Raw genomic sequence first — 142,781 nt, forward strand, 5'->3', positions numbered from 1 at the left:
CCAAGCATTGCTCTAAGTACAGGGGACACAATGATAAAGAAAAGCAGACAAGCCAGGTGCTGGTAGCTTAAACCGGTAATCCTAGCTACTCAGGAGGCTGAGATCTGAGGCAGGCAGTTTGGCACCAGCTTCAGCAGAAAAGTCTGCAAGACTCCATTCCAAAAATGACCAGCAAAAAGTAGGGCTAGAAGTGTGAATCAAGGGGCTGGGAAGGTGGGTCAGTGGTAGAGTGCTTGCCTTGCATGCCTCAGGCCCTGGGTTCGATTCCTCAGCACCACATAAGCAAAAAGAAAAAAGCCAGAAGTGGCGCTGTGGCTCAAGTGGTAGAGCGCTAGCCTTGAGCTGAAGAGCTGAGGGACAGCGCCCAGGCCCAGAGTTCAGGCCCCACGACTGGACCAAAAAAAAAAAAAAAAAAAAAAAAAGTGTGAATCAAATGGCAGAGCATCAGCCCAAGTCAAGAAAGAAAATTGAGCAAGAGTGAGCACAAGTTCTAACCCTAGTACTGGCAAAAAGAGAGAGAGAGAGAGAGAGAGAGAGAGAGAGAGAGAGAGAGAGAAAAGGAAGGAAGGAAGAGAGAGAAAGAAAGGAGGGAAGGAAGGAAGGAAGGACAAAAGAAAGGAATGAGAAAAAGGGAAAGGAAAAAAAGAAAAAGGAAAGCAGGCAACGCTTAGCTAGCTTATGATTACAAAATAAGACAAGTATGTCTAGGACAGACTCTGGTCATTCCTCAGTGTCAGCCTTCCTTCCTTGTGAGTAACAGAACCTTGGATTTCCAGATGGACATGTAGTTGCCTAGATTAAGACTACATTTACCAGCCTCCTTACAACAAGATAGTCAGGCCAAGCCAGGCACTAGTGTCTCACCTCTGTAATTCTAGCTACTTAGGAGGCTGAGATCTGAGGATCACAGTAAAGAGAAAGACAGAGAAAGAGAGAGAGAGAGGAAAGAAAGAAGGAAAAAGAGAAGAAAAAGTCTGTCAAAGAGATGAATGGAGAAGTATGTTCATCTTCTAGGAATGTCTGTAAAATGAGGACTTCTTCCCCTGAATTTTGGGAACATAGAAGCAATACCTGGAGCTCCAGTTGCCCTACTGGACTTGAGAATGAAAGCCACATTGGATCAACAAGATGGAAAGAAGTCTAAGTCTCAGATACCAGGACATCAAGAAAAAGAAATAAGCTTTTTTTTTTTTTTTTTCAATGCCAGTCCTAGGGCTTGAACTTAGGGCCTAGGCATTGTCACTGAACCTTTTTCCTTAAGGTAAGTGCTCTACCTCTTGAACCACAGCTCCACTTCTGGCAGTTAAATGGAGCTAAGAGTCTCACTGACTTTCCTGCTCAAGCTAGCTTTGAACCTCAGATCTGAGATCTTCAGATCTCAATCTCCTGAGTAGCTAGGATTAAAAGTATGAGCCACCAGTGCCCAACTATAAGTTTTGATTTTGTGTAATTCCTGTTATTTTCAGGTTTTCTGATTTGCAGGTATAATAGGAAGATAAGTGGTTCTACCTGTATATATGACAGGCAGCTTTACTCAGACTGGGATTTCTCTGAGCAAGTGACACTTGGGTTGAATTAGTCAGCAATAAAGTGGAAGACATTTTTAAGGAAAAGGGAAAATCCTGTGCAAAGTCTCTGAAGGTGCAAAAGAGCTTGGAACACCCTAAGGAGAAACAAGGACAGAGAGAGAAATAGAAAAATGAGTTTGGGCAGATGAGCACACGAAGCTTCACAAGCCAGTCAAAGCTGCTGGTCTTTCTCCCAACAGTAATTAGATAGCATTGAAGAGGTTTCTGCAAAGGAGTTTCTGGATTAAATCTGGATTAAATACTTGGCTAGATGCTCTAGCCTCCTAGATATACTTGCCATTCCCAGTCCCAGAATATCTTCAAAGCTGGTACTGAATATTGTGTGTCTGCTGATAAACTTTTTTTTGTTGTTGTTTTTTGATTTGTGTGCAGTGCCTGTGTTCTCGCTTAGGTTTTGTGTGTGTATATGTGTGTGTGTGCCAGTCCTGAGGCTTGAACTCAAGGCTTGGATACTGTCCCCGAGCTTCTTTTGCTCAAGGTTAGAGCTATACCTCTTGAGTAACAGTGTCACTTCCAGCTTTTTCTGTGATAAACTGGAGATAAAAGTCTCAGAAATTTTTCTGCCCAGTCTGGCTTCCAACACCAGTCCTCAGGTCATAGCCTCTTGAGTAGCTAAGCTTAAGGCACGAGCCACCAGCACCTGGCTTCTTGCTTAGTTTTTATGTTCAAGACAAGTGCTGTACCACTTAAACCATACCTCAACTTCTGACCTTCTGCTGGTTAATTGGAGATATGAGTCTCATGGGCTTTCCTTCTCTGGGCTGGGTTTGAATTGTGATCCACACTTCTCAGCTTTGTTTATAGGAGTAAGCCACCAATGCCCTGGCTGATGAATTCTTTTCTCTTTTTTTTGGGGGGGGGGTTCGGTTGTGGGGCCTGAACTCTGGGCCTGAGCGCTGTCCCTCAGCTCTTCAGCTCAAGGCTAGTGCTCTACCACTTGAGCCACAGTGCCACTTCTGGCTTTTTTCTTTTTCTTTTTTTTGGGGGGAGGGGTGTCCAGTCATGGGGCCTGAACTCTGGGCCTGGGTGCTGTCCCTCAGCTCTTCAGGCCAAGGCTAGCGCTCTACCACTTGAGCCACATCACCACTTCCGGCTTTTGTCTTTTTGCTCATGTGGTGCTGAGGAATCGAACCCAGGGCCTCAGGCATGCAAGGCAAGTGCTCTACCACTGAGCCACCTTCCCAGCACTGGCTTTTTTCTTTTTTGCTTATGTGGTGTTGAGGAATCGAACCCAGGGCCTCAGGCATGCAAGGCAAGCGCTCTACCACTGAGCCACCTTCCCAGCCCCCTGATTAATTCTTTACTTTGTAAAACTTTAAGGTTGCTAGGGCTTGAATCTAGGACCTTGAATAGCCTAAGCATGTACTCTGAGCTACTTTCAGTTCCAAACTATTTTACTATGGTAAGATATATAATTTTTGCCATTATAACATTTAAAAAAATCTGTCCTGGAGCTTGAACTAAAGGCTAGTGCTCTACCACTTAGAGCGATAGCTTCATTTCCAGTTTGGGGGTGGTTAATTGGGAATAAAAGTCTCAAGGACTTTTCTGGCTTCAAACCCTGATCCTTAGGTCTCAGTCTCCTGAGCAGCCAGGATTACAGGTGTGAGTCACCATGGTCTGGCTTGTTTTAATCCTTTTTTTTTTTTTTTTTTTGGTAGTGGGTCTTGGACTTGGCCTGGGTGCTGTCCCTCTGTTCTCTAGCTCAAGGCCAGCGCCCAACTACTTGAGCCACAGAGCCACTTCTGGTTTTCTGGTGGTTAATTGGAGATAAGAGTCTCACGGGAGGGGGGGACCAAGATGGCGACGGGGCAGTAGGGAAACGCCACAGCTCTCTCCAACCAAAAAGAGAGTTCGAGCTCCAACGCTTAATCTCCCCAAGAGACCGACAACAACAAAAAGACGAACACTCAGAGAAAAACCAGAGGCGGAGAATAACAAAAAAGAAACAGAGGAAAAGAAGAATTTCAGAAGAAAAGCGAAGACCCCTCCCCCAACCTTTACTGGCCGCGCGGCAGTGCGCCAAGCCGCCGGCCAGCCGGCCCGGCGGAGGCTGCGGGAGCCCCAAGAGACACAGCAGAGACACAGGGGGCCGCTTTCAGATCACCAGGTACTGGTTTACAGAATAGCGGATCGCCAGGAACAGAGAAGCCTACCAGCCGGGAGTCTCCACGAGGATCCCACCCCCACCCCTCACTCTCCACCTGAGCAGAGAGGCTCCATCCCGCCAAAGCCGCTCGGCACCAGCAGCGCGCCCGCCCGATCGCGATCACAACGACCTGGCACTCTCCACCCGAGCAGAGAGGTTCCATCCCGCCAAAACCGCCAGCAGCGCGCAAAGGGAACTGTCTGCAGACCACCCACCCGCCCGCCCGATCACGATCGCAACGACCCGGCGGGGCCACTCGGGCCCCAGAGGTACCGCGAAAAAGCTGTCTGAGCGAGGACACTCTTGACCCGACAGCTTCGACAGAGGCAGAGACAGAAAAGAATCACACAGAGCCACCACCGCCCAACCCAGCCCGGATTGCAACAACAACTGACGACCTACACCACACAGAAACAACCAGCTCCAGGGTGAGTACCCCACAGGGGAAGTGTATCCCTCAAGGGAGACCAGAGCTGGAGGGAATCCCCAGACCCTGACCTAGACTCCCTACCCCAACACCCGGACCACAGGACCCACTAAAACTGGGAACTGTTTGAGAGCTCCACCAGCCCGTGGAGCACACTCAGCTGGCCAGGCTAGAGCAAGAGCACCCCTGGAAGGGAGCTTAAATGCCCAAGCCAGGAACAGCGCCCCTGGGTCAAGACTACCAACAGTAGAAGAAATTTGAACTGTGTCCCCCAGGCTGTATAACCTAGGTGGTATACACATCAGCACAGGCCTAACGAGTGCACTCCAGGCTGCATAACCTAGGTGGTATACACATCAGCACAGGCCTAACAAGCGCGCTCCAGGCTGGGGCCGGTACCAGGCCCGGGGATCCGGCGCCTGAACAACACAACCAACTCCTCCCAATTGAAGTAAAAAGCTGAGCATACGCCTCAACAGAGGGGAGAAAGCCAGGAAACAACACTCCCCGGGGAAGCACGCCTGTGACAACAAAAGACCTGGAGGCCCAGGACAAGAGAAGCCCAAACCCCACCAAAACTCCACCCATATACCCTAGACTGGGAATTGGGCAACACAGGCTGCCAGCACCTGATAGTAAGCAGGAGCTCAGACTGTTAAGGCGGCTCAGCAATAGAGTGATAGTCTTGGATGTATGAGGCCCTGGATCTGATTCCTCAGCATCACAAAAGCAAAAAGGGTCAGAAGTGGTGCTGTGGCTCAAACGGTAGGGTGCCAGCCTTGAGCTGAAAAGCTGAGGGACAGCACCCAAACCTAGAGTTCAAGCCCACAACCAGCCCAAAACAAACAAACAAAAACACACCAGGAGCCCATAGCAGACTCCAGCATTTGGGAGAGTGCATCCAGTGCATCTGTTCTTCACAAGAGCACCCGTAGGAGCAAACACAAGCAGTCTAGGCTGCTCAACCCTTCCAAAGGCGGGAACTGCCAGCAATCTACAGCAGAGAGCTGAGAATCCTAAGTAAGTCAGAATAGCAGCTGGAAATAGGCTCCCAACAGAACCCAGATCAGGCACAGACTCTCTCTACCAATACAGAATCAGCAACCAAGCAAAGACAGACACACCAAAACAAAATTGAAGAGCAGTCTCCTGAACCTCCATGCGAAAATCACAGAGAAAAATCACAAGGTTTACTACCACCCAGGACAGCAAGCTCACCTCAAAAGCCAGCAGCCACACAGGGGAGAGCCCCAGTGGGAGCAAAGCAGGAATGGAAGACAAAGGCTACTTCCAAGGGTTGCTGGAGGCAATGACTCAAGAAATAAAGCGAGAAATTGATCAGAAATTGAAAGAGCACAAGGATGAACTATCCAAAGAGATACAGGGTATCAAACAAGAGATGCATGCAAAAATAGAAGCTGCACAAACCTCAGTAAGAAGTGAGATAAATGCCAAATTAGAGGTAATGCATACCTCATTGAGAGGTGAGATCAGTACTCTGAGAACCAACATTGAATCCATAAAGGGATCCATTTCCTCCATGCAAACCACAATAGAAGCCACTGTCAACAGAGTGAATGAAATGGAAGGTCGAGTGTCAGATACAGAAGACAGAATACACCAACTGGACCAAAAAGTGACAGATATGGAAAAATTACTCAAATTAAACCAAAGGGATATTCAAGAGCAAGCAGATAATGCTAAAAAATTTAACCTTCGCATAATTGGAGTGGACGAAGGTGAGGAATTCCAGAGCAAGGGAATGCAACACCTATTTAACAAGATAATCAATGAAAATTTTCCCCACCTCAAAAACGACCATCTTAACTACATCACAAAAGCTTATCGAACACCCAACAAGCAAGACCCCAGGAGAAACACTTCTAGACACATTATAGTAAAAATGATAGATCTGAATAATAAGGAAACAATCCTGCATGCAGCAAAAATGAAGAAGGAGCTATACTACAATGGGAAAAAAATAAGAATTACTGCAGATCTCTCCACACAAACAATGAATGCAAGAAAAGCCTGGGAAAGCACCATACGAGCCCTGAGAGCCAATAACTGCCAACCCAGACTGATCTACCCGGCAAAGCTAGCATTCACATTTGATGGAGAACTGAAAACTTTTAATAGCAAAGAAAAACTAAATGAATACATAAACATTAAGCCAGCATTACAAAGAATTCTAAGAGGGGGGACACAACCTGAAGAAAGCAGCCAGGAACTGGGGCCTGCCCCAAACAGGCGTTACTCAAAGTCTAACTGAGCAAGCACAGGAGGAAAGGAAAAAAGAAAAACTTAGGAAAACGGAATGGCAGGGACAACAATGCATCTCTCTATACTTTCTCTTAATATAAATGGGCTGAATTCGCCAATTAAAAGAAAACGAACTGAGGACTGGATAAGAAAACAAGACCCATCCATCTGTTGCCTTCAGGAGACCCACCTCTCAGCCAAACATACAAACAAACTCAGAGTGAAGGGGTGGAAAAGGATCTACCAATCAAACGCCCCCAGTAAGAAAGCAGGTGTAGCTATCCTGATATCTGACAAAATAAACTTTTCATTAAAATCAGTACAGAAAGACAAGGACGGACACTACATATTAATAAAGGGAACAATCCAAGAGGAGGATATAACCATCATCAACTTATATGCCCCAAATATTGGTGCACCCAGATATGTCAAACAAATGCTCTCAAACTTACAGAATAAAATAGATCCCAATACGATAATACTAGGAGACTTTAACACACCACTCTCACCAAAGGACAGGTCTACCAACCAGAGGATTGGCAAAGAAGCTACCGAATTAAGAGAGGCCATACTGCAAGCGGAATTAACTGACATCTACCGAGTATTTCACCCTAAAACAACACAGTACACATTCTTCTCAGCAGCTCACGGAACTTTCTCCAAAATAGACCATATCATAGTTCATGCAAGGAACTTAAGCAAATACAAAGGGATCGACATAATCCCCTGTATCCTATCTGACCACAGTGGAATCAAGCTAGCTCTCAATAACAAAGCATACCGCAGAAATTTCTCCAATACATGGAAATTGAACAGCACACTCCTTAACAATGCCTGGATAACAGAAGAGATCAGAGAAGAAATAAAGCATTTCCTACAACTCAATGAAAATGAAAACACCTCACAAAGAAACTTGTGGGACACAGCAAAAGCAGTCCTGAGGGGCAAATTTATTGCCCTCAGTGCCCACATCAAGAGAATGGAGACAGACCAAGTAAATAATCTCATGTTGCAATTAAAACAGCTAGAAAAACAGGAAAAAATGGGACCTAAAGCTACTAGAAGAAGCCAGATAACCAAATTAAAAGCAGAGATTAACCAATTAGAAAATCAGAAAACCATAACCAAAATAAACCAAACAAAAAGCTGGTTCTTTGAAAAAATAAACAAAATTGATGGCCCATTGGCTAGATTAATTAAAAAAAGAAGAGAGGAAACCCATATTAATAGGATTAGGGATGCCACGGGAAACATCACCACACGTACCCAAGATATCCAAACAATTCTAACAGACTACTTTCAAAAGCTATACTCTCTAAAGGAAGAAAATCGGGCAGAAATGGATGCATTTTTAGAGAAATACAAGTTGCCCAAACTGAGCAAAGAAGAAGTTAACCAATTAAATAAGCCAATATCCTATAATGAGATACAGGAAGCTATCAAAAGTCTTCCAACAAAAAAAAGCCCAGGACCAGATGGATTCACAGCAGAATTCTATAAGACCTTCAAACAAGAACTAATACCCATACTCCTCAAGCTCTTCAGAGAAACAGAGAAGGAAGGAGCTATCCCAAACTCATTCTACGAAGCCAATATCACACTCATCCCCAAACCAGGCAAAGACCCAACCAAAAAGGAGAATTACAGGCCAATCTCCTTGATGAACACAGATGCAAAGATCCTTAACAAGATTCTAGCTAACAGAATCCAGAAACACATAAAAAAAATAATTCACTATGACCAGGTAGGCTTCATCCCAGAGACACAGGGATGGTTTAACATACGTAAGTCAATAAATGTAATCCAACATATCAACAGAGCCAAGGTCAAGAATCACATGATTATCGCTACAGATGCAGAAAAGGCCTTTGACAAAATTCAACATTCATTCATGCTAAAAGCTCTGGAGAAAATAGGAATAGAAGGAACATTTCTAAAAACAATAAAAGCCATTTATGACAGACCAATAGCCAATATTATACTTAATGGGGAAAAGCTACAACCAATTCTCCTAAAATCAGGAACAAGGCAAGGATGCCCACTGTCTCCACTCCTCTTCAATATAGTCCTAGAACCCTTAGCCAGGGCAATAAGGCAAGAAAAAGACATTAAAGGGATCCGCATAGGAAAAGAAGAAGTTAAACTATCCCTTTTTGCAGACGACATGATACTATACCTCCACGATCCCAAAAACTCCATCCCCAAACTCTTAGAAATCATAAATCACTTTGGCAAAATAGCAGGATACAAAATAAACCCACAAAAATCAGTTGCCTTCCTATACACTGATAATGTACAGGAAGAGAGGGAAATAAAGGGAGCAACCCCATTCACAATAACCTCCCGAAAAATAAAATATTTAGGAATTAACCTAACCAAAGATGTAAAAGAACTATTTAATGAGAACTATAAAAAGTTAAAGAAAGAAATTGCAGAAGACACTAGGAAATGGAAAGACCTCCCATGCTCCTGGATAGGCCGACTTAATATAGTAAAGATGGTAATACTTCCAAAACTAATATACAAATTCAACGCAATTCCTATTAAAATCCCAATGACGTACATCTCTGAAATACAGAAAACAGTCCAAAAATTCATATGGAACAACAAAAGACCTAGAATAGCCAAAACAATTCTAGGGGATAAAGACAATATGGGAGGGCTATCCATGCCGAACTTCAAACTCTACTACAGAGCTATAATAACAAAGACAGCATGGTACTGGCACAAAAACAGACCCGAAGACCAATGGAACAGAATAGAAGATCCAGAAATAAATCCACAGGCCTACAGCCAGCTGATATTCGACAAAGGAGCCAAAGACATACAATGGAAGAAACACAGCCTCTTCAACCGCTGGTGCTGGGAAAACTGGGCAGCCACATGCAGAAAACTAAAAGTGGACCCCAGCCTATCACCATGCACCAACATCAACTCAAAATGGATTAAAGACCTTAACATTAAACCTGAATCTCTGAAACTACTGCAGGACAGAGTAGGAGAGACACTTGAACTAATAGGCACAGGAAGGAACTTCCTGAACAGAGTCCCAGGGTCACAACAAATTGGAGAGAGACTCGACAAATGGGACTACCTTAAAATAAAAAGCTTCTGCACAGATAAAGCTATCGCAACCAAGCTAGAAAGACAACCAACTAATTGGGAAAAAATATTTACCAGCAATATATCAGACAAGGGGTTAACATCCTGTATATACAGGGAACTCAAGAAACTAATCCCTCCCAAACCTAACAAACCAATTACTAAATGGGCAAGGGAACTAAAGAGGGACTTCTCAAATGAAGAAATAAAAATGGCAAAGAAACACATGAGGAAATGTTCATCATCCCTGGTGGTGAAGGAAATGCAAATAAAGACAACCCTGAGATACCACCTTACCCCAGTCAGAATGTCCCACATCCACAAATCAGCCAACGACAAATGCTGGAGGGGATGTGGAGAACGAGGAACGCTATTACACTGCTGGTGGGAATGTACACTCATACAACCACTTTGGAAAGCAGTCTGGAGGGTCCTTAGAAAGCTAAAGATTGACCTCCCTTACGACCCAGTCATACCACTTCTAGGCATCTACCCTGAACAACAGGAACCAATATACAAGGACACGTGCACCTCCATGTTTATTGCAGCACTGTTCACAATAGCTAGGATATGGAAACAACCTAGATGCCCCACCACAGATGAATGGATCCAAAAATTGTGGTATCTATACACAATGGAATATTATGCAGCCATTAGAAATGACAAAATAATGGCATTTGCAGGGAAATGGATGGAGCTAGAAGGAATCATGTTGAGCGAGGTAAGCCAAGAACGAAGAGACAAACAGTACATGGTCTCCCTGATAAGTGGATGATAAATCCAAAATGTTAGGTGATATGACAAAACTAACAGGACTTAAGAAACAAAGAACTCCCACTCATCTGGTTGAACCACTACTAAATATCCCCATGCTGCTGATCACGTGTATGGTATATAACATATGAACACCGTTATATATTACAGACTGTGATAGACAATTTGCTCCAGGAAAGTTAGAATGAACGTGTGACTTTAAATGAGCATCATTATTCCACAATACTGTGAATTTCCGGAAATTAAGTAATCACTTAATCACAATCAAAAAAAAAAAAAAAAAAAAAGAACCTTGGGGAAGGGAGGGAGGGAGGGGATGGTAGGGAGAAAACAATGGAGGGGTAACAATGTTCAAGAGGAAGTGTACTCATTACCCCACTCATGTAACTGTAACCCTCTGTATAGAATCTTTACAATAAAAAAATTAAAAAAAAAAAAAAAAAAGAGTCTCACGGGCTGTGCACCTGTGGCTCATGCCTGTAATCCTATCTACTTAAGACACTGAGATCTGAGGATTGTGTTTCAAAGCCAGCCAGGGCAGGAAAGTCCATGAGACTCATCTCCAATAAACCACCAGAAAACTGGAAGTGGCGCTGTGGCTCAAGTGGTAGAGCACTAGCCTTGAGCTGAAGAACTGAGGGACAGGGCCCAGCCCCAGAGTCAAGCCCCACAACTGACAAAAAAAAAAAAAAAAAAAAAAGTATCACAGATGTTCCTGCCTGGGCTGGCTTTGAACCGTGATTCTCAGATCTCAGCCTACTAAGTGGGTAGGATTACAGGCATGAGCCACCAGCGCTCAGCTTTGTTTTAATTCTTAATTATACAACACAGTGACTCTCATTTATACTCACAACATTGTTCAAGCAGCATCATGGCTTGCAAAATGTTTTTGTGGCCAGATTTTAGCACTTATCAATCACTTACCCCTGAACATTAGTCTGAACGCATCATCGTAGCAGTTACCATGTGTGATTTCCTAGAAAGTGGGCTGTGGGCTATGAGGAGGTGACCTAGTCAGAGACAGCTGGGTCAGCCTAAGGAATGTCACACCCCAGCCAGCAGGTCTGGGGATTTGTCAGCTGTCACTAGACAGAACATTTGCTGAGCTTACTTAAGGGAAGAAATATCCCCTGAATTGGATCCAGGGTACAAACTAAAGTTAACTGATCTCTGATTGCTCCCACAATCTTAGGAAAACATTCTGACTTCATTGTCTAGCAGGGAATGGCAAAGATGTGGAACTAGTTTGCCTGTGTTTCTTGGCTCAGGACAAACAGTTCCCTGGATACACACAGTAGCATTTCCAAGACACGTGATGCCCCAGGGTAAACATGGGCATTTTTCTTGGAGCATTTGTTTGACTAGGTAGGGAATAATTTGCATTATTTTATTTTATTTTATTTATCTTTGTGCTGGTACTGGAGCTTGAACTCAGGACCTGGGTGTTGTCTCTTAGCTTTTTTTGTTTAAGGCTAGTATTCTATCATTTTAGTCATACCTCTAGGTCTGACATTCTGGTAGTTAATTGGAGATAACAGTCTCATGGATTTTCCTGCCAGAGGAGCTAGCTTTGAACTGAGATCCTCAAATCTCAGCTTCCTGAGTAGCTAGGATTACAAGTATAAGCCACTAGTGTTTGGCTGCATTATTTAAGATGAAATATGCACAAATTATGGGACATTAAACATGTTATGACAAAATGTAACACTAGTGTAAGTGGCTCATGGCTGTTTGTAATTGTAACTGCTCAAAAATCTGATATCCAGAGGATCAAGATTCATAATAAAACTGGGCAGAAGAGCCCTTTAACACTCAAATCTCCAAAATAATGAGGAAAAAAGTCTGGGAGTGTGGATCAAGTGGTAGAGTGACAGCTGAACAAACAAGCCAAGTAGGTACAATTATCTGTGTTCAAACCCCAGTACCAGTAAAAAAGGAGTTGTTTGAGATTTTAGAGAATTGTACCAGCTGCTTTGGACTTCACTTCAACACTTCCGGGAAAATATATGTATGTCCTTCTGTACTGTCGACAGTGGTAATTTGGTATGCCATAGTGATTGTAGACTCCCAAGCCAAACAGCCCAAAATCTAATCCTTGCTCTGACCTTTCTTAGCCATATCCCCTTGGGCAAATTTTGTAATCTTGCTGTGGCTCAGTTTCCTAATCTGTAAAACAAGAAAGTAATTGTAGGTAACTCACCGAGTTGTTATAAGGTATAATTGTATAACAAACACATGTAAAATGCTCAGCACAAACCAAGGACTCTCACAGAATCAACGATAGCCAAGGACTCTCACAGAATCAACTATAGTAACCATCAGAGCATCAGGTAGAAATATTTCAGACTTTCAGCTCTTCTCAAACTTTTTACATACAAAATACTGCCTGCTGATTGTGAAATAATCAAAGAACATAGACATAGACATAACAAAACATGAATGCTTGTGTATCCCCTACATCAAGATCAGAAATAACACACAATTTTGTTAGGTCTGGATCCTTCCTTCTTTTTCTTTTTCTTTCTTTCTTTCTTTTTTTTTTCTGGGCCTGGGCCTTGAACTCAGGGCATGGGCTCTGTCCTTGAGCCTCTCTGTGCTTAAGCTTCTCTATGCTCAATGCTCTACCTCTTGAGCCCCAGGGCCACTTCTGGATTTTTCTGTTTATGTATTCATGTATCAAACCCACTGTTTTATGCATGCTAGATAAGTACTCTACCATTAAGCAACATTCCAAGTCCCTGGATCCTTCCTTCTAATAATTAAAAAAAAAAAGTTCGGCCAGGAGTTCATGGCTTATGCCATCAACTGAGGTTTGAAGCCAGCCAGTGTCGAGAGTCCTTGGGACTCTTATCTCCAATTACCAAAAAAGCCAAAGTGGACCTATGGCTCAAATGGTAGAGCTAGCCTTGAGCAAAAAAGCTCAGGACAATGCACAGTCCCCGAGTTCAAGTCAGAGTGCCAGCATACAAAAAAAAAAAAAAAATGTTTGCAGTACTGGGGATCAGGAACCCAGCCCAGACTGACCACTGTACATTTCCACTATCATTCACTTATTGTTTTAGGGCTTTGGCTTTATGATCAACCAATCTCTTCCAGAAGCCTGTGATAGCTGTGCTCCTGAAGGCAAATGGACCTAAAGCCACTGCCCATAACCCTCTTCCAGAATCATTTCTACAAAAATCCTGTATAGAGCTCCATGTAAATGGTCTTGGCATTTGGCCTATTTCTTCTGTTTAAAGCTTTCATCATTTTTGTTTGGTTTTAGTGATAGGGTTTTGCCACGTAGCCAGGCTGGTCTCAAACTCAAGATCCTCCTGCTTCTCTGCCTCTCAGCCTCTCAAGGGCTGGGATGACAGGGGTAGCTTACATCTTTCTTTTGTGAGACTCTATTTCAGGACTGAAGGCTGATTGAAGCTCTTAGCTCTTTGATTTCATTTTTCAGTGTTTGCCTTTCCCCCCCTCTTTCCTTTTCTACTTTGATTTCTTCATCTCTAGACAGACCTTCCTTGGGTCCCCTCCTCCAGGTAGTCCATGCTATCTGTCTTTTACCCAGTGGGTCATGTGCCCTTCTTCTTATTTACATATTATCCTCTAGACTCTGTTATGGCTCCATGGCCATCTACAGAAATTCTAGTCCAGTTTTTTTCCATCTTCCAATGTTAGTATATCAGTCATTGAGAACAGAAAATGTGCCTATGTCTCTTCAGACCTAGGACCTAGTATGTAGCACAAGATATTTACTAAACAAAGCCAGGCACCCCTAACGGCTAAGGAGGCTGAAACCTGAGGATCATGACTTGAAGTCAGGGTAGGCGGGAAAAGTATGTGAGACTCAGCTCCAATTAACCACCAAAAAGTTGGAAGTAGATCTGTGGCTCAAGTGATAGCACTCATGCCCTGAGTTCAAGCCTCAGTACAGAAACACACAAAAAAGTATGTTCAAGCTGGGTGTCAGTGGCTCATGCCTATAATCCTAGCTACTAAAGAGGCTGAGATCTGAGGATCTCAGTTCAAAGCCAGTCTGGGCAGGAAAGTCCATGAGACTCTTATCTACAATAAACCACCAGAAAACTGGAAGTAGCACTGTGGCTCAAGTAGTAAAGCGCTTGCCTTGAGCTGAAGAGCTGAGGGATAGCACCCAGGCCTAGAGTTCAAGCCCCATGACCACTACCACCACCAACAAAAAGTATGTTCAGTAGCTTCATGGGTGCACTGGTTAGCCTTTTTGTTATGGTGACAAAATGATTGACATAAAGAACTTCAGGGAGGAAGGATTTATTTTGACTCACTGCTTCAGAGGATTCAGTTCATAGTCCTTGGCTCTGTAGTTTCTGGGCTGTGGTAAGGCAGAATATCATGGTATGGTGTATGTGGTAGAAGCTACTGACCTTATGGAGAGAGGAAGCTAGGAAGGAGCCAAGAAGATAACCCCAAGGGTCTGCTCCTTGTGACCCACTTCCTCTCCATCTCCTGCATTTCCTGAACCTCCCAAATCACACCATCATCTGGGCACCAAGCCTTCAGTACATGAACTATTGTCTTACCTTGTTTGTTTGTTTTTTGGGTGGTGGTTGTGTTGGTTCATCTCCAGACCATGAAATTACAAAGGTGGCTACAATAATTTCCCCTATTCATGCAAATCCTCCCTGAAACATAATTTTGTTGTATCTTCCATCAAGGGATTTTTTTTCTTCTCCTGTGAAAGCTAAATTTGGTCAATAGGGCAGGCAGAGGCTTGAATGGTGCTTAATGATCCTTTTTTGGCTGTGGAGGGAACCCTCCGTCTGGGATACAAACAAGTCTGGGCTAGCCCCATAGAGAGGCCTTATGCAGGAGGAGTGAATTCAACCAGTGCTTACTTATGTCTGATTGGTCAATTGCCAGTGATGAGGTCTTGTTAGACTACCCAGCCCTATGTAAGATGCTGGATGACTACAGTCTCATGAATGACCCCAGGGAAGACCAACTAGGAGAGTCATCTAGATGATACTTCCCAAATTACTGGCCCACACAATTATGAGCCGCCATGAAGTTTAGGGTGGTTTGTAATGCAGCAATAGCTGACTGAGAGAAGTAGTTCTTGTTTTTTAGGTACTTGGGATCAATCAGTCTTTGCACATACTTAGGTAAGTGCTTTCCCACTGAGCACTGAGTTTATTCCTAACTAGAAAGTACTTCATAAAATGACAGCTCCTTCACATGTTTTCTCCATATATATATATATATATATATATATATATATATATATATATATATATATATATAAATGGGGGGCTTGAACTCAGGGTTTGTGTACTATGTATGAACTTAGGTGTTCAAGGCTAGCACTCTGCCACTTGAGCCACAGCTCTACTTCCAGATTTTTGGTAACTAATTGGAGATAAGAGTCTCACAGACTTGTCTGCCTGGGCTGGCCTCAAACTGTGATCCTTAGATCCTGAGTAGCTAAGATTACAAGTAAGAGTTACTAGTGCTCAGCTCCTCTTCTTATCTTCCCTTTAGTGGCTATCTTTTATTTTGGCCTCTTCAGAATTTTTTCATGTTCTTGTTATAGCAGAAAATAGATAATTCCAGAACTAAAATTGTTAGAAATAAAAATTCTGATTAAGAATAGTTGACATTATCTTTCCAGCTACCTCTCTACTTTCTCCTTGATCAACCATTCAGTTTGGGCAGTTCCAGATATGGGATCTATCTAAGTCTAAATAAATTAAGCAAAGAAACTTTGGCTATAGGAATGCCTGGATTTGAATGAGACTCTTATCTACAATTACCCACCAAAAAGTCAGAAGTTGAGTTGTGGCTCAAGTGAAAGAGCACTAGCCTTGAGTGAAAAAGCTAAGGGACAGCATTCATGTCCTGAACTCAAGCCCCAGTACAAAAATGAAGTATGAGGAAAGCCAAGGTGTTGTAGCTCAGGAGAAATGAAGGTACTTAGCAAGCATGAGGCCTTCAATTCTATTTGAGAAAGATGGGGTGGGTTGGGGATTGGGAGATGTTAAAATAAGCAAAGAACTTCTTGTTTATATACTATTATGTGCACTATGAATCTGAACCCAATTTAAATGCCAGTATTTTAAATACAACTTCATCAAAAGCTCAGTAGAATTTCTTGAGAACTTTGTAGTAACATTCTGAAGTTTTTTTCTGGAAAAATGAATCATGAAGGAAAAAGAAACTCTGAAAAGTTTGGCAAAGAAGAACATCTAGCAGTGACTTGGCCTGCCAGATAATAAAATGTATAAATAATACAACCAGGACTAGAACAGTATGCTAAAGCACAGAGACCGACAGGGAAATCAACAGAACAGAAAAGAAAAGGCCGAAATAGACGTAAGAATTTATCAAAAGCTATGAGCTGGGTGCTGGTGGCTCATGCCTGTAATCCTAGCCACTTAGGAAGCTGAGATTTGAAGATCACTTGTTTTATTTTTTGTCAGTCATGGGGCTTGACCTCTGGGCCTCAGCCCTGTCCCTCAGCTCTTCAGCTCAAGGCTAGCGCTCTATCACTTGAGCCACAGTGCCACTTCTGGCTATTTCTGCTTATGTGAAGCTGAGGAATCGAACCCAGGGCCTCATGCATGCAAGGCAAGTACTCTACCACTGAGCCACCTTCCCAGCCCTAAGGATCACTTTTTGAAGCCAGCCCCAGGAAGAAAAATCTGTGAAAGTCTTATTTCCACTGAAAAGCTGAAAGTAGAGCTGTGACTGAAGTGGTAGGGCTACAGCCTTGATTGAAAAAGCTAAGGGACAGAGCCCAGGCCCTGAGTTCAAGCCCCAAAATCTGTGTGTGTGTGTGTGTGTGTGTGTGTGTACACACACATGTACACTACACAAAGGGAGGAGGCTATCTTTTATGACTGTGAGGATGAAGGAATGGTGAATGTAAGAAATATAAAAGTTCTATGTCTTCACACAGAAGCTACCTCCTTAAGGCAGTTATTATTATTTCTAACTTATACTACATACAAAGTAATGTTCAAAATGAAGCCATAAACGTTCTAGAAGAAAAACAAATGAGACTTTTTATGATCGTGTAGAGCAGAAGGACTTCCTAAATATGTCTCTAGGGGAAGGGAATATAAAAGAAAAGAAAACAGTACTAAAAAAGGCAAAATATAAGCAAAATCAATCAAACAACAACTCTTTTAATGCCAAAAATCACTCCAAGAACTTAAAATATAAATGGCAAAGTGGGGAAAACATTTTGCAGTATATGTAACAATGTTTTACTAATCCACAAGGAAAAGATAGATACAATAGAAAAATGTACTAGGAACAGGAACAATACACAAGCAGAAAATAATTTGAAGCTGGGTTCTGCTGGCTATAAACCTAGCTACCCAGGAGGTTGAGATCTGAGGATCAAGGTTTGAATCCAGCCCAGGAAGTCAAATTTGAGATACTCATCTCTAATTAACAAGTAAAAACCAGAGGTGTGGCCCAAGTAGAGCCACAAGTAACTAGCCATGAGAGAAAAGGCCAAGTAAGAGCAGGAGGCTCTGAATTCAAGTCCCAGTACTGGTCCCCCAAAATAAAATAAAAGAAAGTGGGGTAGCTCTGAAGGGATAGAGGGGTGCTTTCAGAGCACTAAGGGACAGGTATGCATCAAGGCCATTGAAAATGTTTAAAACCAGGAACAGTAAAGCATCCTGACTTCCTAGTCTCCTTCCTCATTCCCTGCTTCATTTATTTTATCTATACTTCCTTCCCTCCTTCCTTCCTTCTTTCCTTCCTTCCTCTCTTTCTCTCTCTTTCTCCCTCTCTCTCTCTCCCTTTCTCTCCTTGTTTCTCCTGACAAGCTGGGAGATGTTGAGTAGCTCCCAGTCCACCTGCTAAAATTTTAGCTGCCTGCAGGCTATGTTAACTGTTTCTCAGTTCGATCCTAAATTCCCAAAGAAGCACTATAACGATCAGGTGATGTGTCCTCTCTGGCCCATGGCAAGGGAGGCAGTCAGTGGAAGAAAAATGGTTCTCGAGAGACAGTCCAATGTGAACTGAGTGGTTGCTTCCCAGAGAAGGGAGGGTCATTAATAGGCTGGGGTAAGTGACCTAAATTAGACCAAATCAGCTTTTTTGGACTATTTGGTAACAGATCCTTTATTTTTTCTTATTGAAAGTCAGGAATATTCTAAATTTTTGTGTGCATGTGTACATGTGTATGTGTGATGTTTTATGGTATGGGGTTTTAACTCAGTGCCTCTCAATTAAAACTACTTGATTCCACCTCTCCAACCCTTTGGTGTTAGCTATTTTGTGAGTCTCTCTTTATGCCCGGCAAAGATGGCCTGGACATTGATCCTCCGATTTGTGCTTCCCTGTGTTGCTGCAATGACAGGCATATGCCACCTTACCTAGTCATTGGTTGAGATGGAGTCTAGCAAACTATTTTTGCTTGGGCTGGCCTTGAATCTCATTCCCCTAAACTCTCCCTCTCCAGTGGATAGGATTACAGACTTGAGCTACTGCTCAGCCCCAGTCATTTCTTTCTTTCTTTCTTTTATAGGGGTGGGGGCAATATTTTTGAGGTAGGTTCTTGCATTTTTGCCTAGGGTGGCCTCAGACCATGATCTTTCTGTTGTTGGCCTCCTATATTACTGGGACCACAGACACCCACTACCATGCCAGGTTTATTGACTGAGATGGGGTCTTGCTAACTTTTTGATTGGCTGTCCTCAAACTTCAATCTTCCTGATCCCTGTCTCCTGAGTAGATGAGTTGTTTTTTTTTTTTTTTCCTGAGTGGATGAGTTTATAGGCATGAGATATCTTGCCTGACCTCAGTCTCTAGTAAACTCAACTAAAGAGTTTTTGTTGCTTATGAATAGTTCTGCCATCTACAATAGATGTAGTTGGTAATTATCATGGAGTAGAAACACATAGCTCAGACATAGCCTATAAGGATTTAAAAAATGGAAGTGTTGGCTGGGAAGGTGGCTTAGTGGTAGAGTGCTTGTCTTGTATGCATGAGGCCCTGGGTTCGATTCCTCAGCACCACATAAGCAAAAAGAAAAAAGCTGGAAGTGGCGCTGTGGCTCAAGTGGTAGAGCGTTAGCCTTGAGCTGAAGAGCTGAGGGACAACGCCCAGGCCCAGTGTTCAGGCCCCACGACCGGACCCAAAAAATAAATAAAAATAAAAAATGGAGGGGCTGGGAAGGTGGCTCAGTGGTAGAGTGCTTGCCTTGCATGCATGAGGTCCTGGGTTCGATTCCTCAGCACCATATAAGAAAAAAGAAAAAAGCTGGAAGTGGTGCTGTGGCTCAAGTGGTAGAGCGCTAGCCTTGAGCTGAAGAGCTGAGGGACAGCGCCTAGGCCCAGAGTTCAAGCCCCATGACCGGACCCAAAAAAAATAAAAATAAAAAAAAATGGAAGTGTCTTGAGGGTACTGGGGGATACAGAATACCTTTTTTATGCTTCACAAAATATGTGAACATCACTTGAATGTACAATGTGAAGAAGGGTGAGTATTGCTTAGATGAAATTACCATTTCTTTCCAGCTAGGAAGGAACAGGGAGGACAGAGAAAAACTGGGAAGGAATGAACTATTAATTTCAAACAGATACTGGTGTCAGACCCAGGAAATCTTTGTACAGTCACACTTGAGACTCCTTTACCTTTGGATGGCAATTCCAATCAATTGCCAAATATTACTTTGCAAATTAGATGCTCATAAAATTAGCTGATACATTTGCAGCCATTTTTCCAAAGCAGCATGAGAAAGCCTGGTTTCTCTTGAAAGCAGAATTTAATGCTGTGGCCTGGCTTTCTCCCTAAGCCCTGAGTTTCAGTTTCTCTGCCCTGTCCCTGACTCTGCATTAGCTGTGACACATACAATGAATGATGCTCAGAGCCAGGGGGATAATGGAGCTGATTCATGGTTCGAGAAAATAGAGAATTGTCACAGAACAAACACTGGCCCTCCTTTTTGCTGGGGACACTGCCATGTTTAGCTGAAAACATCTTGTTTGGACTCTTCCAAGCACTGGATAAGCATCTAAATGAGAGAGGCAATATGGGACTCCCAGGGTTCCCCGGGGTTCTTGAAACAATCCTGAGACACCCGGCAAAGCTGTAGTTTTTGTAAGAAGCAGAGAGAGGGTATTCAACGAGCTGTTAATTTCATCAAGAAGCCTCACTTTAAGGTCCCAAGACAGGCATTGCTTTTTATACCAGGATTATCTCTGAGCTTTGTATTCATAGCCATTCTTGTTCATTTAGCTTGAATGTCAGGTGTTAGACTAAAAGGATTTACTTTATGTACTTTTTTTTCAACTGATATCATGTACAACTTTTAACCTTTTTAATTACAATCTATAAGATAAAAATAGGGTAAACATTTTAATCTATAATTTCTGATATATGTGTAGATTTTGACTATGAATGGACCAGATTTTCTCCCTGTCTCTGTCTCTCTCTTCTGAGAGGGAGTTTTGTAATATAGCCCTAGATGGCCTCAAATTTCTGATCCTCCTGTCTCAGCCTCCCAAGTACCTATCAAGAACCAGTCTGTCGTTGTTGTTGGACAATTATGTTTTAAAAATTTTCTAGCCTGGGGCTGGGAAGGTGGCTCAGTGGTAGAGCACTTGCCTTGCATGCTCAAAGAAAAAAGCCGGAAGTGGCGCTGTGGCTCAAGTGGTAGAGCACTAGCCTTGAGCTGAAGAGCTGAAGGACAGCACCCAGGCCCAGAGTTCAGGCCCCATGACCGGAAAAAAATAAATAAATAAAATATAAAATAAAATAAAATAAAAATTTTCTAGCCTATTAAATCTAACATTGGCAAAAAATAAACAAAAAGTTATTGTAGGCCGGGCGCTGGTGGCTCACGCCTGTAATCCTAGCTACTCAGGAGGCTGAGATCTGAGGATCGCAGTTCAAAGCCAGCCCAGGCAGGAGAGACCGTGAGACTCCTATCTCCAATAAACCACCAGAAAACCAGAAGTGGTGCTGTAGCTCAAGTGGTAGAGTGTTCGCCTTGAGCTGAAGAGCTGAGGGACAGTGCCCAGGCCCAGAGTTCAAGCCCCACAACCGACAAAAAAAAAAAAAAAAAAAAAAAAAAAGTTATTGTAACTATGTATACTTTCTCATTTCCCTAGGGAAAATTATATATATATATATATATATATATATATATATATATATATATATATGTTTTTACAAAATTTATTTTATATATACATATTTATTTATTTTTATCATGTTATGTTGTTCAGACTAGCCTGAATTCCTGGGATCAAGTAATTTTCTATCTCAGCCTCTGGATTGCTGGGACTATAGGAATGTGCCAGTATGATTGCTTGAATTCTAAATTTCTTATAGCTGGGGCAGAAGAGATAGATCTTTTTAATGTTTTTGCTTCATCATGAATTTTTTTTCCTCTGGAGTACAATTTATACTCTCATCAAGCATAAAATTGCTTTTTTCCACATACTCAACTCTCCAGTCTAACATAATTTCATTAATTACCTTTTTTAGTTAAGTTTCTTGAATTTTCCAGTTAAGTAATCATACAAATCTTTTTTTCTTTTCTTTTCTTTTCTTTTTTTTTGTCGGTTATGGGGCTTGAACTCTGGGACTGGGCGCTGTCCCTGAGCTCTTCAGCTCAAGTCGAGTGCTCTACCTCTGGAGCCGCAGCACCACTTGCGGCTTTCTAGTGGTTTATTGGAGATCAGAGTCTCACAGACTTTTCTGCACGGGCTGGATTTGAGCCATGATCCTCAGCTCTCAGCCTCCTGAGTAGCTAGGATTGCAGGCATGAGCCACCGGCACCCAGCTACAAATCTATAAATATTAACTTCTTAAAAATTTACAAATAATTTTTATTTTCTTGTTTTGTTTGCTAGACGAGCAAAAGTTGCAATAATTTAATGTATTTCACTATTAAGTGAATGTTTATAGGGTTGTTGGGTGAGTATATCTGGAGGATAACTCAAGAGTATATGTGAAAACATTTAAATTGTGTATTCTTTAACATAGTAATTTCATTACTTTTTTTTTTTTTTTTTTTTTTTTTTGGTCCTGGGGCTTGAACTCTGGGCCTGGGCACTGTCCCTGAGCTCTTCAATTCAAGGTGAATGCTCTACCACTTGAGCCACAGTGTGACTTCCAGTTTTCTGGTGGTTAATTGGAGATAAGTATCAAGGATGTTTCTGCCTGGGCTGGCTTTGACCCATTATCCTCAGATCTCAGCCTTCTGAGTAGCTAGGATTACAGGTATGAGCCATCAGCACCGGTCAGTAGTTTTATTTCTACAACTGTTCTTTACCAGGGAGCAAAGGCAAATGGATAAAGGTATTCATGAAAATACATGTGTGTGTGTGTGTGTGTGTGTGTGTGTGTGTGTGTGTGTGTGTGTGTGCGCGCGCACATATGCGCATGCTGGTATTGGGGCTTGAACTCAGGACTTTACACTCTTGCTTGGCTATTTCCCTCAACACTGGCATTGTAGCATTTGAGCCATACTTCTACTTTCAGATTTTTGCTGGTTAGAGAGAAGTCTCTTGGAATAGTTTGCCCTGTCTGGCTTCACACTGTGATCCTCAGCATCCTGACTGGCTAGGATTATAGGTGTGAGCCACTAACACTCAGACTCTTCCAATATGCTTTCTGGGTTCATAACATATGAATTTTTAAAAAGCTGAGCACAATGGATCATGCCTGTAACTGCAGCTACTAGTGATGATCAGGAAAACTGTGATTTGAAGTCAACTGGAGCAAACAGTTATCAAGACTTATTTTAACAATTAATCTGAATGTGGGGGCTCCTGTCTATAATCCTGCTATGCAGGAGGCCATTGGTAGTTGTACGAATGTCTGAAGCTGGTCCCTAGCAAAACTTTTATAAGTAGAAGTGACATTGTCTAAAAACAATTGTACTCATTACCTGCCATATATAACTGCAACTGTTCTGTATATCACCTGTTTAATAACAGTAACATTTTTTAAAAAAGGAAATTAAAGATAAAATGCGATAATCTATATGAAAAATAACTAAAGCAAAAAAGGAGACATGCAGATGGCTTACACTTGTAATCCTAGCTGCTCAGGAGGCTTAGATCTGAGGATTGCAGTTTGAAGCCAGCTCAGGCAGGAAAGTCAAGGGAGACTCATTTCTCCAACTAACAACCCCCTGTCCACCCTCACCCCCATGCTGAAATTGGAATTGTGGCTCAAGTAGGAGAGTGCTAGCCTCAAGCAAAAAAGGCTCAAGGGGGCTGGGAAGGTGGCTCAGTGGTAGAGCGCTTGCCTTGCATGCCTGAGGCCCTGGGTTCGATTCCTCAGCACCACATAAGCAAAAAGAAAAAAGCCGGAAGTGGTGCTGTGGCTCAAGTGGTAGAGCGCTAGCCTTGAGCTGAAGAGCTGAGGGACAGCGCCCAGGCCCAGAGTACAGGCCCCACGACCGGACCCCCCCCCCAAAAAAAAAAAAGCTCAAGGACAGTGCCTAGTCCCTGAGTTCAAGTCCCAAGTGTGGTTTAACTTACAAAATAAACATATACTAGTACACATACTATAATAGTATACATAGAATCAAATGAAATCAAATGTAAATGAAAAATAACACAAACCCTGTGATTGATGGGCAAAGTGGTACACAGCTGTAATCTCAGCTCTCCAGAGGCTGAGGCAGGCAAATCATGAGTTCAAGGCCAACCTGGGCTACATAGCATCTAAACTGATGACAAGAAAGAAATAGCGACTGCTTTAACTTTTTTTTTTTTTTTTTTGCCAGTCCTGGGGCATGGACTCAGGGCTTTGGTACTGTCTCTGAGCTTCTTTTGCTCAAAGCTAGCCCTCTGCCACATGAGCCATGCCATTTCTGGCTTTTTCTGTTTATGTGGAATCAAACTCAGGGCTTCATGCATGCTAGGCAAGCACTCTACCACTAAGCCACATTCCCAGCCCTGACTTTTTTAGAATGCTATATCTAAATACTTCTTAAAAAAATATTCTAGGGCTAAGGGTGAGCTCAATGGTAGAGCAACTGCTTGGAACATGTAACCAAAGCATGTATTCCATCTATTACACTATAAAAATGTGTTGTTGTTTTTTTAAAGAAAGAAACAAGTGGGCTGGGAAGTTGGCTCAGTGGTAGAGCGCTTGCCTTGCATGCCTGAGGCCTTGGGTTCAATTCCTCAGCACCACATAAGCAAAAAGAAAAAAGCCGGAAGTGGTGCTGTGGCTCAAGTGGTAGAGCGCTAGCCTTGAGCTGAAGAGCTGAGGGACAGCGCCCAGGCCCAGAGTTCAGGCCCCATGACCAGACCCAAAAAAGAAAGAAAGAAAGAAAGAAAGAAAGAAGTCAGGCATGGTGGCTCATGTCTGTAATCCTGGCTACTCAGGAGGCTGAGATCTGAAGCCAACTCAGGCAGGAAAATAAGTGAGACCTTTATCTCCAATTAACCACCACCAGAAAACTGGAAGTGGTGCTATGGCTCCAAGTGGAAAATCACTACCCTTGAGCAAAAGAGCTCAGGGACAATACCCAGGCCTTGAGTTCAAGCCCTATTACCAAAGGAAAGATAGAATGAAAGAGGGGCTGGGAATGTGGCTTAATGGTAGAGTGATTGCCTAGCATACATGAAGCCCTGGGCTCAATTCCTTAATTCCACATAAACAGAAAAAGCCAGAAGTGGTGCTGTGGCTCAAGTAGTAGTAGAATGCTGGTCTTGAGCAAAAGAAGCTCAGGGACAGTGCCCAGGTCCTGAGTACAAGCCCCAGGACTGGCAGGAGAGAGAGAGAGAGAGAGAGAGAGAGAGAGAGAGAGAGAGAGAGAGAGAGAGAGAGAGAGAGAGAGAGAGAGAGAGAGAGAGAGAGAGAGAGAGAGAGAGAGAGAGAAATGAATCTGCGATGAGATACATATACTTGCAAGGATGCACAGTGAGATGATGATAATTTTCCTCTGCTAGAGGAATGTCTTGGAGGGGATATCAGTTTAGACCTCAAACCACTACTTCAAACAGGGAAGCCCTAATTTTTCCCTCTCTCTTTTGGTCTCTGTCTTAAAAAAAAAAAAGGCTTAGAGCAAAAAAGAAAAAAATATGAAAAACTATGATTAGGTTGTCTTGATATCACTTAGTGGTTTTTTTTACACCATCATTTTGGAGACCTGGAATCCACTCTCCTTTTTCGGTACAGTCAATGGAGGAAGTAAGAACAATAGAAATAGCCAACTAGGAGAGGAAAAGAACAAACTATTGTAGAAAGCCAGAAAAGCTCTCTTTGAATATTGAAGGTCATTGACTAATGATTTCACACAAAGACAATCAAGAGCTTTGGTTGTGGGGCTGGAACTCTGGGCATGGGCACTGTCCCTGCGCTCTTCAGCTCAAGGCTAGTGCTCTACCACTTGAGCCACAGGGCTGCTTCCCGTTCTCTGGTGGTTAATTGGAGATAAGAGTCTCACAGACTTTCCTGCCTGGGCTGACTTTGAACCCTGCTCCTCAAATCTCAGTCTCATGAGTAGCTAGGATTACAGGCATGAGCCACCAGTGCCCAGTAAGAACAACCACTTAACAAATGGATCAGATCCAATGTCAAATTTTTCAAATATTTCCAATATAGATTATCTTCTCAGTCTTAAAGTATTTCTGCCTCTGAAACCCTTCAACTGTCTCTTCCTTTCGCTCACATAGTCGTTTCCAGCTACACTAAATTTCTTGTCTCAAAACTTGCCATCCATGTTTGTAACTCCAAGCCTTTTCTCAAATCATTCTTTCACCTAGATTACCTCTCTTCTGGATCTGTACTACTTCCTATGATAACTAGCTCTAAGCTGGGCACTGGTGGCTCACACCTGTAATCCTAGCTACTTAGAAGGCTGAGATCTGAGGATATGGTTCAAAGCCAGCCCAGGCAGCAACGTCCATGAGACTCTTGTCACCAATTAACCACCAGAAAACTGGAAGTGGCTCTGTGGCTCGAGTGGTAGATCAATCACCTTGAGATGAAGAGCTCAGGAACAGCGCTCAGGCCCAGAGTTTAAGCCCCATGGCTGACAATAAAAGGAAGGAAGGAAGGAAGGAAAGAAAGAAAGAAAGAAAGAAAGAAAGAAAGAAAGAAAGAAAGAAAGAAAGAAAGAAAGAAAGAAAAAAGAGAAAGAAAGAAGAGAAAGAAGAGAGAAAAAGAAAGAGAGAGAAAGGAGAGAGAAAGAAAAAGAAAGAACAAACTAGATCTATATGGATGATGAACACTTTGAGATGTGACTAGTAAGGTCACTAGTAAAGTACTGTCAGTATAAAATATGCACCAGAGGGGCTGGAAAGGTGGCTCAGTGGTAGAGCGCTTGCCTTGCATGCCTGAGGCCCTGGGTTCAGATTCCTCAGCACCACATAAGCAGATAAAAAAAAGCTGGAAGTGGCGCTGTGGCTCAAGTAGTAGAGTGCTAGCCTTGAGCTGAAGAGCTGAAAGACAGCACCCAGGTCCAGAGTTCAGGCCCACAACCGGCCCCCCCCCCCAAAAAAAAATGCAATAGATTTCGAAGACTTGATACTTAAGAAAGAAAAACTAATTTCACCTCTTCTGACTTTTTTTGGGCAAGGATTTACTTTATTATAATAGGATAAAAAAAAAAACAGGAAAAAGAGAGAGATACATTTCCTGCTCCCCACACATGAAATGGGAGCTGAGGACTTCTTGACTTTTGTGGGGAGTGTATGTATGTGTATGCTTGCAGGTCCTGGGGCCTAGGTGCTGTCCCTGAGCTTCTTTTGCTAAAGGATAGCCCTCTACCACTTGAGCTATAGCTAGCTCCATTTCCAGCTTTTTTGGTGACTAATTGGAGATAACAGTCTCATGGATTTTCTTGCCCCAGCTGGCTTTAAAATGTCATCCTCAGATATCAGCCTCCTAAGTAGCTAGTATTACAGGTGCCTGGATATTTTTTTTCCCTTTTGGACAAAATCTTGCTATATGTACTAAGCTGGTCTCAACCTCAAGATTCTCTTGCTTCAACTCCTAAATACTTGAATAGCAGATATATGCCACCAGACCCAGATGGACTTAAAAAAATATGATTACTACAAAATATCAAATTACAATCATGGCCAGTCTTGGAGCTTGAACTCAGAGCCTCAGCTCTGTCCCTGAGCTTCTCTGTACTCATGGCTAGCCCTCTACCCACTTGAGCCACAGCGCCACTTCCGACTTTTTCTGTTTATGTGGTACTGAGGAATTGAATCCAGGTTTCATGCATGCTAGGCAAGCACTCTACCACTAAGCCACATGCCCAACCTCTCACTATTTCTATTGTACAGTGTTACCATTGAATTAGGAAGTTTTGACTCTTGCTTATTAACAAGGACACAATGCTTCGACATTTAAAAATCTATTTTCATCAGAATTATACTCACCTCAGTGAAGCTTAGGGAAAATATGTTTATCAGAAAAAATTATTCTATCAATAAAAATGTTGCTTTATTCTCCATTTGGTAGAATAATTAGCTCTTTTTTTTTTGTGTCGGTCGTGGGGCTTGAACTCTGGGCCTGGGCGCTGTCCCTCAGCTCTTCAGCTCAAGGCGAGCGCTGTACCACTTGAGCTACAGTGCCACTTCCGGTTTTCTGGTGGTTTATTGGAGATAGGAGTCTCACAGTCTCTCCTGCCCGGGCTGGCTTTGAACCGTGATCCTCAGATCTCAGCCTCCTGAGTAGCTAGGATTACAGGCGTGAGCCACCAGCGCCCGGCTGAATAATTAGCTCTTTATGTGTGGAGCTGTGGATTGAACTCAGGGTCTTACACTCTACCACGTAAATGAAGCTCCCAGACTAGAATTAAACTATTTCTAACTATTTTAATCTTTGTAGAATATTTTTAATTGAGGTCAGTTTTTTTCCCTAATAATTTTAAAAGAAATTTTACTTATCAATGGATGTTTTATTTCATTTTTATGTTTTCTATGACAGAGGTTCTGATATCAGAGGTTCTGATTTTGGCCACATGAAATTTTCTTGAGTCATATTTTGCAGAATTAAGACATACTGGGTGAAGCTTTAGCCACTGTCACTCATATGCTGTATAAATTGGCTCTGCCAGTAATATTCACTTAAAATTCGATAAAAGAGTAATAGTTAGCCAGGCACTGATGGTTCTCACTTGTAATTCCAGGCTGGTAACTGGAGTGTAGTATTTTAAAGCCAGCCTGGGCAGACAATTTTGAGAAACTTCATCTCCAATCACAACTCCAAGTTGTGATGTGAGCATAGTTTGCTTAAAACACACACAAACACTTTTGTTTGAACTCAGTGCTTTGTGCTTGCTCAGGAAGCATTTGTCCACTTAAGCTATACTTACAGTATAGCTAGATAAGATATAGATGTTTGTGTGTGTGCATACTTATGGCTCAAACCGTGTCTAAATCTACATGTCTAATCTATATTTAGTTTTTAATTTGCTTGATGAGACAGACTCTCACTATTCTGCCCAAGCTGGCCCCAAACTCCTAGGCTCAAGCAATTCTTGTGCTTCAGCCTTAAAGTATATAGGACTACAGACAAGCAAGACTGTGCTCAGTTGTATTGATTTTTTTTTTTTTTTTTGGGTCCGGTCGTGAGGCCTGAACTCTGGGCCTGGGCGCTGTCCCTCAGCTCTTCAGCTCAAGGCTAGCGCTCTACCACTTGAGCCACAGCGCCACTTCCGGCTTTTTTCTTTTTGCTTATGTGGTGCTGAGGAATCGAACCCAGGGCCTCAGGCATGCAAGGCAAGCGCTCTACCACTGAGCCACCTTCCCAGCCCAGTTGTATTGATTTTTAAATATAACCATGAGAAATTGTGAATTCTTCTCCCATATTCTAGGATACTTCTCTTAAACAGTCCTTAATTGTATTGCTTACCAAATTTCTCCAAGACTTCTGATCTCGCCATATCTTCAAAAGAGACAAAGGAAAGCATAAATTTCCTTAAGCTTTTTTTGTTGTTGTTGTTGTTGTTATTATTCTTTTACATGTAACAATGATAAAGTGATTGCATATCCCCCTCACACCCCAAGTCCTGGAGATTCAATTCAGGGTTGTGTGCATGCTAGACAAGTGCTCTTCCACTGAACTGCATCCTCAACTGTGATTATGTTTTACAAGTGCTACTTTTGGGGCCTAAATATGGTGGTTCATGTCGTAAACCCAGCACTGAGGAGGCTGATGCAAAGGAGTGAGAGTTCAAAGCACCCTATCTAGTGAGACTCATGTTTTAAAATAAATCTAAAATGCTACTCTTATAGAGTAACACACTCTTATTAGTTACTTTGCATACCTATGACCAAAATACCTGACAGAATTAACTTAAGGGAGAAGGATTTATTTTGGCTCATGGGTTCAGGGAGTTCAGGCCACACTTGGCCCCTTGTGCTTGGATAGAACATCATGGCAATGGGGTGTTTGATGGAAGAGACAGGAAGCAGAAAGAGAGGACACAGAAAGAGGTCAGAGCAGCTATATGCCCCACGTACATTCTCCCAGTGATTTACTTCCTCCGACTAGTCCCTACCTTCTACCTTTTTTTACCTCTCAATCATGCCACCATAATATATATCCATCAAGGGATCAATCCATTCATTAGTTAAGACCTTTCATGATTGAATCATCTCTGAAAACTCTATAAAGACAACCCCAGAGATGGGCATCACTGTTCTCCTGGGAATCTTTTTGTTGTTGTTGTTGGTCATGGGGCTTGAACTCTGGGCTTGGGTGCTGTCCCTGCGCTTTTCAGCTCAAGGCGAGCGTTCTACCACTTGAGCCACAAAGCCACTTCTGGTTTTCTAGTGACTTTGCTGCCCAGGCTGGCTTTGAACAGCAATTCTCAGATCTCAGCCTCCTGAGTAGCTAGGATTACAGGCGTGAGCCACCAGTGCCTGGCTTTTTTTTGACTTAATGGTCACCATAGGCTGACCTTGAGCTCATTGCTAACTATGTAGCCCAGGTTGGCCTCAACCTGGCTATCCTCCTTCCTCAGCTTTATGAGTGCTGAGATTACAGTTCCATACCACTGTGCCTAATTATTACACTTTTTTTTTTTTTGGTGGTACTGGGGTTTGAACTCAGGGTCTTACACTTGTAGGCACTCTACTGTTGAGCCATGCCTCCAGCCCTTTTGCTATGCTTTTTTATTTTTGTTTTGTTTTGTGCCAGTCCTGGGGCTTGAACTTGGGCCTGGGGGTTCTCTCTGAGATTTTTTTTGCTCAAGAATAGCTCCCTCCCACTTGAGCCACAGCTCTACTTGGGGCTTTTTGGTTGGAGATAAAGAGCCTCCTAGACTTCCTGTTCTAGCTGGCTTCAAACTGTGACCCCCAAATCTCAGCCTTCTGAGTAGCTAAGATTACAGGTGTGAGGTATCACAGCATCTGGCTGTGATTTGGTTGGTAATTTTTTTTCTTTTTTTTTTTGTTGGTTGTGGGGTTTGAACTCTGGGCCTGGGCACTGTCCCTCAGCTCTTCAGCTCAAGGCGAGCAATCTACCGCTTGAGCCACAGTGCCACTTCCAGTTTTCTAGTGGTTTATTGGAGATAAGAGTCTCACGAACTTTCTTGCCCAGGCTGGCTTTGAACTGTGATCCTCAGATCTCAGCCTCCTGAGTAGCTAGGATTACAGGCGTGAGCCACCAGCGCTTGGCTGGTTGGTGATTTTTAAGACAAGGGTCTTAATTGTTGCTTGGGTATTTGCCTGGGCTGAGAGCCTCCCATCTATTTTAGGCTTCCTATCATAGTTAGGATACCAGATATTCTCTTAGTTGACAAGAGGTCTTTTTTTTTTTGGGGGGGGGCCCGGTCCTGGGGCCTGAACTCTGGGCCTGGGTGCTGTCCCTCAGCTATTCAGCTCAAGGCTAGCACGTTCTACCACTTGAGCCACAGCTCCACTTCCAGCTTTTTTTTTTTTCCTGCTTATGTGGTGCTGAGGAATCGAACCCAGAGCCTCATGCATGCAAGGCAAGCGCTCTACCACTGAGCCACTTTCCCAGACCCAGACAAGAGGTCTTTTGAACTTGTCTGCTGGGCTAGCCTTGAAACTTGATTCTTCCAAACTCAGCTTCCAAGGTAGCTAGTATTAAAGGACTGAATCACCAGTACCTAATTCACACATTTCTTTTTTTTGGGGGGGAGGAGGGGTATGGGTGTGGGGCCTGAACTCTGGGCCTGGGCACTGTCCCTCAGCTCTTCAGCTCAAGGCTAGCGCTCTACCACTTGAGCCACAGCGCCACTTCAGGCTTTTTTCTTACGTGGTGCTGAGGAATCAAACCCAGGGCTTCATGCATGCAAGGCAAGCACTCTACTACTGAGCCACCTTCCCAGCCCCTCACACATTTCTTAATCCAATGAAGTATCCAAAGTTGGCTAGAAACTTCTTTCCATGTTTCTGCCTTATCCAGAGTGCTGAGATTACAGGTGTGTACCACCATACTCAGCCCTTATTAAACTATTAAAAGTTGAACTTACGTGATATTTAGTATATGCTCCCAACTACTATTGAAGGAGGAAATGGGTGAGTATAGATGATACAAATTAGCTACAAATTTATAATTGTCAAACCTGGCCACAGGAACATGAGGTTTCATTATTTCATTCTGTCTACTTTTGTATTTGAAATGTGTTATAATAAAAAGATACAGTACTGTTTTATTTTAAATTCTTAAGATCAAAAAGCAAAGGGCACACACATATATTTTAAATTTTCAGCTGAGCTGGGCACCAGTGGCTCACATCTATACTAACTACTCAGGAGGCTGAGATGATCCTCAGGGATCATGGTTCAAAGCCAGCCCAGGCAGGAAAGGCCATGAGACTCTTATATCCAATTAACCATCAGAAAACCAGAAGTGGTGCTGTGGCTCAAGTAGTAGAGCACTTGCCTTGAGCTGAAGAGCTCAGTGACAGTGCTCAGGCCGAGTTTAAGCCCCACAACTGACAAATTTTTGGCTAGTCCTGGGGCTTGAACTCTGGGCTTGGGTGCTGTCCTTGAGCTTCTTTTGCTCAAGGTGTGTTCTACCACATTTTTAAAATCTGATTTTCAGCTACAAAAATGAAAACCCAAAGTCCTTGATATTTTCTCAAGGACTTGCTCATCTGATTCACACCCAGATTTCTGATCTTGCCTTTCCCATTACTTTTCTCTGCTGGGATCTTCAGAGAATAATATGACTGAAATGAACCCACACAGTGTAGCCAAGAAGCCTTCCTCACTCCTGATTTCATTTGCTTGGACCTGATGTTTATATGTATCTCAGGTCTTTATATTTGCTGTTTTATAATCTATAGTTATGCAGCTATCCTACCAATTTAAATATCATTCCATAGGGTATATTCCCTTATACCCTCACCAATGTCATCCTTCCTATTTTTCTCCCTCTCAGTGCTATTGATTGCCTGCTCATTTTGTCACCATTTCCTTTGGGTATCACTTTCATTGTTGTTGTTGTTGTTGTTATTGGTTGTAGGACTTAAAGTCAGAGCCTAGGTCACGTCCCTTAGCTCTTTTTGCTCAAGGCTAGTGCTCTGTCACTTTGAGCTACAGCACCAAGTCCTGTTTTCTGGTTGTTGATTGGAGATAAAAGTCTCACAGAAGCCGGGCGCTGGTGGCTCACGCCTGTAATCCTAGCTACTCAGGAGGCTGAGATCTGAGGATCGCGGTTCAAAGCCAACCCGGGCAGGAAAGACCGCGAGACTCCTATCTCCAATAAACCACCAGAAAACCGGAAGTGGCGCTGTAGCTCAAGTGGTAGAGCGCTCGCCTTGAGCTGAAGAGCTGAGGGACAGCGCCCAGGCCCAGAGTTCAGGCCCCACGACCGACCAAAAAAGAAAGAAAGAAAGAAAGAAAGGCTACCACTTGAGCCACAGCGCCACTTCTGGATTTTTTCATTTTGCTTATGTGGTGCTGAGGAATGGAACCCAGGGCCTCAGGAATGCAAGGCAAGCGCTCTACCACTGAGCCACCTTCCCAGGCCTCCCTCTTTCTTTCTTTCTTTCTTTCTTTCTTCCTTCCTTCCTTCCTTCCTTCCTTCCTTCCTTCCTTCCTTCCTTCCTTCCTTCCTTTCTTTCTTTCTTTCTTTCTTTCTTGGTCCGGTCGTGGGTTTGGGCGCTGTCCCTCAGCTCTTCAGCTCAAGGCTAGCGCTCTACCACTGGAGCCACAGCGCCACTTCCGGATTTTTTTTTTTTAATCAGTGTCTTCTGTAAGAATATAAATTATGATCTCAGGAGATAGTTTTGTTTACCTATCACCTAACACAGGGGCTGATGTGGGCAAAACCCTCAAGTATTTGTTGAATGAATGCATAAAAATTTTAGCCATTTATAGCTGGGTGCCAGTGACTCCCACCTTTAATCCTAGCTACTCAGGAGGCTGAGATCTAAGCACCATGACTCAAAGCTGTTGCTCAAGTGGTAGAAGACTAGTCTTGGAGGGTGGGGGGAGTAAAGCTTAGGGACAGTACCCAGCCCCTGAGTTCAATCCTCAGGACTGACATACACACAAAAAACTCCATGTGAAATCATTCCTATAAACACTTCTGTATATTCCCCACTAGATGTTTCTTTTACCCAACTACATATAGTAACAGGCATAAAGACGAAAGCTTGTTTGAATCTGCCTAGTCTATGTGGTGACACAAATTTGATATAACCTTTTGTATTGTTCCTTTACATTAACACTCTAAAATCTATCAGTTGAAACCCTTTGTACAACTAAACAAAAAAAGAAAACATGAAAACTTCTCTATGATTTTAGATTTTAAATACTTTTAAATACTTTTAAATACTTTGTACGTCCTGGCTGAGAGTTTCACTTTGGAAATAGCCTTTAATTTGTTCTATGGCCTCAATCTTCGTGACACATGAGGCTGTCATGAAGAGTGACTGGTCTAGTTGGATTGCCCTCTTTGACGTATCAGTGCTTTATAGAAAGGCAGGTATACAAATTATGTAAAAATGTCTTTGAGGAGTCTCATCTCTTGTTAGTTGGGTCATGTTCTTTTCCTTTGTGCTGGTCCTACAGCTTGAACTCAGGACCTGGGCACTGTCCCTGAGGGTTGTTGTTTTTTCTTTTTTCTCAAGGTTAGTGCTCTACCACTTGAGCCACAGTTTTACTTCCAGCTTTTTGGTAGTTACTTGGAGATAAGAATCTCATACTTTCCTGGCTGGCTTCGAACTGCAATCTTTAGATCTCAGCCTTCTGAGTAGCTAGGATTACAGACCTGAGCTTCCATGCCCACCTAAGGTTCATCTTTAAATGGGACTTCCATTCATATAACTTGTTTGCTCAACAGTTTTCTTCTCATTATTAGCTACTTTTAAAAAAAATTCAATCTGCATGAACAACAAGGTCCATTTACCTATAAAACTACAGAGGCCAGTTGGATTCTCAAAATAATACTTTCACTTTTGTATTCATTGTAAACAGGTTTTTGCTCTGGAGATAGTTATAGAAGACATTTTGTTCTGTCCCCAACAGCAGTATTTTTGGAGTGTTTCCTACAGTCAGCTTATTTGCAGAAATGTTTAAAGTAACACTAATTTTACAGCAGCAATTGAAACAAATGTTTCCATTTTGAAAATGTCTGCTGGAAAAATAAAGATTTACAATTCAAATGAATGGGGAGACTGTTAGATTGGTTTAAGGAAAACGGATGTTTATCTTTTTTTTCAAGAAACATCATTCAAAATATCCATTATTAAATGTTTCCTGGATGGATACAGTAGATTTTGTGTAAGGCCTTAATAATTATGATTGATAGCATAGATATTAAATTCTCCACTTACAGTAGACAAGTATTTATTAAAATGGATTTATAACAGTACCAACTGAAAGGCAAGTGCACCAGCCACAGCACATTGCTCCATACCAAACTAAGCCTGTAACTCAGTTTTCTGTTCAAAAAAATTATAATCTAGAGAGAAAATTTTTATATTTTCCCCAAAGAATGTTTTCTGTCCTTTTAAAGATACTATTGAAGTGAAATCTGATCTCAACTTTGTACATAATGACATAATTCAGATATATTTTTTCTAAATCTAAAAGCCAGTGAGCTCAAGGTTTATAGAGGTGAGGACTGTTTGTATTGAATTGGCATTTAGCAATGTGCTTCTGATTTCTAAGCAATTTTGTTGACTTTTAGAGCATTTATTAAAAAAAGAAATAAATGAGTCACTCAGCTTACTGAACATAAAGCAGCTTGTAATCTAGCAGTACTAAATATTTTAAAAGGTAAAAATGAAAGGTAAAATTGAAGAGCAAAGGATGTATATTTATTGTATATTTGCAGCTTGTTATTGGATGTAATAACAACTGGAACCTCTGTGCTTCTTTCCTCTCTGTTTCTTTCTCACTCTTTTTTTTATTTGTGCATGTCCTGAGGCTTGAACTCGGTGCCTGGGCACTGTCCCTGGGCTTTTGGCTCCAGGCTGGTGCCCTGCCATTTGATCTAGAGCTCCATTTTTGTCTTTTTGGTAGTTAATTGGAAATAGTCTCATGGACTTTCCTGCCTAGGCTAGCTTCAAAGCTGGATTCAGATCTCAGCCTCCAGAGTAGCTAGAATTACAGGTGTGAGCCACCAGAGCCTGCCTTGTTCTCATTTCTAACTATGCAATTCGAGAAAAGAAAAACCTGGACAAGACCTTCCAAAAACCTTTTGATCTAGTTCCTTATTTTCAGGAAGGTAAATAAACAATCCCCACAGGCTAGTGTTTCATGAACACAGTCTGGGATAGAGACAATCTTTCCAGATAAAAGAGGATTTGTTTTGGTTCCAGGCAACAGTCTTGTTTTTCTTGAGTTACCTGTGAGTTCCCACTAAGGTGAGATACATTTTGGTGCACTAACTTGGTATTCTCACAAAAGTGATTAGAGCATTTGATTAAAATTATTACCTTTTTTGTATAAGAAATAGGATCTTGTTATCACCCCAGGCTGTCCAAGTTCCCTGGATTCTTCTGGCTGACCTTCAGAGATATTTGGGACTATGTGCCATCAAGTCTATTCTATACAGAAACCTAGGACAGAGTCAAACTTCTGGCAAGTTGGGTAGCAGTAGGATTCACACCAAAGACTGACTTTATCTCTGCTGCTTCCCAAGAGATTGGGTATGTTCACCTACATAAAGGGAAATAATAAAATCAGTACATAGAAACCTGAGCTGTTTCAGAAATTTTCCTTGGACAATACAAAAGAATGATGAAGTAATGCTATTCAATAGCCAATTAGACTGTATTCTACAGCCAGGCAACGTTGGCTCAGGCCTGTAATCCTAACCGCTCAGGAGGCTGAGATCTGAGGATCGAGGTTCTAAGCCAGCCTGGGCAGAGAAGTCCAGGAGACTCGTCTCCAATTAACCACTCAAAAACCGGAAGTGGCGCTGTGGCTTCAGTGGTAGAGCATTAGTTAGCCTTCGGCACAAAGAGGCTCAGGGACAGCGCCCAGGCCCTGTTTAAGCCCTACAAAAATCCACAAAAACAAAACAAAACAACTCCCCTCCCGTATTCTATATTGAATTACTCAGAGCGCCAAATCTAGCCATTAAAAAAAAAATCAGTGCCTCGGTGTGGAAGAAATTGGCTACAAATCCCCTGGACTTCTGTCATCAATATTTCAACCCATAATTTAGCAAACAACACACACACACACACACACACACACACACATCCCTTGTTCGGGGTAAAGTTTCAGGTCTTCTTTCTGGGCCTCAGTTTGGAGACCCAGAGAGTCTCAGATGGGTGACTAAGGAAAAGAATAGCGAATCACATCTAAAAGCGAATTCTCGGGAGTTAGAAATCTGTAAAATCTGTGATACAAAGGAAGACAATTACGGCATTCTAGGGCCTTTTACCCTTAACAGCTCTCCCTCCCAGCCAACCAACCTACTCCCCTCCTCTTTCCGGGGGGCGGGGGGCGGGGAGAGGCCGAAGCGGGGATGGTGGTCCTACCCGGGCCTGAGCTGTGGGCCGGGGGAAGCGGGAAGAGCTCAGTAAGAGCAGGGCGGGGTGCTCGGCAGAATCCGAGTGCGTGAAGGGGGGATCACAAGTCAGGCCGACGGTGTAAGAAAAACGAGGCTTTGGTCAAGGTTACAGCGGCGTGAGAAGCCGCGCCTCGTGCGCGCGCACTCACGCACGCACGCACGCACGCACGCTCGAGGGCGGGGTCCGCCGTCCACCCACCTCGCTCGCCCCGGCCGCCGGCAGCCAGCCCCGCTAGGCGGAAGGCAGAGCGGCTCCAAGCTGGGCCCGGCCCCCGCGCGTGCGCAGCAGCTCCTCCTCGCCTCCTCTCCCTCTTCCTGGCGGGTCTGGGGCGGCGGCGGCCGCGGCGGCGGCGGCGCGGTGACGTCAGGGCGTTGGGGCAGCTCCTGTGACAGACGGAGCTGGAGCGGCGGGGCGGCGGCGGAGTCCGGCGGCCGAGGATAGCTAGTGAGCGGGCGGAGGAGCAGTGCCCCCGGGGCCTAGGCAGCGAGAAAGAGCGGCAGGGGAGCGCTCGGGCGCGAGCGAGGACCACCGCGAGCGCCGGGCGACGGCTCGAGCCCCGGAACGGCCGAGGAGCCCGCCCGCAGCCCTCCCCTCCCCCTCCCCGGGCCCGGGCCCAGCGCGCCATCCTCCCCCTCCCTCCTTCCCTCCCTCCCTCCTTCCTCCCTTCCCTCTCCCTCCCCCTCCCCCGCCGGTGGATGGGAGTGAAGGACGGAAGAGGCCCTGCGGAGGCGGCGGTGCAGCGCTCCGGTAAGGCGGCGCGGTCTGCGCCCTTCCTCTCCTCTTGTCTCCTTTACCGCGCTCGGGCGGCGGCGGGCTGGGCCCGGCGGCCTGACGATGTGGCCGCGCCGGTCCCCTCCCTCCCATTCTCCCCTCCCCCTGCCGCCGCCGCCTCCTCCTCCTTCTTCTTCTCTCCTCGCTCTCAAAATGGCGGCCGCGACGGCCGTTGAGTGAGTGGCACGGAGGAGGGGGGCCCGGCCGGGGAGGGCGCTGCCCTCGCTCGCGTCCTCCGGCCGGGGATCCGCGGTGCCGGCGCCGCCGCAGCTCCACCCGCACGGCATTCTTCCCCCCTCACCCCCCCTCCACGCGGGATCGCCCTCCTCCCGCCGTGACTTAGCAGGAAAAGTATTCTTGGGTGGGAAGGGCGTGGAGATCAGGTCGAGCTGTGATCTTGGGGAAAGGGCTCGACGCTCTCCTCCTGGGCTGCAGAGGCGAGCTCCGCAGTCCCCACCCTTCCGCGGTGTCGGCTCGGGGCCTGGGCTCGAGCACCCACACGGCCTTCCAGGCGTTCCGTCCCCCACCTGTCCTTAGGATGAGGTTGACTTGACCAGGGTGGCCCGCCAGCCTCCCCCCTCCAATCCCCCCCCCCCCCCCCCCAGTGTAGCATCCTGGAAGGACGGGCGGGCCGACCCCGGGAAAGATCTGCAGCGTTCATCCGACAAAATCGAGCAGGGTTTTTCCTTTCTGCTACTGGCTCCTGGGACGGGAGTTGTCTTTTGACGTTGTGCACACAGAGCTTCGAGGTCCCCTGTTCATCTAATCTCATCTCTCCACTCTTTTTGGAAACGCAGTGCCTGTATTTACCCTCTCTAGCCTCCCAGGTGAGAAATTACCTTTTGCTTCTTCCCGATCTAAGTAAACATCACAGCAGAGAGCCAGAGGAGGTTTTCAGTACGTGAAATAGGAAATAGCAAGGTGCCTAGCTTTATTTGTTATTCTGCTTTCTTCAGTGACTTAGCAAGAAACTCATTGGGAGGAGGGCAGGAGATTTTTCCTTTGACGTTGAGATTTGGGTCTAATACATGTCAGTCCTTTTGGTTAAGAAATTGTGTTTTTGAAGAGAAGCACCAGATTTGTGGTCTCTTCTCAATGGGCGATGTCATGCCAAGATTCCCCTCCCCCTTTCCTTAAGGAGTAATCAGGAGAAAATAAAGACATTACTGTAATTCCAACCTCTAAGCTCACAATCCTGAAGAGTCATAACGTTTTAAAGGCAAAACAAAAAATGTAGCCATTTTTAGCAATTCCATTTTTGTTGAGGGTGGTTGTTTTGTGTGAATTTCTTTTTGAGGTTAGGGCGGAGAGGACTGTGGGCCTTTCATACTAGTAATATTGTCATCCCCTTTACCACAGGAGTGTTTGCTTAAATATCTCCCCCACCCCCACCTCACGTAGCAGAGCTTGATTACTGCAGGGTTCAATCCCTTAATCAGGAATATTTCCTACTTTGGGAATGCCCATTTTGATACGATGGTGGATGTGTATAAAAAGCTCTTACTTAAAACGTTCTGATTTGGTTTTAAGGCATTAGCTAGCTTTTAATCTCTAATGGGTGTCTGTCCGGACATACTTTTGCAAAATACTTGGCAGTTGCAAATTGGAGGTTTTTTTTTTTTAAACATAGAAATGTAATCTGTATTTGGGGGTGTTTTATTCTTTCATGTTCTATTATAAATGATCATTGTTTGGATTGTTCGGAGACTATTCCTAAAAGAAATGTGAAATTAGTATGTATTTTTTTAAAAAAGGAACCTCGTTTTTCATATAACATTTCTGCATATGTTTACTGGACCAAGCCCTATTTTGGTACATCCTCCATCTCCTTTTTAAAAAATGGGCTAATAATATTTGTGGATGCTGTGAACAGCCATTGAGCTGAGAAGACTGGGTGGAGTAAGAGAGCAGAAGCTGTGAAATGCTAGATTGCCCCTTCATAGCATTTTTTTCTCTAATTTTTTTTTGTATTTTGCAACTAATTTGATACTAATTATAGCCAAAACAAAAACATTTCTCTGTAGTAAATCTTAATGTTTCATGTCTTATAGGATTTTCCACCTTCCCCTTCTTCCACCACCCTGCAGTATGGGCATTGAGTAACTGGAATACAAGCAGTGTCCCTCCTCAAGCAGGCACTTATTGTCTATTTTTGTGTGTGCATATATATGTAAACTACTTAGGCATAAATTTAAGCTCTTATGATTTTTGGTCATTCTGGTCAAATAAGTATAAATTAATAAATGCCAGAAATATTGGGCAAGAAATAGGAGTCGCTATACTATTTAAAAACCCCTTAGTAAGAATACGACAAATGTTTTCTTTTACTTTAGTTCACACTGAAACAGTAGTCTGTTTTTGATTTTAAGTAATGAGCATCAAAGATGAGAAAATAAAAGGATAAAATAATTTGCATTGAAGGCTACTTTGTATTAAAAATCTCTTTTTTCGGAAACATCATGAAGTAGGGAAGGTCCTTTAATTGGAGTAGTCATTTTTTTAAGAGTATTAAAATTACATAGTAAATGTCATTTTGGTCAACCTTACAAGTGTATCCCAATTTATAACCTTACATTTTTGTTGTTTTTAATATGATTAGAAAGTAGATGGGTTAAGACAGGAAGGAATGAGTCAGTTGGGAATATTAATTCACCATATGGTATGTTTGACATACCCCATCCACAAAAGCCGCATACTGAGTGGTGATTTTTCAATGACTATGAGCTTAATGTAATTTGTTCTGAGTTAAGAGAGCAAGTGTGTGTGTGTGTGTGTGTGTGTGTGTGTGTGTGTGTGTGTGTGTGTGTGTGTGTGTGTGTGTGTGTGTGTGTGTGTGTGTGTGTGTGTACACGTACGTGTTTCTGGTGTGTGTGTGTGTGTGTACGTGTTTCTGGTAAATCTGACCCTGAATCTTTTGCCGAATTTTGAGATTAACTACTTTAATTTTTTACAATCTTGTAATTATAAAACTTGCATTGTGATGGGATGCTCAGTATTTTAAAATTTTATTGTGTAATTTTCCAGATAAAGTATTTCTGGTGTGGAAGAGATTTGGAGATGCTTTGCAGAAGGAAAAAATTAATATCTCATAGTATTTGCCTTTTTAGCGCATCCCTGTTGAATTGTCTATACTAAAGAAAAACATTTTGTTTCCTCTTAGTTATGTTCTAAGTTGGCAGAGATGAGTATCCAGGAAAAAATAAGACCTTTTTGTTTACATGTTGTTCATATTCATAATTTGTCACCTTAATAAGTAAGCTGTAAAAATTAGAAGTTGTCAGTATTAAGATAGAGCTGTCTTAATAAACAAGCCCAAGGCAAAATATTACAATATATTTTCCAACTCTTCCCATTAAGTTCTAAAGCAGTGAGTCATGCATGCCTTTTCCAAAGGGACTTAAGGCTCAGTTGGTTTTAAGTGGACCTGGCTTGTGATATTAACTAAAATAAAAGAAATTGTCTTTTTGTAGAAGTACTTGGCTGATGGAACCTAGGAAATTATGTTGTATCTGTGTTTGTTGATTGTTCCTGGAGCTTGAACTCATGACCTTGACGTGGTCTCTACCACTTGAACCACAGCTCTGCTTCCAGCTTTTGGGTGGTTAATTGGAGATAAGAGTGTCACTTAGTTTTCCTGCCCAGATCTTCTGATCTCAGTCACCTGAGTAGCTAGAATTGGAGGCTTGAGCCATCCATGCTGATCCCCAGACAGATTTTTTTTTTTTTTTTTTTTTTTGGGTCCAGTCGTGGGGCCTGAACTCTGGGACTGGGGGCACTCAAGGCTAGCGCTCTACCACTTGGGTCACAGTGCCACTTCCGGCTTTTTTCTTTTTGCTTATGTGGTGCTGAGGAATTAAACCCAGGGCCTCAGGCATGCAAGGCAAGCGCTCTACCACTGAGCCACCTTCCCAGCCCCCAGACAGATTTTTTAATTGAACTTTCTTTGTTATGATTGGTAACCTTTGCCACCAATCTTATTATTATTATTATTATTTTTTGGGTCCTGTTGTAGGGCCTGAACTCTGGGCCTGGGCGCTGTCTCTCAGCTCTTCAGCTCAAGGCTAGTGCTCTACCACTTGAGCCACAGCGCCACTTCCGGCTTTTTTCTTTTTGCTTATGTGGTGCTGAGGAATCGAACCCAGGGCCTCAGGCATGCAAGGCAAGCACTCTACCACTGAGCCACCTTCCCAGCCCCTGCCACCAATCTTCTGTAAAACAACAACAACAACAACAACAACAAAACCCACACAAATACATCTTACTTGACAGGTTGCTTTAAGATGAAACTAATGGTCTACAGTATGAATTCTGAAAAGCAAATCTATTCTGGAGATTTTAGCTGTAGAGTGAATCCTAGTTGTTTATGATCAAACATTTTGGGAAATTTTTTACTTCATGAAGAAAGATGCTGTATTATGTAAGCCTAATAGTTAATTGCAGTGAAGACTTTTTGTATTCTGGCATTGCTGCTGGTTTGGTATGACACTTTGCACAGTCATTTAAATGAAAGTTTAACTTGTGCTAGATATATAATTTTTATCCTTAGCACGGCAGTCGACAGGTTTTAATTGGTATTTGTACTTTATATTCATTGGATACGGGCCTCATAAGTGCTTATTATTTTGATTTATTGTTTTCACTTTAAAGGATGGTGATATTTAGTCGAAAACTTGTAGTTAGGACTAATCTGCATTTGTCAAGGATACCTTTGGAATGGTATTCTCTAAAATGTTACCATTTAACATTGTCATAAACATTCCTGTAGAACCTTGTTGCTGTTGAGCTTGGTATCCATTTTTATTTGTTCTCTGACTACTTTTTGAGGTAGATTAGTATATGTATGGATGATAAAACTAAAACTCTGTAACATTTCTTTTCCTAAGGTCACATGTTACCATAGTGGCCAAAAATGAGATACAGTCACTGAACCATTTGGGAATTGGCTTATGTGATAAAATACGCCCTTTTCTCTTATTATAATGACTTAACTTATTTTGTAGTCACTTAAATTGACAGTTATTAACCAAGGTTTTGTGTTTGCTGTTTTGCATACATAAAGCCTTAATATGAGTAGAACAAAAGAAAGTACTTTAAAGGTAGCATTGATAGATAAATATTGCATTTGATTAAATACAGAATTACGTGAGAAGAAATGTGCTACAGCTTAATGGTAGAGCAGTTGTCCAGCATGAATCTAGGCCTGGGTTCCATGGGAGTTAGGAATTTATCCATTTGCTATCCTGATACTCTTTGTTGAAGCTGCCATCCATCCACAGTTAAGGTGAAAGGATGTTTTTGATACTTCTTCCAGAAATATTATGTTGTCCTGGGACCAAAAATTAAACTCCCACAAAATTCTCAGCTATGAGAAGTGAATTAATCCAACTGTATAATTCTGTATACTTTTTTTTTTTTTTTGGGTCCGGTCATGGGGCCTGAACTCGGCCTGGACGCTGTCCCTCAGCTCTGTAGCTCAAAGCTAGTGCTCTACCACTCTTGAGCCACAGCGCCATTTCCGGCTTTTTTCTTTTTTTGCTTATGTGGTGCTGAGGAATCGAACCCAGGGCCTCATGCATGCAAGGCAAGCGCTCTACCACTGAGCCACCTTCCCAGCCCTTTGTACACTTTTTTTACTTTTTGCTTTTTGGTTGGCCTGGGGCTTGAACTCAGGGCCTGGGCACTGACCCTGAGCTCTTTTGCTCTAGGCATGCTCTCAACCACTTTGAGCCACAGTCTACTTCTAGTTTTCTGGAGGAAAGAGTCTCTAGACTTACTATCTCGGCCTCTTGAGTAACTAGGATTACAGGCCACTGTCACCAGATCTGTGTACATTTTGATCGTCTGCTTTAGAGGCTTTTTGTTGACTAGAATTGACAGTTAACTGAGGTTAAGGAATTATCTGAAGTACTTCCCCTACCACCCCTCCCCCTATCCTGGGTCTTGAGTGAACTCAGGACCTGGGTGCTGTACCTGAGCATTTTCACCTAAGACTAGTTAGTACTCTGTGCTCCACTTCCAGCTTTTTGGTGGTTAATTGGAGATAAATGTCTCACAGACTTTCATTCTCTGGCTGGCTTTGAACCTTACAGGCATGAGCCACTGGTGCCCAGCTGCTTGGGTTATTTTTGAACTAGAGACTCAATTTTTGTTTAGGCTACTTTATACCATAAAACTGTTTATACTTTCTCTACCATCATCACCTTCTTTTTCCTCTGTGTCTTGCAAACATTTTTGCCTAGGCTAGGCTTGAGCCTCAATCCTCTCCATCTTTGCCTTCCAAGTAGATAGCATTACTGATGTGAGCTACTGGCACTCAGCTCTTTTTTTTTTTTTTTTTTTTTTTTTTCTTCAGTCATGGGGCTTGAACTCTGGGCCTGGGCGCTGTCCCTCAGCTCTTCAGCTCAAGGCAAGCTCTACCACTAGAGCCACAAGCAGCACCACTTCCGGTTTTCTGGTGGTTAATTGGAGATGAGTCTCAGGGACTTTCCTGCCCAGGTTGGCTTTTAAACATGATCCTCAGATCTCAGCATGCTGAGCAGCTAGGATTACAGGCATGAGCTACTGGCAACGGCATTCTCAGCTCGTTTTTTGAAAGCATTATAGAAAGTTTTGTGTTTTGCACATTGTGGGTTAATCTAGTTTTAACTTAGGTCAAACAAGGATATGTTTATTTTTGTTTTGGTGGGACTGGGGCTTTTAGTCAGTGCCTGGGTGCTTTCCTTTGCTTTTTCACTCAAGGATAGCACTCCATGAGCCACCGCTCCACTTCTAGCTTTTTGATGGTTAATTAGAAATAAGAGTCTCACAGACTTTCCTGCATAGGATGGCTTTGGACTTCAAACCTTAGACAATAGCCTCCCGAGCATCTAGAATTATAAGCATAAGTAACAGACACCCAGCAATCCTAAGTCCTACTTGGCAAACCCACCTTGGGCTTCTTAGGCAGGCACACTTTTTTTCCTCAGTACTGAGCCTTGTGGTCACTCAGCTTGCTTGCTCTGCTGGTGTTCTACCTCTCAAACCGTATCTCTAACCCTGCTTTTTGTAGGTTATTCTAAAGATGAAGTCTCATTGACTTCTCTGTTCAAGCTGGCTTTGAATTGTGGTCTTCCAGATACCTGCCTCTAGTAGCTGGGATTATAGGCAAGAGCCACTGTATCCAGTCTTGGATATATTACATAGTACTAGTGTTTTGTATGCATAATGCTTCTTCTTTGTCTGTACATGTGTGCAGGCATATATGCTTGCCTGCCTGTCTCTGTCTCTATCTGTCTCTCTTTGGTTTCAATACTGGGATTATAGGCCTAAGCACCACCATTCCTGGCTTCTTTTTTTCCTTCTTTCTTCATTTTTCTTCCTTCTTCGTTGTCTTCATCGTCGTCATTGTTGTCCTGTCAGGCCCTCAAGAACACTAGGCAAGTCTTTGTGTTTGGCTTTTTCCATTCAAGGCTGGCTCTATACTACTTGAGCCACACCCACTTTACTTTTTTTGTTGGTCAATTGGAGATCAGAGTAGACTTTTTTGCTCTGATAGCTTCAAACCTTGATCATATGATCTAGTTTCAGAAGTAGCTAGGATTGCAGACACGAACCTAGCCTAGCTAGGACTCTAACTTAAAAAAATAAACACAGCTATGTGCTAGTGGTTTGTACCTAGCTACTCAGGTAGCTGAAATCTGAGAATAGTGGCTCAAGGCCAGCCTGGGCAGGAAAGTTTTTGAGACTCTCACCTCCAGTTAACTACCAAAAAAGTGTAAGTGAAGCTCTGGCTCAAATGGTAGAGTACTAGCCTTGAGCAAAGAAGCTCAGGGATGACAGTGCCCAGACCTGAGTTTGGAGTTCAAGCCCCAGGATCAGAACACACAGTCACACATACAAAATACGCTGACTACAAAGAAGGTAGATGAACATAAGACAATTGTATTATTTAGTTTTTCTTGGTTAACTTTTTACAATTTTATGTAAAATGTCTTTGAGGAGTCTCTTGTCAGTTGGTTCATGTTTTTTTCCTTTGTTCTGGTCCTACAGCTTGAACTCAGGGCCTGGGCTCTGCCCCTGAGCTTTTTTTTTTTTTTTTGTCGGTCGTGGGGCTTGAACTCTGGGCCTGGGAGCTGTCTCTCAGCTCTTCAGCTCAAGGCGAGCGCTCTACCACTTGAGCTATAGCGCCACTTCCGGTTTTCTGGTGGTTTATTGGAGATAGGAGTCTCACAGTTTCTCCTGCCCGGGCTGGCTTTGAACCGTGATCCTCAGATCTCAACCTCCTGAGTAGCTAGGATTACAGGCGTGAGCCACCAGCGCCCGGCTGCCCCTGAGCTTTGTACTCAAGTCTAGTGCTCTACACTTTGAACCGTGGTACCATTTCTGTGTTTTTGGTGGTTAATTTGAGATAAGAATCTGGAGATAAGAATCTCTGATACCTAGAGGTTAACTTAATTTTGAAGGATAGGGTAAAGCTATACATTTAGTATTATCAGAAAAGTAGTATTGAATAAGCATATATGAATATTTTTATGGTGTTGGAGGTGGGACTCAGGGCCTTGTGTATGCTAGGCAGTTGTTTAACCAGAAATATTTTATGTTCTTATCCTAATTCCACAGTTTACCAAGCTAGCTATGTGTCGAGCAAGAATCTCAGTTTCTTACCTATGATGCTGACAGTAGCTAATTTAGAAAATTACAAATGAGTATTAGGTAATAAAGACTTCTGTATAAATTTCAAGTAAACTTATTATTTAGGGACTCATTGCTGTTAGTTTTTGAGACATAAAATTTCAATATGTAGCTAAGGTTAGATTAACCCTCCTGGATATTTCTGGGAAATGCTTATTGATTTTTTTGGGCTTTGGGTTTTTTGTTTTTTGGGGGCTTTTTTTTTTTTTGGGGTCCCGTCATGGGGCCTGAACTCCGGGCCTGGGCGCTGTCCCTCAACTCTTCAGCTCAAGGCTAGCGCTCTACCACTTGAGCCACAGAGCCACTTCCGGCTTTTTTCTTTTTGCTTATGTGGTGCTGAGGAATCGAACCCAGGGCCTCATGCATGCAAGGCAAGCGCTGTACCACTGAGCCACCTTCCCAGAGGGGGCTTATTTTTTTTTAGATTGGATTTTGCTATATAGCCCAGGCTGGCCTCAGACTACTTCTACTTCCTGAATGGTGGGGTTACAAGTGTGTGCCACAATGCCCAGACTAGAATTTTTTTTTTGGGGGGGGGTCTGGTCGTGGGGCCTGAACTCTGGGCCTGGGTGCTGTCCCTCAGCTCTTCAGCTCAAGGCTAGCGATCTACCACTTGAGCCACGGCGCCACTTCCAGCTTTTTTCTTTTTGCACGGCGTCACTTCCAGCTTTTTTCTTTTTGCTTATGTGGTACTGAGGAATCGAACCAGGGCCTCAGGCCTGCAAGGCAAGCACTCTACCACTGAGCCACCTTCCCAGCCCATATAGAAAGAATCTTGAGTGTGCCATACACCCAGTTTTCCTTATTATTAAGACCTTAAATTTCTTTGGTATATTTGTTGAAATTAAGAAACTTACTGATGGGTGGGGCTGGGAGGGAAAAACTGGGAGAGAACAAGGGAAGGGGTGATATTGTCTAAAGAGAAATATACTCTAGGGGCTGGGAAGGTGGTTCAGTGGTTAGAGTGCTTGCCTTGCATGCATGTGGCCCTGGGTTCGACTCCTCAGCACCACATAAGCAGAAAAAGCTGGAAGTGGCACTGTAGCTCAAGTGGTAGAGCACTAGCCTTGAGCTGAAGAGCTGCGGGACAGTGCCCAGGCCCAGAGTTCAGGCACATGAGGGACCAAAAAAAAAAAGAAAGAAACAGAAATATACTCTATTTGACTTACATAACTGTAATCCCTCTGTATATCACCTTTATAATAACAAGAAAAAAAACTAACCTTGGTATGCTGCTATAAGCTATAAAGTTCAGACTTAATTTTTTTTTTCATTCTAGATCTAGTCTAAGATACCATCTTGTATTGAGTTGTTATGTATTTTAAATCTCTTGGTCTGTGACAGTGGTTAGTAGTCTTGTGGGGTTTTTTTGTTTTTGTTTTTGTTTCTGTTTTGTCAGTCGTGGGGATTGAACTCTGGGCCTGGGTGCTGTCCCTGAACTCTTCAGCTCAAGGGAGTGCTCCACCACTTGAGCCACAGAACCACTTCTGGTTCTCTAGTGGTTAATTGGAGATAAGAGTCTCATGGATTTTTCTGCCCAGGCTGACTGAATTGAGATCCTCAGATCTCAGTCTCCTGAGTAGCTAGGATTACAGGCATAAGCCACTGGCACCCTGCAACCAAGACATTCTTGATCAGTAGCAGTGAGGTCCCTGGTTGAATGTACTCCTGTTGTTTTTTTGTTGTTGTTGGTCGTGGGGCCTGAACTCTGGGCCTGGGCACTGTCCCTCAGCTCTTCAGCTCAAGGCTAGCGCTATACCACTTGAGCCACAGTGCCACTTCCGGCTTTTTCTGCTTATATGGTGCTGAGGAATTGAACCCAGGGCCTCTTGCATGTGAGGCAAGCACTCTACCACTGAGCCACCTTCCTAGCCCTGTTGTTTTTTCTGATGTATTTTATGATGGAGCCTGGGCCTGTGAATTGTCTGTGGGGAGGAATGCCACAACTGTGAAGTATACTTATATTCTTACCTACAAACATTATTTACTAGTGACTTGAACCTTCGTCCCTTGGTTTAATGTGGTTATTTATCAGGTTTTTTATTTTATTTTTTTTAATACAAAGTTGCTACTTTTCCTTTTCCTACTTTAGAAAGTAATCCATGTTTTACCTCCTGAACAGGAAAAGTATTTACATACATCATTCAGGATTTTTTCTCTCAGGCAGATTAGTCTCTTTCCACTTATTAAAACAATTTTTATCTTCAGTATTATTATTTTTGTGTGCCAGTTTTGGGACTTGAACTCAGGGCACTGAGCTTTTTTGCTCAAAGCTACTCCTTGAACCACAGAAATCAGACATAAATGTCTCAAAGACTTTTCTGCCCCAGCTGGCTTCAAACTGTAATCCCCAGTTCTCAGCCTCCTGAGTAGCTAAGATTACAGTCATGAGCCACCAGTGCCTGTCTGTAGCTTCACTTTAGCTGTCAGGAGTTATATTGTCAACAATTTAAAATATTGTTATTTTGAATAACAGCCCGAATTGCCTAGGTTTTTTTTTTTTTAATGCAAATACTGGGGCTTAAATTCAGGGCTCTATCCCTAAGCTCTTTTGCTTAAGGCTAGTGCTCTACCACTTTGAGCCACAGCTCCACTTCTGGTTTTTCTGATGGTCAATTGGAGAGAAGAGTATCATGGACTTACTTGCCCAGGCTGGTTTTGAAGCGCAATCCTCATATCTCAGCCTCCAGTACAGCTAAAATTACAGGCGTAAGCCACCAGTGCTTGGCTTCACTTGGCTTTATTTTTAGTCACTTATTATTGTTTTATTTGGCTTTAGTAGATTTAAAAAAATATTATAGAGGTGATATATAGAAGGATTACAGTTATATAAGTCAGGTAAAGAGTACCTTCATTTTTCTTTTTTTTTTTTCCCCCAGGGCTGAGGACTGAACCCAGGGCCTTGTGCATGCCGGGCGGGCGCCCTTCTGCTGGGCTAAACCCACAGCCCCTTTTTTCTTTTTCTTTTTTTTTTTTAATTGGCAAGATAATGAGTACATTGCTTTTTTGGGGGGGGTGGTCTGGTTGTGGGGCCTGAACTCTGGGCCTGGGTGCTATCCCTCCGCTTGTCAGCTCAAGGCTAGTGCTCTACCACTTGAGCCACAGCGCGACTTCCGGCTTTTTTCTTTTTGCTTATGTGGTGCTGAGGAATCGAACCCAGGGCCTCATGCATGCAAGGCAAGCGCTCTACTACTGAGCCACCTTCCCAGCCCAGTGAGTATATTTCTTATCAAACATTGTAGCCTCCTCCTTTGTTTCCCCTTTCCGTCCCTTCCTATCCCCCCCCCCGCCCCCCTACCCAATTCCCACCCCAAAGTTTTTCGACATAATGACTTGTACATCTCATTGTTGCAATGGGTCCATCTGTATCCCTATTTAAACGATTTGTTTTTTCCCTTTCCCTCTACAAATGATACCAACACCAGTGAAAGCAGGGGTTATACCGTGGGGGAGGGAAAAGAGTACCTTTCTTTTTGGACAATATCACCCCTTCCCTCATTCTCCAGTTTTCCTGCCTGTCCCCATCTATCACTCAGCTTTTTGACTCGGTGCTTACTATTTGAGCCTACTAAGCTAATTCATTGCAGGTGCTCATTTGCTTGAGTTTACAACTTTTTTGGTATTTCTAAAAATAATTTCTTTTTTTTTTGGGTCCGGTCGTGGGGCCTGAACTCTGGGCCTGGGCCTTAGCTCTTCAGCTCAAGGCTAGCGCTCTACCACTTGAGCCACAGCGCCACTTCCGGCTTTTTTTCTTTTTGCTTATGTGGTGCTGAGGAATCGAACCCAGGGCCTTGAGCATGCAAGGCAAGCGCTCTACCACTGAGCAATCTTCCCAGCCCCTAAAAATAATTTCAAAACAAGAAATTACTCTTTAAAAGGGAGAGAAAGGTTGCTAGGTTGTAGTGGCTCATGCCTGAAATTCTAGTTAATTAGGAGGCTGTGATCTGGATTCAAAGCCAGCTTGGGCAGTAGATCTCCAATCAATCACCAAAAAGCCAGAGTGGAGCTGTGGCTTGAGTGAAAAAGCTCCTGGAGACAGCACCCAGGCATGGAGTTCAAGTGCTAGGACCTGCATTTTAAAGAAAGGGAGGGGGTAGGAGCCAGTGTCTTATGCCTGTAATCATAGCTACTCAGGAGGCTGAGATTTGAGGATCTCAGCCCAAAGCCAGCCCAGGCAGGAAAGACTCTTATCTCCAATTAACCCCCAGAAAGCAGGAAGTGGCACCGAGACTCAAGTGGTAAGAGTGCTTGCCTTGAGCTGAAGAGCACAGGGTAGAACCCCAGCCCAGAGTTCAAGACCCAGGACCAGCAAAAAAAAAAAAAAAAAAGCGAGGGATGGGGAGATGGGAAGGGATGGGAAGAGGAAACAAAGGAGGAGGCAACAATGCTTGATAAGAAATGTACTCATTATCTTGCCCTTGTAATTGCAACCCCTCTGTACGGTATTTTCACAATAAAAAAAAAAAAGAAGAAATCCTAGATAAAAAAATGAAATAAAATATAAATTAGTAAAAAAAAGTCATAAAGCACACACAAAACAGTGTAAAACCTATATGAATATATTAATGACTGCTTAGTTACATGGCTAAACTGCTAAGGCAATCCTCTTTTAAGAAAATCTAGTCTATAGCTGGGTGCTGGTGGCTCATACCTAGCTATACAGGACGCTGAGATAGGAGAATCACAGTTCAAAGCCAGCTCAGGCAGAAAGACCATGAGGCATCTCCCGTAAACTACTCAGAAAAAGCCGGAAGTGGGCCTTTGATTCAAGTGGTAGAGTACTCAGATTTTTTTTTTTTTTTTTTTTTGGGTCCGGTCGTGGGGCCTGAACTCTGGGCCTAGGCACTGTCCCTTCTGGGCACTGGGCTCTTCAACTCAAGGCTAGCGCTCTACCACTTGAGCCACAGCACCACTTCCGGCATTTTTCTTTTTGCTTATGTGGTGCTGAGGATTCAAACCCAGGGCCTCATGCATGCAAGGCAAGCACAAGTGGTAGAGTACTCAAAGAGGCTTAGGGACAATGCCCAGGCCTGAATTCAAGCCCCGTGACCAGCAAAACACAACAACAGAAAAAGTGAAGAAAATCTAGTCTGCCTGGACCAGTTTAGAACTGTGATCCTCAGATATCAGCCTTCTGAGTAGCTAGGGTTATAATTGTGAGCTACTCATGCCTTGCCCTAATTGCTTAAAAAAAAAACACCTTTCCCAATTTGCTTTTTTAAACAATTTGAGATAAAGCCTTAAAATGTTTTAATATGCATAATTTGAATAAAAAAGATACAGAAATAACCTTTGGAGAAGTTATATTTAAGTACATTTTATTACTCTAGAAGTTACTGAGTAAAGTTTGTTATTCAGATTTGATGTTGACGATAAATAAGTTGGAATTTTAAAATAGAACCTTATTTGGGAACTTGTTTAAAGAGGGATTGTTGTGATCTGAGAAACCTAATGGGGTATATTATCGTAGTAAGTAAGACAAGTAATATGTGCTAGTAGTGGGTTCATTTTGTTCTCCCCTTTACTCAAAAGTAACTTAAATTCTGTTTGTTTTTTTTTAACTGTATTTTTTTTTTTTTTTGTCTTTTCTTTTTTGGTACTGGGGATTGAACCCAGGACGTTGCACTTGCTAGGCAAGCGCTTTGCCACTGAGCTACATCCCAGCCCAGTAACTTAAATTCTGTAGAGAAAACAGGCTGTTTGACTGGTTAGACCCATGTTACTTTAAGGAGAAACTACAGTTTGAGAGTAGGACAATTCTTTTTTTTTTTTTAATTTTATTTTATCGTAAAGATGCCATACAGAAGGGTTACAGTTACATGAGTAAGGTAATGAGTACATTTCTTGTTGAGCATTGTTACCTCTTTTCTTGTTGTTTTCCCACTATCCCTTCTCTTCCCCCCTCTCCCCCCAGCTTGAAATTGTAAAGTTCATTTCCAGTATACTGTTCTGTAGGTATAGTAGACAATTCTTGAGAATAGTAGTTACTAGAATTCTTAGTTGTTTTTTTTTTTTTTTGTCGGTTGTGGGCTTGAACTCTGGGCCTGAGCGCTGTCCCTCAGCTCTTCAGCTCAAGGCGAGCGCTCTACCACTTGAGCTACAGCGCCACTTCCGGTTTTCTGGTGGTTTATTGGAGATAGGAGTTTCACGGTCTCTCCTGCCCGGGCTGGCTTTGAACCGTGATCCTCAGATCTCAGCCTCCTGAGTAGCTAGGATTACAGGCGTGAGCCACCAGTGCCTGGCTTAGAATTCTTAGTTTCTGTATTATACTCTCCTTTGTAATACTTTATACAGAGCCACATTGAATTTCTACTTTTTAAAACAATTTCCAACAATACTATATATTTTTGCTTCTCTTTTGAATTTTCATCGTTTTCTCTCCAGCAAATATTTATTTAGCTAGCGATATGATATATCTGAGGATTAAGACTACAAACATGATCTTCAGCTTCTATCTTAAAAGATCTTAAATTTATAAACATTTAACATGTTAAGGTGATACAATCAAAATGTACTTTTTTGGTGAAATGGCTTAGAATTTTTAAGGAAGTCCTCACAGAGATGCTTGATTTTGTGTATATGATGTGTGCTGGTCCTGGGCCTTGAACTCAGGGCCTGGGGTATTCTCCCTGAGTGCCCCAGGAAGTACTCTACCACTTGAGCTACAGCTCCACTTCTGCCTTTTGGTAATTAATTGGAGATAAGAGGGTCATGGACTTTCCTGGGTTGGCTTTGAACCCATGTCCTCAGATCTCCACCTCCTGAGTAGTTAGGATTACAGGCATGATCCACATGTATACAACTTGGTTCTATATTTTTGTGTCCCCTTCCTATTCCTTTTTTCCCTCATCCTGGGACTTGAACTCAGGGCCAGGGTGCTGTCCCTGAGCTTTTCTGCTCAAGGCTAATGCTCTATCCACTTGATCCATAGCTCCATCACTTCTGGTTTTTTTTGTATTTAATTGGAAGTAAGAATCTCATGGACTGGGGCTGGGAATGTGGCCTAGTGGTAAGGTGCTTGCCTAGCATGCATAAAGCCTTGGGTTTGATTCCTCAGTACCACGTAAACAGAAAAAGCCAGAAATGGCACTGTGTGGCTGAAGTGGTAGAGTGCTAGCCTTGAGCACAAGAAGCTCAGGGACAGTGCTCAGACCCTGAGTTCAAGCCCCAGGACTGCCCCCCCTCCAAAAAAAATTCATGGACTTTCTGCTCAGTCTGGCTTTGAACCTTGATTCTCAGATCTTAGTTTCTCAGGAAGTTAAGAAATTACAGATGTGAGCTACCTGCATCTGGTTTAGATTGATATTTTTTGAAGATGGCCTATCATGTTTTTTAAGGATAATAGTGAGAATGTTTATTTGTATAGAGAAAGTAATTTGTATACAAAAAGCAACTTTGGTGACTAAAGGATAAGTGGAGTGAGTACTTATCTTCATTGTGCTTGTATGTGCCTGGACCATATGCATTCAAATAACTTAAATGAACATTTTTATCCCCATCTTAAACTTAGGCAATCAATTCTATATGGTAGTACCAGGGATACCTGCATTTTTAGTTATCTCCTAGTTATTTTTGAGGATCACTGCTTTGCCTTTTGGAGTATTTATAGAGAATTTTTTTTTTTTTTTTTTGGTCGGTTGTGGGGCTTGAACTCTGGGCTTGGGTGCTGTCCCTGCTCTCTTCAGCTCAAGGTGAGCGCTCTACCGCTTGAGCCACATCGCCACTTCCGATTTTCCAGTGGTTTATTGGAGATAAGAGTCTCATGGACTTTGTTGCCCGGGCTGGCTTTGAACAGCAATTCTCAGATCTCAGCCTCCTGAGTAGGATTACAGGCGTGAGCCACCTGTGCCTGGCTGTATTTAGAGAAATTTAAGTTGTGATAAGAGACATTTTAGATTAGCACCTTATAGATACCCCTGTCAGCATTTTGGAAGATCCCACTATGGAGCCTAATAGTGCAAAGCAGAGGTTATGTGTAAAATGAAGGAATAAGAGAGGTAAGGTGGGGCTGGGAAGGTGGCTCAGTGGTAGAGTGCTTGCCTTGCATGCCTGAGGCCTTGGGTTCGATTCCTCAGGACCACATAAGCAAAAAGAAAAAAGCCGGAAGTGGCGCTGTGGCTCAAGTGGTAGAGTACTAGCCTTGAGCTGAAGAGCTGAGGGACAGCACCCAGGCCCAGAGTTCAGGCTCCAGGACTAGACCCCTCCCTCTCCTCCCCCAAAAAAGAGAGAGGTAAGGAATGTAGAAATTAATTAATTTTTCTTTCTTTGGTTTTGGGCTGTTGAGTAGATGTAAACATTATGAAAGGATAAGAAATAGAGAGGTTCCAAGTCCAAGGAAGTGTTTTGTGTGTATGAAACACAAGTAGAACTTTATATAGTGTCCTTATAGTTTCTGGAAGAAATTAGTATTTAAGAATGAAAAGAGGGGCTGGGAATGTGACCTAGTGGTAGAGTACTTGTGTAGCATGCATGAAGCCCTGGATTTGATTCCTCAGTACCACATAGAAAATGCCGGAAGTGGTGCTGTGGCTTAAGTGGTTGAGTGTTAGTCTTGAGCAAATGAAGCTTAGGGACAGTGCTCTGGCCATGAGTTCCAGCACTAGGACTGGCAAAAAACAAAAAAAAAGAATGAAAAGAAAGGACAATGACAGAGTCATTCAAGGGAAGTTTTTTAAAATATAATTTTATTGTTATTAAGGTGTTGTACCGGGAGGTTACTATTCCATAAATCAGGTAATGAGTACATTTCTTTTTATGGACAATGTCACCTCTTCCTTCACTTTACAACCCAGTTTTTCCCTCCCATCCCTGCCTACAAGTTACATGGGTCATTTTCTCTCCTCTCCTCCTCCTCTCCTCCTCCTCTCCTCTCCTCTCCTCTCCTCTCCTCTCCTCTCCTCTCCTCTCCTCTCCTCTCCTCTCCTCTCCTCCTCTCCTCTCCTCTCCTCTCCTCTCCTCTCCTCTCCTCTCCTCTCCTCCCCTCTCCTCCCCTCCCCTCCCCTCCCCTCCCCTCCCCTCCCCTCCCCTCCCCTCTCCCCTCCCTTCCCCTCTCCCCTCCCTTCCCCTCTCCCCTCCCTTCCCCCCTCTCCCCTCCCCTCCCTCCTCCCCTCCCCTCCCTTTCCCTTTCCCCCTGTCCCTGTTCCTTTCCCTTTCCCTTTCCATCTCCATCGGTCGTGGGGCTTGAACTCGGCCTGGGTGTTGTTACTCAGTTCTTCAGCTCAAGGCTTAGCACTCTACCACTTGAACTACAGCACCACTTCCAGTTTTCTGGTTGTTAACTGGAGATACGAGTCTTGGCAGACTTTCTTGCCCGGACTGGCTTTGAACCTCGATCCTCAGATTTCAGCCTCCTGAGTAGCTAGGAGTTTATACTGAATAGCATGAATGCATTTGTTCACTCTGAGGGAAGGGTTTCTTTTTCTTTCTTTCTTTCTTTCTTTTTTTTTTTTTTTGTTGGTTGTGGGGCTTGAACTCTGGACCTGGGCTCTTCAGCTCAAGGCTAGCACTCTACTACTTAAGCCACAGCACCACTTTGGGTTTTCTGGTGGTTAATTGGAGCTGACTCTCACAGACTTTCCTGCCTGGGCTGGCTTTAAACTGCCATCCTCAGATCTCAGCCTCCTGAGTAGCTAGGATTGCAGGCATGAGCCACTATGTATGTTTTAATGAGATAACTCGTAGGTATATTGAAGACTTGAGTTCTAAAACATTTGGTATGTCTAATTAGCATAATTAATGACCTCTTTTTCTATTGCTTATTAATCTTATGAGACATTGAACTGTTCTCTCATCAAAATGTATTGAACACTTACTATAGGTATTGAAATATTTCAAGGCTTTTTTTTTTTTTTTTTTTTTTAGTGCTGGGCCTGGGGCTTGAACTTAGGGACTGGGTACACTTCCAGAACTTTTTTTTGCTAAAGGTTAGCACTCTAGCACTTGAATCACAGCTCTACTTTCAACTTATGGGGTAGTTTAGTAGAGATAAGTGTCTCACAAGGTTTGCTTGCTGGGCTGGCTTTGAACCGGGATCCTCAGATCTCAGCCTCCCAAGAAGCTAGGATTACAGGTGTGAGCCACTATAGTCTGGCTTCATTCATTCACTTTTATAAGAAGGAAAAAACTTTGAAATTGGACAATTTGAGGGTTTGTTGTGTGTGTGTGTACGTATGGGTATGTGTATGTACATGTATGTACATGTGTACTTTAGATAAAATGTCCCTGTGTAGTGCAGTCTATCTACCCTCAAACTTGAGATCCTCCTGACTTTGCCTGTTCTTGGCTCCTACCCTGGGCTTTTGTAGATGGTTTATAAAAGGATCAGATGAATGGGAGTTTGAGTGTGATTATGTAGTATTTTAAATATATGTCATGAGTTGTTTATGTACACTGAGTGTGAAGTTTATTACATTATTGCAGAGCTTATCAGTTATTATTCCTATTTAAAGACACTTAAAAGATATTATTTGAACTGAATCTTGAATATTGAATAATTGGCATGGACGTTGGAGAGGGTCATTTTATGTAGTGAAAACAGCAACATAACTGGGCACAAAAATATGAAAAACCATGGTAGGTTTGTTGGTAAAGAGAATTATGTGGAAAGGTTCAGGAACCAAATGGATAATCTTCATTTATTCTCTGTAGTTTATAGGCAATTTGGGAGTTATTAGACAAGTTGAAGAAAAGATAACATTTTTTTTTTTGTCAGTCGTGGGGCTTGAACAGCGCCTGGGCGCTGTCCCTCAGCTCTTCAGCTCAAGGCGAGCACTCTACCACTTGAGCTACGGTGCCACTTCCGGTTTTCTGGTGGTTTATTGGAGATAGGAGTCTCACGGTCTCTCCTGCCGGGGCTGGCTTTGAACCGCGATCCTCAGATCTCAGCCTCCTGAGTAGCTAGGATTACAGGCGTGAGCTACCAGCGCCTGGCAAGAAAAGATAACATTTTAATGAAAAATGTACTTGATAGTTTATGTGGTGGCAGTAAGGAATATATTAGTTTGAAAATAAACACTTTTTCACAAAGACTGATTCTTTCTTGAAATAAGAATGATAATGGAGGGGCTGGGAAGGTGGCTCGGGTAGAGTGCTTGCCTTGCATGCATGAGGCCCTGGGTCCGATTCCTCAGCATCACATAAGCAAAAATAAAAAAGCCGGAGGTGGCACTTTGGCTCAAGTGGTAGAGCGCTAGCCTTGAGCTAAGTGCTGAGGGACAGTGTCCAGGCCCAGAGTTCAGGAACCCCCCCAAAAAAACAAAAGAATGATAATGGAAGACAGGCGGCGGCAGCTTATGCCTGTAATCCTAGCTACTCAGGAGGCTGAGATCTGAGGATCACTGTTCAAAGCCAGACAGGACAGGAAAGTCTGTGAGACTATCTCCAATAAACCACTAGAAAACCAGAATCGGTGCTGTGACTCAAGCGGTAGAGCGCTCGCCTTGAGCTGAAGAGCTGAGGGACAGTGCCCAGGCCCAGAGTTCAAGGCCCACGACCAACCAAAAAAAAAAAAAAAGAATGACAATGGAGAGTGTTACTAGGTAATGATTGAAGTGGTAGGATTATGAATGCCTAGTATAATGAGGAGAGGAAAATTTTAAGAATTCAGACTTGTAGTTTGCGTGACTAATTGGAATTGAGAAGCTTGTTTTCCTAGAGTAGTAGAGAATAGAATAAGAGGGATTGTGTGACTATTATTTCATAAGGCAGCTAGATACAATTTTCCTGAACCACAGTTCTTAAGTCATTTATTTTATTCCATTTTACTTCAGTTTGTTTTTGTCTGTACTGGGCTTTGAACTCAGGTCCTTACATTTGCTTGGCTTGCTCATCTGGTGCTCTACCACTTGAGCCATACTCCAGTTCTGGCTTTTTGCTAGTTAATTGGAGAGTATCTCAGAATTATCTGATTGGCTGGCTTCAAACCTTGATTCCTAGATCTCAACACCCTGAGTAGCTAGGATTATAGGCATGAGCCACTGGCTCCCAGCTCCTTCTGTCTTCATTTGACTTCCAAATCCAAATTGTTAACCCTAATAGGTTAATAAGTCATGGGATTCATGACCTATATCAGAGAAATATTTTGTTTACATTTTACTTATTTGGTGTTTAATTTGTTTTTTAGGGGGACGAGCCTAGTACTGTTTGAACTTGGGACTTTGCATTTTATAGCTTGTACTCTTCTACTTGAGCTGTGTGCTCTACAGCTTTTTTTTTCCCCCTACAGCCCTTTTTGCTTTAGGTTCCTTTTTTTTTTGGTCGGTTGTGGGAACTCTGGGCTTAGGCGCGCTCCCTCAGCTCTTCAGCTCAAGGCTAGCGCTCTACCACTTGAGCCACAGCGCCACTTTCTGGCTTTTTTCTTTTTGCTTATGTGGTGCTGAGGAATTGAACCCAGGGCCTCATGCATGCAAGGCAAGCGCTCTACCACTGAGCCACCTTCCCAGCCCCATGTAATACACATTTTAGAAGTATAAATATACTTTAATTTTTGAAGCTTTAAGATTGAAAAATTAGCATATATTCTCTGATATAGTTAATGTTCAATCTTTTGGGGGGGTGGGGTCGGTTGTTGGCTTGAACTCTGGGCTTGGGCGAGCCACCTGGGCCTGGCTCACATGTTCAGTCTTTAAAAAGAAAGATTACACCAAAATCAGCTCTAAGCATGGACCATGATGTATCTATTGCCAGATTTCAGAGTTTGGGTGTTTGAATTTTCAAAAAAGAATGCCCATGGTTTCAGCCAGTACCATGGGAAAAAAGTGGAGCCCCATCTTTATAAAGACAAAGTTGACAGCAACTTTGAAACATGACAGAAACATGGATCAGGCAGCCCCTGGAAAAATACAACCCTATCTCAGAAATAACAAGAGCAAATAGGGCTGAAGGTATGTCATAAGAGGTAGAGCTGGAAACATGGTTCAGTGGTAGAGCGCTTGCCTAGCATGCATGATGCCCTAAGTTCAATTCCTCAGTACTGCATGAACAGAAAAAAGCCAGAAGTGGCACTGTGACTCAAGTGGTAGAGTACCCTTGAGCAAAAGAAGCTCAGGGACAGTGCTCAGGCCCTGAGTTCAAGCCCCAGGACTGGAGAAAAAAAAAAATAGAGCTCTGTCTGTGGTTAACCCTAAGTACCATCAAAAGAAAAAATGGGGAGTCTGAGAAGTGATATAGTGTATCTTTACTTTTTGAGAGCAAAGTAAATTTTTATCTCAGTTTTTTACTGTGATGCATGCAGTAGTCATTTAGGAGCACTAGGTGCCTACTGTGTGCTAATTACTGTGAATTTATTTTAGAGTTACAATGAAGAACATGTCAAAGATGGAGCTTTGGAGGAGTGTTGTTGAGGAGACAACATCGCAGCAGATAATTACAGTGTAGTGTAAGAAGTGTTAAATATGTGTATTCAGAATACTATGAAATCACAAAAGAGGGAGCTAACTCTGCTTAATTTTTTTTCTGTCAAAGCTTTGTTAAAGTGGTAAATAAACCCCTCAGGTTTTGCTGTTTCTTAGCTACTGAGAATTTTGCCTATACTATTTAAATATCATTGGTAAGTATTAGGTTGAACCTGCATAATTGCTGTTACTGGCAGTTTTACAGGGCATAAACTAGTATTTTGTATTACAACTTAAAGTAATAAAACAGTAATCTTTTGCTAGTTTGTTGGATATTCTATTATTCATTTATTTTATTAAAATAAAACTTTCCCAGTTTCAGAGTTAAAGCCCCATGACTGACAAAAAAAATAAAACTTTGAATATTAATTGGACCATTAAAAAGTTACTATGTTTTGGCAGTACAGGGAGTTGAACTTAGGGCCTTTGAACCTAGAGCCTTGTGTTTGTCAAGCAGGTACTCTAGCACTTGAGACCACTGTTCCAGCGCCTTTTTGCATTATTTCCAAGATGGGGTCTTACTTTATTCCTAGGCCTGCTTGGACTTCAGTCTTCATATTTGTGATCCTTTTCAGGAAGATAATATATAAGAAATAATTTTAGGGGCTGGGAAGGTGGCTCAGTGGTAGAGTGCTTGCCTTGCATGCCTGAGGCCCTGGGTTCGATTCCTCAGCACCACATAAGCAAAAAGAAAAAAGCCGGAAATGGCGCTGTGGCTCAAGTGGTAGAGTGCTAGCCTTGAGCTGAAGAGCTGAGGGACAGCGCCCAGGCCCAGAGTTCAGGCCCCATGACCGGACCCCCCCCCCCAAAAAAAAAAGAAATAATTTTATTGACTATAAAATACCACTCATGGGCTGGGAAGGTAGCTCAGTGGTAGAGCGCTTGCCTCCCATGCATGAGGTCCTGGGTTCGATTCCTCAGCGCCACAGAAGCAGAAAAAGCTGGAAGCGGCGCTGTGGCTCTAGTGGTAGAGTGCTGCTAGCCTTGGGCTGAAGAGCTGAGGGACAGTGCCCAGGCCCAGAGTTCAGGCCCCACCACCGACCAAAAAATAAAGTAAAATACCACTCATTATAAAGCATTTTATAAGTGCTTTAAACCGGAAATATTTAAGTTGAAGAATCATGTTTTCAAAGTTTGAGTCCCTTCAAACGTTCGTTGAGTGCAAGACACAGTGCTTATAGTTGGAAGACTCAATTTAGTATTTTCCTCTAAAGAGATCAGTCTTGTATTATAGACAAGTTTCCAGTTACAATGACTGTGGGAGGGAGCACAGTTTAAAATGAGTAATATTTCAAATTTATCTTAATGGGAATGTTTCCCTATAAAACTATGTAGAAACTCTATAAAAAATAGAATCTTGCCTACTTGGCCTTATTTCTGTCCTCATGCCTACTATTGAAAAACATCTGTGTGGGAGTCAAAAGCCAACCTGGGGATCTGGGGTAGAGTGGTAGCTTTTGAGCAGCATGGATGAGGGAGGCCCAGCACAGATAAATAATTATCCTATGACCTTTTTCTTTTCTTCTGGTTTTGGTGCTTGAACTTAGTGCCTGGGCACTGTCTCTGGGCTTTTCTTTTTGTCCCCCTCCCTCAAAGGTCATGCTCTACCACTTGAGCCACAGATGAAAAGTCTCATGGATTTTCCTGCCCAGGCTGGCTTTAAACCATGATCCTCAGATCTCAGCCTCTTGAGTAGCTAGGATTACAGGAGTGAGGCACAGGTGCCTGTCCTGACCTGGTGACTTTTTCTTTTTTCTTTTTTTTTGTTCCGGTCTTGAGGCCTGAACTCTGGGCATAAGCGCGCTGTCCCTCATCTCTTCAGCTCAAGGCTAGCACTCCTCCACTTGAGCCACAGCGCCACTTCTGGCTTTTTTCTTTTTGCTTATGTGGTGCTGAGGAATCAAACCCAGGGCCTCCTGCATGCAAGGCAAGCGCTCTACCACTGAGCCACATTCCCAGCCCATGGTGACTTTCTTACATGACTTTCTATTTTACATGACTATTTTGTCTTGAATATATGACCTAGTTTTTAGAACTTGTATCAGTTAATGGTAGCTATGAAGATTATATTTATGTGACAATAGTGAGTCTAAAGAAGATACTTCTGGCAAGGAAGGTAGTTGCTGGTCTGCCTTTACAGCTGAATAGAAAATTACCAAAGCTGGGCGCTGGTGTCTCACACCTGTAATCCTAGATACTCAGGAGGCTGAGATCTGAGGATCACGGTTCAAAGCCAGCTGGGACAGGAAAGTGTGAGACTCCAATAAACCACTAGAAAACTGGAAGTGGCGCTGTGGCTCAAGCGGCAGAGCGCTAGCCTTGAGCTGAAGAGCACAGGGACAGCGCCCAGGCCCAGAGTTCAAGCCCCACAACTGAACAAAAAAAAAAAAAAAAAAGAATCATTGCCTAAATTTACATAAACTTACATAAACTGACAAAGGTCAGGAAGACCTCTTTTCTGTGTGTGTGTGTGTGTGTGTGTGTGTGTGTGTGTGTGTGTGTGTGTATCTGTGTCTGTGTCTAAAATCTGTGTGTATCTGGCAAAGGTCAGGAAGACCCCTTTTCTGTGTGTGTGTGTGTGTAAAATCTGTATGTATCTGTGTGCACACATGTGCACCATCGGGGGCTTGAATTCCAGGCTTGTCCCTGAGCTTCTTTGGTCAGTGCTATAGTGCTCTTCCACTTGAGCCACAACTCTACTTCTGTGAGGGTTTTTTTTTTGGGGGGGTGGGGGTGCGGGGGGTCTCACAGGCTTTTCCTGCCCAGGTTAGCTTCACACTGCAATCCTCAGATTTTAGCCTACTGAGTAGCTAGGATTATAATCATGAGCCACTGGCACCAGGCTCTTTTCATTGTTTAAAAAACTTTATTGTGGAGGAAGTGGCGCTGTAGCTCAAGTGGTAGAGCACTCGCCTTGAGCTGAAGAGCTGAAGGACAGCGCCCAGGCCCAGAGTTCAAGCCCCACGACCGACCAAAAAAAAAATAAATAAATAAAATAAAAATAAAAATTAAAAAAATAAAAATTAAAAAAAATGTTTAAAGCCGGGCGCTGGTGGCTCATGCCTGTAATCCTAGCTACTCAGGAGGCTGAGATCTGAGGATCGCGGTTCAAAGCCAGCCCTGGCAGGAGAGACCGTGAGACTCCTATCTCCAATAAACCACCAGAAAACCGGAAGTGGCGCTGTAGCTCAAGTGGTAGAGCGCTCGCCTTGAGCTGAAGAGCTGAGGGACAGCGCTCAGGCCCAGAGTTCAAGCCCCACGACCGACAAAAAAAAAAAAAAAAAAAACTTTATTGTGGAGTTTGATAACTTCCTACTTATTGCCTTAGAATGTCCTGCTGAGGCCTCTGGTTGCTGTAAATTTGTCAGTCTGATTTTTTTTTTCTTCTCCTTTTGTCACTTTGTAGTTTTTGCCTTTATAAACCCTGTGAAATTTCAGTCCGGGGCTTCCTCTTAAGCTCTGCAGTGTCGGTGTGAAGGACGAAGCCCGAGCTGCAGCCTGCCTGAATAAAGCCTTGCTTTTGCATTTCAGAAAAAAAAATAAAAAACTAGAAAACTTTATTGTGGAAAATGTCAGCTATAGACAAAAGGGGAGAATAGTATAGTGAATTTTTACAATTCTGTAATATCAGATATTCAGTCAGCATTAAAATATCTCCCAAGTGTTTGTTCATTGATTTGTTTGTTTTATAATTTGTTTGGATCTAGATCTAAATATAGTTCATAAATTTCAGCTGGTGGATGTGTCACGGTTCCTCTTTTTTCTTTTTTGTACTGGTCCTGGGACTGAACTTGGCCTGGACACTGTCCATCATCTTTTTTGCTTAAGAATAGTACTATATTGGGGCTGGGAAGGTGGCTCAGTGGTAGAGCGCTTGCCTTGCATGCCTGAGGCCCTTGGTTCAATTCCTCAGCACCACATAAGCAAAAAGAAAAAAGCCAGAAGTGCACTGTGGCTCAAGTGGTAGAGCACTAGCCTTGAGCTGAAGAGCTGAGGGACAGCACCCAGGCCCAGAGTTCAGGCCCCATGACTGGACCTCCTTCCCCCCCCCCAAAAAAAAAAAAAAAAAAAGAATATACTTTAAGCAGGTGCTGTCTGTAATCTTAGCTACTCAGGAGGCTGAGATCTGAGGATCATGGTTCAAAGCCAGCCCAGACAGGAAAGTCTGTGAGACTCTTTTTTTTTTTTTTTTTAAATTGTATTTTATTTGAGAACATACTGTACAAAAGTCTGTGAGACTCTTATCTCCAATTAACCACCAGAAAATGAAGTGGTGGGCTGGGAAGGTGGCTCAGTGGTAGAGCGCTTGCCTTGCATGCCAGAGGCCCTGGGTTCGATTCCTCAGCACCACATACGCAAAAAGAAAAAAGCCGGAAGTGGCGCTGTGGCTCAAGTGGTAGAGCGCTAGCCTTGAGCTGAAGAGCTGAGGGACAGCACCCAGGCCCAGAGTTCAGGCCCCACGACCGGACCCAAAAACAAACAAACAAACAAAACGAAGTGGTGCTGTGGTTCAAGTGGTAGAGTGCTAGCTTTGAGCTGAAGAGCTCAGGGACAGTGTCCAGGCCCAGAGTTCAAGCCCTACGACTGACCAAAAAAAAAGAATAGTACTATACCACTTGAGCCAGAGCTCTACTTCTGAAGTGTTTGATTGGAGATAAGAATCTCACAGGGGCTGGGAATGTGGCTTAGTGGTAGAGTGCTTGCTTAGCATGCATGAAGCCCTAGGTTCAATTCCTCAGTTACTACCACTAAATAGAAAAAACCAGAAGTGGTGCTAGCCTTGAGCAAAAGAAGCTCAGGGACAGTGCCCAGGCCTTGAGTTCAAGTTCCAGGACTGGCAAAAATAAATAAAGTCGTGGACTTTCCTTCCCAGGGTGACTTTGAATTGTATTCCTTAGATCTCAGCTTCCTGAGTTCTAGGTTTACAGCTGTGAGCCACATTGTTCAACTTTACTTGTTCTATAGTCCGTAGATTGCTCTTTCTATCACTTTTTTCTTTTCTTGTAATTTGAGGGTCTCGGTCATCCACTTTAGTTTGTTCTGTTTTATTTTTTTTTTTATTTTTTTTAATTTTTTTATTGTAAAGATTCTATACAGAGGGTTACAGTTACATGAGTGGGGTAATGAGTACACTTCCTCTTGAACATTGTTACCCCCTCCATTGTTTTCTCCCTACCATCCCCTCCCTCCCTCCCTTCCCCAAGGTTCTTTTTTTTTTTTTTTTGATTGTGATTAAGTGATTACTTAATTTCCGGAAATTCACAGTATTGTGGAATAATGATGCTCATTTAAAGTCACACGTTCATTCTAACTTTCCTGGAGCAAATTGTCTATCACAGTCTGTAATATATAACGGTGTTCATATGTTATATACCATACACGTGATCAGCAGCATGGGGATATTTAGTAGTGGTTCAACCAGATGAGTGGGAGTTCTTTGTTTCTTAAGTCCTGTTAGTTTTGTCATATCACCTAACATTTTGGATTTATCATCCGCTTATCAGGGAGACCATGTACTGTTTGTCTCTTCGTTCTTGGCTTACCTCGCTCAACATGATTCCTTCTAGCTCCATCCATTTCCCTGCAAATGCCATTATTTTGTCATTTCTAATGGCTGCATAATATTCCATTGTGTATAGATACCACAATTTTTGGATCCATTCATCTGTGGTGGGGCATCTAGGTTGTTTCCATATCCTAGCTATTGTGAACAGTGCTGCAATAAACATGGAGGTGCACGTGTCCTTGTATATTGGTTCCTGTTGTTCAGGGTAGATGCCTAGAAGTGGTCTGTTTTATTTTTCAAAATATGGTCTTACTGTATATCCAGGTAGGTTTGGAACTCACTTAACCTAGGCTGCCTTGAACTGAGATCCTTCTGCATCAGCCTCCTGGGTGCTGGGATTAGATGTGCACCACCTTGCTTGGCATGTATCATTTGTGTTTTAGGACTTTTCACTCTAGATTTTGCTGCTTGTATTCCTTTGATGTCATTAACATACTCCTACTTTTTTTTTTTTTTTTTACTCCTACTTTTTATACTTCTTGTAATTGATAGTTGGAGTCAGAAACATAGATTCAGACTTTCATTTTGTGGCAACATATTTTATAGATGGCATAGGGTTTTCTTTCACTTTTACCAGTACAAAATATAGTTAGGTAAGTCTATCATGTCTGGTTGGTTGTATTTTGTTTAGAGAGTGGAAGCAGTGTTATAAAATTCTTCATTTTTGCTGGGCACTGGTGGCTCATACCTGTAATCTCTTACACCTATAATCTTGAGCTACTCAGGAAGCTGAGATCTGAGGACTGTGGTTTAAAACTAGCCCCGGCAGGAAAGTCTGTGTGATTCATCTCCAATTAACTGCCAGAAAAATGTGGCTCAAAGTGGTGGAGTGCTAGCTTTGGCAAAAAAGCTCAGGAACACCACTCAGACCCTGAGTTCAAGCCCCACAACTGACACACGCGCGCGCGCGTGCGCGCGCGCGCGCACGCACACACACACACACACACACACACACAAAATCATTTTCCCTGTCTTTCTCCACCATCATCATTTAATGATCTCATCTGGCTGAGAAAAACATCTACTTTTCAGTACTTCCATCTACTTCAAAAATTTGTGTTTATGGTACCTTCTCTATCTCATTGCCCATTTAAATATTTTTACTGATGTCTTAAACCATTTTCATGAAACTTTTCAACAAGATTATCAATAAGCTAGGCTGAGAACAAATGGCCAGTCCAATTTTATTTTGCTCAATAGTTGAACAACTTTGAATATAGTTTTGATTGCCCCTCTTTGAAACATTCTCTTGGCTTTTAATTTTTTAATGGTTATTATAACAGGTATAAGTAGGTTATAGTTACAGAAGTCAGATAATAAGTACATTCTTTTGTTTTTCTTTTTCTTTTTTCGGGGGGCTTTTTTTTTTTTTTTTTGCCAGTCATGGGGGACTGAACTCTAGGCCGGGGCACTGTCCCTGAGCTCTTCAGCTCAAGGCTAGCGCTCTATCACTTGAGCCACAGCACCACTCCAGCCTTTTCTGCTTTTTTGGTGCTGAGGAATTGAACCCAGGGCCTCATGCATGCAAGGCACACACTCTACCACTGAGCCAACTTCCCAGCCCCTCTTTTTCTTTTTTCAAATCAATAGAATTCTTTTATTGATTGCAATATGGAAGTATCAGAAACCGGTCAGGATCGATAGTCTCCAAAGATGCCTTAACTTAGATCTTATTCATCAGCCTTTTGAACTGTACCTTTTTCAGAAACATAGATACCATCCAAAATTTTTCTGATATTCTTGTTTTTAACTGTTGTTGCTTGCTGAATCAAAGCAGCTGAATTTGAGACAAGTTCAATATCATTTCCTTCAAGGATTAATTCATCTTTCTGGGCTTGAGAGACTGAACAAGCAACACCTGTCCTCATCCTAACTTTTCAGATGTATTTCTCACCCAAGAAGTGTCGAATTTCAACTAGAGACCCATTCTCCTGAATAACAATCTTGATGGGGAAGTGTTTTTTTTTGTTGTTGTTGTTGTTTTTGGTCGGTCGTGGGGCTTGAACTCTGGGCTTGGGCGCTGTCCCTGTGCTCTTCAGCTCAAGGCAAGCGCTCTGCTGCTTGAACCACAGCGCCACTTTGGTTTTCGAGTGGTTTATTGGAGGTAAAAGTCTCACAGACTTTCTTGCCCTGGCTGGCTTTGAACAGTGATCCTCAGATCTCAGCCTCCTTGAGTAGCTAGGATTACAGGCGTGAGCCACCGGCACCTGGCACAGACCTTACCTTGTAACGAAAGCCCAGAGTTAACACCCTTGATCATGCAGATGGTGCGCACGGTGGCCAGTTCCTTTCTGTTTCCCCACCATGTGTCAGGCTTGGAGCTGCTTCTTTTTCTTTCCAAGGAGGCTGAGTTCTGCGTTGATGTGGTTGACCTCCGCAGGGTTCTGCCGGAACCTTTCACAATCACCGTATGTCCCTTCAGAGTTATGTCGATGTTTTCTGGAATGTCTACAGTCTGATTACTGAGAATGGTCTTCATTCTCGCAGTAGATGGGGCAAAGAGAGGATTCTTTTGTTTTTCTGCTTGTCTGTTGTGGGGCTTGAACTCAGGACCTGGGTGCTGTTCCTGAGCTCTTTTGCTCAAGGCTAGTGCTCTACCACTTTGAGCCACAACTCCAGTTCTAGTTTTTATGTTTGTTAATTGGAGATAAGAATCTTGTGGACTCTCCTGTCTGGGCATGATGCTCAGATCTCAGCCTCCTGAGTAGCTTGGATTACAGGTGTGAGGCATGGACTCTCAGCTGAGTATATTTCTTTTTGCACCATGTCACCCCTTCCTTTGCTCTCTCTCCCAGTTTTTCCCTCCCATCCCTACCAAGCTGTATAGTTCATTTTCAACATGGTGTCTACTGAGTACCACTGCTGCATTTGTTCACCCTTTGTCCCTCCATTTCTATGTCCTCCCTGTATCCTCCCAAGACAGATAAATGAACAAACAAGACAAAAGAAAAGTAGACAAAAACAACAAAAAATCATTTCCATTTCCTGGAGTTCATTTCAATAAGTAACTATTTTATATGATCAGAGGCATATAGGCATTACACCTTTGTGTTCCCCCTCTAAGAGTATCCTCCTTTGGTCTTTGTGTGTTAATGCCAGGAGTCCTGTATAATTTATCATGTCCTAGTATATTTTAGAACTAGCTTGAGAGAAAACGTGTCACTTGTCTCTGAGCTTGGCTTACCTCAGTTCACCTGATTTGGTTCTAGGTCCATCCATTGCTTCCTTTCTACCTCAGTTATTACACACCCACACCCACACACACCTTTTTTTTTTCAGTGTTGAAGATTAAATCTAGGATTTTTTTGCAAGTTAGGCAAGCATTATCACTGAACTAGTCCCAAGCCCTAATCATAGACTCTTATGTGTTGATGTTGTTCTCCCTTGGTCTAGCCTAGACCCTTTACTCAACTTGCTCTTTACATTATCCATGGCTTGTCTTAAATTGCTTTGGTGTTATTGACCTAGTTGAAAAGTACTACCACTACCTTGTTTTATTTGTTTGTTTGTTTATTGATGTGTTCTCTTCAGAGCTGGCTTATTTTGAAAAGACAGCCAGGCATGGTACAAGCTTGTAATCCTAGCTACCTGGGAGACTGAGAATGGGAGGCTTATGAACCCAACAACTATGAGAGACCTAAAATTGTAGATTGTGGTCCAGATGTGTATTCAGGCAGAAAATGAGATCCTATCTCAAAAATAAACCAGTGCAAAGTAGGGTTGGAGTGTGGCTAACAGATAGAATACTGCCTAGCAGACACCAGACCCTGAATTCAAAGCCCTGAACCACAAAGAAGCCAAATAAGAAAAACCAACATACCATTTCCTGGATCAGAATAACTGTTCTGTTGTATGTGTATTTTGAAAGAATTAATTGCTTGTTCACTGTATTCAGTGATTTATGTTTTGTTTAATCGTATTATTCCAGTGCTGTCATTCATTTAAAAAATATGAATTCAGCCTAAATTTGTGTGTCATCTTCATGCAGGGGTCATGCTAATCTCTTCTGTATCTTTTCAGTTTCAGTATTTTTTTTGCTTATTTGGCTAGAGACAGCTCCATAATTAAGTTTAACCCTGTACATAGTTACTTTTGTATCTTATCAAAGCAGGATTCTTGCTATGGCCTTTTTTCTGCTTTAATTTAGATGATTAATTCTCGTGTCAGTACTTTTGTCCCAGCAATAGAAACTTACAGGCTGACTTCCATTCCCCTTTCCTGTAGATAGGGGGTTTTGAAATTAAGAAATTAATTTTCACAGTAGCGCTGTTTGAATTCAGAACCTTGTGCTTGTTAGTTTAGGCTGGCACTTTATGTAAGCCACATCTCTAGTCTTGCTGCTTTGGTGGTTAATTTTGAGATATGTTCTTACATTTCTCCTATGTATATACATCTGAGCTTCCATCCATCTGTTTTAATACTTCTCATTATTTCTGAGATCATAGGTGGGCCACCACTATATTCAGTTTCCTTCTTTGTAGCTAAAGTCTCCTGGACTTTTCTGCCCAGGTTCATCTGATACTGTACTGACACTGAAATCTTCCTAGTCAGCCTCCCCTGTAGCTTGGGACGACTGACCTTTGCCATTGCACTCAGCTATGTATTATGAGTTTTTCTGCTTGGACTGCCCTTGAGTCATTCTCAGCTGGAATTTCAGGCATAAGCCACAAGTATCAGGCTAATTTAAATTTAATTAGTCTGCATTAATAGTACAAAGAGAAGTTGGATGCTGGTGACTGATGCCTATAATCCTAGCTATTTAGGAAGCTGAGATCTGAGGGTCACAGTTCTAATCCAGCCTAGGCAGAAAAATCTGAGAGACACTAATCCCCAGTTAACCAGCAAAAAGCCAGAAATGGAGATGTGGCTCAAGTGGTAGAGATCTAGCCTTGAGCTAAAAAGCCACGTAAGAACACAAGGTACTGAGTTCAAGCTCCATTACTGGCACCAAAACAAAATAACAATTACAACAAAAAATCTACCTGAAAGCAAGAGGCTCAAATCTGAAGATTGGAGTTCAAAGTCAGCCTGGTCTGTGAGACTCTTATCTACAATTAACCACCAGGAAACGAGGTGTCACTGTGGCTCAAAGTGGTAGAAGGCTAGTGCTGAACAAAGAGCTCAGAGACAGCACCCTGGCCCTGAGTTTAAGCCCCACGTCTGACCCCCCCCCAAAAAAATCCACCTAAAAAACATGATGATTTCTGGGGCTGGGAAGATGGCTCAGTGGTAGAGCGCTTGCCTTGCATGCATGAGGCCCTGGGTTCGATTCCTCAGCACCACATAAGCAAAAAGAAAAAAGCCGGAGTGGTGCTGTGGCCCAAGTGGTAGAGCGCTAGCCTTGAGCTGAAGAGCTGAAGAGCTGAGGGACAGCGCCCAGGCCCAGAGTTCAGGCCCCATGACCGACCCCCCCCCCCCAAAAAAAAAAAAACAAACCCATGTTTCATTACAATAGTTCATAGATTTGCACAGTGTACTTTGAACAAGTTCACCTAGTCTGTTATATTTCCATACTCTCCCTCATTTCTTCTTTTAAAGAGTGTTTGGTAGGTTTTTTTATTGCTGTCTTCATACATATATACATAACATACCAGTTCCAACTAGCAGAGTCCGGGGTGACAGATAAGAAATGTGCTCATGCAATGTGATCTTGTAATTTTAGTAACACCTAAGGGCAATAACGAATGGGTTAATTTACAGACAAGATTAAACTAAACATTGTCCTGAGGCTAGCTTAAGGGAAATATGGGAAAATAAGCAAAAGGGCCCATTCCAAGTGGCAGGTAACTAGAAGTCAAGGAGTACTAAGGTAAGTATATACCAGGACTCCCCCTCTCTTTGACAGAATTAATGCTGAAGGTCAGACACCCATAATCCTGTTGTCTTTTTTTGAGGTAGGATAGAAAAGCACACATTCAGGGTTTTTAACTGTGTCATAGTTCCAAGCTCACCAGACACATCTCCTGCAGCCAATCACAGTCACCACAGGTATCTAGGGTTCCCACAATAACATACTTTGATCCTCTTCCTCTCTATATCCTTGTCCCCATCCTACTTTCTGCTGATCCCGCTTTGTACTCCCCACCCCCATACATTTGTGGCCCATTATCGTTTTTATAATTTTAGATCTAGATCCACAGATGAGCAAAAACATGCAATTTGGGGGCTTGGCTTGTGTCATTCAACATGATCTTAAATCATGGATACACTTCTGATACTTGCTGCCATCTCAGTCTTTACCCCATCATGTACTTTTTTCAGATCAGGTAAGTCTCTAGGTGGTATGGCTTAAGTCTTAGGAAAGTGAGATTTAATTGGAGGTTATTAAATACTGAAGTGTGGATGGGTTATCCATTTGTTTGGTTTAATTTTAGTGTTTATTACTGACATCAGGCATTATTTTTTTGAATTTAGAGATGGCAGTGATGATTTTCAGTTGTCAATTTTAGTTATCTACCTTTTCAGTTGGAAGAATCATTAATCAATTAATTCTTGTTTGTATTTATAAGAATTTTTTTTAATGGAAAAAGGTCTTCATTCAAGTCAGCTGTTGTCATTGAGAGCATCTGATTTCTCACATTTTGACTCAGGACTCATGTTTGATCAAGATTAGTTTTCTTGTTTTTCTTTCTTAAGTGGTTGATTCATAATGGTATTCTCAGTGCCTAGAACATTACCTAGCATTGGCATGTATGAAAATGAGACACTCAAGAAAATGGCCCTTATTTCCTCTATAACGATGTAAATCTTGAATTTCATTTTGTTTAGGATATGACTTTCTATTGCTTTTGATTGAATTTTGTGTATGCCAGTATTATAAAGTAGGGGATTTGGAGGATGTATTTTCCCCCTGCTTAAATACTGATTTCTTAGGTTGCCCAGGTTGGTCTTGAACTCTTTCTTAGACTTAAGTAGTACTCATGCTCAGCCTCACAAGTAGCTGGGAGAACAGGTGTTTCCCACCATACCTGGCATTAAGATTGATTTTTTTTTTAAATCAGGAACTCACTCTATATTCCAGGTTGGCCTTAAACTTACTATCTTCCTCCTTCAGCCTGCTCAATCAGTACTAGAATGAAACAGTTCTTGATTCCCCCCCCAATTTATCTACATTTATATTTTTGTAGTTATAATACTTCAAAAATATTGTATAGAAGCTGGGCATTGATGGTTCATGGCTGAATTCTGTGCAGTAGGCAGAGACCAAGAGGCTTGTGGTTCAAGGCGATCCCAGGGGATAAATGCAAGACCTTATTTCAATTAATAGCTGGGCGAAGTGGCACATGCTTGTTGCTCTAGCTACGTGGAAAATGTAAATAGGCAGTCTAGGCCAGCCTGGACATACATCTGAGAGTTTGTTTGATCATATGTGTTAGAAAATAACTGAAGGAAGTAGGTTTTACCTCAAGGGGCCTACCTCAAGTAATAGAGCACTGCCTAGCAAGCACAAGGCCCTGAGTTAAACCCCCAGTGCCAGCTCCCTATTCCTCTCCCCCGTCCCCCCAGAAGTTACTTTTATGGTGTTACAATACACCAGGTAAGGACTCTGAAACTTTAATATCATCCAAAAAGTAGATTACTGTTTAAGCATATAGAATCCAGGATAGTCTGTGTGTATGTGTGTGTCTCTGTCTGTCTGTCTGTCTGTCTGTCTGTTTGTCTGTCTGTCTGTCTGTCTGTCTGTCTGTCTCTCTCTATCTCTCTGTGTCTGTGTCTGTCTATCTATCTGTGCTTGTAACTGGTACTGGGGCTTGAACTCAGGGCTTTGACTCGCACTCAGTTTTCTTGCTCATAGTTGGTATTCTACCACTTAAGCCATGCCTCCAGCCCAACATTTTGCTGGTTAATTATAGAGATGGACCTTCAGAGACTTCTGCCTTGGCTGGCTTTGAGCCATAATCCTCCAGGTTTTAGCATGCTGAGTAGCTAAGATTTACAAGTGTGAGTCTCTGGTGCCTGGCTTAGTTTTTTGCTTTAAATCATATCCTTCTGAGGGTTAAGAAGTGAATTGAAATGTTCTTAAATCAGTTTTTGCTTAAGTGTACTGGTTGAGACCATGAGATTGCTAAGCAGTTTATTTAAATAATAAATGCTAGCTACTCAGGTTATTGATGACTTAACAGTCAACCTTGAAGGTCACTTATGTTATGCTTGGCACTATTCGGCACAGATGTAATTTGTGAAATCTTTGTTCATATTTTTTTGTGTATTAAAAAATTTCCCAGCCGGGCACTGGTGGCTCACGTCTGTAATCCTAGCTATCAAGGATGCTTGGGGAGGAAAGTCCATGAGACTCTTATCTGCAGTTAACCAACAGAAAACCTGGAAGTGATGTTAGGGCTGTGGCTCAAGTGGTAGAGCCCAAGCCTTGAGCTGAAGAGCTTAGGAACAGAGCCCAGGCCCAGAGTTCAAGCCCCACAACAGATCAAAAAAAAAAAAAAATTCCAGCTGGGAATGTGGCTTAGTGTAGAGTGGTTGCCTGGCATGCATGAAGCCCTGGGTTCCATTCCTCAGCACCACATAAATTGAAAAAGCCAGAGGTAGCACTGTGGCTTAAGTGGTAGAGCACTATCCTTGAGCAAAAGAAGTTTAGGGACAATGCCCAGGCCCTGAGTTTAAGCCCCAGTACTAGAGGTGGGGGCTAGAGGATCGTGTTGTTTTTAAAAGAAGAATTAACAGTCTTCTAGAGTAGCTATATGTTAATCTTGTTCATAAAGTGTGTCTGGCAGGTAACATGACTAATAGTAGGTAAATAAATGTATGTTATTAATACTGCTGTTTTGTCTTCTACTAACAGTAATTAAAATACACAAAATAAAGCCAAGGTGTTGTGGCACACAACTGTAATCTCATTCATTGCTCAAGAGGCTGAGGCAGGAGACTGGAGAATGCCTGTGCTACATATGAGACACTGTTGCCAATTTTACAAAAAAAGATTAAAAAAATATTATGAAGCTGTATAGACCTGGTATTTTCTAGGTGATTAGACTTCTTTTATGAAATTCTTGGAAATTTTAATAAGGATTTCTTTTAGTATAATGATAAAGTAGGGAAAAATAGAAGTAGAAATAAAAAATAAGGAGAATCATTTCTTGAATAGAAATTAAGAGATTTCAAATGGTGGTTCTTATTTGTCATCTGAGCTGGGTGAATATGCCTCAATTCTTAGACTGATTGGGTGGGGTAGGTAAGATGGTTAGAGATAATAACTAAACAGAGTCCATAGAACTTGCTTTTGCCAGACATTTATTTTCCAGTTCCATGCCACTTCACCCACACGCATTCTAGAGTTTACAGCTTTTATCATCTTAAACTCAGAGGCTAACAATTTTGAACAAATGTCAGAGAATTCCTGAAATTTTACTCATTTGGCTCTAAGGATTTTTGTACCCTAAGGTAACCTAAGAGTAAGCTAGGTATGATTTTCCTATCTACTTGGAAGATTGAGAATGGCAAGTTGAAGTCTATTTTCAGATTTGAGTGAGATACTGTCTTAAAAAAAAACATAAAATGCTAAGTATTTTGATACTGATTTTTTTACAGTAGGTAAATCTTTGAAATGTATATTGAGGTTAATAATTTGGAAACAAATTTTAAGTCAATTCTTACTTTCTTTTTCTCTTCAGGTGGAATGAACCTTACTTGTTAACTATTTCCTGATTACTGGATTCACTTGCAAAAGAATACTTTCCTCTGTGTGGAAGCCACTTAGTGGCATATTTAATTATAAATTCAAGGATTACAAAGCTTCTTGATTTCCTGTAGGAGGGACATACCACTATATCAAATAAGCTTCACATTACAGCCAAAATGGTGCTGTCCCAGAGACAACGAGATGAACTGTAAGTTTCTGTTTTGTGTTATTTAAAGTAAGGATGGGAGGTGGATGGATGTGTGGGATGGGGATACTGTACCATCATAACTACTCAGAAGGTGGAGATAGGAGAATTAAAGTTGAGGTAGCCCAGCTTTGGGGTTTGGCTCAAGTGCTTGTCTAGCAAGTGTGAGGTCCTAAGATCAATCCTTAGTACCAGTTGGAAGAGGAGAAAGAAGAAAGCATAGAGGGGAAAAGTAACACACCTGAAGATGTACTCCAGTGATAAAGCACTGCCTAGTATGTGCAAAGTCCTGGGTTTGATCCCCAACATTGTGAAAAGTATTTGGGGGAAGCCACACCCAAGTGGGTGGCTTGTGTCTATAATCCTTAGTTGCTCAGGAGGCTGAGATCTGGAAGACTGTAGTTCAAAGCAGACTGGACAGACAATCTAGCAAACAGCTAGGCTAGAAGTGTAGTTTAAGTGGTACCAGCAAAATAATAATAGCCAGGCACTGGTGGCTCATGTCTGTGATCATAGCTACACAAGAGGCTGAGATCTGAGGATTTTGGTTTAAAGCCAGCATGGGAAACATTGAGACTCTTACCTCTAATAAACTACTCAGAAAAAGGCAGAAGTGGAGCTGTGGCTTAAAGTAGTAGAGCACTAGTCTTGAGCAAAAACACTCAGGGACAGTACCTAGGCCTTGAGTTCAAGCCCAGTGATCAGCCAAAAAAACCAACAACATAACTAATAATAATAATTTAAAAAGAGGGGCTGGGGGTTTAGCCCAGCGCCTGCAAGGCCCTGGGTTTGGTCCTCAGCCCTGGAAAAAAAAAAAATTAAAAAAAGAAGAAAATTTTGTGCCATTTATCTCTGTGCATGTAGGAGTATGTATATAAATAGTATGTACGTGCAGTTTCCTCATAAACTAAGAGTAGGTTGCATACATCAGACTTTCCTCACTCGCCATACCAGTGTACTCTTCTTAAGAATAAAGACATTCTTCTGTAAAACTACTGTGTAGCTCAAGCTGGCCTTGAGCTCTTCATTCTACTACTGGCTCAGCCTCCAGAATGCTGGGATTACAGGAATGCCTAACCATGTCTAGCAGTATATGTTCAAGCCTTTTCTGACCTGATAATTAAGTTGAGTGATTAAATTTGTAGCTGAAAAGAGCTTTTAATTTGTACAAAAATAGTGGGTAAGGAGAACCTAATTTCTGGACACCACATTTGTGGAGAATTTTAGATAGGAACTAAAGCAAAGAAAATTTGTCATAATAAGATTTGGTAGTCAGGCCAGGTACTGGTGGCTCACGCCTGTAATCCTAGCTACTTAGGAGGCTGGGATTTGAGGATCATGGTTCAAAGCCAGCACAGGAAGGAAAGTCTGTGAGACTTTTTTTTTTTTGGGGGGGGGGGGGTCCGGTTGTGGGGCCTGAACTCTTGGCCTGGACGATGTCTCTCAGCTCTTCAGCTCAAGGCTAGTGCTCTACCACTTGAGCCACAGTGCCACTTCTGGCTTTTTTTCTTTTTGCTTATGTGGTGCTGAGGAATTGAACCCAGGGCCTCATACATGCAAGGCAAGCGCTCTACCACTGAGCCACCTTCCCAGCCCCAATGTGAGACTCTTATCTACAGTTAACCACCAGAAAACCATAAGTGATGCTGTGGCTTAAGTGGCAGAGTACTTGCCTTGAGCTGAAGAGCTCAGGGACAGCACCTAGACCCAGAGTTCCAAGACCTACAACCGACTAAAAAACAAAACAAAACAACCAAGGCCTGGCGTCGGTGGTTCATGCCTGTAATTCCAGCTACTCTGGAGGCTGAGATCTGATGGTAGTGGTTCAAAGCCAGCCTGAGCAGGAAAGTTCCTGAGACTCTTATCTCCAATAAACCACCAGAAAATTGGAAGTGGCGCTGTGGTTCAAGCAATAGAGCACTCTTATTGAGCTGAAGAGCACTGGGACAGCGCCCAAGCCCAGAGTTCAAGCCCCAGGACCGACAAAAAAAAAAAAAAAAAACGGGCTGGGAAGGTGGCTCAGTGGTAGAGCACTTGCCTTACACGCATGAGGCCCTGGGATCGATTCCTCAGCACCACATGAGCAAAAAGAAAAAAGCCAGAAGTGGCGCTGTGGCTCAAGTGGTAGAGTGCTAGCCTTGAGCTCAAGAGCTGAGGGACAGCGCCCAGGCCCAGAGTTCAGGCCCCACTACCGGACCCAAAAAACAACAACAACAAAAACCCGATTTGATAGTAGGGCTGGGAATGAGGCTTAGTGGCATAGTGCTTGCCTAGCACATAGGAAGCTCTGATTCCTCAGTACCACATGAACAGAAAAAGTCAGAAGTGGCGCTGTTACACAAATGGTAGAGTGCTAGGCTTGAGCAAAAGAAGCTCAGGGACAGAACCCAGGGCCTGAGTTTAAATATCACGACTGGTCCCCCCACCCCCACCCCCACCCCAAAAAAAAAGATTTGATTGTCAATCTACAAACTAGATGATCTGGTTTGTTTGTTTGTTTTGGGTCCGGTCGTGAGGCCTGAACTCTGGGCCTGGGCGCTGTCCCTCAGCTCTTCAGCTCAAGGCGAGTGCTCTACCACTTGAGCCACAGTGCCACTTCCGGCCTTTTTTTCCTGCTTATGTGGTGCTGAGGAATCGAACCCAGGGCCTCATGCATGCAAGGCAAGCGCTCTACCACTGAGCCACGTTCCCAGCCCTAGATGATCTGGTTTGTATAAAGATATAAATGAAGGGTTTTCCCTTTCTACTTAGAAGAATAATATGGATATAGACTATGATAGGAGGGAACAAAGGTAGTACAAATTTTTAGTATTCTTAAAAGTATTTTTTTTGTGTGGGTGTGTGGGTGTGGGTGTTGGGGCTTGAACTCTGGGCCTGGGCACTGTCCCTGAGCTCTTCAGCTCAAGGCTAGCACTCTACCACTTGAGCCATAGTGCTACTTCTGGCTTTTTCTGTGTATGTGGTACTGAGGAATCGAACCTGGGGCTTCAGTGCATGCTAGGCAAGCACTCTACCACTAGGCCACATTCCCAGCCCCATAAGGTAAGTTTGGACATCCCAACTGATTTTTGTAACGGTTTGGCATTTCTAATAGAATAGTAAATTAGTCTTTAAAATTGCTTCAGGATTTTATTTATTTATTTATTTTATTTTTTATTTTTTTAGTGCAGGTCCTGGAACTTGAACTCAGGGCTTAGGCTGTGGTCACTGAATTTTTATGCTCAAGGCTACCACTGGAGCCATAGCTCTACTTCTAGTTTTTTGGTAGTTAATTGGAGATAAGAGTCTTACCTGTAATCCTAGCTACTCAGGAGGCTGAGAACGGAGGATCACTGTTCAAAGCCAGCCTGGGCAGGAAAGTCCATGAGTCTCTTATCTCCAATAAACCACTAGAAAACCAGAAGTGGCGCTGTGGCTCAAGCAGTAGAGCACTCGTCTTGAGCTGAAGAACTGAGGGATAGCGCCCAAGCCCAGAGTTCAAGACCCATGACCGACCCCCCCCCCCCCAAAAAAAAAAAATGTCTTAAGGACTTTGCTTTTGAATGTGATCCTCAGTTCTCAGTCTCTTAAGTAACTAGGATTAAAGATGTGAGTCACTAGTAACTGGCTTGTTTTGTTTTGTGTCAGCAATGAGGCTCAGCTTCCCCCCCGCCCCCCCCAACTTTGGTCATGGGGCTTGAACTCTGGGCCTGTGGGCTGCCCCTGAGCTCTTAAGCTCAAAGCTAGCACTCTACTGCTTGAGCCACTGGCACCACTTCCAGTTTTCTGGCAGTTAATTAGAGATTAGAGTCTAAAGGACTTTTCCTGTCTGGGCTGGCTTTGAACCAAGATCATCAGATCTCAGCCTCCTAAGTAGCTAGGCTTACAGGCATGAGCCACTGGCACCTGGCCTGCTCAGCTTTTTAATTCATTATTTATTTACTGGTTGGTGCTCTGCCACTTGAGCCATGTCTCCAGTTCCAGCTTTTTACTGGTTAATTGAAGAGTCTGTTGGGTTTGTCTGCCTCAGTTGGCTTTGAACCTTGATCCTTAGATTTGAGCCTCCAGGGTAGCTAGGATTATAGGTTTGGGAGTAATTTATTCCCATAAGTGAATGACACGGAGCTTGGTAATGTACCAATCTACCAAGCATTGGTAGAATGCTTGCTTACCTAGCATGCGGGAAGTCCTAGATTCCATCCACAGAACAACAAGAAAAAAACAAAAAAGAACTTATGTGAATGTAAAGCCAAATTAGCTAAACAATACTTTGGTAATACATTTCTTCTACAGTTAAATTCTTGTTTTCATTAGTTGCCATGCATTAGGCTACAAATAAGTTCTTAAATTCCTGGAACCAGAAATCACATAGCCCTCATTTGCTAGTCACAATATAATAAGTTAATAGCAAAGGGAAAGCTAATTTGACAAGGAAGCCAATATTATGTACAGTGGAAAAAAGCCTCTTTAAAGTGGTGTTGACGCCTGTAATCCTAGCTACTCAGGAGGCTGAGATCTGAGGATCGAGGTTCAAAGCCAGCCCGGGCAGGAGAGACCGTGAGACTCCTATCTCCAATAAACCACCAGAAAACCAGAAGTGGCACTGTAGCTCAAGTGGTAGAGCGCTGGCCTTGAGCTGAAGAGCTGAGGGACAGTGCCCAGGCCCAGAGTTCAAGTCCCACGACCAACCAAAAAAATAAAAATAAAATAAAGTGGTGTTGAGAAAACTGGACATAATATGTAAAAAACTAAAATTGGATTCCTGTTTGTCGCCATGCATGATTGATAACCTATACAGGCCTCTAGGCATCCACACACAGCCCAAAGGAAGATACCAGTAGAGGAGGAACCAAAAGGCATAATTCCTGAACATTTAATACACTATTTATTGAAACAAAGTCCAGGAAACAGAAAACATGGTTTTTTTTTTTTTTTATGTTAGTGGTGGTGGTGATATTTTTTGTGTGTGCTTGCTTTTTCTGCCTTTTTTTTTTTGGGGGGGGGGAAGGGGGCCAGGGTAGCCGCAGAAAGGGAGTGAGGAAGAGTGAACAAACGCAGTCATAGTATTCAGGATGCTCTGTGTGGAAAATGAACTATGCAATTTGTGGGCAGGAATTGGAGGTGGAAAGTGAAGGAAGGGGTTGACATTGTCCAAAAGAGAGAATTAACTGACTTGTGAAATAGTAACCCCCTCTGTACAACACCTTAATATTATAAAAAATAATAAAGTCAACATGTAGCATTTTATACGGAAAGAAATAAAAATTTTTTCCCATTCCTCAAGAAAAATTTAAAAGAGTAAATCTAAGCCGGGCGCCGGTGGCTCACGCCTGTAATCCTAGCTACTCAGGAGGCTGAGATCTGAGGATCGCGGTTCAAAGCCAGCCCGGGCAGGAGAGACCATGAGACTCCTATCTCCAATAAACCACCAGAAAACCGGAAGTGGCGCTGTAGCTCAAGTGGTAGAGCGCTCGCCTTGAGCTGGAGAGCTGAGGGACAGCGTCCAGGCCCAGAGTTCAAGCCCCACGACCGACAAAAAAAAAAAAAAAAAAATTTAAAAGAGTAAATCTTAAGATACATCAATTCATGTAGGTATTTTGAACTTTGCTTCTAGGGCTGGGTTACAAGTCAAGTGTTTGTACCAACATAAATAAAAACAATTTTTAAATAATTCCAGAGTTAAGATGGTAATTAAACTTAGTAACTGAGATAAGTGAATAATAATAGTTAAGGTACTTAAGAGAAATCTATCAAGTTTAATGACTACAATATGGAAAATAAATAGGTGTTAAAAACTGCCTTTAAACCTCTTAGAAAGTAGCTGGCTACTGGTGGCTCATGTCTGTAACCTAGCTATTAAAGAGGCTGAGATCTGAGGATAATGGTTCAAAGTCAGCCTCTTATCTCCACTTAGCCACTCAAAAAGCTGAAAGTGCAACTGTGGTTCCAGTGGTAGACAATCCTCAGGTCTCAGCCTCCTGAGTAGCTAGGTTTATAGGCAGTTGAACAAAAAAGCTCAGGGAAACCAGGTGCTGGTAGGTCATGTCTGTAATCCTAGCTACACAGGAGGCTAAGATCTGAGGATTGCAGTTCAAAGCCAGCGTGGGCAAGAACGTTTGAGAATCTTACTCCAGTTAACCACTAGAAAACCAAAAATGGATCTGTGGCTCAAAGTGATACAGTGCTAGCCTTATAAAGAATGGGATATCGGGCTGGGAAGGTGGTTCAGTGGTAGAATGCTTGTCTTGCATGCATGAGGCCCTGAGTTCGATTCCACATGAGCAGAAAAGGCTGGAACTGGTGCTGTGACTCAAGTGGTAGAGCACTAGCCTTGAGCTGAAGAGCTCAAGAACAGTACCCAGGCCCAGAGTTCAGGTACCACGACTGACAAATAAAAGAATGGGATTTTTTTTTTAAACTTCATTAGAGTTATCTACCAGAAATTTACACCAAACATGAGATGTATTATCGTTTAGATCAAGAGTAAGCTAAAAGTTCTAATGCTTCTACAATTGTCTTAAAGTATATTTGATATTCTAGCCAACACAGCAAGGCAATAAAAAGAATTAAACCTGTTGAAAGGGACTAAATTTACTTACCTAAACAACCTAAGAGAACCAGCTATTAGAATTAATGGATTCAGTATTGGGAGCTTGAAGTAAGATAACATAGGAAGACAAACCATTGTTTGCTGTTGAGTGTGTCTCAGTGGTAGTGTTGCCTAGTATCATTTTTTTTCCCCCTCCTTTTTGGTACCAATACCTGGGCTTTAACTCTGGGTGAGGAAAGTGACCCTGTGGCTCAAAGTGGTAGAGCATTAACTTTAAATAAAAAAGCTCAGGGATAGTGCCCAGGCCCTCAATTCAAGCCCCACAGCTGACCAAAAAAAAAAAAAAAAAAAAAGAGAAAGAGGGAGGGAGGAAAATGCTAATGTTCCTACAATACAGGATGCTTTATTTGTTGTCTGGAATCAAGATACAGTTTTCTACTGAATGAAACATTTTTATTAAATATTCCAAACAAGCCAGGCACAGTGATGCTAGCTTGAAATCCTAATTTCTTGAGAGGCTGAGATCAAGGGATGGGTTTGATGTTTGCCCAGGAAAAACAACAAAAATCCAGAGATTTGCTATCAGACAATGGCTAGGTGTGGTAGCAGTGACCTGTTGTCCTAGTGACTCACAGGGAAACAACTAAGGAAAATCAAAGTTTAGTCCTGCCCAGGCATAAAGTAAAGACTCTGTGTCAAAAAATAACCAATATATGGGTTGGAGGCGTGGCTCTGGTTTCTCTAGCCAATGAGCCAAAAGATTATGTGTGCAGTTTGAGGCCCTGTCTCAGGGAAAAACAAACAAACAAACAAAAACCCAAATCAAACCCAAAAAGCAATATAAAAAGGACTTGCTGGCTCAAGTAAATGTGAGGCAGACTTAAAACTAGTACCACCAAAAATTTTTCCAAAAATCACATATAACAAGCAGAATTGGAGTTTTTTGGAAACTGGTAAGTCCTTTATAATGTTTAGCTGAGGCAGTTATTAGAAGCATAATTAGTATATGGGTAATGAGAGTGTGGACAATGTAATTATAGGCTCCTTAATTATCAAACTCTAGTTTAAAAAGTAATTTTGCCAGGTGTGGGTAGTTCACATCTGTATTCCTAGTTACTTAGGAGACTGAGGTCTGAGGATTGCAGTTTAAAGCCAGCCTGGAAAGTCCATGAAACTCTGATTCCCAATTTCCTAATTAACCACCCAAAAGGCAGAACGGTAACTGTGATTCAAGTGGTAGAGCACTAGCTTTGGGTGGTAAAGCTCAGGGACAGCATCAAGGTCCCGAGTTCAAGCTCTGGGACATACACACAAACAACACAATTTCAGTGTTTCAGGATAAAGGCAATATACAAATTATCTGTGCCCAAATCTTAAAGCCTAAAGCTATTTTATATCTAACTCAACTCTATGTGCATAGAGCTTATGTGCATAAGCTGAATTGTAAGAATTATTGACTAATGGCTTTATACTATTTAGAGTGACTTAAAATCTTATGGATGGTAGTGGTATAGTGTTACGACTTACTGCTGCAAAAATCATCATAGAGAATAAGAGAATAATTAAGAGAATGTAGGAAGTCAGTTGAAGTACTTAAAATTGATCTTGGCATTTTCATAAACTTAGATTTATTTATTTATTTATTTATTTATTTATTTATTTATTTTTGGCTGGGCGTGGGGGCTGAACTCTGGGCCTGGGTGCTGTCCTTCACCTTTTCACCTCAAGGCTAGCACCCTACCACTTGAGCAACAAGAGCCACTTCTGGCTTTTTTCTGCTTATGTGGTGCTGAGGAATCGAACCCGGGGCCTCATGCATGAGAGGCAAGCCAACTTCTATGAGCCAACTTCCCAGCCCCAACTTAGAATGTTTTAGGAAAAAAACATATAATAGTTTTGAAAGACAGTGATAAAATGTTGCCAGTGTGGTATTATTCCCTATTTAAACCAAAGCTCTGTCTAGCTAAGATTTGTTAATATATGATTTAAAGCTCTTTTTCTCATTTTCTAATTTTTACCATTTTTTCTGTATAGGATTATTGGTTTTGGTCTATTCAGAATGTTACCTTATATTTCCAACTTAATTACCTACCTCTCCCCCGCCCCCCCCCCCCCCCCCCCCCGCCAATTCCCAGCAATGGAGCCCAGGGTTTCAAAAATGTTAAACAAATAATCTACCACTGAGTTTATTCCTAGTCCTTTATATGTTGTGACAAGGTCTTGCTCAGTTGACTAGGCTGGCCTTGAACTTGTCATCCTCCTGCCTCAGCCTCTGGATACGTGGGTTTCAAGTTTGCACCACCGTGCCCAGGCTTGTGTTTCTCTTTGAATGTGGTGATTGGTTTCTTTATCTCCTGGGATTTCTATGAAGTTTCTTACATAGATTATTACAAATTTGAGGGTTTTTTTTTGTTGTTGTTTGTGCCAGTCCTGGGGCTCGAACTCAGGGCCTGGGCACTGTCCCTGGGCTTCTTTTGCTCAAAGCTAGTGCTCTACCTCTTGAGCCACAGTGCCATTTCTGGCCTTTTCTGTTTATGTGGTACTGAGGAATCAATTCTAGGGCTTCATGAATACTATGCAAACACTCTACTACTAATCCACATTCCCAGCCCTAAATCTGAATCTTGATGTTCACTTGGTTATGGTTCATTTCTCTTGTTTCAAAGGAGACAAAAGTGTTCTATCCTTAAACTGATCAAAATGAACTTGAGGTTCACAATGGAAATTAATAGCAAATTTAAGAAATATTCTGTGGCTGGGATGTAGCTCATTGGCGAAGCGCTTGCCTAGCAAGTGCTACATCCTGGGTTCGATCCCCAGTACCAAAAAAGAAAAGACAAAAAAAAAACAGTTAAAAAAAAAAGAAATACTCTGAAAGCTATCAGAACCAAGAGTTTCTTTAGTCTTATGAGTTTCTTTGAACTTTTCCCCCAATCCTCTCTTAGCATAACTGTGTGGAATAGAATATTGAAACTACTTTTAAGTTCTGAAATTATACTGCTATACTATCTGCTTATATATATATGTATACTATATATTATACTTTCTAATATATACTATAGTATATTACACTATACCGTTCTTTTTTTTTTTTTTTTTTGGTCTGGTAGTGGGGCCTGAACTCTGGGCCTGGGTGCTGTCCCTCAGCTCTTCAGCTCAAGGCTAGTGCTCTACCACTTGAGCCACAGCGCCACTTCCGACTTTTTTCTTTTTGCTTATGTGGGGCTAAGGAATCGAACCCAGGGCCTCTAGCATGCAAGGCAAGCGCTCTACCACTGAGCTACCTTCCCAGCCCCTACACTATACTGGTACTGTAGTCAGTAAGGATCTCATAGGATCCTGACATTTTTTTGAATTTAGCTTAATTGATTTCTCTCAAATCTTTGTCATTGATAGTTGCTTTTCTTTAAAACCCTTCTCCATTGGCTTGCTAACATTTCTTTTTCTTAGAGGGATCTGGACAGTACTGTGGTTTGAACTCTGCCTCAAGCTTAGTATGTTTATAGTGAGGCTTGAATTCAAGGCCTAGGCATTGTCCCTGAGCTTTTTTGCTCAAGGCTAGCACTCTATCACTTTGAACCACAGTACCACTTCTGGTTTTCTGGTAGTTATTTGGAGATAAGAGTCTCACAGACTTTCCTGCCCAAGCTGGCTTTGAACCTTGATCCTCAGATATTATCCTTCAGAGTAGGGTTACAGGTGTGAGCTACTGGTACCCAGTGTTTTTGCCTGGGGTTGCTTTCAGCCTTCCTAACTATGTGTCTCTATGTTGCTGGGTTATAAAAATCATCCAGCACACCTGCTTGTTGGTTGTGATGGGATTTTGATGACTCTTTACTTAATTGATCTTGAACCATGGTCTCTGCTTCCTGGAGAGCCAGGTTTATACATAGACATGTGCTACTGCACTTGGCCCAGACATCTTTTAATTCTGTCTTTACAATCTCAGAACTTCATCTCCTCAAATGTCTTTCACTTTGTGAATTTTCCCCATTCCTTTCCTTACTTCAGATCTCTCTTAGTTTCTGAGCTGTGTCTCCTACCTTCTATTTTATTGGTTTTCATTTAAATGTCTTACAGCTACTTCTTCATATCAAAGGATTTAAAGCTGAGCCCTGCATGATGGTGCACACATCTGTATTCCCAGCTGCTCAAAGAAATTAAAGCAGGACAATCCCAAATTCAAGGCTAGCCTCATCAACTTGGCAAGATTTTGTCCCATATTTTAAAATGGACTAGGATATAACTCAGTGGTACCCTGCTTGCCTAGCATGCTTAAGGCTCCAGCTAAATAAACTGAACCTAATACCAGGATTTGCCTCTTTTTCTCCTGTGTTTTCTGTCCCAATAAACAACTGTCATCAGAAACACACAAATACAGTTTTCCCTTACCTTCTATGTCTACTCAATACCAACACAGAAAAGCCTAGAGGTTAAAAGTATGTATGTGTGTGTTTTGTTTTTGTTTTTTGGTCGGTCGTGGGGCTTGAACTCTGGGCTTGGGCGCTGTCCTTGCACTCTTGCGCTCAAGGTGAGCGCTCTACCGCTTGAGCCACAGCACCACTTCCAGTTTTGTCGTGGTTTATTAGAGATAAGAGTCTCATGGACTTTCCTGCCCGGGCTGGCTTTGAACAGTGATCCTCAGATCTCAGCCTCCTGAGTAGCTAGGATTACAGGCGTGAGCTACCAGCCCCCTGCTAAAAGTGTGTTGTTTTTTTTTGGGGTGGGGGACATGGCTCAAGTGTATGAAGCCCTGAATTCAAACCCCTATACCACCAAATAAAAGGGAGAGATTAAATTTTTGAGTCAAAGTATTTTCTTTCAAAGATTTATTTACTTATCCCAAGTTTTTTTTTTACTACTTGCTAGTTTTGGGACCTTCAAATAGTCTTAAGTTTTAAGGTTATATCTTCTCCTACTAAATTAGAATGATTTTAGGATCAATAGACCATGGGTATTATTGTTGTTTTAAAGATAGATTTAACATTAGATAAAATTATAAATGTAAGTCAGGCCCGGTGGTTCATACCTGTAATCCTAGTTACTCAGGTGGCTGAGATCTGAGGATCATGATTCAAAGCCATCGTAGGCAGGAAAGTTCATGAGACTGATCTCCAATTAATCACTAAAAAACCGGAAGTGGCACTGTGGTTCAAGCGGTAGAGTGCTCACCTTGAGCGGAAGAGCTGAGGGACAGCACCCAGGTCCAAAGTTCAAGCCCCACTATATAGGTATACTTGTGTATACCTATATACATATATATGTGTGTAAAGTACTACTATGCTAAGGTACAATTTTCTGTATATTTTGGAATTACACACATCTTTGTAATTAATCTTCCCTGCTGCCTATTTTTACCAAGTAAAGAAAGTAAAGACAGATTCATGACTGCTGGTCAGAGCATAATTGGTGTGACTCTGGGAGGCAATCTGATGATATCGATTAAAGTATCCTTAGAATCTCTGTATATTTTCTTTGAGATGTAAAGATGAAAAAAAGTCTGTTTATTTGCAACACTATTTAAAACAATGAATTAGAAAATTTTAAGTCTAGTAATAGATTATTGCCTGAGAAAATTGATACATTTACAATAGTGGAATATTTAAAGCAATGTTTTATGACAAAGATTTATACTACATTGAGTGAAATTAACAGGTTAACTTACTTAAAAAAAATAAAGTTGGGCCTGGCAAGTGTCTCATGCCTGTAATGTAGCTCCTCAGGAGACTGAGGATTGTAGTTCAAAGCCAGTGTGGGCAGAAAAAGCCTGTGAGTATCTGGTCTCCAGTTAGACAGCAAAAGGCTGGAAGTGGAGCTGTGGCTCAAGTGGTAGAGCACTCGCTTTGAGCAAAAATGTTTAGAGACAGTGCCCTAGGCCCTTAGTTCCAGCTACACAGACACACACACAGACACACACACAGACACACACACAGACACACACACAGATACAGACACACACACACACACACACACACACACACACACACACACACACACACACACACACACACACACACACACACACACACACACACACACACACACACACACACACACACACACACACACACACACACACACACACACACACACACACACACACACACACACACACGGAAGTGTAGCTGAATGGTGAATTGGAGGATATGGGTTTGATTTCCAATGCCCCCAAAAGGAAAAGTTTGAGAAAGTTTGAGATTCATGATTTTTAGATACAAGTATATCAAGTGGTAATCTCAAAATGTTGGTAGCTGTCTATTTTGTCATTACCATGGTTTTTACCATTGAGCCATGGCTCCAGCACTAGTAGGGTTTTTAATTCATGGCCTGACTTGCTAGGCAAACATTCTTCCACTTGAGCTGTACTTCTAGGATTTTTGTTGTTGTTGTTGTTCTGGTCCTGGGGCTTGAACTCAGGGCCTGGGCACTGTCCCTGAGTTTTTTGTGCTCAAGTCTAGCCCTCTAGCATGGGAGCCACAGCTCTACTTTAGCCTTTTGGTAGTTTATTAGAGATAAAGGTCTCATAGACTTATGTTCCCCGACATCTTTGAGCCTCAGATCTCACGTCTCTTATTTATTTTTGCCAGTCCCAGAGCTGGGCTTGGGCACTGCCCTTGAACTTCTTCATCTCTTTAACATTTATTTTTCAGATAGAATCCAAAGTAGTCTTGGGTTACTATCTTACTACCTATACCAACCCTGTATCTGGAATTACAGGCATATACCACCATGAGATAAGATCTCACTTTTTTTTCCCCCTATATATTGACAGTTGAACTTAGGGATTTAGGCTTGTTAGGCAGTTACTCTACCACTGAGCCATGTCTTCAACCTCTTTTTTTTTTTTTGTCGGTCGTGGGGCTTGAACTCTGGGCCTGGGCGCTGTCCCTCAGCTCTTCAGCTCAAGGCGAGCGCTCTACCACTTGAGCTACAGCGCCACTTCCGGTTTTCTGGTGGTTTATTGGAGATAGGAGTCTCACGGTCTCTCCTGCCCGGGCTGGCTTTGAACCGCGATCCTTAGATCTCAGCCTCCTGAGTAGCTAGGATTACAGGCGTGAGCCACCAGCGCCCGGCAGTCTTCAACCTCTTTTTGCTCAAGTTAATTTTAGCAAGGATGTATTTTAGTGTAACAGGTTACAGAAGGGGGAAATGGAGAAGAGAGAACATTTCCTCTTTCCCTTGTAGGAAATGAGTTAAAGACTCGTCCTTTTAACATTCTTTTGTTTTCTTTTTGTTTTTGTTTTTGTTTTTTGGTCAGTCATTGGGCTTGAACTCTGGGCCTGGGCACTGTCCCTCAGCTCTTCAGCTCAAGGCTAGTGCTCTACCACCTGAGCCATAGCACCACTTCCTGCTTTTTTTCTGCTTATGTGGTACTGAGGAATCGAACCAAGGGCCTCATGCATGCAAGGCAAGCATTCTACCACTGAGCCACCTTCCCAGCCCCCTTTTAACATTCTTACATGGTAAAGTTTCACCATTTATCTTTCCTTATTTTTTTTTTTTATTTTTATTTTTTTGGGTCCGGTCATGGGGCCTGAACTCTGGGCCTGGGCGCTGTCCCTCAGCTCTTCAGCTCAAGGCTAGCGCTCTACCACTATGAGCCACAGCGCCACTTCCGGCTTTTTTCTTTTTGCTTATGTGGTGCTGAGGAATCAAACCCAGGGCCTCGAGCATGCAAGGCAAGCGCTCTACCACTGAGCCACCTTCCCAGCCCCATATCTTTCCTTATTAAAAAAAAATATTAGCCAGGCACTGGTGGCTTACGCCTGTAATCCTAGCTACTCAGGAGGCTGAGATCTGAGGATCACGGTTCAAAGCCAGCCTGGGCAAGAAAGTCTGTGAGACTCTTATCTCCAATAAACCACTAGAAAACCGGAAGTGGCACTGTGGCTCAGACGGCAGTAGAGCACTCGCCTTGAGATGAAGAGTATAGGGACAATGCCTAAGCCCCCACTACCAACAAAACAAAAAAATACTAAGATTGTAGTTCTTAGAATTTGTGTGTTACACATCCATATTATCTGATTATGAGCTTTAGTGAAAGTTTTATGGTTATGTGTTTAGCAAAACTTCAAGTTTAGGAATTGGACTCTGGATAAAAGTAGAATATAGTAGGAATATAAAATATTTAAAGTACTATAAGTGATTTGTTTATCTTTGACATTTCCCTTTTATCTGCTTGATGATTGTTTTTTAGAATTAGGAAAGAAAATAGTTAAATAATATATGTGGGGTATTTTTTTTTTTGGTTGTTGTTTATTTGGTTTTGTTGTTTTGTGCCAGTACTAGGAGCTTTAGCTTTTTAGCACAAAGCTGATGTTCTAACTATTTGAGCCCACCTCCACTTCTGGCTTTTTGCTGGTTAATTGGAGCATGCAGTCCAGGCTTGACCATCAAGAAGCCTAGCTTGGTGGTAGGCATTTATGATCCCAGCTACAAGGGAAGCTGTAGGTAGGATAATTGATCTTGGTCTGAGGCTGGCATTAGGCAGAAATTAAAGATCCTAACTAAAAGCAAAAAATGGTTAGAAATGTGGCTCAGGTTGTAGAGTACATCCCTAGCAAACCTTGAGTTCAAACCCTAGAGCAAATAGCAACATACACCCATACTCAGAAACATACCCTAGTTTCAGACTTAAGGTTCAAAATAATAGCAATATTGAGACTTCTTGGAATAGGTTGTCTTAAAAGGGTAAGAAGAGTTGCCCATGTTCGTCAGAGAAGAATGAGAGAGTAGTATAAAAAGGCATGTCCGTTCAGCTTTTTTATTCTTTTTTTTTTTTTTTTTTTTTTTTTTTGGTCAGTCGTGGGGCTTGAACTCTGGGCCTGAGTGCTGTCCCTCAGCTCTTCAGCTCAAGGCGAGTGCTCTACCACTTGAGCTACAGTGCCACTTCCGGTTTTCTGGTGGTTTTATTGGAGATAGGAGTCTCACGGTCTCTCCTGCCAGGGCTGGCTTTGAACCGCGATCCTCAGATCTCAGCCTCCTGAGTAGCTAGGATTACAGGCGTGAGCCACCAGCGCCCGGCAGCTTTTTTATTCTTGAAGTTCTAATACTAATGTCTAATTCTGTGACAGTATAGTAAGTTTATCATTTATAGAGATTTAGCCCATTTTAATGTTATTTCTAATGTAAAAATGTTTCATAACAATGTTTTTCTTCAAAACTAGATTATATCTACTCCTTAAGTGTATATACCAAGTTGGTAAGAGACAGGCGAATATAAACATAGGAAAAGTAATGGTTACTGTTATTAATTGATAACTAATTATATAAGTTAAGTTTTGCTCTGTAGAGTACCTACCACTTGTTAGCTAAGCAGCAACTTAGAAGGTTACAGAGGCTTAAAGACTAGTAGATCAGTGATAGAATACTTGCCTATATTTGCCTAGCATGCACAAGGGCTTGTGTCCAGTCCCTAGCACCCACGTGTGCATGCATACGCGCACATACACACATGAGTGCATGAAAAGACAGGAAAGAAAGAGAAAGAATAATAAAAGGTTCAAGAAAAATATATGATGGATGTACTGTTATAAGAGCTAAATATTCTAGAGGATATGGGTGGGATATCCATTCTTGTTAAGTACTTGTATTATTTGGAAGAGAATTAGAATGTTAGGCTTATGAGATTTTAAGTAAAATTTAAATTTCTTCAAAGGAGGTATGGAATTTTTCAGGAATTACTTGAATTTATTTTTTTTCAGAAATCGAGCTATAGCAGATTATCTTCGTTCAAATGGCTATGAAGAGGCGTATTCGGTTTTTAAAAAGGAAGCTGAATTAGATATGGTATGTTTGACATTTTATATAGTTATTCATGGTATAGTTAACAAGTGGATTTTACTTAAATGCTAAAAGCTAATAGTCTAGCCACTGGCAAATCTAGTTTGTTATTGTGGTTTACTTGACATTGAATTTGATTTTCACATTCTTTTAGTTATCAGATTCTTAATAATGCTTCAGAATAAAGATGCTTTCTGTGGCTTGAAGTATCATAGTTAAAAAGTTGTCATTTTTTTCCCCCTTGTAGAATGAAGAATTAGATAAAAAGTATGCTGGCCTTTTGGAAAAAAAATGGACATCTGTTATTAGATTACAAAAGAAGGTAAGTCTTTTTCTTTTTAAATTATGTATTCTGTGTGTTACCTTATACTTTTTAAAATACTGGCATAAATAATATCTAATTAGAGAAGACAAAAATACATTTGTTGCCAGGCGCCAGTGACTCATGCCTATAATCCTAGCTACTCAGGAGTCTGAGATCTGAGAATCATGGTTCAAAGCCAGCCTGGGCAGGAAAGACCATGAGACTCCTATCTCCAGTAAACCACCAGAAAACTGGAAGTGGCACTATAACTCAAGTGGTAGAGCACTCACTTTAAGCTGAAGAGCTGAGGGACAGCACCCAGGCCCAGAGTTCAAGCCCTACAACCAACCAAAAAAAAAAAATGTTTGTTGTGATTTATAAAAATTTTGGCTTACAGCATTGATGATACATGCTTAGCTGAAATAGTAACTTTTGAATCTGCATTGTTCTGACTTTGGGAAATGAATGTGGAAGTAATTCATTTGTGTCCTGAGAAGAAAAGGACACATGAGGCCATTGGGTATTGAAGAAAGAAGGCTAAAATGTGTTCTTAGACAAGTCATGTCATTTTGAACTTCATTTTTACCTTACATAGCTAAATCATAATTCTAACATAACATTATGTAGAAAAAGCTAAAATAAATAATATGATTCTAATGTGAGATCAGCCATATAAAGCTCTAAGAAAAGAACCTACCTGCCTAGCAGATGTTCAGTAAATATTATCTTTTAGTTGGGTGCCAGTGGCTCACAAATGTGGTCCTAGCTATTTAGGTGATCTGAGGATTGTGGGTCAAAGCTTGTTTAAGCAGGGAAGTCCACGAGACCCTTATCTCTAATGTAGCTACAAAACAAACGAATAAAAAACAACAACATGGAAATGGCGCTGTGACTCAAGTTGTAGAGCACTAATTAATCTTTTTTTGTTGTTGTTGTTGTTTTTGGTTGGTCATGGGGCTTGAACTCTGGACCTGGGTGCTGTCCCTCAGCTCTTCAGCTCAAGGGAAGCGCTCTACCACTTGAGCTATAGCGCCGCTTCCAGTTTTCTGGTGGTTTTTATTGGAGATAAGAGTTTCACAAGCTGTCTTTGAACCGTGATCCTAGATCTCAGCCTCCTTAGTAGCTAGGATTACAGGCGTGAGCCACTGGTGCCCGGCTACAAATTAATTTTAAAAGGAAGTGAGGGATAGCTCCTCAAGACCAGCACACACACAGAAGTCCATTTTATTTTTGATCAGTCATAGAACTTGAACTTAGAGGGGCTGGGAAGGTGGCTCAGTGGTAGAGCGCTTGCCTTGCATGCCTGAGGCCCTGGGTTCGATTCCTCAGCACCACATAAGCAGAAAAAGCCAGAAGTGGTACTGTGGCTTAAATGGTAGACCACTAGCCTTGAGTTGAAATGCTGAGGGACAGTGCCTGGGCCTAGAGTTCAGGCCCAGTGACCGAGGGCAAAAAAAAAAAAAAAAAAGAGCCCAAGCCAGTAGCCCACGCCTGTAATCCTAGCTACTCAAGAGGCTGAGATCTGGGGATCATGGTTCAAAGCCATCCTGGGCAGGAAAGTCCCTGAGGCCCTTATCTCCAATAAATCATTCAGAAAACCGGAAATGGTGCTGTGCTCAAGTGGTAGAGCGCTTGCTTGTCTTGAGCTGAAGAGCTGAGGGAGAGTGTCCAGGCCCAGAGTCAAGCCCCATGACCAACAAAACAAAACAAACAAACAAACAAAAAGCAGTTTAGTTGCACCAAATTTTTCCAGTTTTAGGTGATATATTTGATTTAATTTTTTTTTTCATTTAAGTCAATCAAATGCCTTGCAGATTAGTTAGTACAGTTTTCTTGAGTATCTAAAGTATTTAGGTATGAAATAAAAGTAGCTACTAAAGAATGTCAAATAAGTTATTTCTCAAAATCTTATCTATACTTAACTACATGTTCTTTTTCAAGGTTATGGAATTAGAATCAAAGCTAAATGAAGCAAAAGAAGAATTTACGTCAGGTGGTCCTCTTGGTCAGAAACGAGATCCAAAAGAATGGATTCCCCGTCCACCAGAAAAATATGCATTGAGTGGTCACAGGAGTCCAGTCACTCGAGTCATTTTCCATCCTGTGTTCAGTGTCATGGTCTCTGCTTCAGAGGATGCTACAATTAAGGCAAGCCTTTGTTAAAAGTAGACATGATAATGCACTAGATGAAAAGAGTATAAGATCATGAAAATGAAGGCCTCTGTAGAAGGACCAGGATAAGCTGTGTGAAACTGTAAATCATTTAATTCTGAACCTGAAAGACATAATTAACTAGGTAAGGGGTTATGCACCTTGTAATCCCAGACACTTTGGAAGCAGAGGTAAGAGGATCATGGGTCCAGATCTTACCAAAAAAAAAAAACAATAAAAAGGTCTAGAGGCTATTGCACAAGTGGTAGAGAACACTGGGAGGCCCTAAATTCAATCCCCATTACCTCAACAAGTAAATACTTGTACTTCATGCGAAGCATGCTGCTAGTGTGTTCACTGATGAATTTGAAAAAATACATTGGTAAGATTATATATTTTTACTGCTTTTATATAGCAGTATAAATTTTTATCATGAAAATTTTATTGTATAATTATACAAAAAGTAAATATATTGCTGAGTACCTAATCCTAGCTAGCCAGTATCAAGGTTCAAAGCCAGGCTTTGTGGGATTCTTATATCCAGTTAACCACCAGAATGCCAGAAGTAGAGCTGTGCCTGGAACATGAGTTCAAGCTCCAGGGTTGGAACAAACAAGTAAATAAAATATTGTTATTTCATTTTTAAAATTTAAAATGGAAGGTGCTTTTGTTAAGTTGCTATTTATCTCCTTAGCAATTGTACTCAGTAGACTCAGTGTTGAAAATGAACCATACAACTTGATGGGCGAGGACAGGAGGAAGAGAGCAAAGGAAGGGGTGACATTGTCCAAAAAATGTTCTCATGCCAGGTACCAGTGGCTCATGTCTGTAATCCTAATTACTCATGAGGCTGAGATCTGAGGATCAAAGTTCAAAGCCAGTCTGGGCAGAAAAGTTCGTGAGATTTTTTTTTTGTCGGTTTTGGGGCTTGACCTCAGGGCCTGGGCACTGTCCCTAAGCTCATTCATTCAGGGATAGTGCTCTACCACTTTGAACCACAGTGCCACTTCTGGCTTTTTCTGTGTATATTATTGGAGATAAGAGTCTTACAAACTTTCCTCTCCAGGCTGGCTTGGAACCACCATCCTCAGATCTCAGCCTCCTGAATAGCTAGGATTACAGGTGTGACCTATAGACACTTGGCTTTTTACATCACTTTTATAATAACAATTTTTTTTTTTAGTAGATTTTTTTTTTTTTTTTTTTTTTTGGTCCGGTCGTGGGGCCTGAACTCTGGGCCTGGGCGCTGTCCCTCAGCTCTTCAGCTCAAGGCTAGCGCTCTACCACTTGAGCCACAGCACCACTTCCGGTTTTTTTTTTTCTTTTTGTTTATGTGGTGCTGAGGAATCGAACCCAGGGCCTCAGGCATGCAAGGCAAGCGCTCTACCACTGAGCCAACTTCCCAGCCCACAATTTTTTTTTTTTAAAAAAACCCTTTCCTTAGATATCTGATCTCTACTACTCTAGTAGAAATGAGCCTTCTGGTATCTGGGCACTGGTAGCTTATACCTATGATCGTAGCTACTCAGGAGGTTGAGATCTGAGGATCAAGGTTCTAAGCCAACATGGGCAGGAGTCTGTGACTCCTATCTCCAATTAACCAACAAAAAGCCAGAAATAGAGTTTTGGCTCAAGTGGTAGAGTATAAAAGCTCGGGGACAGTGCCCAGGCTGTTAATTCGAGCCCCAGGACCAACAAAGAACTGAGCATTCTGTTATTTTGCTAATTCTACATATACATTCTTGTCATAGCCCCCTGAAACTTTTTTTTTTTTTTTTTTTGGTCAGTTATGGGGCTTGAACTTGGCCTGGGTATTGTCCCTCAGCTCTTCATCTCAAGGCAAGCATGCTACCACTTGAGCCACAGGGCCACTCCCAGTTGTCTGGTGGTTTATTGAAGATAGGAGTCTTACATACTTTCCTGCCCGGGCTGGCTTTGAACTGTGATCTTCAGTTCTCAGCCTCCTGAATAGCTAGGATTACAGGCCTGAGCCACAGGTGCCCAGCTTTGTTTTTTGGTCTTGTGCTTGAACTCTGGGCCTGTGCGCTGTCCCTCTGCTCTTCAGCTCAAGGCGAGCAGCACTCTACCACTTGAGCCACAGTGCCACTAACTTTCCTGCCTGGGCCGGCTTTGAACCACAGTCCTCAGGTATCAGCCTCCTGAGTAGCTAGGATTACAGATGTGAGTCACTGGTGCCCTGCTGAAACTTCTTTTGTGTGTGGTACTTTATTTGAAGTTAGGGCCTCGTGTTCTCTTGGCTTGCTTGCTTACTCTACTACTTGAACTATATCTCCAGTCAGACTTTTTTTTTTTTTGGTCCAGTCGTGGACTACTTCTGGCTTTTTTTTCCTTTTTGCTTATGTGGTGCTGAAGAATCGAACCCAGGGCTTCATGCATGCAAGGCAAGCGCTCTACCACTGAGCCACTTCCCAGCCCCTCCAGTCAGACTTTTTGTTGATTATTTTGGAGATGGAATGTCACAGACTATTTTCTTACCTGAGCCAGTTCTTGAACCACCAGCACCCAGCCATAAAACATTTTTTACACTTAAATTTCCTATTTATATCTGTTGCCTGCCTTAGAAGGGAGGAACTGAACCTTGTGGATTTACATACATTCTACTAGCATGATTGTATACTTAGTGTGGTAGCAGAAGTCTATTTTAATCAATGAAACCAGTTTTGGCTAGAGAAATAGTCGATTTGTCCATTTGTTATTTCAGTTAGTAAGATATCAGACTGGTGGCTGAATATAAATGTGAAATGAAAAAGTAACTTATTGGTATTAATCGGTTTTTTTCTTCCATAGGTGTGGGATTATGAGACTGGAGATTTTGAACGAACTCTTAAGGGACATACAGATTCTGTACAGGATATTTCCTTTGACCACAGTGGCAAGCTTCTGGCTTCCTGTTCTGCAGATATGACCATTAAACTATGGGATTTTCAGGGCTTTGAATGCATCAGAACCATGCACGGTAAGGGGGTAACAGATAGTGCTTTAGCAGTGATTTCTAGCATTGCAGATGCCCTACACTCAACTCTTAATCATTTGCATTGCTAGAGGAGCATATGATGTGTATACATAGTCTTTAGATAAGCTATAATGGTTTAGAATTATTTGTATGAAGCTTTAAGATTGCTCTGACTCACATAAAATACTTGGTATTCTTAAGTGTTTTTAGACAACAAAAACTGCCCTGTCGCCAGGCACTGGTGGCTCACGCCTGTAATCCTAGCTACTCAGGAGGCTGATATCTGAGGATCACGGTTCAAAGCCAGCCCGGGCAAGAGAGACCGTGAGACTCCTATCTCCAACAAACCACCAGAAAACCGGAAGTGGCGCTGTAGCTCAAGTGGTAGAGCGCTCGCCTTGAGCTGAAGAGCTGAGGGACAGTGCCCAGGACCAGAGTTCAAGCCCCATGACCGACCAAAAAAAAACAAAAACAAAAAAACTGCCCTGTCATTGGTTTATCTGAAGAAGGAAATAAAGTTATTGAGAATTCCTTCTTTTCATCCATTCAGTTGGAAGCTGAAGTCCAGAGATCAATGATGTAATGAAAACTGTAGCCCAGGTTTCTTGGCTCACTTAGAGAAGTGTTATACCTATATACTTATTGTCAGCTTCTTGGCCAAGTCATGCTGTGGAGACAAGGCAGTATGCTTTTGTGGGAATAGTCTTTGGAATCCATTATCTGGGTTCATAGTCTTTCTTCTTAGGCCATTAGGAAATTTTTAATTCTTTCATCTGTAAAATAAAGGTCATGATAGCTAAGATGTCGAGAGGATAATAGTATGTGATCATGATATAATAAATCATCTTGGAGCCTGGCGCCAGTGGCTAACGCCTGTAATCCTAGTTACTCAGGAGGCTGAGATCTGAGGATCTTAGTTCAAAGCCAGCCCAGGCAGGAAAGGCCAAGAGTCCGACTCTGGGGCCTGAACTCTGGGCCTGGGCGCTGTCCCTCAGCTCTTCAGCTCAAGGCTAGTGCTCTACCACTTGAGCCACAGCGCCACTTCTGGCTTTTTTTCTTTTTGCTTATGTGATGCTGAGGAATCGAACCCAAGGCCTCATGCATGCAAGGCAAATGGCTCTACCACTGAGCCACCTTCCCAGCCCCCAAGAGACTCTTATTGCCAGTTAACCTCCAGAAAACCGGAAGTGGCGCTGTGGCTCGAGTGGTAGAGTACTAGCCTTGAGCTGAAGAGCTGAGGGACAGTGCCCAGGCTGAGTTCAAGCCTGATTACCTCCCCCGCCCCCCCAAAAAAATCATCTTGTATGTAAGTCTTCATTAAATAAAGGTGTTTCTTCTTAAGCATGATGAAATAGGACTGTTTAACTTAAGTGTAAGGATCACATGCTTTGTTAGTAACTTTAAAAATACAATTACAAGAAGGGTATAATTAAAATAGTGTGTTTCCCCCAAAATTAAATGCAGTAGTAGAGAAGTTCACTCAATTCTAGGAATTCTGGTAAATCTTTATATAAGGTCTATTTGTGTTTCTGTAAATTGCCCATATCTTCTTGCTCTGAGTTATTGTTCAGCACATTGACATATACTTATAATCCCAATTTGGGGGAAGTAAAGGAAGGAGGATCTTAAATTTGAGGCCAGCCCAGTCTACAGAATAACAACAGAAAGTTCTTTCTAATCATTATCTATTCCTTGAAAAAAAATGTGATATTTAGCCAGGCACAGTGGTTCATGCCTATAATTCCAGCTATTCAGGAGTTGGATATTGCGAAGATCTTGGTTGAAGGCCAGCCAGCCTGGGCAAAAAGTTAATGGGACACTCCCTCAATAAATAAGTTGGTGGTGTGTGCCTATGGTCTTAAAGTGCCAGGCATCAGTGGCTACTGTAATCCTAGCTACTAAGGAGACTGAGATCTGAGGATCACGGTTCAAAGCCAGCCCTAGCAGGAAAGTCTGTAAGATAATAAAACACCAGAAAACTGGAAGTGGTTCTGTGGCTCAAGTGGTAGAGCACTAGTCTTGAGGCTGAGGGACAGCACCCATGACCAACCCAAAAAAAAAAAAAAGAATAGAGCCTATACTCAGGAGGCTGAGACCTGAGGGAGGATCTGGGAGGATCTGGGTTCAAAACCAGCCCAGTAAGGAAAGTTTGTGAGACTCTTCTCTGGCACTGTGGCGCTCTCACCTTGAACTGAACAACTGAGGGCCAGTGCCCAGTCCCAGAGTCAAGCCCCACGACCAACAGGAGAGAAAAAAAACGGACATGGTTCAGATGTAGAATATATCTTGGCAAGTACATGACCCTGCGGTTAGCCCCCCCCCCCCCACATTTTTGGGGGGGGGGGAAATGCATGCGCACGCCTAAGGTTTTCTCATAAAGCATAGCTACTTAGATATGAAAATTTATGACCTGCATTTTTTTTGGGTGGGGGGAGAGGGTATTGAGGTTTGAACTCAAGGCCTGTTACTTAAGTAGGCAAACATTCTATTCCTGAGTGTTGCCTCTAGATTAGCACACCTCCCCACCGTTTTTTGGTTTTTGGTCCTGGGACTTGAACTCAGGGCATGAGTGATATCCCTCAGCTTTTTGGCTAAAGGCTAGCACTCTACCTCTTGAGTCACAATTCCATTTTAGCAGCGTTTTTGGTGGTTAATTGGAAATTTGATTCTCATGGACTTGACTGCCTAGACTGTTTGATCCTCAATCCTCAGATCTCAGCCTCCTGGATAGCTAAGATTGCAGTTGTGAACCACTGGTGCCCAGCTGTACTGGATATTTTGAGATCCGGTTTCTCTTTAAGATGGACTTACACTTAAACCTCTCAATCTATTTTTTATTTTTGGGTCCGGGCGTGGGGCCTGAACTCTGGGCCTGGGCGCTGTCCCTCAGCTCTTCAGCCCAAGGCTAGCGCTCTACCGCTTGAGCCAGAGCGCCACTTCCGGCTTTTTTCTTTTTGCTTATGTGGTGCTGAGGAATCGAACCCAGGGCCTCAGGCATGCAAGGCAAGCACTCTACCACTGAGCCACCTTCCCAGCCCCTCAATCTACTTTTTTATGTGCCCTGTTGTAGCTATGACGACAGGTGGGTCCATCTATTGGTGAGAAGGGGGTTGTGTGTATTCCCAGTCTGGCCCGCAACCATAATCTTGTTTCAGCCTCCTATGTAGCTAGATTTACAGTTGTAGGTCACTAGTACCCTGTTGAAATAATACTTTTTTTAAATCTCCATAAACACAGCAGCATAAAAATAATTCTCGACCACTATTAGTCTCAGGTTTGTCTGCTCAGGCTGGCTTTGAACTGAGATCCTCATGTCTCAGCCCTCTGAGTAGGATTATAGGCGTGAACCACTAGCACATGACTCTGTCTTGCTTAGCCCAGGCTAGCCTTGAAAATGAGATCCTTTGATCATCTTGCCTCAGTCTCTGCAGGGCATAACAACACCTGACCCCCATTTCTTTTATTGATTCTGTGAACTGTATAATGTAAATCTTATTTTATATATCTAAGAAAATCAGCCATAGAATATTTCATGTTATAAACATTCAGATTCACTAGAGTGTATGAATATATTGACATAGTGGTGATGCCCGTGTTTATAAACAGTCATGGAGATTGAAACAATTTATAATCAGTTCCTGAACTTTTTTGTGTAAATCACCAAGGTTTATTTAAAGCTCAGTGAATTAAGAACTTGATATGGCCAGGTACTGTGGCTTACAGCTATAATCCTAGCTACTCAGGAGGCTGAGATCAGAGAGTCATGGTTAGAAGCCAACCTGGGCCTGGAAAGCCTTCACTCTTATCTCCAATTAGCTAGCAAAAAGAAATGGAGATGTAGCTCAAGTGGTAGAATGCTAGTTTTGAGCTCAGGGAAAGTGCTCAGGCCCTGAGTTAAGCCCTCGGACTTGTACACACAAAAGAGAACTTGCTGTGGCTTTTTAAAATACTATGGAATAATCCATGGTGAACTAAGGTCTAATTATTTTTGGTGTTTTATTGCTAAATACATTATTGTGTTATGTGTTTTAGGCCATGACCACAATGTCTCTTCAGTAGCCATCATGCCTAATGGAGATCATATAGTGTCTGCTTCACGGGATAAAACTATAAAAATGTGGGAAGTGCAAACTGGGTAAGTAAGTTTAGTTGAAGAGGCATAGCTAAAAAGAAAGACAAAATCATACTCCTGATGTTTAGTAATTTTTCTTTCTTTGGCTTAATCTAACATGATCCTCATGATAGTTGTTGTACTGACAGTTATATACCTTTTTTTTTTTTTTTTTTTTTTGTCAGTCATGGGGCCTGAACTCAGGTCCTGGGCACTGTCCCTGAGGTCTTCAGCTCAAGGGTAGTACTCTACTACTTGAGCCACAGCGCCACTTCCAGCTTTTTCTGTATATGTGGTGCTGAGGAATCAAGCCCAGGGCCTCATGCATACAAGGCAAGCACTCTACCACTGAGCCACCTTCCTAGCTCCGATTTATATACTTTGAAAGTAAGTTTAAGCCAGGCACTGGTGGCTCACGCCTGTAATCCTAGCTACTCAGGAGGCTGAGATCTGAGGATCGCGGTTCAAAGCCAGCCCGGGCAGGAGAGACCATGAGACTCCTATCTCCAATAAACCACCAGAAAACCGGAAGTGGTGCTGTAGCTCAAGTGGTAGAGCGCTCGCCTTGAGCTGAAGAGCTGAGGGACAGCACTCAGGCCCAGAGTTCAAGCCCCACGACCGACAAAAAAAAAAGAAAGAAAGTAAGTTTAAGTAACTCATATACCAGTACATAAGTTCAATGGTAGAACACTTGCCTAGCCCTCAAGCTATGCACAAGACTCTTAGCGTTAATTCCTAGCATTACAAAAACAAAAACTTGTCCCTCCACCCAAAAAAAAAAAGTAATATTTCAATATTTCTGTGGGTAAATTAAAATGTAAATAACATTTGTGTTAGTATGGCCCTGTTATGTTGAGCTTAGAATTACACTTAATAGTTGTTGTAAAACCTTAATTGACTGGTTTTGCCCAGATTAGTAAAGCATAGTTTTTCCAGAATCACTGGAAACATTATAAAGCATTGTATTCCTCTGTGTATTTTGCTTTCTCTGATTTTATTGAATTAGTTCTTTAGTGATGTCCCAGTCAGCCTGTATTAGTGTTTGACTTTCTGTCCTACGTTTATCTTGTATTAACCAGGATTTTACATTTATTTTGTTGACTTCGATATGTTTTGTCTAACTTCTTTTATCCTAATGCATAGATATTTTTGTGTTATTTGTGAAAAGTATTCTGATGATTGTTACTCACAATGTAAATTATTACTTACGTTGACAGCTACTGTGTGAAGACATTTACAGGACACAGAGAATGGGTACGTATGGTACGGCCAAATCAGGATGGCACTCTCATAGCCAGCTGTTCCAATGACCAGACTGTTCGTGTGTGGGTCGTAGCAACAAAGGAGTGCAAAGCAGAGCTCCGAGAACATGAGCATGTGGTGGAATGCATTTCCTGGGCTCCAGAAAGTTCATATTCTTCCATCTCTGAAGCAACAGGATCTGAGGTACTATATAATATACATGTCATTTTATGATTTAGTTGCTGAAATCTTAAGACCCTTATATAATGTTTCTGTTTTTCAATTTTAGATCTGGTGGCTCATTTAAGAATCTGCATCATAGAGTTTTTGAATCTTGAAACTCTGACCTTTCCAACATGTAGTTGGGCTTCTTTTTAAAAATTTTTTTTGTTGGTCGTGGGCCTAGGCACTGTCCCTCAGCTCTTCAGCTCAAGGCAAGTGCTCTACCACTTGAGCCACAGCGCCACTTCTAGTTTTGGAGATAGGAGTCTCACGGTCTTTCCTGCCCCGGCTGGTTTGGAACTGCGATCCTCAGATCTCAGTCTCCTCAGTAGCTAGGATTATAGGCGTGAGCCACCGGTACCCAGCTGGGCTTTTCTTTTTTGGGGGGGGGGAGTGTTTCTGGTCATGGGGCCTGAACTCTGGGCCTGGGCACTGTCCCTCAGCTCTTCAGCTCAAGGCTAGCGCGCTACCACTTGAGCCATAACACCACTTCCAGCCTTTTTCCTGCTTACGTGGTGCTGAGGAATTGAACCCAGGGCCTCATGCATGCAAGACCAGCGCTCTACCACTGAGCCACCTTCCTAGCCTGGGCTTCTATTTTTTAACCAGTGATTATTGTTACTGTGAAATGAGCCTTGATTTGATATGCATTGAGGCTGGGGATTCTCTTGAATAAAAGTGATCTTTTGAAGCCAAACATTGGGGCACATAGCTGTAATCTAGCACTCATGAGTCAGAAACAGAAGGATCTTGAATTTAAGTCCGGTTTCTGCTACACAGCAAGACTTCGTCTCAAAACACAAATAGCCAAAAAAATTACAGAATGGTATTTCCATTAATACGTTGTATGAGCCAAAATTGGTCATATTTCTTTTTGTAGAGGCTTTCATATCATGGATTTCTAATACTGCATCTTAAATTGAAGAAGAAATCACCCTTAATCTTGACTAGTTTTCTGAATGAAACTTATGTTGTGATTCCTCTTGATTTTGGCTGTCCTCTCTCATTCATTCCCCCCCCCCCCACCTTCTATCACCTATCTCAGGCTTTTAAGCATGCCAGACAAGTGCTCTTATATCCCACTCAGTATTTTCAAACTCTATGCTGCCCTGTGGTGATTGTTACTTACCATGTGGATCTATCCTGGCTGGACTTTAACTAAAAATTAAAAGTTTTAAAGTCTTTTTCCCCCCTTTTTTCGTTTTTAAAATACTGAGGATTTAATTCAGGGTCTTGTGCTTGCTGAGTTGATAATACTCACTTGAACCATATCTTCTGGCTATTTTTTTCCTTAGTTTTTTTTGTTTTTGTTTTTTGTTTCGGCCAGTCGTGGGGCTTGAACTCTGGGCCTGGGCACTGTCCCTCAGCTCTTCAGCTCAAGGCAAGCGCTCTACCACTTGAGCTACAGCGCCACTTCCGGTTTTCTGGTGGTTTATTGGAGATAGGAGTCTCACAGTCTCTCCTGCCTGGGCTGGCTTTGAATCGTGATCCTCAGATCTCAGCCTCCTGAGTAGGTAGGATTACAGGCGTGAGCCACCGGTGCCTGGCTTTGCCTTAGTTATTTTTTTAGATAGGGTTTCACATTTTTGCCTTAAGCCAGCCTTAGACCTCAGTCTTCCTACCCTAGAGATTCCTTTGTACTGGGTTCAAAGGCATTTGTCACAATCATGGCTTACTAAGATAGGATCTTGCTAGCTTTTTGCCTTGGCTGGTCTTGGACTGAGATTCTCTTGATCTCTCTGACTCTCCAAGTGGCATGAGCCACTTTACCTGGTCTTAAGAATCCTTTTTTTTTTTTTCTCCTGTCAGTCGTGGGGCTTGAACCCTAGGGTCTGAGTGCTGTCCCTGGACTGCTTTTGCTCAAGGCTGCTTTTGCTCTACAACTTGAGCTTCAGTACTACTTCTGGGTTTTTCTGTTTATGTAGTACTGAGGAATTGAATCAAGAGTTTCTTGCATGCTAGGCAAGCACTCTTACCACTAAGCCACATTCCCAGCTCAACAATCTTTCTTGATTATAGACGTGGTGCTGGGGCTCAAACCCAGTGCCTAGTGCAGACTAGGCAGGATCTCTATCATTGAGCTATATCCTCAGCCCTGATTATAGAGGTTGGTGTTACCTAGATTCATGTATAATCTAGGTGTAGTGTGCAAAGACTTATATGTTTTAATAGATAAAAACAAATTACATTTTTGTAAAGTATTGGAAATATTCTATAAAGAAGCCATTTAAAGTACTTAGCTGCCTTCTTGTATGGGAAAATCATTTTTTGTTTTTTTGTTTTTCTATAGACTAAAAAAAGTGGCAAACCTGGGCCATTCTTGCTATCTGGATCCAGAGACAAAACTATTAAGATGTGGGACGTCAGTACTGGCATGTGCCTTATGACTCTTGTAAGTTTTCAAGATCTCCTTGCTTTTTTGGCATCTTCACTGTCTTTTTACCTTTTTTGGATTAGATACTCTATGATATTTTATTAAGTAACCCCAGTTGTTCTAGGATTTAGAATAAGTTCTTTATAAAGATGTTTTTCCTTATTAAGTTTTTGTAAACCCACTATTACAGTAACATGAAAGTTATTTCTATAGAATGCCAACTTACATAATCTACAAAGTCATTTATGCTGGGAAGGAAGATTCTAGCCTACTGCATCTTTAAAAATTATGTGATACCTCCTGTGGCTTATACAGACGTTTTTTGAGGTATTTGCATCTTTACATTATTGTGAAATTATTCATTCTTACGTTATGATTTGGAGGTGTGTATTTCCCCCCTATTGTATATTATATTGTATATTTCCCTACTGTTGTATAGTAGATCTAGTCTGGAGAACTAAGAAGCCACCACTTAAAAGGCAGAATTTGGATGGAGTGCTAGCGGGCAGAAAGGGCTCTTGTCATAAAGTCCTACCACACTGAATACAATTAACAGGGCTTATATAGCCCAAAATCACACGAGGTACATGTAATTAATCTTAATGTAGTAAAAAGCAATCAGATGTGAACACAAAGTAACTAAGAAAAACCAGTGAACTCTGAGATCTAACAAAGATGTTATAAATGTAAGTCAAAACAAATGTGGACACAATCAAGGGAAATCTAGAACCAATCATCTAAGGAAAGTAAAACTTTTCTGGAATTTATCAACCCAAAACACATTTGTAATCTAAAGAATGGCATATTATCAAGGCTTTTTGCTTAGACCCAGTATCCTTACTTTACTAGGAGCATTGAGATCTCCAGTTGAGGATATACAAATGCTGAGACACTCTGGTTTGCTTAAAGGAATTCTCAGAGGAATTGTGGATAATTTGGCACCCATGTTTGTTTAGAGATTGTATAGACACTAACCATATCTCCTAAGTGACTGTCTGTATAATAGGAAAGACACATGTGGAGATATTATAAGGAATTGATGAGAAGAGCCATATGTGTAATTGGGGTGACAGACACACATCACTATGCCCAGCTTTTTTATTGTTAGGGTCTAAGCTAATATTTTGCCTTTCTTGAGTTCAAACACCAATAAACCTTCCCTCTCCAAAAAAAAAAAAAAAAAAAGACAATTTAAACTCTGGTAATGTCAGAGTTGAGTTCAGTTATACTATGTTGCAATTCTTTATTTAAAATCAGAAAGCAAAAATAAAATTAGAAAGCAGCCAGGCACTAGTGGCTCAGACCTGTAATCTAGATACTCGGGAGGCTGAGCTTGCACCCAGTCCTAAAGAAAAGTCCTCATAAGATTCTTTATCTCCAATTAACCATTCAAAAACAGGAAGTGGAGCTGTGGCTTAAAGTGGTACAGTGTTATCCTTGAGCAAAAGAGCTCAGGGACAGCACTCAGGCCCTGAGTTGAAGCCACATATCTGGCAAAAAAAAATTAAAATAAGGCAGAAAGCAAGTTTATTGTGAATTTCTCCATGATTCTGGCTTCTGTTATTCAACTGAAGTGGGTGCTTCTTTTGTGTTTGGTATGGCCATAAAAACATGGTTGGATTTCTTAGGCTTCTATAAGAAAGACTTTTGTAGTCCTAGCTACTCAGGAGACTGAGTCAGAGAATTGCATTTCAAATCCAGCCTGGGCAGGAAAGTCCATGAGACTCTTGATCTCCAGTTTACCTCCAGAAAACTAAATTGGAGCTGAGGTCAAAGTGGTAGAGTGCTATCCTTGAGCAAAAAGAACTCAGAAAACGCCTCGGCCTGGAGATCAAACCCCATGATCAACAGAATAAAAAGGAAGAAAGATTTCTACCTCTCATGACTGGTACATTTTGTAGGTAGCACAATATACCAAAGTACTTTAAAGTAGGACAAAAGACCTGTCTGTCTCCTTGGCTATCTTTTAGTCTTGGATTTTTTGTTTTCTTGAGATATTGTTTTAGTATATAGATGAGGCTGACCCACAGTTTGTTATATATAGCCCAAGTTTGCCTTGGATTTCAGATCCTCTTGCCTCAACTTTTTAAGCACTAGGAGCATAGACATACGCTTCTATGCTTAGCTCTAATCCTTTTTTTTGTTGTTGTTGGTCATGGGGCTTAAACTGTGGGCCTGGGTGCTGTCCCTGAGCTCTTCAGCTCAAGGCCAGCACTCTGTCATTTGAGCCACAGCGCCACTGCTGGTTTTCTGAGTGGTTTATTGGAGATAAGAATCTTATTGGGGGGCTGGGAAGGTGGCCCAGTGGTAGAGCGCTTGCCTTGCATGCCTGAGGCCCTGGGTTCCATTCCCCAGCACCACATAAGCAAAAAGAAAAAAAAGCCAGAAGTGGCGCTGTGGCTCAAGTGGTAGAGCACTAGCCTTGAGCTGAAGAGCTAAGGGACAGTGCCCAGGCCCAGAGTTCAGGCCCCATGACCGGACCAAAAAAAAAAAAAAAGAATCTTATTGGGTTGGGGAGGTGGCTCAGTGGTAGAGCACTTGCCTTGCATGCATGAGGCCTTGGGTTTGATTCCTCAGCACCACATAAGCAAAAAGAAAAAAAGAATCCTATGGACTTTACTGCACGGCTAGTTTGAACCACTGTCCTCAGATCTCAGCCTCCTGAGTAACTAGGATTACAGGCATGAGCCAACGGCACCCAGCTTGTCCCTCAGTTTTTTAGCTCAAGGCTAGCACTCTACCATTTGAGGCACAGCTTCACTTCTAGCTTTTTGGTGTTCAGATTACCATATGGTAGTGTTCATATATATCTCTATCCATTTATTTTGCATAACAACTTTTTTTGTGTGTGTGGTACTAGGGCTTGAACTTGGAGTCTTGGGTTTGCTCAGCTTGCTTGGTCACTTAGGTAGCATACTACCTCTTGGGCCATGCCTCCCATCCAGAGCTAGTTACTTTGCAGATAGGATCTCCAGGACTTTTTTTTCCCCTGGGCTAGCCTCAAACCACAATCCTCCAGATCTCAGTCATCTGTGTAGCTGTGAGAACCGTGATCCTCAGATCTCAGTGTCCTGAGTAGCTAGGATTACAGGTGTGAGCCACCGGTGCCCAGCTGACATTCCCATTTTTGTATATAATTTTGGAGGTTATTTATCTTATTTTATTTGGTTTGTTTCAAAGCCAAGGTCTGTGTTTGATCCTAGAGTTTGATCCTACTGCTCTTAAAAACAAAGATTTTTTTAAAATTTCCAATTAAGTACCAAAAAACTGAAAATGGAGCCATAGCTGAAGTGGTAGAGCACTAAACATAAAAACTAAGTGAGCTGGGCCCCAGTAGCTCACACCTTTAATCCTAGCTACTCAGGAAGATGATGAGATCTGAGGATCACTGTTCAAAGCCAACTCAAGCAGGAAAGTCTGTGAGACTCTTTCTCTCCAGTTAACCACCAAAAAACCTGAAGTGGTGCTGTGGCTCAAGTGGTAGAGGGCTAGCCTTGAGATGAAGAGCTGAGAGACAGCGCCCAAGCCCTAGGAATGGCACTAATACATATATATCCCATTAAAGGTATTGAACCCCAGAACTTTGTGAGTACTAATAAGCACTTGCTCTATCACTGACAAATATTCTCCAAGTCCCCTAATTGTAATACAACTTTATACTGCTCCTCTTAGTTACATGTGCCATTTTTACTTTTTGTTTTAAATAGTACTGAGATGTGATTTTGGAGTCTCATTCTTGCTAGGTACTTTACTATTGAGCCCAAAAGATTTTTCATAAGTTTCTTCAGGGTTTCTAGGGTAAAAAGGTAAAAGTTTGATTTGTCACATTAGAGATAGTTAGCATTTTTGTCCTAGAACTTTGAAAAAGGACATTCCTGTGTCATTTTCAGTAATACTAAGTATCTGGGTGCAGTGGCTCACTCCCGTTATCCTAACTACTCAGAAGGATTACAGTTACAGTTAGAAGCCAGTCCAGACGAAATGTTTGAAAGACCCACCCTCAGTCCCTGAAAGCTAGACATGGTGTACACTTGTCATCCCAGCTATGCAGGTGACATAAATAGGAGAATTTGAAAAACAACTCAAACAAAAAGCTGTAGATATGGCTCAAGTGGGCAGGTAGTATGTATGTCTAGCAAGCTCAAAACCCTGAACTTAAACCCCAGAAATGAAATTTAAGAAAAGAAAAGAAAAAAAAAGTTCTGTTGTAATAACATTATTGTATATTATTATATAGATGCTGTTTAATTTACCCATTTGCTAAATCAGGTATCTTTTTGTCTTTAAGGTGGGTCATGATAACTGGGTACGTGGAGTTCTGTTCCATTCTGGGGGGAAATTTATTTTGAGTTGTGCTGATGACAAGACCTTACGTGTATGGGATTACAAGAATAAGCGATGCATGAAGACCCTCAATGCGCATGAACACTTTGTTACCTCCTTGGGTATGTATACATCCTGATGTTTCTGAACAAGTACAGTGTGGAGAGCCAGTTGTAAGGGAAGTATTAAGTAGCATTGGGGACTTTTCCAGGTAAGAAATGTCCATGCTATTCCAGGGAAAAATAGAGAAGGCAGGTTCAAACTCCATGGAATTCCTACCAGTTACTCCTTCCCTTCATTAGCTTCATAATAAAGACATTGATTTTGAAAACTGGAATTTTAAAAAGGATACCAAGGTAATTTCTCTTCCCTACTACTATGTAAATTTCTCAAAAAATGTATTCAATAAGATGACTTTATTTATTTTTTGTCTGCATGGGGCTTGAACTCTGGGCCTAGGTGCTGTCCCTGAGCTTCTTTGCTCAAGGCTAGCGCTCTACCACTTGAGCCACAACGCCACTTCCGGCTTTTTTCTTTTTGCTTATATGGTGCTGAGGAATCGAACCCAGGGCCTCAGGCATGCAAGGCAAGCGCTCTACCACTGAGCCACCTTCCCAGCCCCAAGGCTAACACTCTTATCACTTGAGCCATAGCTCCACTTCTGGCTTTTTCTGCTTATGTGGTGCTGAGAAATCAAACCCAGGGCTTCATGTATGCTAGGCAAGCACTCTACCACTAATCCACATTCCCAGTCCCCCCCCCCCCTTTTTTTTTTTTTTTTGCGGGTCATGGGGCCTAAACTGTCTGTCCTTCAGCTCAAGGCTTGGATTCTACCCCTTGAGCCATAGCGCCACTTCCACTTTTTCTGTTTATGTGGTGCTAAAGAATCGAACCCAGGGCCTCATGCATGCAAGGCAAGCACTCTACCACTGAGTTACCTTCCCAGCCGCTCCCAGCCCTTTTTTAGTAGTTTTTATTGGAGATAAGAGTTAATTGACAAAGAAGTGCTAGTGGCTAATGCCTATAATCCTAGCTATGCTGGAAGCTGGTATCTGAGGGTTGTAGTTCAAGGCCAGCTGGGGCAGAATTGTCCCTATGAGACTCTTATCTCCAATTAATCACCCAAAAAGTGGCAGTGAAGCTGGGTGCCAGTGGCTCACATCTGTAATCCCAGCTACTCTGGAGGCTGAGATCTGAGAATCAGGGTTCAAAGCCACCTGGGGCAGGAAAGTCTGTGAGACTCTTATCTCCAATAAAAACCACCAAAAAACCAGAAGTGGCGCTGTGGCTCAAGTGGTAGAATGCTAGCCTTCAGCTGAAGAGCTCAGGGACAGTGCCTAGGCCCAGAGTTCGAGCCCCACAATCGACAATAAATATATAGTCAGGAAACTTTAGTGAAATGAGTTAATCATTACCTTAGGAATAATAAAGGATTAAATGTAAAGCATTAGTAATAAGCCTGGACCATAAGTGTTTATCAAATAGATACTCTGAGACTTTCCTTTTTATTAGATTTGAGCCTCATTGTAAGATTGTTTAGGCTTGGCATTTTTATTAAGATGGATAGGTTATATAGCAAAACATGGATATTTAGTCTACATGGTAGAGATATTGTTGTCTGCATGGTGGTGTTCAGCCATAATCCCAGCACTTAAGAAACTCAGGTAGAAGGATTGCAAGTTCAAGACCAATCTTGCTTGTGTTGGAGGTGTGATTTAGCTGCTAGCCAGTGAACTCAGCAAAAGCTGAGTTTGAGTTCTGGTCTCTGAAAAAAGCATGGAATGGATTACATAAGTAGATATCATTTGAACAAAATGTAGTTATTCTTTTTTCTCTTTTGGTCATGGGGCTTGAACTTGGCCCGAGTCCCGGTTCTGAGGTTTTTTTTTTTTTTTTTGGTCAGTTGTGGGGCTTGAACTCTGGGCTTGGGCACTGTCCCTGTGCTCTTCAGCTCAAGGCGAGCGCTCTGCCGCTTGAGCCACAGCACCACTTCTGGTTTTGGGGGGGGGGTATTGGAGATAAGAGTCTCATGAACTTTCCTGCCCGGGCTGGCTTTGAACCGCGATCCTCAGATCTCATCCTCCTTTTTTTTTGGGTCCGATCGTGGGGCCTGAACTCTGGGCCTGGGCGCTGTCCCTCAGCTCTTCAGCTCAACGCTAGCGCTCCACCACTTGAACCATAGCGCCACTTCCAGCTTTTTTCTTTTTTTTTCTTTTTGTTGGTCGTGGGGCTTGAACTCTGGGCCTGGGGGCTGTCCCTCAGCTCTTCAGCTCAAGGCGAGCACTCTACCACTTGAGCTACAGCGCCACTTCCGGTTTTCTGGTGGTTTATTGGAGATAGGAGTCTCAGGGTCTCTCCTGCCTTGGCTGTCTCTGAACCGCGATTCTCAGATCTCAGCCTCCTGAGTAGGTAGGATTACAGGCATGAGCCACCAGCGCCCGGCTTCCAGCTTTTTTCTTATGTGGTGGTGAGGAATCGAACCCAGGGCCTTGAGCATGCAAGGCAAGTGCTCTACCACTGAGCCACCTTCCCAGCCCAGATCTCAGCCTCCTGAGTAGCTAGGATTACAGGCATGAGCCAACAGCACCCGGCTATGGTTCCGAGCTTTTTTTGCTCAAAGCTAATGCTCCACCACTTTGAACTACTGCTTTACTTTAGTTTTCTGGTGGTTAATTGGAGGTAAGAGTATGCTCAGACTGGCTTTGAATCATGATGCTCACCTCTCAGCCTTCTGAGTAGCTAGGATTACAGGCATGTGCCACCAGCACCCAGCAAAAATTCTTGACACGTGGACTTGGCTTCTTATTTTATGACTCAGTAAAAAGTTAGACCTGTCTGAATCTGATTTGAAAACAAGCTTTTTCTTTTTCTTTCAGATTTCCACAAGACGGCCCCCTATGTGGTTACTGGCAGTGTAGATCAAACAGTAAAGGTGTGGGAGTGCCGTTGATTCAGTCTCATTTGGCCCCTCCTCCCTTTTTCCTCTGGATGCACTCTGATGATACCATGGTCCCCCATTGAGCTCTGTTTAAATAAATATTGTCCTTTCATGTAAATTATTCTGGATGTAGATTGAGCTTATTAAATGTTACACACAAAGTATTCATGCATGGTGAATCCAAATTGTATACTGTAAATTTACATACGTTGTCTAGAAGTACCATAGGGTTTAAAAACCTGGGCTGGCATTGGTCACACCAGGCCTACAAGGGCAGAAGTTGAATAAATTGAACTAGGGCACTAAACTGAATAGTTGACAGTGTCATTTATGTTGGATTATAATTCCTGTTTTTCTTTCTGCTATCTGTTGGTGCCTGACTTGATGGCCTCATTTGGGGGAAAAGTGGTGGTTATTAGGGCTTTTTCTGAAATGTGTATCTATGTAACATCACTTAAGTGTGCTTAATAAATCTAAAGATGTTAGATAATAAGAATTCTAAATCTGCAGAACCATCTATGTAATTTAATGGGGATTACACATTGGAATTTTTGTTATGACCCATTTGCCAAATCAATAGGATATGTTTGTTTTGGCGGCCTATCAAGCAAAGTATACTGGTATATTTATGTAAGAAAATGATTGTAAATCTCAATAAGAAAAATCTCAGCAGCTAATAGCAAATCATTTCTTCCATTTGGGTCTTAATGCTTTGTAAACAGGTTAATAACACTGTCATAGTCTAAGCTTCTATTTTCCACACTAGATCTGCTTCTAGTTGTATTCTCCATACTATTAGACTGTATAGTGATGTGACTTCCAAGTAGAATTTAATCTTCCCATTGAGTGTCATGGTATAAATCACTATTTGTTTATGATGTTTTTTAGGGATGTGCAATGTGCATTACATAATGACAAAAATATTGAAAAGGTTATGTTTGCCATTTTTAAAGGAGTGGGAGAAATACAGCAGTTTGTTTTTCAAAGTGAATCTGATAACACTTCGACTATGTTTCTTTTGACAAGTTAAAAGACAGGGTTTAATGGAGTATGCATAAAAATGTACTGTTTTTCATCTTTTGTTTATATAGAAATGTTTGTAAGTATATGGGCCTATCTAAAAGTGGATATGTCTGTATGTGTCTATCACACACAACCTCCATGTTCTCGGGTGTTGAGTTCTTGAAGAAGCTCTAAAACCATACAAGTAAAATGAATCTTGCTGTGGAATACCGCACCATGCTTTAGAACAACCCCTTTTTGACCCTAATGCTTCTGAAAAACAAGTTGGGGAGGAGGGGACGGACGTGTTTCCAGCCCAAGGAAAGCCACTTCCTTTGTCCCCTCTAATGGAGCCCTGGAGCGTTTTACACATCCCCAATAAGAGTGTATATTTTGATCCAGAGTTACTACAAGTAGATTTAAGAGAATTTTTGCCCATGACTTTTGGAACACTATTCCATTGATGTTCATTAATAAAGAATTCCATTGTTTAGCTAACCAACAGTTTTTAATGAAAGTCATTTGAAAAATTAACAGAAGCAATGAAATAACAGTGGCAGTTTAACAAAAGATACTTTTTTTCTGGATAGCATTTTATTCATTTTGTGTAATATGTGAATTTTTTAAGCCCCCTTTTATGTATTTAATGGAAATTTGATTCCTGGGAAAGACAAAGGGTGAGAGTTAATGTCCTGTACATACACACACAGAATAGGCAACCTATTAACTAGAAGCAGCTTAATGTCTACATTGTGTCTTTATGTTTGTTTGCTTGTTTGTTTTTAGTAATTCCTGAGAGTTGTCTCTGGAAGGGAAAGTGTTTTTGAGAAGTAATGGCTATTTTTGAGGACAAAAATTACATCTTAAGCTAGTTCCTTAAATTCGGTAGGTTAATATTCAGGACAATATTGCCTCGCAACCCTGCTTACATTGAGGAGTCTTTTCCCTCTGGCTGTTCTGACTAGATTTTTCTCCAAAAGCTATGGAAAATATCTTTGTTCTCGTTTGCTGCTATTTTCTGTCCTATTTCAAGAAATATAAATACATAGAAATGGTGCATCTTAACATTTGTTCATGTATAAATGTCCTTTAATTCCATTTTAGCATGTAGCAACATGAATCGTTTCAGGGTAAGCCACAACATCTAGAAATCCCTCACAGATGTAAGCAATCAGAAGAGGGATGGTAGCAATGTGGAGGAACAAAGCTGCTCTCCACTGGGTTGCTTCCCCTGCAGCTTGAAGTGACGGTTAGTGATGAGGGAGGATAGTTCCTCTGTACAGTTACCCTTGCTTGAGAGATTGCCACAGCCCGCTGCTTAGATGAGTTACCAAACACCCTCCATTTAAGAAGCAGCGGCCATTGAATCTCAGGGATGGTCCACAACTGGATCCAAATGTGTAAGGAGCCCTGTTTGACTAGTGAAGTGGGGTGGGGGAGAGCAATCCATCCACCATCTGGAATCAGATTTGCAGTTTCCTGCCCTGTTGATGCCCTTTCTTTCTGTGTTCCCTCTCTGTCTGCTGTCTAACCTGTGCCTTGCCTGGGATGAGGACAATGATGAGGTTACTGGTTTGGATTGTAAGTAGAGGACTTTATTCGTTGATTTAGAGGTTCATTGCTGCTTTGTCACTTTCTCAATCAAATTGGCCATTAAGAAATAAAAAGCTGGTAGAATTGCATCCTCAGATGATTCTTGACTGTGTGTGTGAGTGTGTGTGTGTGTCTGTGTGTGTGTGTGTGTATGTGTGTGTACAAACACATTCCAGCACCACCCTAATTACAATATGCCCAAGAAGTCCTAGCTGCGTTCTGAGAACGTAAGCCATTGAAATGGGTGTACACATCGCTTGGAGAATAGTTGCTTTTGACATGGCATCTTGCACTTTAGGAGACTAAGACCGTCCTGTTTTGTCTGTGTGGTGTGACCAGTGGTGTCCCCAGAGCACTACCCAAAATCACTAGTGTTAGCAAGCTGTCCCGGGCTGTCGAGCACAGTAGTCCTTTGGAAGCTTTGGCTCTAGACTCACCAAGCCCAGTCTCCTTCCTCACTGTCAGTGCCCTGCTCTCCTCTTTGCCTCTTTCTTTTTCTATGTGAACTTTCAGATATCACTCATTAAATAGCCTTTTTTTTTTTAATTTAAAGAAAAACTATCCTAAAACAAAAGACCATTTTTGTTTGTTGGCAGTGGTGGCTTGATAATCCTTAAGCAACTGAAGTTGAAATGGAAGGAACAGGCACTTGAAGTGATGACTCTTTCTGTCCAGCTGTATATAAGTCTGACGTGCTCATCTAGATGATGCAAAGAATCTCCTGGTAGAGAAGCGATTTGTACAAGATTGGTGGGGAAAGTTTTGGGTTTTCTTTCCAGTGGGGTGGGTGGGGGGAGGAGGGCAAGCTGGATTTACAAGTCACGACTGGACTGGCCTGGCCTTTTTATCTTTCCACTTTATCATGTAAGTAGCTGCTTTCTTGTTGTGACTATCCTTCAGGCATCTCTAAAGCTCACTTCGAAGATGTTAGAGATACAAACACACAGATCTTCGAGTTAGCCATCAGTCCCGACAGACATGAAGGCCAGCACTGATTCCAAATGAACATTGCAGAGGTGGTAATTGGAGAAAACAGTTCCCAGATTGTAAGAGTTCACTGAAGATTATTGACACAATTTTAAAAAAAATCAGTAAAGGAATGTATATAATACTGCTCTTGTGTTTTACAGTAAGATTTGTTGCTCTCAGACTGTGTAAAACAAAATTTATTCATGTTTTCTGCATATTAAAAATCTTATTGTACCAATTGGTAAACTATTAAATGCCTATAAAACTAGATGTGAATTTTTTTTTTATCTTGTGTACAGCTCATGTCTTGATTGAAAGTGACGCCTCATAGAGCAAGACTTCAGTTGATCTCAGAGCAGCAGAGTCTTGATGGAAGGCTTTTCTTGAGGACAGTGCCAGCAGTGGCCTGTCTTCTTCCCTCTAGTTCAGAGGAAGCCAGGTGGGCCTGCACAGAACTACTGGACAGCTGTAGCTCTACAGCTAGGAGCCAGCAGTGGTCTAGGACAGCCCCTGCAAAGAGCTCAGAGATAAGGGCCTGCCCTCTTCTGTTAGTGAATGAGCCTCTGGATTCATGAAGATGCTTTATTATTATTTATTTTTAATTTTTTTGTCCACCATGGGGTCTGAACTCTGGGCCTGGGCAATGCCCCTCAGCTCTTCAGCTCAAGGCTAGCGCTCTATCACTTGAGCCACAACGCCACTTCTGGCTTTTTCTGCTTATCTAGTGCTGTGGAATCGAACCCAGGCCCTCATGCATGCAAGGCAAGCACTCTACCACTGAGCCACCTTTCCAGCCCGATGCTTTTATATTATTTTCAAAACAAGACATCTTTCATCCTTTCTCCAGACACTCCTGGCTCCCTTCCCATTTGGGCAGGTGATTGCCATGTCCTGGTTAGCCTGCATTCTTTCCAACTCATGTACAAACTACAGATGTTAAGTAGCTCTTTTCTTGCAGCCCAGCTATTTTCCTGATGCCTTTCCCCAGAAGGTAAGCTGGGCTCAGAGTGTCCTGTGTTTTGCATTTTTGCTGTTGAATTGTTGGGCTCTTTCCCCCCATCCAGGATTGAGATCCTGGTGTGAGGCCTGACCACTGTCCTGAGAGGTAGAGATCTAGCTGTAGTGTCACTATTGTGATAGGCAAGAAGCCTGTGCACAGCACACACTACACCACACGTCCCTCCAGGATGCATGGCCTTTTTTGTTCCTGGAGGAGGGTAAGAGAAATTAAAGGAATTCCAGAGGAAAGTACTGCATCTTGGTGCAGTTGCTTTCCCTGTTAGTCTGATCAAGTACCAAAATCTCATAGGGTAACAGTTCTCAAGGTGTTCCCTACCCAGCAGCATCTGGCCCCCCTTAGGACCATTGAAACACTTTATTTAAAAGTTACTGCCACGTAAGCCATATTTGCTTATTTTTCAATAGAGCTGTAGTCTTATCTTGGAGGGCTTGCTGGACCATTGTCCTATGTATGCTTCCCAGGTGGCTGAGGTTATAGGCATGAGCCATCCCATCCAGCTTTATTTGTTGAGATAAAGATGTTGGCCTTAGCTGACCGGGACCATAATCCTGTTTCAGCCTCTCAAGTACTGGAATTAAAACGGGACATTCACTGCCTGACTCCAGTTCTCAATTGTAACCTGCCCTCCAGATGAGCAAGCCTGACACGAACTGCTTTTAGTATTCGGCTTTTTGCCTAACAAATTTGACCCTAGGGTCCCATAAGCTGTGATTTGATCTGTCCTTTCTGCCTTTCCCGCTGACAGTTCATTCATCAGTGTTCCTATGGCAGTCTTTCTCACCTGGCCCTGTCCATGAACATGGACAATTAGTACAAGATAGCATTTCAAATACCTGAAAGATGGCCTCTCATCCTTGTGCCTACCATTTCAGCACATCGCACCCCTGCTGCTCTGCCATTATGGGGTTGGGGCAAGTGATGGATAAGCAAGAATAGTGCTGCCCAAACTTGCCCACCTCTTTCAATGTGACTCAGTATTTATTGTACCTTCAACAGTATGTATGTATCTGATTCCATTTTATTTTTTTGGTCCAGTTGCGGGGCCTGAACTCTGGGCCTGGGCGCTGTCCCTCAGCTCTTCAGCTCAAGGCTAGCACTCTACCACTTGAGCCACAGCGCCACTTCAGGCTTTTTTCTTTTTGCTTATGTGGTGCTGAGGAATCGAACCCAGGGCCTCATGCATGCAAGGCAAGTGCTCTACCACTGTGCCACGTTCCCAGCCCCTCTGATTCCACTTGTCAGTTTCACCCCACTAGTGGGGTGCTTTACTTCACCTTTGAGGTTGCCCACCTGACAATGTGAACCCACATGGGGCTGAGGAAGCAGTCTGGGCACATCAGGATATCTCCAGCTACAGGACATGTAAGGATTCCACTGATAGGAACAGCTTTGAGGATGCAAGTGGACAGGTGAAGCAGTCTTTAAAAGTTTGTTAACTTGCATTGGGAATCAAATCTAAAGTCTTGTGGTAGGCAAGTGCTACCACTGAGCTGCATCACCAACTGTTAAACTTTAAATTGAAGTCACATGCATGTTAAGAGAAAAATCAAACTGGGCACTGGTGGCTTATGATTATAATCTGTTACTCAGGAGGCTGACATCTGAGGATTTCAGTTCAAAGCCAACCTGGGCAGAAAGTCCGTGAGACTTACCTCCCCTGAAATCTGGAAGTAAAACTGTGGCACAAATGTACAGCATTAACCTTGGTGTAACAAGTGCTATAATAATGAAACCAGTCTCAGCTTTATATGACCTTGTTTGCAAGAGTGCCACCAAAGTCCTGACACAACAAAAGGCACTGATACCTCTCCTTAGATGTCATTTCAAATAGTAAGGTCCCCAGTTGGCTCAGAAGCCAACCTAAAAAGGCTTCTAAAAGTGCACAAGGCCCTGAAGGCTAGCTAAGCGTACCGCCCAATGAGCAACATCACCGTCTCCTTGTGGTCCTTCCACAGCATCTGCCCTCAGGTCTTCCTGCGCGGGGCTCCTCCTCCAGGCTTCATTAGCCCTCTAGAGGTGGCTCTAAGATGGACGTAATCCTGGCCAGTGCCAGCCACCCTATCTTCCTATAGCAAGTGAAAGGCAGTGCAAGTGTCCAGCTAGTCTAGTGACTGTACAGGACTGTCCACCTGTGGGACAAGCCTGTGACACACACCCCCTCCCCCACTTGAGCTTTACCATCAGCGCAGCTTACAGAGCACACAGGTGAAGCTGGCACAGCAGGTTCCAAAAACTCACTTTATTCCAATGTGAAATGAAGACGTGATGGTTTAAAAACAAGAAAAAGTTCTTGATCAGCCATGGGGATGCCTCGCTTGCTAGCTCACACCCGCTCCCTTTGAAACAAGGTACCTGGACGGACCCTCCCCAGCAGCAGCCTGGGCCAGCCCCAGGTAGAGGCCCCAGCCAGAGCAGCTTCCTTGGCTTGCAGGACAGTGCTCTCCTCCCCCGACAGCAGGCACAGGGAAGCAACACAGGCAGGCAGGAGGGGGAGCCAGGGCAATGGGGACCCCCACCACCCCAGAGCTAGTCTGTAGGTGCTTGTGTGGCAAGGGCCAGGTCAGGAGCTGGGCTCCACTGAGAGGTGACAATTACTTCAGGCAACAATCCCCAGACACCTTCCCCCACCAATGTGCGTTAGGCAGCTTGGGTTAAAATGGGGAGGATACATTCAATTTAGACAGTGGCTCCCAAGTTTATCCCCACCTGGGGTGCAGGGAGGCAGGTTGGAGGGAGCCATGGCAGTGCCTCCTGCTGGGCCCAAGGATGTCTGGGGGTCTACAACCTCTTTCCCTCACCCTGAAGGTTATGGCCAGGCCAGGCCCAATCCAGATTAGTAAAACCACCAGTTTTCATCTTGCCACCAGACTAAAGTGCATCCCAACTATCCAGCCCTGTCACTAGAGCTCAAGCTCCCCCTTCAAGACACAGGAAAGCCCCCCCCCCCATCTTTTTTTGGCTTAAACCTGAACTGCAAGCCAGGCTGGGCCCAGGGGTAGTGGCAGCAAAAGCAGCAGCCATAATGTCAAACATACAAATGACCTGAGAAGTGGCATCTGCACGTCATCCACTCAGCACTGACAAGGGCTATGTACAGGTTAGGACGGGCAGACGGAGACATTCAGGACATGGACATACTCGTACACACCTGCCTGAGGGCGGAGTCTGAGGGGCGCCTGCCCCCCACTGATGCCCACACACTCCATTCACGTGTCTTCAACTAGGTCTCTGTATCGTGTATTCATTGAACCAGTGCAAAAACATCTTTGGGGGAGGGGGGACAGGCAGGCCAGGCTGGGGTCCCAGGAGAATGCTGGGGTGGGTGGGGTGGAACGTGGAAGAAGAGGGGCTGGCTTCCTCTCCGATCTGCAGGGCATGCCCCCTTTTCCTGGAGTCTGTCTGGATGGCTGGGTAACGGGGCCGGGACTGCTGACTGTCCATCTCCCTTTCTATCCTTGCAAGGTCAGGGAAGAAGGGTCCTTGGCAAGCTGGGGCTGGGTGCCCATGTCCTCTGGGGCTCCCGCTGTCTCGGGCTCAGTGGCCATGGGCTCCTCAGTCTTATCCCTATTTTTGCTGGCCTCCTGGAGCTGATGTCGCCGCGCCACCTCAGCCTTCAGATTCTCCAAGTCTTTTTGGCTGTGTGGAAGGAGAGGGGTGAAGGTCAGGGTAGTTGCCCTGCTGGCGTTACATACACTCGTGGCACAATCAACCTCTGTGCTTTATTGAGAAGTGGAACGTACGTTTCCCTCCCAAAAGCAGAAAGGCTACAAAGTGCTAAAAAAAAGTCGAAGCTCCATGTATCCAAGAGAGCTAGCAGCTAAGGCCCGGCTTGGCAACCAGGCATCCTGCTATTAAGAGCAATGTCCTAAGTTTAAACCCTAGAACCACAGAAAATAGGACGGCACATCATGCACTGGAAGAACCAGAGGAAGAATGGAGCCACTTCTACCTATATATTGGATACAAAAAAACAGGGTTGCTAAACAAGCGCTCTACTGCTTGAGCTACGTCCCAGCCCCAAGATACATGTTAAGTATATCATTTAACACAACTCCAAATACATGGTATGCCACAATCTTGCATTAAAAAGACTTGAGTGCTAGTGGCTCATACCTGTAATCCTAGCTACTTAGGAGGTTGAGATCTGAAGGTTATGTATGGTTTGAAGTCAGCCTTGGCAGGAGAGTTTGTCAAACTAATTTTCAAGTAACCACCAAAAGGCCAAAAGTGAAGCTGTGGCTCTAGTGGAGAATGCTAGCCTTGACCACAAAAGCTCAGAGTCAGCACCCAGGTCATTAGTTCAAGCCCCAGGACTAGCACAAAGAGAGAGGGAAAGAGACAGAGGGAAGGAAGGAAGGAAGGAAGGAAGGAAGGAAGGAAGGAAGGAAGGAAGGAAGGAAGGAAGGAAGGAAGGAAGGAAGGAAAAAAAGCGTAGCTATTCAATTGCTGACATGCAATTTCTAGCAGGAGTCATGGGGAACCTCTTTATCACTGCAAACACTTCACTTTAACTGCGTCAATGGAAGTGACTTAAAAAAAAAAAAACCCAAAGCCTGGCCCCTGTGGCTCACGCCTGTCTATAATCCTAGCTACTCAGGAGGCTGAGATCTGAGGATCACAGTTCAAAGCCAGCCCAGGCAAGAAAGTCCACGAGACTCATTTCCAATTAACCACCAGAAAACAGGAAGTGAAGCTGTAGCGCAAGTGGTAGAGTGCTGGCCTTGAGCACAAGTGCTCAGGGATAGTGGCCAGGAGCTGAGTCCAAGCCTCATGACTGACCAAAAAAACAAAACAAAACAAAACAAAAAAACCCCAAAACCACAAACCTAAAGGCCAATTGCCAATGGGGAGGGGTGGAAGGCTTCACCTGAGAGGAATGAACAGGATGCCATTGATGACATTGAGCTGCTCCAGGACACTGGCCATGCTGGGGGCTGTGAACTGAGTGAGAGGTGGGAAGATGGCTGGTGAGCACCGCCAAGAGGCCAGGGTAGGCCCACCATCCCCATTAACCCATCCCCACTGCCCCCCACTACCTTGAGGGGTGGGATGTTGGCACTGGAGCCATTGCGGTAGATCTCATTCATGGTGCGCTGCAGGGCCACAGCCTGCTGGGTCAGGCACTTGAGGTACTCAGAGCTTTCCTTGGTCTTTTCGTGGTCCTCACCCAGCTACAGGGGACAGGGGGCCAATGCAGGAGGGGATCAGGGCACCAGGCTATCCATGGCCCATAGGTCCAGCCTGCTGCCCACCATGCCCACCTGGGTCTTGTAGATGGTATAGCCTTCTTTCTCGTGCTGCAGGGCTGACCGGAACTCGGCTTTGCTCTCATAGACGCGGGCAACAAGGTGGTGGCTGTAAGGAGGCAGAGCAGAGATGTGAGGGGCCTTCACAGACACTCAGGAGCCTTCACAGGGTGAAGAAGTCTGCCTGCCCCTCTCCCAGGGGCCTTCAGCAAGAACCACACAAGGCCAGAGAGCAGAGAAGAGGCTGAGCTTGAAAGAACTTCCCTCCTAAGTCCGGTGCAGACAGCTTGGGTCCCTCCCTGGCCTCATCAAAAGCACATGGGGTGGGCGTCAGGGGTCTGGCCAGCGCGGCCTCACCTGAGGGCCACCTTGAGGGCCTTGGGCCCATGGTACTTGATGCTGACGGCCAGCGCGTTTTCCAGGAAGCGCAGCGACAGGTCGTACTCCATCACACCGTGCAACACCAGCCCTATGTTGTTCTGGGGGCAGGGCAGAAGGTGTGAGGACCAGGTCAGCTCCCACTTCCCTGGACCAAGGCTGGTCCCGGCTGCCCCGGGCCCCGGCACTCACATCCAGAAGTGCCATTTCAGGATGGTCCTCCCCGAACACAAGCAGCATGAGGTAGCGGGCGCGGTACAGCAGGCTCAAGGCGGTAGACAGCTGGCTGCTGGCAAAGCAGTACAGGGCCAGGTGCATCTGCGGGTGGGGCCATGGTGGTCAGGGCGGCTGTGGGCTCTGCCCCGTGCACCCCAGACCTAGGTGGCCACTCACGTATTCCTGGATGGTATTGGGGTGCTCGATGCCCATCACTCGCTCGCTCATCAGCACTGCCTTCTGTTGGTTGCTCAGGGCCTGGGAAAGGGGATGTCAATCCCAAGTGGGCATTCCCTCACTCAAAAGCCCAGGCTGCCCCTGCCCATCCTGGTCCACCCCAACCCTTCCATTCTTCCCGCAGCAGTGAGGGCCACAACTAGCTGCTGTGATTGTGGAAGTCCGAGCCCCACTGAGACCTTCCAAACCCCCTCAAACTCCATGCAAACACACACGCAAAGCTAAAGCTACACAGAAAATACATTTCTTAAATACATTTTCTTTTAAGCTCATACCTAGTCAAAGGATAAAACAGTTCTCTAAGGAGGGCTGGGGGCATAAATAAGGCACAGAGACCCCAGAAATAGTCTTTCAATGCCCAGGAGCCGGTGAGGCAGCCTGAACGCAGGACTGCAGATTTAAACAACAGAACTGCTGGGCAGCCATCCAGCACCACAGGGGCAAGGCCGGCTACCGGCCAGCCTAGTCACAGCTAGCCACAGGGACTCAGCATTCACCTCCCTATGTCCCTCAAAGGGGAGACGCTGTTGTCCCCTTATCAGAGCACAGGCGGCTCCCTCACTCCCCCAGCCCGGCGCTATGGGGCAACTAAGAACAGGTGAGCTTTGGGCTCCCTCTCTCCTCCACAGAACCCCAGCTGCCACCCTCTCTGCCAAAGTCCCACAGTCAGCAGGCCTACCCACAGCTGCCTACCCACCTCGGCATAGTCACCCATGATGTAGTGGAGGCGGGCCAGGAGGCGCAGGCAGGCGCAGATCTCCACGTGCATGGCCCCATACACATTGTTGAACAGGTTCAGGGCTTCGTTGATGAGCTCGCAGCCCTCCTTTAGGAAGCCTGCAGAGCAGCAGTCCCGGGCAGCAAGGTCAGGGCTGGGTGAGAGGGGCCCCCGTGTCCCCCAGCCTGCCTGGCCACGCACCCTGCTGGACTTTGGCCTGCCCACTTTGGAAGAAGTGGAAGGCATCCGAGGCTTTGGGGTTGACGTGTTTGACCACAGGGAAGATGTTGAGCACGTCCTCCTCAGTGAAGGCAGGCTTGTGGCGGCTGTCGAAGCTGTACTCCTTCAGCAGGATCTGGGAACGGGACCCGCACCCACAAGCAGCCTCAGCCAGCGGCCTGGGCCAGGAGGGGCCCACAGAGCTGGGGCACGGCAGAAGACAGTGACCCACACCCACCTGGATTCCAGTCTTCAGGGAGATCTCCCGCAAGAGGGTTATCTTTTGCAGGCCATAGGTCTCCACAGCCTGGTCCACGGAATCACTGCAGGAGGAGCAGGGGCCCTGAGCAGCCCAGCACCCATGTCTGTCCCTCTGGAGCTCTGCCTCTCCATCTAACCCACGAGCCCAGCCCTTTGCCCTCCAGTGCTCAGAGCAAATGGCTCCCAGCCCTGCATCCCACCGCCAGTAGACCAAAAAGCTCCTCCCAGCTCTCCTCACTCGGCTGCCTACTGGTTATTCTGCCCTAGATGGCATCTGGGTGAGCCGCAGTGCTGCCTCCCATGCCTGACCCACTCCCCATGCCCCACGCCCATCACATCCTGTGTCCCCAGCGTCCTATGCCCGCACCACTCGAGGTCAAAGTCGAAGTAATTCTTGGCCTCCTGGCAGATATTCTTCCAGAGCTCCTGGGGGGTCATGACGGCCCAGGCGGTGTTATCCAAGGCCCCTGGAGGCCGGTTTTTCCTCCTCTTGTTCCTCTTCTTGGAGACCAGCTCATCAGCAGGCAGGTGGGCCACAGGGTTGGGGTAGGAGCTCAGGAAGCAGTTCAGGAAGTGACTGATGGCAGCTGAGAGGCCTGAGAGCTCAACTCCCTGAGAGGGAAGTTTAACCAGTCACAAGCGTCTTTGTTCCCAACCTAGAACTTTCCCCCCAAAGCCCCTGCCACCCAGGAAGGCCCCTGCCAGGCTGGGGAGGGGTGCTGGCACCTGCAAGTAGGTCTTGAAGATGTGCTTGGCGGAGCGTGTGATGAGCTCTCCAATACCAATTTTCTGAGGATTTAAACAAGTCTTGCTCAAGCCCCTTGCTACCGCGCTGGCCACCCCTCTCACCTGACCGAGCCCCACTCACATAGATGTGGTCCAGCTGGCTGCGGGCTGGGCTCCGCAGCACTAGGTCCAGCACCTTGCCCAGGTAGCGCATGTTGATGCCACGCTGGCGCATCACCTCAGCCAGTGTGGCTCCATCCATGGGCAGCACCGCGTGGTCTGTGCAGTCTTTCACCTGTGGGCTGAAGCAGGTCAAGGCCCAGCCCAGGCCCTGTGCCTCCACACCCTGTATCTTCCCAGGAAAGTCCTGTCCTAGCAACCTGTTTGGAGGCCCCAGCTCCCAGGCAGGAAGAAGAGACGGTGGCAGAAGGCCACAAACCCGTCCTGGCCTTCCTGCAGCACGGAGAGTGGGGTAGCAGCCCTCCTCCCGGGAAGCTGGGCCCACGGCTCATGGGTGAAGAGCTGGGAGCCCTCGGGTGGCACAGGCTCTTCTCTGATCCCATGAGAAGCAGCACAGGTGGCTAGGTGGGGCCACAGCATTACCCCCACCTGAAGGCCTAGCCTTGGAGGCTCAACCATGTGAGACAGCTGTACCACCTGACACGGCTGCCTGCCTAGGAGGAAGCCAGTATGTCACCCAAAGAGCCCAGAGACCAAGACTCCCAGCCTTAGCAGTACAACGCCTGTGCCCACACTTCCTCCATCACTTGGAGTCAGGTTCCCCATGTGTAATGGGGATGGTCACTTGGCCAAACCTCCTCACAGGCCAGAAGACACTCAAGCAGTTGCCCCCAAAAGTCCCACAGATATCCAGAGACAAATGCAGGGGCCACCAGAGACCAAGGCAACCCTTCCCCCACCCCCTCCTTCAGCCCCTTCCTCACCAAGCCAGGGATCTGGCAGGAGAGCAAGAAGGCAGCAGCATCTTTTAGAAGTTGCTTCTGGTCCCGAACTTCGTCCTGGCAGGACTCAGGGAAGCGAACACCTGAAGGAGAGTGGACAAGCTTGAGCAAGGTAGGGGTAACAGTAGACAAATGCTCCCTAGAGCTGGTAGACCATGCTCAGCAAGCCAGCCATGGTCCCAAGTCCACCCCACAATGCTCTGCCCCTGCCCACAGGGCTCCGGATGCCTGCTTGCCTGGTGAGAAGATATCAGGGTTGAAGCGGATGTCAAAGGCTGTGCTGCTGATGGAGCCCACAGCCTTGCACGCATTGCGGATCACCTCTCGGCTCCGGGGGTCTGCTGTGGAAACACAGCACAGTGGAGGTGGCAGTTCTGCTGCCTAAGCCTCTGCCCCTCCAGAATGGTCATGAGCCACACCTGGCAAAGACCAGCTGCCGGGGAAGCTCAGGCTCTCCAACATGCACAGCAGCCCCACCTGTACCATCATCTGAGGCGATCGTCTCTGCCAGCTCCTTCACCTTGGCCAGGCCACTAGCACCACTGCCCTCCTCCTCGCTTCCTGCCTCAGGTCCCAGAGGGTCTTCAGGCTTGGACTCTGAGGCAGGCCCACCATTTTCCAGGGAGGTGGGGTTTTCCATCTTGGCCTTTTGCTGCATCAGCTGCAGGGCAGCCAGCTTCATGAAGAGGAGGTATCTAGAGCACAGCAGAAAGGGTCAGCGCAAGAGGAGGGCAAGGGACATCTGAAAAGTGATGGCCTGACAGCATCCTGCTGGCCACAAGGTCCAGAGAACAGCCTCAGGCTCCTGGTCCACAGGAGCTAGGGGACACCCTGAAGGCACAGGGACATATCCAAGCCAGTGTATGCATGTAACTACAGGTAGGCTTATGCCAGCCCACCAGGGACAAGACAGCACCACAGCAAAACCAAGCTCAAGATAAGAGTGGTGGCTTACACCTTAATCCCAGGATTTGAGAGAACAAGGCAGGAGACTTGTGAGGGTAAACAAATCATGGATGGGCTAATGATAGGCTTCAGACCAGGGCCCTCAACAATACAAGAATGGAGGGCTGGGAAGGTGGCTCAGTGGTAGAGTGCTTCCCTTGCATGCCTGAGGCCCCGGGTTCGATTCCTCAGCACCACATATGCAGAAAGAAAAAAGCCACAAGAGGCGCTGTGGCTCAAGTGGTAGAGCACTAGCCTTGAGCTGAAGAGCTGAGGGACAGCGCCCAGGCCCAGAGTTCAGGCCCCACGACTGGACCCCCCCCCAAAAAAAAAAATACAAGAATGGAGAAATAGTTGGTCACTGTGTGGGAAATGCTATGGCCACATCCTAAGCACCCAATACCAGCAGCATCTATGCCCTGAGCCCTACCTCCCAACCTTGGCAGTGACATTCAAAATCATTCACTTCACCAAGTGGCTGGTCTGGCCACTTGCTAGTCTGCAACCGACATAAAACTCCTAGGTTTCTGCATCTGGCAATCTGGGCAGATGTGACAGGATGGGTCCTCCCAGGGCAGCCCGAGGGGGCAGCAGCAGCTCCTTACCTGTGCTCCACGAAGGCATCCACCAGCTCCTGCCGCAGGCAGCACAGCTTGTGCCTGTGGGCCCGGGGGAAGCCAGCGCGGCTGCACTCCTCAGGCAGCTCCTCACCAGGCACAGGCAGAAAGTTGAGGTCCGGCGGGAAGGTGCGCAGAAGGTCAAGGATGTAGTGGCGCCCGTCATTGCCAATAATCCCCTTGCACTCCACGGAAGAACAGAGCTCTACCTCCTCGTCCCGCTCGTTGAGCACCCGGTGCCGCAGGATCTTGAGGGGCCGGCTGGTGCGCTCTAGCAGCTCCAGGTACCGCGGGTGTGACACCACTGTCTTGCCAAAGTCAATGGAGCCATAGATGACACTCTGCTCCTGGTCCCGCTCCAGGATGCCAGGGATGATGGACTGAGCTGTGACTCGGTAGCCACGGTAGTCCACCACCACCGTGCCCAGCGTGTACAGTCCCTCCACATCCACTGCATTGTATGTGCGCACGCCATTCAGGTCGTTAGTGGGGGCCACGTAGGCTGCCACATCCCCCCCAAAGTCTTTGTAGTGGTCACGCACGTCAAAGCCCAGGCTGAAGAAGATGTTGTTCCAGATGAACATCTGCATCTTGGTCTCCTCACTGGGATTGATAGCCATCACGTTGCCGTCAATGACTGCCATGGCGCCCCGGGTGGCTGCGGCCGTGAAGTCACTGTGCACCTGGGAGGGGTCGAGGGTGGAAGGGTGAAGGCTCCACACACAACAGCTTTAAGGAGCATCCTGCCCTGGCCCAGCTCACCTAGATGGGGGAGGGTGGCAGGCCTCCCCTGAGAGCCAAGAAACCCTAGCCTCAACTACATCATTTAGGAAAGGCAAGAACATTTCAGAACTAGACAGTGGCTCACACATATAAGGATTATGGTCCAAAGCCAGCCTTGGCAGGAAAGTCTGTGAGACTCCAATTAACTACCAAAAAGCCAGAAGTAGAGCTGTGGTTCAAGTGCTAGAGTACCTAGCCTTGTGCAAAAAAGCTCAGGGACAGCATTCTGGCTCTGAGTTCAAGCCATACACACTCGTACATACAACTAAACACTCCTACTTAGAAAGCCAAGCTTAGCAGTTAACAAGGGACGTGAGTGAGGGCTGGCTGGTTTGGGAGCCACCAGCTAGGTGCCAGGTAAAGTAAGGCAAGAAGCTCTGGCCCACTTGTGGCATCCAGAAACTACTGACAACAAATGTACTGAATCGACCCTTACCGGTGGGGCATAGATTATGGGACAATTGATGCCTATAAAGCACTTGGCATGAGCCCTGGGGCAAGTTAGTACCCAAGAAATTATAGCTTTTATACTCTTAAGTTATTTCTCCTCATTTCTAAGAAGAGTACCGACAATTGTTAATAAACCTATGTAAGCTATAAGTGCTATGCAAACATACTAGACCCAGAAAGGTGAGGGCCCAACATGTACCCAGGCAAGGACCTGTGCAGTTAACAGAGGGCAGGGAGCCGGTGGATCTTGCTATTCGTTCATTTATTTGTATATGTGTGTGCCAGTATTGGAGCTTGAACTCATAGCCTTAAGCCCTTACTTAGCATTTTTGTTCACCATCTGAGCTACATCTCAACTTCTGGATTTTTGGTGGTTAATTGGAAATGAGAGTCCCATGAGCTTTTGTGACCCAGCTAGCTTTGAACCTCACTCTACAGATCTCAACCTCCTGAGTAGCTAGGATTATAGGCATGAACCATCAGCACCCAGCTTCCTACCTTTAAAAAGCCTCAAACAAGACACAAAAAAAGGAGTTGCTAGGAGGCAAGAGGCTAGGGACACCCTGCCTTCAGGGCACCTGACAGGTCTGGCCATCCCAGCTACCCTCCAATTCCTTCTGTCTACAAGACCAGCCAGCATGGGCTGGGAATGTGGCTTAGTGGAAGAGTGCTTGCCTAGCATGCATGAAGCCCTGAGTTCAATTCCTCAGTACCACATAAACAGAAAAAGCCAAAAGTGGTGGTAGAGTGCTAGCCTTGAGCAAAAAGTTCAAGGACAGTGCCTAGGCCCTGAGTTCAAGCCCAAGATTGGCAAAGAGAGAGAGAGAGAGAAAGAAAGAAAAGAAAAAAGAAAAGAAAGAAAAAAGACCAGCTAGCCAAGCGGCAGGAGAGCCTGAAACTGCCAACGGGTCCCAAGGGGCTACGCACCTTAAATATGGCTCTTTCTCGAAGCAGCCGCTCAGGCAAGTTCTTGCGGGGTAGCTCCCTTGTTGTCTGCAGTTCCTCATTCCAGTCCCGGGTCTGTAGAGGGACCAGAAAAGCAGTGTGAGCTCAGCCTGTGTCTGGACCTGTTCTGGGCAGCCCCACCATCCTCCTTCCCTGTGGACAGCCCAAGCAGATGGCGTGTCCTGGGTGGCCCCAGGCAAGCAGAGGGGGCAGGCTGGTAGCACCTGTCCAGGAATGTGCTCCTCATAGCCCAGCCTGGATGTGTAGGCATCTTCGGCACGCACACAGTCCATGGCGTGTTCCGCCTGGGGGGCCGTCCAGCTGTACACCTGGAACGGGGTGGCGATCCTCTCGAACGGGTGGCGCTGTACCCTGTAGTGGGCAGGGGAAAGGAGATGGGGCACCCCACCAAGCTAAAAACCCAGCTGGGGTCCTTCCTTCTCCAAGGCTCCTACTGCTCCAGCACCTTCCGGCCTTGGAATTCCACTTGTGCAGAAGCAGACAGGCACCTCTCCCATGGGCCACCCTCATACAGCACCTTTCAGGCAAAGGCACTGGTGCTCACGCCCACTGGTATATGCACACACGACTTGTGTGATGGGAAGCAGGGCAGAGCGTATGAAGGTACTACCTCTTCTTCTGTAGCACAGCGAAGTTTTTCTTGAAGGTTGGGCTGATCTGGTTGAGCAGCTCCACTAGGGAATGGCTGAGGAAGCGGGGACTGGCAGGCTTGGGGTTGAAGTGGTAGGCGGTGGACCTGCAGAGGAGGAGGTCACTAAGGAGATGCCCAAAGCATCGACATCAAGACTAGGACATGGAAGGGGATAGATAGCAGGGACTCACTGGTTCAGGTAGAAGCCCCGTGTGGACGCAGTGATGCTGACTTGCCGGTCCTCAGCCGTGATCACAAAAAGGTACATGAGGTCCCCATGCATCTTGCGGTTCCCAGGGGGCGGGTTCCAGCCACTCATGGTGAGTACTTTCAGACACTGCAGAGGCTGCAGGAATGGTCAAGCATGAAGGCATCAGAGCTTTGGGGCCCTCCCACCAGGGGGCCTTCTTTTTCACTCCCGCTGAGAAACCCACCTTCCAGTCACGGTTCTGGGGCTGCAAGGGACACAATGGCCGCTCCCGGCTCCCTGGCAGGATGTACTCAGGTGGCGTGCAGTCGATGGGGTCCATCTCCAAGCCTTTCTTCCGCTTCCCACTGTCTGAGAGATCCAAAGCTGGTGGTCAGCCAGTGTCCCCTACTCACTATGGTCCTCAGGCCCAGTGCTTAAGTGGGACAACCTGGATCTCAGTCCCTTTGCTCCTTGTTCCCTGCTCCCTGCCCAACCCCCAGCACCAATGCCTCCTGCACCTCCCAGGTCGCCGTCAGTGAAGACACTCAGGAAAGACAAGGAGTTGCAGTCAACCCCATTGAAGGCATCAGATGGATCCAAGCTCTTGAGCAGGTCTCGAACATGGCGCACATGGATGCGGGCCTCACGCACAGTGTACGGCTCTGTGAGGAGGGGAGTAAGGGGTCATTAGAGCCCTGTGGGGAATCACATGCTCACAGAGGAGTTTGCACAGGTGAACCATCACAGGTGCAATCATGAATGGGCTTTTATTCTTTTTCCAATACTGGGGGTGGAATGCAGGGCCAGTACATGCTAGGCCAGTGCTCTACCACTGAGCCTCATCCCTAGCCTTTGGAGATTCAAAATTTCAACTTAAAGGGGCTGGGAAGGTGGCTCAGTGGTAGAGCGCTTGTCTTTCATGCCTGAGGCCCTGGGTTCAAGTCCTCAGCACCACATAAGCAAAAAGAAAAAAGCCGGAAGTGGCGCTATGGCTCAAGTGGTAGAGCGCTAGCCTTGAGCTGAAGAGCTGAGGGACAGCGCCCAGGCCCAGAGTTCAGGCCCCACGACCGGACCCAAAAACAAAACCAAAAAAAAAAAAATTTCAACTTAAAGCTCCCATTTGAGTGGCACTTTGCCATTACAAGCCGCTCAGACTTGAAATCCTATCTACTCAGAAGGCAGAGACCCAGACGATCGAACTTTGAAACCAGCCCTGGCAGGAAAGTTCAGAAGACTTCATTTCCAATTAACCAGAAAAATGCTGGACTTGGAGGTATGGCTCAAATGGTAGAATGTAAGGAGTGAGCAAGAAAGCCAAGTAAAAGCAGGATAGTGGTGACTCACACCAGTAATCCTAGCTGCTCAGGAGGCTGAGATCTGAGGACCAAAGTTCAAAGCCAGCCAGGGCAGTAAAGTCCATGAGACTCATCTCCAATTAACCACCAGTAAACTGGTAGTGCTGTGGCTCAAAGTGGTAGAACGCTAGCCTTGAGCAAAAGAGCTCAGGGATAGGCTTTGAGTTCAAGCCCCAAAACCAAAAAAAAAAAAAGAAAAGAAAATGAAAGCCAAGTGAAGTTGGGCACTGGGTAGCTCATACTTGTAATCCTAACTACTGAGATCTGAGGACTGCAGTTCAAAGCCAGCCCAGGAAGGGAAGTTCTTAAGACTCTTCTCTCCAATTAAGCACAAAAAGCTGCAAGTAGAGCTATAGCTCAAGTGGTAAAGCATTAGCCTTGAGCACAAATAAGCACAGGGACAGTACCCAGGCCCTTAATTCAAGACCCAGTCCTAGCAAAAAGCTAACCAAATCAATTCATAGGTACTGGAAACCTCTGTGCAGCATCAGAACTTGACAAGCAAACCAGTCTCACTACTCTAGAGCGAATGGCCACTCAAGAGCTGTGAAACTTTATGAGACTTCACATTAATCTTTATGAAACACGACAGAACTGACTCCAAACAGAGTCTGTGTGGGACTGGCTGGGGTTTTAGAATGCAGACTCTAGTCTTTAACCTGTGGGCCATGTGCATTAGAGGTGGTCCACTGCATTAGAGGCTTACAATGGCCTGAGCTCCAGTCCCATGCCCACATGCTCACGTGTGACAGACACTAGCAGCAGTGGGTGGAGTGGTGATTGCCCTTCTTCACAGGTCCTCCCCTTCCCGGCTGCCAACTCCCAGACCAACCTTCTACCACTCGGAGCACTGAGCCCTCCTGTAGTCCTTCAACACTTCGAAGCTCTGAAAAGTGGTCTAGCATATTGCCATCCAGATGTAGGGAAAAGCAGGTGCGGTGACACGTATCTTCACGGTCCATGAGCACCTGGTGGATCTCCTGTACCATCTCCTGGGGAGACACCTGCCACAGAGAAGGCCCCATCCACCCAGTGAGATGTCACATGATCATCACCAGACCAAAACATCTAGGTCTCTACAAATACTCAGTTCCCCACATTTTGGCTTCTAAATTCCAGACTCTGTACATAGATACTATGTCTACGTGTGTGTGTGTGTGTGTGTGTGTGTGTGTGTGTGTGTGTGTGTGTTTATTAATGTGTCCCTGCCTACAGAGTTTGTGTGTGTTGTGTGTGTGTGTCTATTCATGTGTCCCTGCCTACAAAGAGTTTGTGTGTGTGTGTGTGTCTATTCATGTGTCCCTGCCTACAAAGAGTTTGAAGCCTGGCCATACTGCCTCAGGCTTGAACTATTACTATAGACAAATAACCTGAGCAGTACCATGGGGATGGAAGAACAGGAAGAGCAACACTAAGGCACCTGGGGCAAATGGCCTCCAGCTTTTAGAGCGCTCTAAGGTCTGAGCCTGTGGGTAGAGAGGACATAAGAGAACTTGGCCTAGATCCCTGGAGTTACCAGTGTGTAAAATCTCCAGTTAATTCTACTCCTGGAGACCATCCAACATCATCCACCCTCAAGGAGATGGTAAACCCATGGCTCAGAGAGAAGGCTCACCAGAGGGCACAGGGCAAGAAACTAGAGAGTGTTAGAACATTCCCCCCACACCACCCCCCCAGCCAATGCCACTACTCTGCCCAAATGGCACTGGAAGTCCCTACTGGTAGCTGTCCACTAGCAATGGCACAGCAACATGATCCTGAGCTGATTTCCTTGCCCACCACACCAAGGCCCCAGGCAAGACCCAGTAAGCACCCTTAGCTTCCTGCCAGAATGATCAAGGGCAGGACTTGGCTTTCTAGCCCCATCTACCCCTAGCCAGCTCAATTCTGCTCCCTATCACCTCTTCCTCCATCTTACCTGGAGGGAGAAGGGCTCAATGCCAGGGGCCAGGATCTTCACAGAAAAGCCTGTGTCCTGAATGACAATGACTTCCTGTCCAGTGGTCTCATCTCCTGGCTCACCTTCATCCAGCCCATTTTCCCTGGGTGGCTCAGTCACCCCCTCCTCCTTCTTCAGGCTCTCTGGGCAGTCTCCATTCACCAGCATAACGGAGGGGGGTTCTAGGGTTACAAGAATGCAGTCAGATAGGCCTGGAAGAGTGGGTGGGGCTACCCACCTCACCCTGTAGAATGGGGCCTTTTATGCCTTCTGGAGACTCAGCCCTAATCCAGACTCCATACCATCCAGCCCTGCACACCTATAGGCCATTGCCTTCTCCCTCCCCATTGCTTATCCTCAGCCTACCATTCTGAGTACATCTCTCCAGGGTCACAATGCCACATGTAGGGTCAAGGTCACCAGCCTTCTCCAGCTCTAACGACCTAGCTTTTCAGCAGTAATCATAGTACTGCCCACTTCCTCCTCTTCTCTGCCCAACACCACTATCCCTCCTCCAGTTTCATCCTCTTCCCATGTAGATAGGCTATGTTCCTTTCTCACCTTACCCGTTCCCATGGCCTCAAATATGATCTACATGGAAGCATCCATTGCCAATCCTAGCCTTGCTCAAGCTTTTCAAAGGGGACAACTACCACCCAGTTCTTTAGACATTAACAAAAGCTCATCCTGCCAAGATGAGCCTATTCTGTGAAGTCTTCCCCTACCCCCCACCAACTAGTCACTCATCCTGACCCTTGGGCTTGAGCTTCTTCAGCCATAGCCTTGGTACAGATTTTCTCTAACTTCAAGAGTAACATGTGAGGGGCTGGGAAGGTGGCTCAGTGGTAGAGCGCTTGCCTTGCATGCCTGAGGCCCTGGGTTCGATTCCTCAGCACCACATAAGCAAAAAGAAAAAAGCTGGAAGTGGCGCTGTGGCTCAAGTGGTAGAGTGCTAGCCTTGAGTGAAGAGCTGAGGGACAGCGCCCAGGCCCAGAGTTCAGGCCCCACGACCGGACCCAAAAAAAAAAAAAAAAAGAGTAACATGTGGGGCTGGGAATGTGGCTCAATGGTACAGTGCTTGCCTTGCATGCATAAAGCCCTGGGTTCAATTCCTCAGTACCACATATAGAGAAAAAGCCAGAAGTGACGCTGTGGCTGAAGTGGTAGAGTGCTAACTTTGAGCAAAAAGATCAGGGACAGTCCTCAGGCCCGTAGGCCCAGAGTTCAAACCCCAGGACTGGCCAAAATTAATTAATTAATTAATTAGGGAGTAACGTGGAGAAAGACACAGGTGGCTCATACCTATAATCCTAGCTACTCAGAAGGCTGAGATGGAGGATGGCAGTTCAAAGCCAGCAAGGGAAAGAAAGTCCATGAGACTCTTATCTCCAATTAGCTCCCAGAAAACTGGAAGTTGAGTTGTGGATCAAAATGGTAGAGAGCTAGCCTTGAGCAGAAAAGCTTCAGGGACAGTGCCCAGGTCCTGAGTTCAAGTCCCATAGCTGACAAAGAGAAAGTAACATTTGGAGCTCTTCTAACAACCCCACTGTCACAAATTTAGGACAGCACTCTTGAGTGTCTATCTAAAGTCAGTCTCAGCTCTGCAGGCTTCCCTCTGTACTTTGACTTATGCCTCCCCTGCTAACCTTTCTACTGCTCTGTTGAACTATTCAATTGCTCTACCTATCATTCTATCACCTCTGCTGTGGACTGTTTCATATCCCAATAAGCATCCCATCATTCCGGGCAGACCATCCCATTGCCCACAAGATACCATTCCATGAACAACTTCAACTCATCCTTGCAGGTGAGCTGAATACAGAGCCTCCTGTCAGAAAGCTGCCCAAATGACCCGGCTGGAAGGAACTCCCCCACCATTTCCACAAGACATGCACTGCCTCCTAGAGCAGCCATTCTGCGGCATTCTGGGTGGCTATTTACACCAGCAGTTCTATCATTTTCCACCTTTTGTCTTGCCCTGCCTCAAAGAAAAGATATCAAATCAATGAATTACTGCAAATCCATAGCCACATCTAGTATTTGTGAAGAACACTCAACTTACATGCTGTGGGGAGAGGGAACAGTAACAAAACTTCCCATTTCTCCCCAGGCACTAGGAAGAATGAAGGAAGAAGGCCCCTATAGTACTGGCTAGAGCATAAGACCCCCTCTCAGAAAGCCAGCTAAATACCAGCTTGCTGGGTACCCATTTGGCAAATGAGGACCTTGGCCCAGCATCTACCTAACTTGCCCTCTTGGCTTAGAACATTACAGTCCCAGATCAGGGTATAGATAGGCTACCTTGAAACAACACAGCTTACTTGAGTCTGCTTTAGTCAATCTAGCCCTCTTTCCTACTCTGCCATCAAGAGTAGAGATGGCATGCCTGCAATTGTAGCTACTTAGGAGGCTGAGATCTAAGAGTGGTTTGAAGCCAGCCCAAGTAGCAAAGTCTGTGAGACTCTTATCTCCGATAAACTACTCAGAAAAATCTGGAAGTGGTGCTGTGGCTCAAGTGGTAGAATGCTAGCCTTGAGCACAAAGAGGCTCAGGAACAGTGCCAAGTCCCTGAATTCAAGCACCAGGACTGGTGAGGGGTGGGAGCAGGGTGGGGTGGGGTGGAGAGCAGGATGTGTATACTGCCTCAAACCTGTATAGTCTCTGTTCATAAATATGGAGCAGGAATCTAAGGAAATGAGGTTGGCCCAGCAGAGGCAGGCAAGAGGACTTCAGGAGACACCCCCCCCTTCCTGGTACACCTCAACTTGGTGATAAGTAGGACCTCCAGGGGCACAGACAGGCCTTATTCTCTTATCCCAAATTAGGCCCAGGAAAACTTAAGAGCCTGACATATTGTTATACCAGCCAGGATGGACCTCAGATTCCCGCAGCATACAAACTCACATCACTGCCTTGTTATCAACCTTGGCTACTGTAGGCCACCAATGATGGTGTCCTAGACCTTCTGTCCCTGCCACACTCTTTCTAAAACTGGAGTATAACCTCCAACAACCATAGGGTGGGCTAGGCATAGTAGCACACACCTGAATTCCAGTACTTAGAAGAGGATCAAAGGTTCAAGGCCAACCTAAACTACATAGTAAGTTCCAGGCCAGCCTGGACTACATAGTAAAATCCTGTGTCAATACAACAACAAAGCTGGGCGCTGGTGGCTCATGTCTGTAATCCTAGCTACTCAGGAGGCTGAAATCTGAGGATCACGATTCAAAGCCAGCCCAGGCAGGAAAGTCCATGAGACTCTTATCCCCAATAAACTACTCAGAAACCCAAAAGTGGCACTGTGGTTCAAGTGATAGAGCACTAGTCTTGAGCTGAAGAGCTCAGGGACAGCACCCAGCCCAAGTTCAAGCCCCACAACCGACTGAAAACAAACAAACAAACAAACCACAAGATGCACAAGATGCACCAAGGCCTATCCCTTGCAGTGACCCAGCAGTCCCAGGCAGGGCAAACCCTAAAAATAAACAGCCCTACCCCAAAATGCAAACTTGCCTGGCACTAATGACAGAGCACAGATAAGAGGGCAGGAATTGGTCAGCTTTCCAAGAGCAGCAAGAGGGACAGCAGGTAGGAGGAGCTGTCCCCTAAGGGTCCCTGAGAAAGGCTTTGCTGGCTGGCAAGAACCCAGATTGAAGGGAAAACAGGAAAGGCCCCCACCCCAACATGGAGCAGTGATTTTGAGCTTTGCAGTCTCAGAAAAGGAAAATGACAGCACTGGACCCAGAGTAGCAACCTGTACTCCTTGCTGGGAAGTGTGTGTGGGGGGGGGGGGGGGAGGGAGAGGAAGGGAGTGTGCACAAATAGGTAGATCAGAGAAAGGAGGGGAAGACAACACACTGTCATGGTCCAACCTACCCATTCCCCAAGCCAGAGACCTCATCAGGGACTGAGAAAGAGTACCTAATCCTTGGTCAGATTCCAAGATAAAGGGCTGGTCCCAAGGGCTGCTTCTCCCTCAGTGCTGCCAGCCCTGCCCCTCCTCTCCATTCCCAAAGGGCCCTGAAGGTCTCCCTGTAGGCCAGTAGGTCCACTCAACCCCAAAGCCCACCTGGTGTGCTCAACGGCTGTGCTCTTCTTGGCTCTGGAGTCTCAGGACTTTCATGGGAAGGGACCCAGCTCTCCGGCCTAGGCCCAATGCTGCCTGTGTCTCTTGTTCCGGCCTCTGCTGTTACCCTTGCCCTAATGCAGCTGGTCGGCCCAGGGCTGGAGCTCCGGCTGGCTTCGGGTTTCAGTGGGGCCAGGCCTGCCTGGGCGGCCCTGGGAAGGGCACACTCCCCCTGCCTCTGCCTTGAATCCTGCTCAAGGTCGGCTAGAAGGACGGCTGTGGAACAGGAGGCCTCCGTGGCTCCAGAACCATGGGGGGAGCTTCGATCAACACTCAGAACCACCTCCTCAGGCTCCCCAGAAAGGAGGCCATTGCTGATGAAGCTGTCTGGGGAGCAGATCCCAGCATGTGGGGTACCTGGACCCCTCAGGATCGAGGGTCTTGGGAAATGGCTGGCAGGGGCAGAGTCCAGCAAGGGGGTCCTCTCCTCGGCTCCGACCCTGGCGGGGGTGGGCAGGACTGCTTCAACCAGCTGCCGGCAACAGCTGGCGCAGATCCGGGCCCAGGCCATGAGGTATCCACCTCCTATCCACCAGTCTCGGACACGGAGCACCCTGCCTGTCTCCTGGGCCAAGGGACTCGCTGGGGCCTCTGGCTCCTACTGCCCTCTGCAGGTGACTTGGCAGCCAGCCCCTTTCTGACACTCACTGGTTCTAGTGAGAGGGGGATGGGACACCAGTCTCCCAGAGGACAACTGCACCCATGCCCCAGGCCTCCAAGCTCCACCAAGAAACTGGCAGGCTCCCTCTTTTCTTCCCAGCAGCCCATGCGCTGCCAAGAGAAAACCAAATGTCTCCCCTGGGGAAAACAGAGCTGGCAGCAAGAGGCCGAAGGCCATTGGAGAAGGAGCATGCCCAGCCTCGCCAGGACGCCTTCTCAGGGCCTCTGACTTGTTGCCAGGGCCCAGTCAGGACTGCTCCGGCATCCATACTAACCAGCATCGGGGCACGGAGCCAGGATCTTTCTCCAGGCACCTTCTCCTTCAGGCCTAGGGACCACTGAGCAGACCCTTGGCTTTGCCTCCACTGCACAAAATGTCCTGGGTCTGTCTCAATGACCAGATGACAAGAAAGGCCAGACTCATAGGAAAATTCCATTCCTCTAAGCCCTCTAGAGGATGGGAATGGGGAAGCCTGGTACTGAACCCCACAGCAGGGTCCTAAATCAGATCCACCAGGTCATCTCACTCCAGAAAAATGAAGTTCCACAAGGCTAGCTGTCCAAAGGCAAAGGCAAAAGGCAACAAAGTCAAATTGAGAAAAAGCCAGGAATGTCAGCAGTGTAGACCATGCTCCTGAATGCCACGTCTACTGAGCACAACCCACTGGACACAGATCTATCTCTAGCAATAGAGTTCCTAGGCCTCAAGACCCCTGTGCCCCATTACATCCCAGGAAGGCAAGGAGAAGCAGGGCTTCAGAGAAGGCAAGAGAAGCCAGTTCTCTGCTGAATGTGAACAGGTTGTACAAATAACACATGGTGCACAAGCCAGCTCACTGCACTCACAGCCACCACAAACCTTAATTGGACAGATCAGAGTGAAGAGATAGCATACCCAGAGTCCTAGCCTGGGACAGGGATGCCACAGATAAGAGTGAGAAAGAGTCTCAGGCCACCCCAAGTGACCCATGTACCTCTAGCCAGGCCTGGTCTCCCTCAGGAGCCAGTACCAGGGTCAGGACACATCCCAGCCTAGGTCTCCAGCAGGTGAGGCTACAGCAGGAAGTAGGATCCCAAAAGAGACTCGGCCACTATCTCAGAAACTCAGGGCTTCAAGGCAAAGAGGTAGAAAACAGGCAGGTAGCCTATGGAGGACTCTGGGGAGGCCAGAACCTGTTTGTCTCCTTCCTGTCCCACCCAGGCCAGGAGATCTTGAAGGCCCAAATTGTGTTCAGAAGTTCCCAATGCAGTCTGCCCAGACCTTATCCAAGAGTCAGGATCTTTTGGGAGCTTGGTAAGCCCCTTAACTCCTCCCCATTCTGCCAGTCCCCCTTTCCTCCCACTTCAGGGCTTCAACTCCAGAGGGCCCTCCCCCAAGGAGAAGGAACTCCACACACCACTGTGAACTTGAAAAACCTGCCTGTTCTCTTAACCCCTAAAAGCTGCTTTATTTCTAAGAAGGTAAACTACCCTTGCCTGCTTCCAAGGCCATGATCACTTCCTCAAGGTACAAGAAGATGGGACCTCAGGCCAAGTAGCCTGGATTCTGATGCCCAAATGGAGCTTGCTCAAGGTCCCTAATAAGGTTCCTTTTAACAGATCCAGGCTAGATGTAATATGAGGCACAATTATCTATACTAGCTTCTGGGACAAAGAAGCCAAAAAGTCTTAACCAATACACTGCCCCCAAGTTCCCCAAGCTGTGCCCTTCCACTGCCCCCCAAAAAGATGAAAAGAAAACTTCACTCACTCTCTCACAGAAATCCTCCAACACTCTTTCTTCAGTCCCCTGGTTCTCAGCACACAAATCCAAATAAACACGTAATGTGTGTTCCAGCTTCCTCTGGGTCAGGCTTTGGTAGCCTTGACATGCTGACCATGAGCTAGAAATCTACACGTTCCCCTCCACAACTAATAGCTGTGACCTTGGACAAGTCACTTCATCTCTCCATCTCTTTGCTGAAAGGGAAACCTGCCAGCCCAGAACTCTTCTTATCTTGTCCACCCACTGATTCAGAACCATATCAGGGCAAAGCCTGATAGAATGGAGTTTTGAGCATTTCTTCTGCTCAGACCTGGCCTTGTCAAAGCAATCAGCAAGGCTGACACTGAACCTGCTCCTACCCAATGCTTTTCCACCCAGACTCCCGGCAGCCCCAGACTGCTTAATGAAGCTGGGAAGGGAGGTGATGATGATGAGCTAAGATTACAAGTCCTCACTGAGATAAGGGTGGGTCTCCACTCCCATTACCACTCAGGGCAGAGAAGGCCACAGTCTGGCTCTGAGGAAGACTTGGAGAAAGGACAGCTGAAGCCCGGAGAAAGGGGCCTGACAGCCTCAAGGCTGTAGCCTGAGACAGGATGAAAATAACAGAAGGAGCCTGAGTGAAAGGGAAAAGCGGCAGGCCCCACCCCTGTACAGGCCTCGGCCACTCCCAAAGCCACTATACAGCACCCATGGGGGAGAGCCGGGAGCTCCACTCCACGTTAATGACCTTTGCCTTAAAAACAGCAACTCTGGTCTGACCCACTTTTCGCAATAAGGCAGGTTAATGATCAAGTTCTGGCACAAATACTTCCCCCTGCCAAGGAGGTTGGCTTTGCCCCCCAAACACTTGCAGACCTCCATCCCATCCCCGCCCAGGCCAACACTTATAAAAGGACAAAGATCACAGCCTGAGGACCTAAGATTAAGTACGTAAGCCCGTGTGTCAGGATGAGCCAGAGGATGCCCCCCCCCTCCACGACACCCCCCACACCCCCAACTCCTGCTCTTCTCACAGAACAAGCCCCAGGAAAGGAGCGTTAAGCGGAGCTTCACTCGCAGGGCTGCAGTCCGAGTGCGAGGAGAACGCCGGAGATCCTGACGCCGAGGGGGGCCTGAAGGAGGTGGAGCCCAAAGTGTCAGTGACCCCGGCCTAGGGGGCTCCCCGCGCCGGGGGGCGGAGGGGGTGGGGCCGCCTGTTTCATCTGTCCGAGGCGGCGGCGGCGGCGGCGGCGACGGCGCACCCTGAAGCCGCGTGTGCGCGCACGTGTCCCCGCGATCCGACGCGCGTGTATCCGCCGGGTCTGCCCTTCCCGGGACCCCACGTGCAATGCCCGGGCCGCATCCGGGGGCGACAGTGAAGGTGACCTTCAGAGCGGGGGCGGCCCCGTGAAGGGCCCGGTGAGGAGTCAGCCAGCCCGGCGCGCCCGGAAGGCGTTGGTCCGCGTGGAGTTCCGAACCCTCCCGCCCGGCCCGCTACCACTTCCCCGCCCGGCTGCCCCCGGCCCCGGCCTGCTCACCGGCCGCGCTCGGCCGCCCCTTGCCACCGGCCTGAGAGCCATGTTCCCGGGAGCTGTCGGTCGGGGCGGCCGCCGGCAACTCGTCTGTCTTGATGACCATGGTGGCGGGAGCGGGCGTCCGGCTCCGCTGTCCGCGCCGCCCGCCGCGCCACTAACCCTAGTGCCCTGCGCGCCGCGGCCGCTGCGGGAAGGACGGAGTCACCGGCCCACGTGGTGCGCGCTGTACCCTTTGACCCCGCTGCCGCTCCCCTGCCCCGCCCTCGCGCCCAGCCCTGCCCACGGCGGCCCGCGAGGGACAAAACACGCCGCGCCTTAGTGTCTGTCCACCAAGTGAATGACTTTCCCGAACGCCTTAAAGGCAACGTATCCTGGCTCCGGGGGAAGGAAAGCTTCGCCACGCCCCCTCCGAGGGGCGTGGCCTCGGAGAGACGTCCCGGCCGTTTGCTGCCGGTTGGCCGGGCGGGCGCCGTGACCTTGGGTGGAGACTAGTCGGGGCTGCGGAGCCTAACCTCCCCTCCCCCAACGACCCTTTTTCCCTCTGCCCAGCCGCCAGAGGCCGCGCGGCCGCCAACGTGCGGGGCTAGCGTGACCCCCAACACCCTCCTCACCCAGGAAGGAGTGGGGCTGGAGAAGGTGCAGAGACCAGCCTAGAGCGTGGTCAGCAAAGGCGGGCATGAGGCTGCTAGTCTCGGGGAGCAAGTGTCCGAAACAGACACCAAACTTCGTCCTGAGCCACCACCCCTCCCATCAGCGTCTTACACACCACACACACACACACTCCCCAGATGGGTTCTCTCTTCCAGGCTGAGATCCTTACACTCTCATTTTCCAATGGAGGAAACTGAGACCAAGGTCACACAGAGAGCTAGATTAGAGAC

The 142,781-nt window shown here is 44.4% G+C and overlaps 2 protein-coding genes, 1 non-coding gene and 1 pseudogene across 8 annotated transcripts; 1 reads left to right on the forward strand and 3 right to left on the reverse strand.

Annotated features, from left to right (window-relative positions):
- Positions 1 to 37,590: 37,590 nt before the first annotated feature.
- Positions 37,591 to 115,092, forward strand: Pafah1b1 (platelet activating factor acetylhydrolase 1b regulatory subunit 1). Of its 2 annotated transcripts, none has more exons than XM_070027504.1 (11): positions 37,591 to 37,967; positions 75,245 to 75,460; positions 91,691 to 91,775; positions 92,017 to 92,091; positions 94,015 to 94,221; positions 97,033 to 97,201; positions 101,231 to 101,333; positions 102,527 to 102,755; positions 105,064 to 105,165; positions 109,436 to 109,592; positions 112,347 to 115,092. In XM_070027504.1, exons 2-11 carry the CDS (start codon positions 75,429 to 75,431, stop codon positions 112,418 to 112,420), a joined length of 1,233 nt encoding a protein of 410 aa, XP_069883605.1. In that variant the 5' UTR covers positions 37,591 to 37,967; positions 75,245 to 75,428; the 3' UTR covers positions 112,421 to 115,092. The 2 variants fall into 2 exon arrangements, with proteins under 2 accessions (XP_069883605.1, XP_069883606.1); XM_070027505.1 differs by lacking the exon at positions 37,591 to 37,967 and adding an exon at positions 38,614 to 38,818.
- On the reverse strand, positions 67,264 to 68,117 carry LOC138830388 (large ribosomal subunit protein uL6-like; annotated as a pseudogene).
- Positions 69,562 to 69,671, reverse strand: LOC138831240 (U6 spliceosomal RNA). Its single transcript, XR_011373186.1, has one exon. It is a non-coding gene; the product is annotated as a U6 spliceosomal RNA (small nuclear RNA).
- A 4,120-nt stretch (positions 115,093 to 119,212) lies between the features above and the next one.
- Cluh (clustered mitochondria homolog) lies at positions 119,213 to 142,115 on the reverse strand. Of its 5 annotated transcripts, none has more exons than XM_070027509.1 (26): positions 141,904 to 142,115; positions 133,812 to 134,014; positions 132,726 to 132,897; positions 131,057 to 131,200; positions 130,783 to 130,907; positions 130,540 to 130,694; positions 130,328 to 130,453; positions 129,921 to 130,068; positions 129,679 to 129,771; positions 127,507 to 128,201; positions 126,434 to 126,651; positions 126,193 to 126,297; positions 125,939 to 126,039; positions 125,137 to 125,289; positions 124,995 to 125,057; positions 124,636 to 124,880; positions 124,246 to 124,330; positions 123,990 to 124,143; positions 123,768 to 123,907; positions 123,011 to 123,091; positions 122,810 to 122,935; positions 122,597 to 122,718; positions 122,255 to 122,348; positions 122,030 to 122,164; positions 121,861 to 121,934; positions 119,213 to 120,629 (listed from the first exon to the last, which is right to left on the reverse strand). In XM_070027509.1, the coding sequence occupies exons 1-26, from the start codon at positions 142,001 to 142,003 to the stop codon at positions 120,443 to 120,445; spliced, it is 4,044 nt and encodes a 1,347-aa protein (XP_069883610.1). In that variant the 5' UTR covers positions 142,004 to 142,115; the 3' UTR covers positions 119,213 to 120,442. The 5 variants fall into 5 exon arrangements, with proteins under 5 accessions (XP_069883610.1, XP_069883611.1, XP_069883612.1 ...); XM_070027510.1 differs by having other exon boundaries at positions 126,193 to 126,294; positions 141,904 to 142,096; XM_070027511.1 differs by lacking the exon at positions 141,904 to 142,115 and adding an exon at positions 141,400 to 141,587.
- Between the last annotated feature and the right edge of the window lie 666 nt (positions 142,116 to 142,781).

Source organism: Dipodomys merriami, unplaced genomic scaffold (genome assembly GCF_024711535.1).
Source record: "Dipodomys merriami isolate MVZ:Mamm:240054 unplaced genomic scaffold, mDipMer1.0.p SCAF_19, whole genome shotgun sequence".
NCBI lineage: Eukaryota > Metazoa > Chordata > Mammalia > Rodentia > Heteromyidae > Dipodomys > Dipodomys merriami.

Bases quoted from the DNA above. Each gene is read 5' to 3' on its own strand.
- Cluh (XM_070027507.1), bottom strand. From the start codon at position 138,469: ATGGCCTGGGCCCGGATCTGCGCCAGCTGTTGCCGGCAGCTGGTTGAA. The intron at 124,331-124,635 runs GTGCGGGCATAG...CTCCTCCTGCAG, and splicing joins TTCGACTTTGACCTCGAGTG to TGATTCCGTGGACCAGGCTG. The intron at 120,630-121,860 runs GTGAAGCCTTCC...CCTTCCACACAG, and splicing joins ATCCTGTTCATTCCTCTCAG to CCAAAAAGACTTGGAGAATC.
- Pafah1b1 (XM_070027504.1), top strand. From the start codon at position 75,429: ATGGTGCTGTCCCAGAGACAACGAGATGAACT. The intron at 102,756-105,063 runs GTACTATATAAT...GTTTTTCTATAG, and splicing joins CTGAAGCAACAGGATCTGAG to ACTAAAAAAAGTGGCAAACC. The intron at 105,166-109,435 runs GTAAGTTTTCAA...TTTGTCTTTAAG, and splicing joins GCATGTGCCTTATGACTCTT to GTGGGTCATGATAACTGGGT.